This window comes from Strix aluco, chromosome 2, assembly GCF_031877795.1.
Source record: "Strix aluco isolate bStrAlu1 chromosome 2, bStrAlu1.hap1, whole genome shotgun sequence".
NCBI classification, from domain to species: domain Eukaryota; kingdom Metazoa; phylum Chordata; class Aves; order Strigiformes; family Strigidae; genus Strix; species Strix aluco.
In genome coordinates this window covers 64,830,386-64,962,142 of record NC_133932.1, presented here as the reverse complement: position 1 = coordinate 64,962,142, position 131,757 = coordinate 64,830,386, and the positions used below count along the sequence as shown (strand labels likewise).

The 131,757-nt window shown below is 40.4% G+C and overlaps 2 protein-coding genes across 14 annotated transcripts; one reads left to right on the top strand and one right to left on the bottom strand.

Annotated features, from left to right (window-relative positions):
• The first annotated feature begins 30,154 nt into the window (after window positions 1-30,154).
• Window positions 30,155-66,214, top strand: CNGA3 (cyclic nucleotide gated channel subunit alpha 3). 3 transcript variants are annotated; one of them, XM_074815030.1, is made up of 9 exons: window positions 30,155-31,064; window positions 39,880-40,011; window positions 46,923-47,039; window positions 48,899-49,078; window positions 50,677-50,730; window positions 55,150-55,245; window positions 57,356-57,463; window positions 58,353-58,459; window positions 61,901-66,214. In XM_074815030.1, exons 2-9 carry the CDS (start codon window positions 39,911-39,913, stop codon window positions 63,307-63,309), a joined length of 2,172 nt encoding a protein of 723 aa, XP_074671131.1. In that variant the 5' UTR covers window positions 30,155-31,064; window positions 39,880-39,910; the 3' UTR covers window positions 63,310-66,214. The 3 variants fall into 3 exon arrangements, with proteins under 3 accessions (XP_074671131.1, XP_074671132.1, XP_074671133.1); XM_074815031.1 differs by lacking the exon at window positions 55,150-55,245; XM_074815032.1 differs by lacking the exons at window positions 50,677-50,730; window positions 55,150-55,245.
• Window positions 66,215-75,789: 9,575 nt separating this feature from the next.
• Window positions 75,790-131,208, bottom strand: UBE3A (ubiquitin protein ligase E3A). Of its 11 annotated transcripts, none has more exons than XM_074815018.1 (15): window positions 131,092-131,199; window positions 126,602-126,809; window positions 120,934-121,001; window positions 113,526-113,672; window positions 112,795-112,913; window positions 109,300-109,344; window positions 98,114-98,424; window positions 93,052-94,307; window positions 85,288-85,432; window positions 81,396-81,601; window positions 79,058-79,222; window positions 78,506-78,661; window positions 78,341-78,414; window positions 77,312-77,455; window positions 75,790-77,090 (listed from the first exon to the last, which is right to left on the bottom strand). In XM_074815018.1, exons 5-15 carry the CDS (start codon window positions 112,812-112,814, stop codon window positions 76,970-76,972), a joined length of 2,643 nt encoding a protein of 880 aa, XP_074671119.1. In that variant the 5' UTR covers window positions 112,815-112,913; window positions 113,526-113,672; window positions 120,934-121,001; window positions 126,602-126,809; window positions 131,092-131,199; the 3' UTR covers window positions 75,790-76,969. The 11 variants fall into 11 exon arrangements, with proteins under 11 accessions (XP_074671119.1, XP_074671121.1, XP_074671120.1 ...); XM_074815020.1 differs by having other exon boundaries at window positions 126,602-126,691; XM_074815019.1 differs by lacking the exon at window positions 131,092-131,199 and adding an exon at window positions 130,634-130,984 and having other exon boundaries at window positions 126,602-126,691.
• Window positions 131,209-131,757: the final 549 nt, after the last annotated feature.

Genomic DNA, 131,757 nt, shown 5'->3' with positions numbered 1-131,757 from the left:
TCTCCGTGGACCAGATAATGAAAATATCAGGTATTTAGCAATGCGCTTTCCTTTCATGGAGTTTTCGTAATGCTCAAATTGGGCTGGATATTCAAGTCAGGAGCCTAAATTGTGAAAGTACTTATGAGCTGAAACACCCCGTTTTCATCTTCAGACACCTACATAACCCTAAAATCTCAATTGTTGGCCTTCATACGCTGGACACACCAATGTTCATCAGAGTGATCCCTTACCTGATTTTCCTGGTAGCTGTTTTCAATACTGCATTATCTCTTGATTGTTTATAACAAAGGCAGATTTTTTTTAAATAGAGTCAGCATCTCAGAGAAATGTTTTGAATACCTGTAAGTACCATTAATAGTAAAAGCTAATAACTTCGGTAGCTAAATACCTTTTACAGTAACTAGGTAATACTTATTTTTTCAAAATTTCTAAAAGCAGTCTGTTAAGCTGAGAACTGATTTATCTGAAAAATGAATAATCCTCCCACATACTAATTTTCCTTGTAATATCGAATACCTGAATAATTTGGATATCTTTTGACTTTCAAAGCAGCTCAATACTCCTGATCTGTTTGCCTGAAGTAAAGGCTTTTTCTTCATATTTATACACAATAGTTTTCCCTATGTGTGTATGTGTATAATGTGTCACAAGCATGTAATGCGATCAGCAACTCCTGCATTTCCTTTCCAAAGGTTTGTCTTGTCACTTCTTATGAACTCTCCGGATACATATATATTTTTTTGATAATCTGATTGGGCTGTGTTTTGTAACTACTCCATGTGTTAACCAACACTTCTTCCTACGGTTCTGCTGACTTTGTGTGTACATTCATCTGTTATATGAGGAAGTAAGTTCTCCTGAACTTGAATGAGCACTGCCTAGTATAAAGGTGGATTTTTGTAATGTGGATTCATCTACATGGCTCTTACATAGGTGGTTGATAAAGCCTTATGTTTCCATGAGCTGTGGGTCCTCTATGAATTAATGGAGCATTTTGGAAAGTTTGTGGTTTGGTTTGTGCTCAGCTAAAGTGTTCCTGATTGTTAGGAGGAATCAACAACCCATTCCTGTTGTTCCCTCTCAGGAAAAAAAACATTAACAGAACAGAATAAAGATTAAGTAATATGTTAGTTATTTAGTGTGTATTAGCTTCATTATTGTGTTGATGTGTAATTTTGTCTTGCTTATTCCAAAAGTATTATATTTAACACATTGTTTTAATATTTATGCTTACTGCTCTTATTGTGTTAGTTAGCTCTGCATGGTTATAAGAGAGTGAATGAGGTCCTGGCAAATTCCTGCTGACTGTTAGTGGGCTAATGATTCTTTGTGCAGGTAACTCGAATAATACTGTTTGACTGAACAAATCACAAATACTTGACTCTCTCATTGGTTACTGCAATAATTGTTTTTATAGATACTTTAAAAAACAGGTGTTTGTTTCTATAGAAAAATTCTTCTCCCTGTCTTTCTAGTCTTCCCTCTGTTCTGTAATGCCTAAAATCAATGTTCGTTTCACATGATTTCCTTGCTGATTTTCCAAAATGGTGATATAGTAAAAAACTAAATCAGAAAGCAATTCAGAGTGAAGTACAGGTATAATACACAGTAACAGACTGCATTGCCTGATGCATTAGCAAATCATAGCTAACAGACCCCAAATCTCCTTTTTAATTTATAATGAGATGTGACTTGAAGCAATTACACTGATAATTACTGTAACTGCTAATATGGGGTAGGTGGGAGACCTTTGAAAATGATAATTTTCTATCCTTTTCTGTGGTAAATCTAGTTCTTCTGAATTGGGTTCAGGAGTGTAACAGCTGTGGCACCTGGCAGTCTAGTGGATTGGCTGGATTTCCCTCAGTAGGATCTCCCATTTTTAGCACCCACTTGTTTTCCAGTCCCATTTTCCAGATAGTTCATTCAGCATTTGAAGAAGGCTACCATAACAAAGCAGTGTTCCCATCTGTTGGTCATGGCTTGTTTAATAAGCAGTTGATGTCAGTTCAGCTATGCTTGCATCTGTTACTTACTGCAGCTGTGTGTTGTTAAGGGCTCCCCAACAGCCTCCAGATTTAGCCTTTGTTTTTCTGTCGATAGCATGTTACAACTTGGCCAAAAAGACTCTCTCTCTCCTGTCAGAGTTGTCCGCTCATATAAAGGAGAAAGTGTGTTAAACTTTCTGTCTCTTTCCCATAAAGAACAAAACATGGAGTCGTGCAAGGCAAGAAAGTGCAGTTCCAGTGGTGTTGGGGTGTCTGAGGGTGGAGAGGATGGGCAATTCTGTCTGGGTTCTGAGAGCAAGACCAGAGTGGTTTCATTCAACATCTTGGGAAAGTACATATAGGGCACGTGCACTGGGTAAAGACAATAAACAGTTTGTGAATTGTGTGTGATGGGGAACACTCATCTAACAGTGCATCTTTCATTTTATTCAAGGCAGCAGTATGGCCACAATACCTTTCAGTATTTTAGTCTGGCAATGTTTTTGTACTGCAGACAGATACTGCCAGCTTATAGGATACAGTCAAGAAATTTCCTGACCCTCACACAGGTCAACTCCAGATTCCTGTCTCTTAAGGTGCCCAAGAAGAATCAGAATGTTCATTCAGTGTATCTTAAGTGCTGATGTTGTGCATTGATAAGACAATTTCCAAAAGCACACTTTTGATTTTTAAACCCTCAGCTTCGGAGTTTTCAGTGGTAGCTATGGATGATCGGCATTCCTAACACTAATCATACTCAAACCTCGTACTCTCTATGTACTCAGTCTGTGCTGTTGCTTCTCCACCCTCTATATCATATATTTATTCTTCAGATGCCTCCCACAGTTTTGTTTTCTACGGCACGGGTGTTTCTTATATGATCATTTAAAACCAAAAAATCACACCTAAAGAAATATATGAAGAAAAAAAGAGTATATGATTTTGTTTACTTTGTTTCTTCCTATTTTATTCTCTTTTATTTTTCCTCCAGCTTCTGGTCTTCTGCCATTCGTTCATTATTTTGTGCCAGGAGGGTGCCTAGGAGTTGGTGGTCTCATTTGATATGGTTGTAAAAAGTGACTTTTGAGTGACACGGTATAGTTAATAGCAAATCAGAGAAGATAAGCATGGTTGTACTGGGTCAGACAGAGGTTCATGTAGCCCGGACTCTGTCCCCAGCAGTGGCTAGAAGACAATTCCTGAGGAAGAGTAGGAACAAAGGTTGACATGTCACTAACAACAGCTACAAGCTTAGAAAATGAGAATACTTAAAAAGCAGACTGGTTTGAACTTGTGAGGATGAAAACAAAAAGGGAAGCAATGAAAAGCCTCTTTACAGAGGACTATTGATCTCTTATCATAGTCATGGAGTCATTTGTTCCATGATAAATTTCAGGGCATGTGTTGGTGAGTGATGAAGGAGCTTGTGAGGAATGGATGAGGCTGCAGATAGGAAAGATCTTTAACACCCATAACTGTGAAATTTTATTCTCTGAATCAAAAATAAACTGACTAGTTAATGCCAAATATTCATGACTTCACAGACTTACTTTGGAGGTATGAAAGAGAAACAGTGTCAGAGGTTCAGCTGTGCTGCTGAAAAGTATCAATAGGAGAAGAGAGAATAGAAAATTGTATTTGTCAGAATATCCTTTGTTTGCCATAGACCTATTTGATTTATTAACTGTGGGTCTTTCTTACAAAATGCCTTTTTCCAAAACTCCTTTTTCACAGACTCAGTCTGTAAGGCATCTGGGAAGACCTGCTACAGGGAGCTTACCCAGTTTTCCACTGGTGCTGACTTTTACATGTATCTGTCCTAAAGCTTTTCCACTGATGGGGACTGTCCCATGAGAACACAGATGAGGTGCTTTGCCCTTGAAGACTAACCTCTTGGTAACACAAACCAAGGACTGAATTCTTCTCTATGACATTTGATATAAAGCCAGTGCTACTCTGAAGGCAGAGGAATTGCTTCAGCATTATAAATGAAACTGCTTCAGTGTTCAGGCATTATAAGTGAAAGCAGGAATTGCACCTAGACACATTTAGGAGGAGTATTTCTACTCTTAGCTCCCAAATAATGGATAGGTGAATGAACCCAGTAAAAAAAAAAAAAAAAAAAAGAAATCCAAATAAAGATTCATTTTTCTATCTATCTAACAAATGTAATGTGATATTCACTGTTCAAGACATGACATTTGAAATAGCACACAGTTGGGGGGATATAGTGTGTTTAGCACTGAAGATCCTCACCTCAACCAAAGTATGACTTGTGGATGTAGTGACACAATTGTACAGTTGTCTGGGGTTTTCTGTTAAGAAGGTGAAGGCTGATTCTTAATATTTTTGGCGTATCAAGGTGAATGGACATTAAAGATTTTTGTAAGCTTCACTGTAGATACCTATGCAATTTCCAGGCAAATGTATGTATTCATCTCTACATTTGAAGTGAAGTGGAGTTAAAAGATACATTTAACCAAACAGAAACAGAAGGGGGGCAATTAAAGTATACACATGTGTATATTGTAAGCCATTTGGTGAACTCCAACTTTTATGGTAGCCAATTTAATCACAGACATTTTTTGTGTTCCAGATACACGACGCATTTATAACTGGGTCTGACTGCTAGGATATTCTTCTGCTTTGATGTAGCTGTGATATCTCAGGTCTTTTCCTTTATTACCTCCTCTAGACTCTGATTCTTCTCTTTTTAGATGTCCTTCTCAGATGAAGAATATTCTTAGCTTAATATTTCATTATTATTACATTCCACATATCTTTCTGAATGAATTAGCAAATATTAAAGATTGCTGCATGTTTAAACAAAGAGTAATAGAGGCAATGTCACCTTACAAAATGGTGTCTGGCCATCCTGGGTCTTCTGGACACCTACCTAGAGTGTAACACCATTACTTCAGGTTTAAAATGGTGGTGACAGGGGTGCAGTGCTAGCTGTACCCAGGGACTCTTGGACCCTGACAGAGCTGCTGATGCGGTGAGCCAAGGACATCTCTGCAGCTGAGCATAGATTTCTGCATGTTGTTAGAGAGGCTTTTGCATAGATATGTGGGGAAATAAGTCCCATCAGTGGCAAAATGAGTGGGACAGAAACACAGAAGACATTTCTTCTGCTCAAGAAGGGTTATTCTAAGTTGGGGTTGGCTGGAGCCCAAGCATTTTACCAGACAGCTTCTCTTATGGACTTTCTGTGTGTTTGTGTCTGTTTAGAAAAAAAGTGAGGAAGCGCCTTCTTTGAGTGAGGGATCTCTATTTCATGCAGCCCACTTCTTCCAAGCACTAAATATTTCACTTAGCACAATGTAACCATGGTAGCACGGCAAGAACCTTGACTTTTTGGCCCTGAAATCTAAAAGAAACAGAGCGATGAAAAGATGTCCCAAACACCGTGAAATGCTCATCTCCCACCAAAGCTCTTTCTGTATTGCTGATACCTTGCACCTGTGAGGTAAATTCACAGTACAATGAAGCGGGTGAAATATTCTGTTTTTACAGACGCAGGAAGGTCACATTTGGTTTATGGCAAAGCTGGTAGAGTCTCCCTTGAGGTCAGTGTAGAGTCAACACCTGGAGCTGCTTGTGGTGCTTGTTACCAAATCTCAAGGAGCCACTCAGAGAACGAGAAGGTGCCACATTATTTTCAGATGAATGGGTATCTCCTGCTGTAGGAGAACTAAAAGTACCATACTTAATACCCTGCTACTCTTGGGTTCGATTTACTGGCTGTGCTTCTATATACAAACACACTGAAAATCTCCAGCCCCATTCTGTCTGTGCTTCACATTTTTAACAGCCATTAATATGAAATGAGAATAGCCTGATGCCATCATTTAGGAGACAGTATAAAAAAAGTTATATTTCTATAGTCAGTGGAGGCAAACAGAGTCTTTGAGGATATATTTTAGACATCTCCTCTCAGGCACTTCCTTTAGGCATATTACAAGTGCCTATTCTATGCAGCTAGTACAGGTGTACACTTGGCCAGGAAAATCCTATACACTGTCTGTGCAGGTAAGTATTTCCCAGGAGAACGCTGAGCTATCAGTTTTGGGAGAATTTTGAGGTTTTGATACCTGGTTCTGTCTCAGCATGGAGAAAAAAAAAAAGTATATAGATATTTTTATTTAGTAAAAGAGAATTGTGGAGTTTGTGTAGCCAGAATGACCTTGCAGCCAGGATACTTCAGTGGGATGTGAGAGTGTTGAAATTTCTGCCTAGCCTGATTCAGGGAAGACTCAAACCTGGGAAAAACTGTAATTCTGACACGGTCTATCCTGGAAGTTGCAGTTTGGATAGGTCATGTTACCTTCTGAGGATCAGGCTCCTTACTTACTCTATGATGTTCTGGAGTTTTCTCTTGGAGAATGGAGCTGGCACACACACAGATTCCCTGGTTATAGGGACTCACTGCGAACCTGTTCTACCCAGAGGAAAAATTGGAAGTGATATCAGTATACCACAGCATCCATGAAATTTTAGGACAGGATAGCTGGAAAGAAATATTTCTACTGTGGACATGAAGACTTTGGTTTTCTGGAGGAAATGGCACTACCAATGAATGGAAAAGCCCTACACATTTTGGTAGAAAAGATATCTAAATGAGAAGTTTGTTGAACTGAAAAATCTGTTTTACCCCTAATAATGGCTTTTGATCACATGGACTTTGGAATCTATCTTCTCACAATTTTACAGAAGAAGATGCATCTCAGTCAGACTAATTCAGCATTGACATGATCATCTCACCTATGTCTGTTGTGATCACTGTGTATTTGAGGCTGAACACGTGCAATTCCAACGACATGAAGAAAACGGAGTGTGGGCCAATTTTGCAAGTACATATTGTTCAAGTATGTGCAGATGGATTGTATGCCACCCCACAGTGAAGGAAGACTGGGATCCTCTTGAAAAAATGGCTGAAGAAAACCTACCTTAGTATTCCACTGAGTGCAGTACAAATCTGTGAGAAATGCAAACAGGAATGTTAACCAAGTGCAGAATCAAAACTGGCAGCACCTGTAGTGTGAATGGTGAATTCTTCTTCTGTGTAAAGGGTGATCATCAGTCACTCTTGGTTCTTTAGACAAGCTACATTTAAAGACTGATTTATTATAGAAATATGAATGGTGATGGATGATTCCCTTTTCTCCTGTTATTAAGGATCCATTTCACTGTTCCTTTCTGGGTGTGCAGTCTGACCTCAAGAAGCACCTGTCATGGGATAACATTTATTAATTTTGCTTGCTGTGGCCCACAAGACTCTTTTCCTGCCTGAGTTTGGTTAACTGTTTTGTTGCATTTCTTTGTATTAAGCCTGGGAATTGTCAGGATGATTTATTCTTTTCATTCAAATGTTCCTGTTGGCCTGTTTGCACAACATGAGCTCTGTCCCGAGTTACACACATTGCTGCAGATATACAGGAGGTTATGTTTTCATATGCTTGCTTCTTTCCACTGATCTGTTTTAAAGAGGCAAGTAGTAGTATGGTGGTCTGTCAATGAGATGAATTTTCCAATTAGATTTGCCAGATGGCTGAGCTTGACCAGGACGGCCTAATTTCAGGATCTGTCAATAGAGCATAACCAAATGACTGAAAATCCAGGTTGCTGGTTCCCTGTGCCGCCTCATGCAAAGTTGGCAGTTGTGGGGTTTGGGTTGCCTGTGTGGCTTTGAGACTGGCCAACACTATGCTCAGACTTCTTTGTGATTCTTGTCCAACTACTAAGATGGTACTTGCCGTATTCACTTCCTCCCACATTTCTGTTTCTTTTTGATAAAGAAAGATACCCTACAAAATAAAAAAAAAGAAAAAAAATTCATATTCACTCCCACCTGTATTTGTCATTCTGGATCAAACTCTGGACCCCAGGGGTTGAGACTCAGCCCCTGGAAATTTAGCATTACGTGCATTCATTGGTGTTGCACAAGAAGGTAAAAAAGAAATACTTCATACTGGACTGCTCATTGGAGCAAGAGAAAGGCATAGGAAGAGGACACTTGCCAGTTAGCTGTCATATTGGTAGTGTGGCCATGAAAATCCTGAGGTCCACGGGAAGTAAGGATAAAAGGGGAAATGAGAGTAAAGGCTTTTATGAGACCAGCTGATCGAACTGGAGGAAGCGGAAAAGCATTTGAGATTGAATTCCTTTAGAAAGTTATTAGTAACCTCCTACTCAGTTGTGAAACCATGAAATCAGATCAGTGTCCTATCTTCCAAGAAAAAAGGCAGCTTCATGGGAGAAGTCTGTACAGCAAACTTTGACTCAATCTGCGCAGGTATGCAAAGGATCTTTTTCTCCATGGCTGTTTCCTTTCTTGCCTAGTGAGAGCGCCGCTAGCTTGAGTGCTGCATAAATACAACTGAGCTCCACAGGGCTCAGTCCTTTGTTAAATGTTAAATACCGTGAGAGATAACATAGCTGCTCTTAACCACATATCCACACTGCTCCAAGTGGATCTGGGGCCACCTGTAACCGCCTCCTCTTGATAAAACGAGGGTGTTAGCATCAAACCTGAGGTTTTCCCCCAGCTGTGAGGTGCTCCTCCTGGAAGGAGGGGTAGCTTGGCAGAAAAGTGTGTAGGCTTATGCTGACTGCTCTTGTAAACTGAGCAGTTAGCATTGCCAGTCCTCCCCACGCTGGCCATGAAGCCAGGTCAACAGCACTAAGCAAGTGCTGTCCCTAACCAAGTCACGAGAGGAGGTTTGCTGATGAAGCCTTGCTTGCTTCTGGAGGGACACACCTCAGACTGGCTCAGTAGTATCCAGCTTCCAATTTAATAGAAAACATGCTGAAGGGCAAAACTGTGTGGGGATTGATTTCAGCACATCGTAAGCTCAGGCTTCTAATTGCAGGGTTGTAAGAAAAAGTTCGAAGCAAACAAATACAAACACATCTGTGGCCTAAACTGAACACCAGCTCTTTTTGCCCAGTTCTTCCACTCCAACCAGCTCTTACGGTTGGGGCCTCAGCACTGACAGTGCTGCCCCTTCCTCTGAAAGTTGCCCCACATCTCAGTCCTTAGCAGGTTTAGGAGAGGTAATTGTCCACCTCCAGTGGCGTTCCCTGCTCCAGACAGTTTCCTCAGACAGCTGAGCATTGCAGCATCTGTGCAGTTGCCTCTCTGCCTCCCTGTTTTCCACATGATCTTTAGCTGTCTGAGGCTTTTGTGGAAAGGATGTTGGGAAATTCAGGACACAGGCTGCGACCTGTAGTCACAGCTACCTGCATGCACTGGCCTTGAGCCCAGTTTTGTGATTGTAAGCTGACTTTTCTCTGTGTCAGACAGTGATGAGGAGACTGGAGATCCCCACACACCTTGTCTTATTTTTTGTGCTGTGTGTCTGCAGCAGAGAGGAAAGACGGTTAAAGAGGGATGGAGATTTAGGACAGGAGATGCCATAGTTTTCAGCAAAGCTGATGAGACAGGGATATTTTAGAACTTTTCCTCAGACTGCTTACGTCTTTTCCTCTGGAAAGAGCCTTTCATCTGGAGAGAAATGGTTATGGACAGGTATACAAGGTTTTCCAGGCAACCATTGTATGGTTCAGCATAAAAAGAAGTATGGTGATGTATTATAGGGCCTCATTTGCCAAGGTGGTATTTTTTTACTTCCTAGAGGTTTCCTTGGATCCCATTGATACATTTGTTCCCCAGCAACTGAGTGGTTCTTCTGTGACATTGCGTTGGGACTACTGTCCTCAGTTTCGGTAGCTTAAAAAAATAATTACTGTCACTGAATTTCCCAGGAGTGGTTAAGGCAGGATTATATGGAAAGCTTTTGATTTTAGGACTGGCTAATTCCAACACCTTTAGTTCCCCTGAGGTAAGCTGTGAATTTCAGGCTCAGCTGAGCTCTAAAACTCAAGGCTAACCTGAACAGTCTGGCAGATCTTCTCTGGTTTTGCTGTAAAGATACAGAACAGACCAGACTTATTCAAACCTGCACCACAGTTTGTTCCCAGGAGTTCACAAGCTCTAGCCATGCTCTGCCTAATCCTGGAATATATTTTGAGTTCACAGCATGGCACATCTGAGTTCACATTTAGGTTACCATTTTTTTGCCTCTCCCACTTTTTAACTTCTCCAGGCAGATTTCTTCTGCAAACACCTTTGTCAGTGCCCTAAGTCAACCATAAGCCACATGAAGGTGGTTACACCAGCACTGAACCTGCACTGATCAGCCCTGCCGATAACGTTTAAAATCCACCCTGCACTACTAGACCTACACAGCTGCTAGCAGGCTCAGAGTTAAAGCAGAGCTTGGTTTCTTGTGCTTGAAAACAAAATCTGGGTCAGCAGCAGGTAATAAATACTTGTGGACACTGACTTTTCAAGCTCAACATTCTGCTCAGATTAAATCACTAACATTATGTCCTCCTTGGGTTGTCCTACTAGCATCTACCTGAAGCCACAGCTGGTGCAGTACGTGGTGCAACAGTGCCCTACCACGCCTGTGCTCCAGGTACTGCACGGGCTGGAGCTATTGCAGGGGCTGGCTCTGCAGCACGGGGCCCTGCAGTCTTTGGAGCACTAGTCCCCCTGCTTGCTGAGATGAAGTGGGACTGTCTTTGCTAGGAACATGAAGGGGGATTCCTGTGGGGGGATAGTCTCCTTAAATACCAGCAATTCATAGAATGACCATCTCCCCACGCTTTCTGATACAACATCCTGTGAATCTACTCACTTTTCATGGCTAAAATGGAAAACCAAACCTTTTACCAAGAAATGTGTATGGGGAGTGAATTCAGGCAATACAGTGAATACAGATGGGGAATATAGATGAAAATGTTTTGTTTTCTTTCTACTGTTCTTCACGTTTTTAATCTTCTCTGCCTGTCTGCAGAGCCTGGCTTTGTTCGGAAAGTCTTTTCACACATACTGCACTCATTTACCACACACAGATGCTGCCTGTTTATTCCTTCCTCTTGTTTTCATTGATCTGACATGAAAGTCACCTTGAACTGAATGAGCTTTGTCCTCGCTGGGCATGCAAAGTATTAAAAATATAAACACAGATAAGCATACAAAAGACAGGGGCTAGGCAAGTTTTTGTAAGGACTGCTCTTGTAGGAGCTCATGGATTCTGAATCTGAGTTTCCCATAAAAAGGCAAGGTGCTATTGGATTGAATAGATAACTCATAGAATGCTGGCAAACTAGACACCAAGGCAGGGTGTGTTATACCTTTTAGTATTTATTCTGGTATCCATTTTTTTCTGAGCAGAAGCATGCTTGGGTACTTACTGACCAGTATTTCATTCACATCAAGATGGGTGACATGGGGTCAGGGTATAATTTGCCTGTGATAAATTATAAGAGGTATATCACATGAGAAAAAAATCTTTCATAAGGAAGTTCCTGCCAAGTTTTACCATCAGTCTTTCTTTTATGCAGCTGCTTTACAGACAAAGGAAACTGAGACCCTTCCTTGGCAAACAAGAGGCAGCACTTCAACTGAACAGATTGCTATTGAGTGCTTAAATATTTTTTGGCACATAAATTTAAAAATATGTTTTCAGACAATTACATTGTGAGTATGCCTGCAGTGCTGGCAGCTGAGTGTTGGTCTGTTTGTTCTCTTAATTAAATATATGGCTAAATGCGTTTAGCCACGTTAGCGTTGGCTGGGACAAGCGGTGCTGTGCTTGCTCATCCCATGCAGCTCTGCCAGTCCTTGTGGTCAAAGAGCAGCTACAGGCTGTCACTGTGTGCTTTCATCCTGAGCACAGAAGCTACACATAGACTTCCTTCATGTCTTCCTTGACAAAATTAATTTTCTTTGCCTCTTCTTTCTCATTTTTGTACCATGGAATCTTTAGCTTAATTCTGTCTGTAAGAGCATCAGGAGATTGCATATTTTATTGACACAGAGAAATGGGTTACACTCAAGGGAAAAGCTTAAGAGGATGTGCTTTTTAAATGGCACAAAAGAGCAAAGCCCCATCATTTTCCATATAGTTGGTGGGCATTTTGGGCATCCTTTCTCCTGTAAATGTGTGACACTTTGTGCAGGCTGGAATCCGGTCCACTGAGAGGAACTCTCGTAGTGGCAAGTTGGCGGCTGACTAGTAGCTTGTGGTCCATTTTCTAAGCCTATCCACCCTGTATTGCTTAAAAAGAGATCAATGCGTTCAAATGACCAGTCTGACCAGTTTTAACCATAACCTGTACAATTTGATTGCAAAAGCCTTCAAGCTCACAGCATGCCAAAACACTGAACACAATATTCATCGCTTCCCACCATCGATGTGTCTCCTGCTGAAACTTTTGTTCCTGTATATATGTGACTTCATGCATATGTGGTTTATATGTGCTTTGACAAGCACTTTTTAACTTCAAAGAAGTCAGGGAGAAGCTGAGAGGTCAGGTCCACTCCTTCACAGAAACTGGCAAAGACAGATCAGAGAATACATATGTAGTACCTCGGGTGGAGTTGGTAATAAAGAAAGTTTTCTTTTATTATACATTGTATCTACATGCACATCTATGGCTGTTTCCTTTTTTTTTCCCTTTTTTTTTTTCAGTTAGATTATGAGTACTTCTACAAGGGCTTGGGTCTTCTTACAAGCTTAATAATACTGAGCTCAATGGCACTGCAGGTTTGATCTTCCCAGCAGTGGCCCCAGATAACTTTAAGGAGTTGTTGTTACAGGCACTCTGGACACCAATGTACATGACTTCAGTTAATTCCCATAATATTCACCTGGTACTTATGACTATATAATACTTTAAAAATGTGTCTCATTTGAGACCTAAATGGGTTTTTATGAACTAAAATTATGTACAAAAGAAAGTTTGCCCCATGTAAGACCCATGCCTGACAATTTTAATCTGAGAATTGAAATCTAAATGCAAGCACTTGGCAAGGAGTACGTGTGTGTCCATGATACAGATTTAGCATCTAACCGAGTTGAGAGGGAGGAAAACCCAGTGATTCAGGATGTAAATGTGGTGCTCATGAATACTGTAGCCACAAATATGCTTCCTGAGAAAGTCTAAATAAATTAAGTGACTTTTAAAATCTCTATTTTTTTTCTCTTCAGACACACAGAATTGAAAGAAACAGGATGAAGTCCAGCTGCCTAGACACATCGTTCCAGTGCTATCTGAGATGCCTAAAGGTCTCCAAGATATTTGGTTCAGGCTGGCATATATGGCATAAGACTTATGGAAGATTCGTTTGGTCTGGCTGCTAGGTGCTGGGTGAGATAATCCACAGCACCTAAAATAGCACTGAGCTGTCAGTGTAGTCATTCCCTCTGGTGAATACTGCAGGAGAGGCTTAGGTTTGTTTCTGTTCTTTACCATTTATATCTTCTTGACTATGTGAAGAGTAGAAGAAATCATTTTTCTCTTAGAAAGCTTTAGAAAACAAAGGCACACCTACTGATACAAAGGCATGTCACAAAAGAAATCTCATTAAAAACATTTTCTGAGCTGCTGCCCAGAAAGTCATCAAGAGAACATTCATCCATTCTGCTAGGTACATTGAAAAATCATTCACATCTAAAAAATAGTCATAAATGACATAAAAACATTAACATAACTGCCACCCTGAAACTTGCTGAGGGCAAAGCCAGGTCTTTTAGCTGGACAGCAGAGAAAGCCTTCCTGTCTGAGGAAATAGTACCTTTTTTAATCTGTTGCAACCTACAGGGGAGTTTAGCTGTGCATGGATTTTCAGGCCCTGTCAGTACCGCTCTCCCTTGTCCTCCCGCTTTTGTACTTGTCACATTTGCTCTTTGTGTTTGTTCAAACAATACTTCACTAGTGGAAGAAAGAAGCCCCTGTGACTCTTTTCTCCTATCAGCCTGGCAAAGCAAATGAGAAAGAGAGCTTCTCTCTTCTATGAGAGCGCTGTTGGCTTGCAGTTGCATGCCCTGGGGTGCATCAAGGTGCCTAAAGAGGCAGGCAGTTATGGATGGGTACATTCAAAAATACCTATTTCTTGCTGATTTAATTGGCTGCTGCTCCTGAAAACCCCACAAAATATGGAAGTAACCCTAAAACTCTGTCCCAGGGCTCCCTCCAGGGGATATGACTTGAGGGTGCTGATGCTGTGCCGCAGTTGCCAGCACCTGGCAGGATCCAGCCCTGACCTCTGGTCAGGCCCCACTAGGCAAAGTCCTTCCTGGCGGTGAGGCCGTAAGGACCGCGCTGGCTGCCCAAGCCCAGCTGCTGCCTGAGCGTGCCCTGCTAAATCATTATGATGTGAGGGGACAAAAAACCCCAGCCACCCCAGCTGGACTCTCTTTGGACACAAAGAATTTGTAGAGTATGATTTGAAGTGGGAAGAGAGGTTTGTTTGCAATTCTTTTATTTCTTTAATTTGGTCTTGAAGATGAGGTGACGGACAGGTTCCCCAGTGTCATTTACACTGAGCTACAGTTGTGCTTCCCAGTACCTGATTTTTTTGTTGTGAATGTAGCAAACAGGACGTATTCCATATAGTCAGCTCAAGCTTTCCTTTAAGCTAACACCCTCTACTGTTCACTCCTGTATATTATGCATAAACAAAATGTAGCCACCGTTAAAGCGACTACTGACTTCTGCGGTACAGAATTTTCTAGAGTAATGTCCTAATTTCATTTTTGTTATTCTTTGAAACTAGTACAGCATTGATTTAGTCACCTGACCTACCTTGTACATCTTTCAGAAAAAGTAACACGCAGCAATGTCACTTTTCAATAGTTTTGATGCAGTATACAACTTTGGGATTTATTTTTGAAAATATCTGTGATTCCTGCAGTGCCAAGAATGGCCTGGTCACACTTTGATGCTGTTGAATGTTGGGGCCTTAGTTTAGCAATCAGAAGTTTGTGAAGTTGATTTTTCTTATTTTTTATGATATATTTTTCTTTGATGTAGTTATGAAAGTTGAATGAACTTTTATTGTGAATGATGATTGCTCACATTTCAGTTATACTTTTGGAGAAGACACTCCTTTTCTTTTCTGTGTTTAAAGAGTCCATGTGAATGAGTTATCAGACTCTGAATTACCCTGTAAACCACACATCTGGGCTTGCCTACCTCTGAATTCAGGCACATGCCACTCACCAGTGGTTTATGTACTGATCAGCCCATGTTTGAGGATGAGGTCAAGGCAAATGAAATAGCCCTAGAATGACATATTATTTGTCACTGAGAGAAGGGTGCCAAAACCAAAAGGACTTCTGGTTGTCTAGGAAAGACAGCTACGTGGCAATGGAAGAGGCAGAAGAAACTGCTGAGCTCTCCTCCCCAGTCTCTTAGTAGCATGACACAAGTGTCTGAAACTCAGTTTTAGTCTCCTTATTTCTGCATAAAAACACCTAGCACATTGTGCTTTGTAGCAATCCTCATCTTCCTTGGCAAGAATAGAGTTTAATGATAACCTAACTTCAGGAATGCTATTTTCTAGGGTCATGAAACTTGTCTTTCAGTCCTATTCTCTATGTGTAAGGCAATAAATGGGGAGTCAATGTTTACGAATATAATCTGTCAAAACACTCCTTTCCCTCTCACCATTACCAGCATCAAATCAGTCAGTATTTGTTGTTCTGTGCACAGGCAGGTGCAAGCATGATTGATTCTTATCAGACACATGGGATTTTAGCAGGATTAATCTCATGAGTTCTTTGGTTTTACTGTCTCTGACGCTATTTCCAGAAACTCTCTGAGTCTGTCTCTAGCCCTCAGGTTTGCCGACCAAGCAAAGTTTTCCCTGAGTTTCCTCTGTGCTGAAAAAAGAGGCACTGTCCTGGGAAATCACTTTTCCCAGTGGCAGCTGCGCTGCCATTTCTCATTTGACTTTCCAAGAGGCATCAGAAGATTAGTTGCAATCTCTTTGCAGGCTGCTAATCCAGAGTGCTGTATTACAGTGCCTTGCTGTCCCTCTGAACGTGACATTAAGTAGCTGATAAACAGCATAGTGTTCATAGGTGCTACAGTGATATTAGCAAAGATATATTGATACCCCTGCCTTGAGCCCTGTTGAAATAGCTGTAACACCCTCAAGACAATTCCACAGGTCTACTCAGGCCAAAAGGCACAGGGTGATGCATAGTCCTCCTCAATCCTCGCACATGGGCAGCATCAACTTTCAAACTTATGTTTTGCTGATAGGTACTGCTTTGGAGGGTCTTTGGTCATTGTATAGGATTTTAAAGTATGTTATTAGTTTGCTGAAATAAAACTCCTGTTGGTATAGAACTAGGACAAGCTGGCCTGAAACTAGGATAATTTCACTGTCTTGATGAATATATGCATCCTGATAAGCTATGATAGGCTGTGCCAGTCCAGGATAAGTTATCATGCCTTAACTATGTGTGTGTGTGTAAGTTAAAAGGAGTTAGGACACAGGTAGCCTAGTGCTCACACCACAAAGGAAGATATCTCTCCCAAAGAGAAACAGAAGAGCCATCTAACATCTCCCACCAAGAGAGCAGTGAGAGCCAGTAACGTGCTCAGTTCAGGTAAATCAGCAAGGGACCACATTAATCACTGACCTGAGCTCTCAGACAGCTTATTTGTTTATGCAAGGCTTGTATACAGTATGTTCTCATTGGCAAAGATTTCTGGTGTCTTTGCCTTCATGTCTGTGGTCATCTTGATATCATAAGACAAGAGTTCCCACCTGCCCCAGCCAGTGATATTTGCTCTTTAAAAGCATTTCTACCTTCAGCATTTACCTTTGCCTCATCTAATTTGTGTGAGCTGGGGCTGACCATATCTGCCAGTGATACCATAGTCTGATCACTGCAGGTCTGGCTCCAGGTTGTTCGTATGGAACCATGTCAGCCTGCTGCTGCCCTGCCCTTACTTTCTGGTCTGGAGAAAGTCATATAAAGGCATTTATCATGGTCAGATAAATGAAGATTCAGCAGGGCTCAGTGCTCTTTACTGAAATATTGAACTTTCTGCTGCATTTTCAGATGCTTGCTTTTTATGGCTATTATAAACACCAGTATTAGCAAGGCATACTTTACGCCTTGAGCCTTGTATACAGTAAATGGAAATGAACGGTTTTGGCTAAAATAACTCCAAAGCAAAATACAGAGGATAGGATTTTTTCTTCTCCTCTTTGCTCAGTGATTGAGGTAAGTCACTGCTTTCTGATAGGAGGCATCAGACTGCTCAAAGTGCTGTTGAAATGAGGGTCACCACATGGACACTTGGAGCTGTTAGTCCCTGGTAGCTTCCCCATACACTTTCTTTAGTTCTTTAGTTCTAAGTTTACAACTTAGCACAGTGCTTACAGAAAGCAGTCATCATTTGTCTCAGGTATCTCAGGACACAGTCCATCTCAGAGTCTGGGCAGACTGTTGTTAGATCCAAGTGAAGATACTTATGAGGGCACGAAAGAGATGTTTGTAATCTGTGATTACCAACATTTGGCTGCAGACTGTCAGCAGAGTTTCCTCAGGCTCATTAGTGAGGACCAGCAATGACAGCAACTGCCTTCATAAAGCACAGTGAGAAAAGCTTTTAAGTCCTACTTTATATGTCATGTAAGTGTCTCTCTCTCCTTGTGCTTGCTGCTAATGGACCACCGTTATGTAACTGAAAATGCCAGTTATTCTGTTTGGAGGACTTGGGCTGTATCCCTATCAGTGCCTCAGGCCTGACTAGCATTTTGCTGAAATTCCTCTAGAGAGAGTGGGATAGTTTTATTTTCACTAAGAGATAGGATTGTCCTGAGAAGCAACATAAAAAATAAGTGTTCTTTTGTGTAGTTATTATGCCAAGCTAGTCACCTGGGAAACATTAACAAGGCTGCATTTGCAATCATGTTTGTTTAAACAGAGCAACACAAAAACTCACAGAAAAACCTCCGCAGTTCCCTGAGCATCTGTAGTGCTTCTGCACAGCTCACTGAGCCTGTGTCTTCAGGCAGTTTGACTCACACAAGATGGTAAGTGAATTCACAGGTAGGCTTGCAGTCAGCGGGAATTTCCACACACCTCTTCAGCCACGAGCCATGTCCCCGCTGATCAGTGACCATGTGCTCCCCATCCCTCAGGGCTCTCTTCTGACAGAGAATTGGGCATGGGCATGTACTTGCTTTTCTGAGAAATGCTCTGTAAACTGGCTGTGCTACATAAATGATACAGCTGAGTGCTCACTCAAGGCAGGAAGGTTTCTTATCTATCTATACTTTGGCCTACACTTATGCAAATGCCTCCATTTGCCATGGCAGGAACACCAAAAAATATTAGAGGTTTCCTGTTCATTCTTTGGAAAGTTTAACCTGTAATGGCTTGTATTATGATTTTGCTTGTAAAAATGACTGGCTTTAGGTGGATGCTAAGGCTTTCTTTTATATATCAAGAATCAAATTCTGTTACACCAAAATGTGTGGGATGCTTTCCATTGGTTTCAATGGGACACAGCAGCTGTTGTGTATTCGGCATTTACTTTTACGCAAACCAAGGAAAAGCTCATTCATTTTGGTTAAAAAAAGAATTGCACACAGTCCTATCCTTCCCCTTTACTGTATCTTCTCCCCGATGGTGCAGGTTAAGGTAAAATAGATAGAGTTTATTCACTTATAATTAGGGCAACATGGAGATTACAGGGTGGAACACTAAGCAGGTATGTGTGCCCTTTTGCTTTTATTTATCAGGACATCTTTTATTTATCTCGCTCTAGTGGGGCTAGTTTCTGAAAATGGCCTGGCCATGTTCAGTTTTCTACAGTAGTCAGTTCCTCACAGGATTAGTCTGTTTCAGAACTGTAAAAATACCTCTGCTGTGGATTTCACACGCCCCATTTGGACATTTTGATTCCTTGTTTCTGTTTTTTCTGTCTTTTGAATCTTTTTGTCTTTCATTTGCACATGTGAACTGTACAGTTTTGTTCAACTGAGTTCCCACTCCGCAGACTGTCTCCAAATCATAACTCAAGCTGTTTAAATGCAAGTGGCTTTTAAAGCAGATCTAATCAATGTTTCTCTTGGGAAAGAAACCAAATGAGCTTTCCTCAGGTTTGCAATGCAGTCCAATTATTTCACACATCTTTGTTCATTTAATTCCTCTGAAGTGGAACAATCAGAAGAAATGGGTCAGAACTACCATGCAAACAGGAAATGATTTCTCAACCTGAAGAAAATGAGACTTTAAAATGCATTTATTTAGTTAGTTATTCATTTATTTATTTATTTTTAGAGCCTTATTCTTCTGTCAGACATCCTGGTGGTGCTTTATTGCAGAGCATAGCAGTCTTAAGAGAACTATTAGAATAACATCAATGTCCCTCACAACAGAACTGCATAGCTAAAGCCTCAGATACCGTAAAAAAGTTCAGTTCTGTTGACTGCCCTGGACCTACACCAGCTTAGAGCAGCTGAGAACTTGAAGTACACTGGAGTGAAAGGATGAGGTATCACTTCTTGGATAATATCATTACATATGTTATCGTTAATCACCTAACAGATTCAAAAGGAGACCTACCAGTGCCACTAAACACACGCTCATTTTGACAACAAAGGATGGTTATGTACCAGAATTTCTACTTTGGCTATTGAACGTCTTCCCCATAGGGTCTGACTCTGTGTTTTGGTTGTTCATTACAACACATGGTCTGTGAAGTGTACTGCCTCAGCTGACTGAATAACTGGGGTTTATGCTCGGATGACTAATACCAGGAATTGGCCTCAAGAGGTGGAAGGACAGCTCCGACATAATGTCTACTTCCAGCTCAGAACTCTGCATCAATGCTCTGAGCCTAAGCTAGCAGAGCAGGGCGGATTTACACAACTAGGGTCGCAAGCCTCACCTGACTTCATTCTCTTCTCAGATCTACTTTTTGCCTCACAGATTAGACATTCTTCATAATGCTGTCCTGCTGCTGGATGCGGGAGGACACTGCAGTGTGTCGTCCAGCAAGTGACGAGTTTTGAATCTTTCCAGACTACCATGGGCTCAGGATTTCATTCTACCATGGACTAAGTCAAGGCTCTGAAAACTGTTGCAATTAACTCCTTTTTCTGGTGCATTTGGGAGAAGTTACTGCTGCACCATCTGTCTTTTTTTTGTTTGTTTGTTCTTTATTTCTCAGAAGCTACTGATGATTAACCTGGAAACTCACAAACCAGCTGGTCCTGGAGTCAAAGGGAGCTGCGACTTGACAGACTAACTCTGGAGAAATGGAAAGCAGCTGGAGAAAGATACCTGTGCAAAATTCTTTCTTTCTCAGAATATTGTCAAAGTGCATGTTACAAAGAAGTGCAATTTATGGACTCAATAATTGTGAACTTTTTTTCTCAGTTTTGTTTCTTTTTTGGATTTTAAAGAAAATAGCTCAAGATTATGTGTCATTTTTACGGTCCTTTAGCCATTGTGTTATGGGCAGTATTTCTCTAACTCACAGGCATCTAATGAATACAATAAAATGGACCTATTTAAAGACCACAGCATGACAGGAGAGGCAATTTCATTATATTCAAGTAAAGGCAAATAACAAGATAGGCAGTGTCACAAAACACAGAGAAAGGGGAAGGCTGCTTCCCCATTTTCTCTCCTGAAAATAGTCTAAGCCATGAACTACAACTAACTTACTGAAGACAAAGATTTCCTAAAATGTTTTGTTTGAAAAAAAGATTAATAGAAAATATTTTGAAAATATCACCTTAGCTCACTGGCTGTTTTCTAGCAGCTATAGGATTTTTAAAGCATAGATGTTCACTCTGTATTGGTGTTGGAGAGATTGTACTTTGTGTGTTATGCTCTGAAGGAAGAAAGGGACACTGCAAAACTAGAATGGGTGAGCTCTAAGAAGCAAAACTTTTCAGGGGAAGCCAAAGGAATGTGGACCCTTCATCATATCCCCCATGTTGGGGCAGAATGTTCCTGCAGCATCTGCTTTGCTGACTGGTAAGAGGATAAAAACATTTCACCTTGGCAAGGTCTTTTGACCAGAGGTTGCTAGCAATGAAAGGCCCTGTTTTCAGGACACATCCACTGATATTGTAGTTATTTGTAGAAATATATGTCCAGTCAGAGGAAAATTTTCTCCATTCTCCAACTCAACAGCCAAGTGTTGTGAAAAGTGGATGAAAAAGAATGAAGTAAAAAGTTATTGGACTGCACTGACACTCAAGGACACGAGATGCCTGCCACACCTGAGGGAGCCATTGCTAGCCCCATGCTCCTCAAGTCTCTGCTGGATAAGGCTGAGAAGTTCTTGTTTTTGAGGTGGACTGCTGAGAAATCCTGCATGCAACAGAAAACTCTTTGATGCCAGTCAGGTTTAGTAGGGAGCAGGTGACTGATACTATCTTCCTGGTGACAGCTGGATGCCTGAAATTCTCAGTCTACTATACCTATGTTCAGTAATTTGTGGCTCCTTGTGGAAGTTAATCTTATTACTGGTGATATGCATGAATGCACATGAACTATTTTTCTTCATTTTACCAACCTGACTGTTTAACTCTCAGATATTTTCTGTTTCATTTTTCTCTTGTGCAGCAAGCTCATTTCTTCACCTGCTTTTTTGATAGCAATCCAAGACCTATAATTTTTCTGCCTCTTAATTATTCTGCTACCAGATATGCTACCATTTAATTGAACTTCTATACTTTGATTATAGAATTTCTTTTCCATCCTGTATAGTCACTACACCAGTGCAAGCTGGTGAAGTGATGCTTTACACCTTTGATACTGAGTCTGATTCCATTAACTTCTTTTTCTGCTGAGCTAGATTTATAAAGTCAATCTCATTGAAATTTGAGCTCTGCCTCAAATTGCCTGGAACAGTACAAATTCCAAGGTAAAAAGTATCAAGGATTTTTTCTGCTGGTCCTGGGTTGTATGGGGAGGCAGAGCATAGGCAGCATATATGAGATGGCAGAAGTGTGGCTGAAGGCAATAACTCTGAGTGGAGCAAAGAAAATTTCAAATGTTAATGACAGGGCAAGGAAAGGAAGGAGGGATGACTTAACAGAGTGGTAGAAATGAGTTGCTCTATGAAGAAAAGCCCTTCTTAACTGATGTCTCCTATGGGTACTTAAGTGCTAGAGGGTTAGAGCCACAGAGGTATTTGATTCCCACAGGAGCCCAACACTGACGTATTTGATTGTGGAGACAGGCCTGAGTGATTTGCCACAGGTCACAAGAATTTTCTCACAGAGGAAGAAACTAGAGCCATTTCTCTAGGGAGAAAAGTGTGCACCTAACCACTGGGCTATGTTGCTGCCTATGCTCAGTGGCTGAAGCATTATCCTTAATAACGATCAGACATTACTAGAGCTGTTCTGGTAATATTTCTAAGTTGGCAAATGATTCTCACTTGAAAAACAGTAACTAAGGCACAGAAATATTTGTGAAAAAGCAGAGTGCCAGAATTCAGATCTTCTGTGGTCCAACTGGTGCCTTACTCAAAAGTCTCTTCTTCTTCCAAGGTATCTAGGAAGCAAATCCCGAGAGGCAGCAGGTGTCAGCTTGTACTGGGTCTGGCTGGGATGGAGTTAATTTTCCCCATAGCAGCCCTCACAGTGCTGTGCTTTGTATTGGGCGGTAGAAAGGTGTTGGTAAGGAACTGGTGTTTTGGCTATGGCTGAGCAGTGCTGGCACAGCATCCAGGCTGTCTTGCCAACGTTCCCCCCTCGCCAGTAGGATGGGGATGATCAAGATCTTGGGAGGGGACATAGCCAGGACAGCTGACCCAAACTGACCAAAGGGATATTCCATACCTTATGACATCTGCTCAGCAATAAAAGCTAAGGCAAAGGAGCTGGGGGTGGGGGCATTCATTATTACAATGTTTGCCTTCTGGAGCAACCACTACGCATACGGAAGCCCTACTTCCCAGGAACTGTCTGGACAATGCCTTTCCATTGCCATTGCTGATGGGAAGTAGAGAATAAATATTTTGTTTTTCCTTTGCTTCCACGCGCGTTCTTTACTTTTGCTTTATTAAACTGACTTTATCTTGACCCACAAGTTCTTTTCCATCTTACTCCATTCTTATTTTCCATATTTTTCCATCTTCTCCAGCTCTTGTGAGACCCCCCTGGAGTATTGTGTCCAGCTCTGGGGCCTCCAACATAAGAAGGACATGGACCTGTTGGAGCAAGTCTAGAGGACGGTCACGAGGATGTTCAGGGGGCTGGAGCACCTCCTTTAAGAGGGCAGGCTGAGAAAGTTGGTGTTCTTCAGCCTGGAGAAGAGAAGACTCTGGGGAGACCTTCTTGCAGCCTTCCAGTACTTAAAGAGGGCCTACAGGAAAGATGGGGAGGGACTCGTTATCAGGGAGTGTAGTGATAGGACAAGGGATAATGGTTTTAAACTGAAAGAGGGCAGATTTAGATTAGATGTAAGGAAGAAATTCTTCCCTATGAGGGTGGTGAGACACTGGAACAGGTTGCCCAGAAAAGCTGTGGCTGCCCCCTCCCTGGAAGTGTTCCAGGCCAGGTTGGACGGGGCTTTGAGCAGCCTGGTCTAGTGGAAGGTGTCCCTGCCCATGGCAGGGGGGTTGGAACTAGATGATCTTTAAGGTCCCTTCCAACCCAAACCATTCTGTGATTCTATTATTCTATAATTTTCTCCCTGCCTCATCATGCTAAGGAGAGGAGTGATAGAACAACTTGGTGGGCACCTGGTGGCCAGCCAAGGTCAACCCACCACAGTCCTTTTTGGCACCCAACAGGAGCAGGAGGAATTTAAGATAAGGACAGTAACTGGGAGACGAAACAGGCAAAACATGTATTGAACACAGCTATAGAGTGAAGAGCAGAACGATCGTGGGGAATTCTGGTGGTTGAAATTGTGGTGAAAGGATGAGGGGTGGACTGTGTGTAAATTGTCCACTTTTGTTGGTGTTGTGATGATGTTATTTTGATTTTGGTTGGAGAATTCTTTTTGTTGATGTAAGTGAAATTTGTGATGACTGTAGATTGTGTGATGAACGTGTATTTTAATGATAAGTCTTAAATATGTGATTCACAGAAGTAAAGGGTGGAATGTATTTGGTTTGTGTGGCAAGGTTTTGGTAGCGGGGGGGCTACAGGGGTGGCTTCTGTGAGAAGCTGCTAGAAACTTCCCCTATGTCCAACAGAGTCAATGCCAGCCAGCTCCAAGATGGACCTGCCACTGGCCAAGGCCGAGCCCATCAGCAACAGTGGTAGCACCTCTGTGATAACATATTTAAGAAGGGGGAAAAAAACCCTCAAACTGTGCAATTGCAGCAGAGAGAGGAGTGAGAATTTGCAAGAGAAACAACTCTGCAGACACCAAGGTCAGTGAAGAAGGAGGAGGAGGAGATGCTCCAGGCTCCAGAGCAGAGATGCCCCTGCAGCCTGTGCTGAAGACCATGGTGAGGCAGGCTGTGCCCCTGCAGCCTGTCACCCTGAAGCCTGTGGAGGTTAATGGTGGAGCAGATCTCCACCTGCAGCTCATGGAGGACCCCACGCTGGAGCAGGTGGATGCCCAAAGGAGGCTGTGACCCCGTGGGAAGCTCACACTGGAGCAGGCTCCTGGCAGGACCTGTGGACCCATGGAGAGAGGAGCCCATGCTGGAGCAGGTTTGCTGTCAGGACTTGTGACCCTGTGGGGGACCCACGCTGGAGCAGTCTGTTCCTGAAGGACTGCACCCCGTGGAAGGGACCCACGCTGGAGCAGTTCATGAAGAGCTGCAGCAGCTGCAGCCTGTGGAAAGGACTCATATTGAAGAAGTTTGTGGAGAGCTGTCTCCTGTGGGAAGGACCCCATGCTGGAGCAGAGGAAGAGAGCAAGGAGGAAGAAGTGGCAGAGACAGTGTGTGATGAACTCACCGCAACCCCCATTCTCTGTCCTCCTACACTGCTCAGGGAGAGGAGGTAGAGAAATCGTGAGTGAAGCTTTGCCTGGGAAGAAGGGAGGGGTGGGATGAAGGTGTATTTAAGGTTTGGGTTTATTTCTCATTACCTTACTCTGACTTTGGCGATAAATTAAATTAATTTCCCCGAGTTGAGTCTGTTTGGCCTGTGGTGGTAATTGATGAGTGATGTCTCCCTGTCCTTATCTTGACCCAAGAGCCTTTTGTCATATTTTTCTCTCTCTGTCCAGTTGAGGAGGGGAGTGATAGAGCAGCTTGGTGGGCACCTGGCATCCAGACAACGTCAACCCACCACACAGCTGCAGAGGCCTAGTGTTTAATAAAACAAGTTTCTAGACAGACTGGCACTGATTAAGTATTACTTAAATGTCAGCATTTTCCTGGACTTCAAAATAAAGTAGGAAAGTCTAAAAGTGGGTATTGGCAGCTATATTCTAATATTATTAAAGTGAAGATAAAACTAGATATACAGTGAATTCAGACTAAAAACCTAGAAAATAGAATTCTCGGCACAATAACAAAACAAGAAAACATGAAAGAGAAGTAGATGGGCACAGTTGAACAGGGCCTTGAGGGTACATGTGAGAAGCTCATGACATGAAAGATGAGAGAAAACAAGAGGAAGAATTTGGCAAGTGGACTGGCAGCTGAGGGGTTTCCCTTGCAATCTGTAAATAAGCTGGAAAAGAATAAAATGAGAAAGTAAGCTATGAAAGAGAAGACTGTGTTTAATAACCAGGTAGCTGAGGACCAAGGTGTGAAAGACTGTAAAATAAGGGGTTGCTTTTTCTTTCTTTTTTCCTCTCCTCTCTTTTCTATTTTGATGTGCTAGAACTCCAGATTTTCCCTTTCTTATCAATTATAATTTCCAAGTGCAAACTATCACTGATGCTTTGCTTAATTGCAGACAGAGTGGAACAAAATTGATATTTAATTTGCATATAAAACTACAAAATACTTTGTCAAAATTAGACATGGTAATTCATGGTTGTGTTTTCAATGGGTGTTTATCAGAGACCAACAATTTTAGGTCACTGAGTTAAATCATCAGTAGTACCTTGCTGAACATAACTATTTTGATGGATGATGTCTTGCAGCTGTCAGCATGTTGAACCTACTTGTTGATGGGTCTCAGAGGACTGGTTTAATGATTGTACAAATGAAGCAAGAGCTAAACTTGGAAAGAAAATGTCATGGAAATTAGGAAAATGGTGGAAAGAAGGAATATTTGCTTCCTGAATAAGCATGTTTTCACTTATATCTAACAATATGAACACAGGTTCACAAAGTGAAAAGGTGTTTCTTTTTTCCTGTCATCTTCAATACCTAGGCAACTGGCCAAACTCTGCCACTAGCAGGTTGAAACCTGCTAGTAAATAGGTTTGAATAAGAACATCATTAGCACATAGGAACAAATATGAGAACTGGAAAGTGTTGCCAATTTTAACTACAGGACTCAAGATGTTTTTCTGCCTTTTGGTGCCTACTACTTTGACAGTGACTGATGACAGTAAATAGCAAGTAAACCTTTTTGTCAGTTTGCTGTGCATACTTCATGCTATTAGCCAAGTATGTTTAGAGCATTAGTGGTTCCTTCTCTTCGTTTTGTCTGTGTAGCTCTACATTTTAAATGTGTTTGTTCAATCTCTTTGGGGGATTATTTAGCAGTTACATCTGTGAGCTTTGCAACTAGTTACATTTCATTTCAGACACAATTTCAAACATAATTACTAGTCACATCACTAAGGCTGCCTTTGAAGAGGTATAGTCCCAATACCAATGTTTGGAACAGTCAACAACATTTAGAAAAGCAGTATAGTTAGCAAACCAGATTTTCATTTGGGTAAATTTACACTAACTAAAAGCCTGTTCCAGCATCTTTAGTGAATTAGCTGAACATTGCAATGCTTAGGAATTGTACCAAGCCCTCAGCAGCACCTGTGCCTCAGAAGCGAATGGTGCAAGAGGACCAGGAGGGGCAATTGGTTCAGCAGCTCCCTACTGTACGCTGAACACACCATGCCAGAGCATGGAAACTGCTGGAGCCTTTTGGTCCCCTCTTGCCTTGTCTATGTCCCCAGCACACACTTTGTATGTATGGTGGAAAGAGGCTCTTTTGTTTGACTTGACATGTAATAGGCGCACATATAATAAGCCTTCTTAAAATTGCAGCAAGTTTAAACCTTCTGTTGCCCTTTTGGGGGGTTTTTCAATGCTCAAATGATGCTTGCATCCTTTGTAACAGTGCTTCTGTTTCTTGCTGTAGGGAGCTTTGCTACCACTTTGTCCTTCTCTTCATGAACTTCCAACTAATCCCAACTTCCCTGATTTTCTTCCTCTTCTTTTCCTTGCCATTCTTTACTCTCTCCAACAGCTTTTTTCCCCCTTCGCTGCTTTAGTGAGGCATGCCTTGCTATTTGGCCATCAAATGGTTTTATGGCATATTTTTCTGGGAGGTGGTATGAAGCACCCTGTCCCAGCTATCCTGTGCTAGAAACAGTAATTGCTCTAAGCATCTTCTCCTCCCAAATTGTTGCTTCGGTGGGAAAGTAGCTGGACTCTCCCAGCTCTATTTAGTGACCTGTGAAGATGTACCCTATTCCCCAGGGGAGCATTTACACGGTCCCCAGATGTTAAGGTGCGTGTGGTAGCAGATGGTCACTGGCTGATAAAAAGTCAGAGAGCTATTGGGAGCTTAACCAAGTCTCTCTCTTCTACGCTTACAATCAATAGGAATAGCTGGCATGGAATCTGTGACTGGAGGACCTCCGGCTTTTTTCACAACGAGGAACACATAGCTGGAAGCAGGAGCTGGCTAAACACAGTTACATGCGAGGGGGGTGGGAAGGGCAGCGCTGATGGGGAACCAGGGGTTGTGATTTGGTACCAGTAATACCTCAGTTTTTCCAGGTAGTGCCTTGTCTGAAGGGAGAAACACATGCAATGTCTTTCAGTGAATATAACGTCTTGAAGAGGACAAAAGGGCTTCATGTGAATTTGAAGAGTGGGTACTGTTTTCCCCGTTAGTACTACAAATTATATTTTTCCAGATTTTTTTTTTTTATTATGTATTTGCTATGCAAAAGCTTTTAGTGTGGAAAGGGCTGTTTGTTCTAATACTACAGGAAAGCTTAATTATGTCTTCAGTATATATTTTAACAACCCACATAAAATAAGGAATATTTGTGTTGGAATTTTAGGTTTTAATTAAGGCTTCTACCCCTCTACAGAACTGTAAGTATAGGTTTAGTATTTCTACAGAGAATGATGACTCCAGGAAGAACCCAGGAGAGAGAAAGGAAAACTGTCTGTTCAGGCTGTATATACACTGAGAAATCAACTACCTATTCTAAAATTTATGTAATCCAGATTAATTTAAAAACTGAGAAATAATCCCATATTTTTTTAAAAAGTTGTTATACTGACACATTATTTCCTTGAATGGAAAATAGTATTTTTAAACAAACATGCATGTTCTGATAAATGCTTAGATAAGTTTAGTTAACATTGTTTTCCTTTATGGAACATATTTTCTCTGAGAGATTTAATGCTATCATATAAAAATTTGAAGACCCTTAATCCTTTGATTAAGGGAGGTAAATTGAGGTACTGTGAAGATGTATTATAACTTTAACACAGTATTTTGTCTAAATTTTCTTACACCAGTACCACTGAATACTCTGACAGACTTTGGAAAGTGATACATTCTAGATGTGGACTTTTTTTTTTTTTTTTTTTGATTCAGCCGTATCTCCTTATTGCCCAGATCTGGGACCTTTTGGAAATCTCCACTGCTTTCTCCTGGTTTCCCTTTCCAGGCTTCCTTCATGTAGCAACCAGAACATAGGAGCAAGGTGTACAGCTAGACCTTGTCATAGTAGGAAGCCAGGACCTGCAATGGGTGCGTATCTACGTGTAGCGTGTGGGAAATGCAACCAGTGCTTGAGTCTTTTGAGGGGCAACAGCAGCCTGGCACTGGCTGGCTAGCTCTCCTACCAGCACTTCCAGGACACTGCCCAGGGTTCTCCTGGGTGGGCAATCCAGCAGGAGATGAAGTGAAAAAGCATGCTCTTCAAATGTTTTCTGCCTTCCCAGGCTTTTCTGCTCTGACTAAAAAAAAACCCGCTATACTGAAGACCAGTGTGATAGCTGCGTGAGAAAAGAGACCTTGAGTTTCTGATGGGATTTTAAGAGTTTTAGACATGGCCTTTTCCTCCCCTTGGTGCTTTTTGTTTATTGTGTAATGTTGAAACTCCCTTTTTACAAGGAGTCACATGGAAAAGACAAGGGGTAATGGGTACAATTATTTGTGGGGAGATTCTGATTGGACACAAGAGGAAAATTTTTCACAATGCGAACAGCCAGCCACTGGAATAATCTCCCCAGGGAAGTGGTGGATTCCCCAACATTGGACACTTTTAAGATTCAGCTGGACAGGGTGCTGGGTCATCTTGTCTAGACCATGCTTTTGTCAAGAAAGGTTGCACCAGATGATCCGTGAGGTTCTTTCGAACCTGGTATTCTGTGATTCTATGATTCTGTGATCTTTCTTATGTAAAATAATTATTAGCGAGGGTAGAGCAGTGAGTAACTCTGCCTCTCCATAAACCCAAGCACTTAAATGCGCTTCCAGTGTCACGTTGTGTTCAATCTAGCTGAACTGATGTGCAGCAAAGTGCAGCAGCCTCTCAGTTAGGAATGACAGGGCTTTTGCTCACTCTTTTTCCACCTGAAGAATCATTTTATGGAGCTTTCACATACGGTCTTTGTTTCCAGCCTTTCTGGACCCTGTGAAAAGCAGAATCAGAATTGAACAGGTGAAGTTCAGGGGATTGCGGAAGCCTTCAGGGAGCTTCAGTGCAACAAGATGAGGGAAGCACGCTGCCAGGCGCAGGCTGAGAGTCGGCGTGAGGGTCAGCCCCCTCCAGGAGGTCTGGGAGAGAGGGTCAAAGTATTTTAGAAGAACCCTATTCAGCGGTACACCGAGGAGAAACGCCTCCTCATCAAGGAGAAGGTGTCGGTCCCAACAGCCGTCCTGTGACCAGCTGTGGGGTATCGTCTCCTCACGGTACCCCTCAGGCAGGACGGGCAGGGGCGGCGGGGCAGAGAGCAGCGAGCAGCCGCCCTCCCAGGGCAATCCGCCCCGGAACGGCTGCCAAGGCGGCACGTCCCCCTCCCCGCGCCTGCCTGACGAGGCCCCGCTCCCCGCCCGACCAAACCCGCTCCCGCCAGCCCCGCCACCGCCCCCACCGGGAGGCGGGGGCTGGAGGGTGATGGTGCGGCGGGAAGCCCGCCGGGCCCGGGCCCGGCCCCGCCGCCGCACGAAGGCGCGGGGGGCGGCGTGTGCGAGGACGGGGAGCTAGGGGAGGGGAGGGCGGCGGGGAGCCGGCTTTCTCTGGCAGCGGCCGGCCCTTCTGGGGACGCCGCCGAGCCTCCCCGCTCCGTCCCGCCTCTCCCCGCGCCACGGACCGCGGGGCGGCGGCTGAGGCAGCCGCGGAGGCACCGGCGGGAGCGGTGAGGGAGGCGCGGAGCCGGATGGCGGCGGCGACGGGACCCTGCCTGGCCGAGCGGCACTGCGGCTGAGGCGGGCTGCGCGCCGGCTCCGACCCCGCCACCCCCGCCGCGAGGAGGGGATGAGCGTCCGCCCGGGCGCGGCTCCGCCCCGCAGGCAGCGAGTGCCTCGGGGTGCCTCGGGGGCCGGGGCGCCTCGGCGGCCGGGGCGTGTGTGGCTGCCGAGGGGAACCGCGGGGTCGGGGGGCGCCGCCCCGCAGGGTCACGCCGCTTTCCCGCTTTCCACCCGGGACAGCGGATCCTCGCTCCACCAGCGGCCCCGGGCCGGCCCTGCGCTGCCCGCGGCGGGCTCCCAGCTGTCCTCGGCGTGGCAAGAAACGTGCCGCCGGGGCGCCGCCGAGCTGCTTTGACGTCTTGATCCTCTTCGAGAACTTAACAGGATCGCAAAGCCCCTTCGAGCGGCTTTTCCCGGCAAGCCGGGCTTCGGCTCGAAGCCCGCCCGCGCCGCGCAGAGGGGCGGCCGCGGCGGGCCGGGCCCTGCCCCGCCACCCCCCGGGCCGGGCCGGGCCTTGCCCCGCCGGGGGGGGCTGCTGCTACCAGGGCCTCCCGGCAACGGGGTCCGGACCGAAACCGAGCCGGGGAAGGGCAGCGCTGCCTGTGGGTGTTGCTGAAGGATAACGGCCCCGAAGCGCCGGCAGGCAGGCAGGCAGAGTTTCTTAATTCGGATGCTGCGGAGGAGAGCGTGGAGGGGTGAGTGAACGAGGAGGCAGTAAGCCTGCGGTTCTGTTACGCCCGTGAGAGCGGGGTCATGTCCCGCCTCTGAGTTCAGTGTTAAACCTTAACTCAGAAGCTTGAAATGGAAACGTAACTTAGAAGCTCTTTTTTTTTTTTTTTTAAAAAAGTGTTGAATTGATTAATTGACACAGTGATCCGTGTATCCACAATTAAATTGGATTCAGGACACAAATCCGTACAGAAGGGGGGCCGAGGGGAGTTACCCCACTCCTGTTGCCTGAGGCTTAGCTTTACCTCTTTGATCCCTGTGTCTCTAACTTCTCTGCTGTCTGGTGCCTGTGGTACAAGCATGAGGTTGTTAAACCCTATATAAAGAAAATGCTAGCAAATATTACAGGTGCAGTGAGAGGAAATAATTTTCCAGGGATTCTTGGTGCTCCCGCTAAATTGACCTTGTTTTTATCAATATGACATCTTTTGCAGAACTTCTGTAGTGTAAACCGGGACAAAGTGTGACTAAGAATCTGCAAGATACAATAATGACTATACTCTGGCTTTCTTTAATGCACAGTCCACTCGCAAAGAGGAAAAAGCTAAAAGTAGACAAAGAAAAATGACATGAATGTTACTTTAAATATCTGAATAAATGATGTTAAATGTAAATGTTGCTGCTGGTTAGTAGTGGACATTTTTGACTATATTTTGTTTTCCATATTCAGAGTTGTTACATTCAAAGCAAGTAGTAAGAGGACTGTTGTCTTTGAAATGTCATTTTCGTTGTTACAAGGGAGTAAATTGTAATTTCAGACGTTACAATTTTTGAAATAGCATAACTTTGCCTTCGGTCGGCACAGTCATTGTTTTTCTCTGGTATTTTTTACGTCGTTTTCTTTGATTATGCATGCTAAAACCATCTGATTAGAAAAATACACAGTGCAGATGATAATGGGGCTATCAGGATGTCTAATCAGCAAGGGTAATCATGGTAAACAAACATGTTGGAAGGAAGAGCACGTGAGCTTTAAAAAAATCATACACCATCCTTCCATGTCAGCATCTCTCAGCTTTGCCTTCTGTATGCATCCCAGCCTTTGTCATCCAGTTTACACCCAAGCTCTGTCACTTCGGTTCAGCACGTTATCTTGCAGCCTTCTTCAATGTTGCCATCTCTTTTCATTAGCATCTCTTAAATCCTTTTCGGTCGAATGCCTTGTTACTGCATCTGAAACGTGACAGAAATAACCTCTGGTCTTTTCCTTCCCTAGCCAAATGGGATGGCTGTGACAGTTTACATAAAGTGGTCAGGGAGTGAATTTCAATGGGTAACATTCACATGTATGCACACATGTAAACATACATACTTTACAGATACTCGTTCAGAAATGTAAACCTGCTGCATTTTAGCTGTATTCATCCCCTTGTTATGTTCACTTTTAAGAGTTGCCTTGGCAAATGAACGCACTGAGAGATGTTGGCAGAACTGGTAAATTTTGGACAGTGGTTAGAGAAGCCTTGCACAGAGCTTATTTGCTGTATAGAAACATGGATACCTGCATCATGTTAACCCATACTAGCAAAAGAAACAACATGATGTGAATTGGTTGTCCAGTCAACTGTCATTTGTAATTTACTGTGTTTTAATTTACAATGTTATGTTCAACACCCACAGCTAGTTTCTCCTGAACAGTTTCCACTCTAAAAAAATAATACATTCATAGAAAGTGGTCTGCAAGAAAATTTAGTAAATCTTAGAAAATTGAACTGTGTTACTAATAATTCATAGATATAGAAGGGAAACTCAATCCAAATAATTTATTTAAAAGATTATTTTGCTGCTGCAAGGTGCCAGGGACTCAACCATCAAATCAATCAAGGATAATCATATGCATTTCATTCTAAAACTATACACTACACATATATGAATACACAGTGTTGTGCACATCCTGGAGTACCTGTCAGAGGTAGCGTATTTGTCTGACAGATCTTTGCTACTGAGGTTACTAGGCTATGTGTATAAATTATGTGCATTTCCAGGAGATACTAGTGTCCACAGACTGTGGAAAATGCAATATGATGTAGCAGAGAGTAATAACATTTGAAAAGTGTACTTTTAAAAGAGTCATAGGATTTAAGAATTGTTGATTTAAACTGTTACGCATAATGATTCGTGAGAGTAAGGTGCTGCAGCCTGCTTACTCTTTTTTCACACCCTTGGGCTTGATCCAGTAGTCTTTGTACAAAGCTGATTTCCATGAGACTGTGCCAGAGTTAAATCTGCAGGTTAATTTACAAACCTCCAAATCATTGAAGAAAAAAGTTGCACCTTGTCTTCAAATCACACAGTTGCTTAAAGCTCCAGTGTCCAGTCTTTGAAATCCATTTGTTGCCTGTACTGTTTGATACATTGGAGCTGCAGACTGTCACACATATACAACATACATAATGTACAGCTGAGCTACAACTGTTAGGAAGTGATGTAACGAGGATCACGGTGGAGGTCAGATCCGAAAATAAATCCCAAAGTCTTGCCTGAGAGGCTGTGTGAGGATTTGGAATGTGTTTTAACTGAAATGATGTAAGTGATCTTATACAGCTTATCACTGCTTCCATAACAATAAGTAAAAGTTGTTGAAAGCCTCAAGAACAAGAGTATATTACCAACTGCACAAATACGTAAGATCCATTATAAAATCATATGTAAAGTCACCTTTTACTTTGTGATGGTGATATGTCTTTCACCTTGAAAAGCTGTTTTTTGAATTCTGCTACATTTTCTATCTGTAGTCCTTTTAATCTAAGTAAATAGCTTTAAGGATATTAAGTGGTGGTATAAACAGCTTGATCTGCCATCATTACTTGATAAACAACTACATTTACTTCATATCAGAAGTATTAATATTTGTTTGGTTAACAACTTTGAATTAAGTTAGGGTAGGTTAACATGTTCCGCCCCAAAGGGGAACTGCTAGAGTAGCCCAGATATGAACTCTCAATGCTCTTGTGGGGGAGACCATAATAATTCAAACTTCTTTCACAGATGTTTGACAGGCTACACATTTTGGTGGCTTAGCTGATAGCCAGCAACTTCCTAAATTTGATATAATTTGTACTATTTAAATGTGTGCCTGTGTGTTGGGGTTTTTTTGCTACTGAGCATGTGCAAAATTGTCTGAAACCTAGGCCACGAAGCTGCTCAGAGGTCTTGACTGTGTCCAGATTGCAGTGGGTGCTGAAAACAGGCATTCCTGCCACTGCTCTAGAGTGAGTTCTCAGAGCACTGCAAACCTGTGGGAAAGCATGTGCGAGTGTATCCCATAATCTATTGGTAAGAGGCTTCGAGGAAAGGGGGAAAACTGATTTTGGCTTGTTTAAGTTGAAGTGGACTTGAAAAGTTTCTAATTTTTGAGGTGCAGGTCCTAAGCACAATGCAATTTGCTGCAAATGGGTGAATAGACTTGAGAAAGTGGGGAGTTACGACTGTGAACTGGGTGCCACCTCCTTTTGGCCTGGAGTTAGATGCCCAGTTATTTTCAGTCTCCTGTTTTAGCTTCAGTTATTTTGTATTGGCTAGCATGTATCATTTCCTTCTCGATGCCTTATTCCTGGCTACCTGATTTTCTTCGTGCCTTCTGTAGAAAATCCACTAGATAGTGCAGCTCCTAAAATTTAGATACTGCAGCCTTTGTACCTCTAGTTCTAAGTCAATGTTATAAAGGCTCAAGTAGAACTTGATTTTCAAAATTAGGAAATGCTTATGTGAATCTGAAGTTTTCATATGTTACTTGAACTTGTATTTGTTGTCAAACAACTGACTATCTTGATGAAACAGGTCTTTTATATCAGACAGTGCATATAAAACAATTTGACACAAACCATCAGTTGCTATTGAATCCAACAGGAAGAGGATAAAAGAGTACATGAACTATTTGCATTTGGAGTAGGGAGAGCTGTCACTAATGTATAATTTGTTATATTTTTAGTAAGATAATGCATCTTTCTCATTTAGATCTAGTTTCAGTCTCAATGATTTATGCACCGAAAAAACCAATATTTTTGAGTGTGGAATTACTATTCATCTCTTTCAGGTTAGTACAATTGGTAGCAAGGAAAGAAATACTAAGTGACATAGCATGTTAAAATTCTGCTTAAGTTGTTGGTAAAGATGTCAGTCTTTCAAGAGCTAGGATTGTTTCAGATAAGTTTTATTTTACTGTGTGACACTGGAAAATTCTTCAACCTGAGGCAGTTTTTGTTTTCCATAGTTTGACTCGGTGTGCTTAAAGATAAGTCACTTAGTTCTGGAAAATTAAAAATTACAAGGATACTTTAAAGATCCAGTTCTCCAATTTGATTGCCTAAAACTGGGTGACTAGATTCAGGCTCAAAGGACTATCCATCTGTCTTGCCTGTCTCTTTGAATCTCTTGTGACTAAATACCTGTTTTAAGTGGCTAACATGGATTTATCAGACTTGTCAGCCTTTGGGTCATCAAGTCTTACCCTCAGTGTAATTACTAGCTTTAAATATTGAGAGCAGAGAGTGTACTTCAAAGATAACAGGTATGTTATAAAAGGCAGATGTCTACTTGCATTGGGTGCAGGTGCCCAGGTGCTGGCAGCGGGGGGGGGGGGGGGGGGGGGGGGCGCTGCAGGGGCCTTTGTGAGGAGAGGCTGGGAGCTGCCTGTGCGGGACACGACCACTTCCAGAGAGCTCCAGCAGACCCACCACAGGGCATGGCTGAGCCCCTCGGCCAAGACAGTGGCGCCTCAGGGAAAAACTATTTAAGAAAAGGGTGAAATGCTGCCCAGGCAGGGCATGAGGAGAGGGGAAAAAGAAGTGTGAGAAATAGCTCTGCAGACATCAAGGGCAGAGAAGAAGGAGGGGAGGTGGTTTTCCAGGTGTCGGAGCAGAGATTCCCGTGCAGCCCGTGGTAAAGACTGTGCTGGAGCAGGCGTCAGCTGTGGGGGACCCGGTGATGCAGCGAGTAGCTATTTCCTGAAGGGAACTGCAGCCATCGGAGCGGACCCCATGCAGGAACAGGTTCTCCTGACAGCAACTGTGGCCCATGGAGGACCCACACTGGAGCAGGTTTATCCTGAAGGACTACAGTCTGTGGAGTGGACTCAGACTGGAGCAGTTCACGAAGGACTGCAGCCTGTGGGAAAGACCCACGCTGGAGAAGGGAAACTGTGTGAGGAGAGAGGGAGCGTCTGGACTGACCGCCAACCCCCCGCTCCCCACCTCCTGCGCTGCTGGGCGGGGTGGAGGAGGTGAAGGAGTTGGGAATGTAGGAGTGAAGTTGAATCTGGGGAAAAGAAGATGGGGGGGAGGTGTTTTTGTCTTTGTTTCTCACCATGCAACTTTATTTTAATTGGCAATAAATGACATTAGTTTTCCCCAGTTTAGGTCTGTTTTGCCTGTGATGATAATTGGTAAGTGATCTTCCTGCCCTTATCTTGACCCATGAGCTTTCTCATCTTACTTTCTCCTGCTGGACTGCTGAGGAGGGGGAGTGAGAGAGCAGCTGGGTGGGTGTCTGGCAGCCAGCCAAGGCCAACCCACCACACTACTGTACCAACTATGTTTTTAAATACAAATCTTAGCAATACTCACTTCTTAAAACTGGCTTGTAAGCACCAGCTTTTAGTGGTGGTTCTAGGACTGTAGATCCCAGCTAGCTGGAGCTGTCTCTCTGCGGCCCTGCAAAAGGTGTTTGCGGGGTCTTATGCTTCTGCAGCATTTTCCTGCTGGCTGACTCCTGATAGCTCCATGCTTGATTTAAACTGCTCCCTAGTCAGTCACTTGCCAGAGCTTGAATTCAGTTTTGAAATGCTGATCTCTTCCCTAGACCATTAAACATATTTATCATTAGGAATCTTAGAGGCCTAGAAGGAACAACTATTTATCCTTTCATTAGATAGTAATTTGTCAGAATTTCATGTGCTTCATGCAGGACCAAACCATGTTGTTTCAGGAAGTCTTACCACCTGTGCTGTACCCAAATTACTGCATTATTTATTTCTACCAGTGCTGTGTTCTGTCTTCCTCTACCACAGCTGGGCATGCATGGCATAATTTAACAATGAACCTTCATCCACTCTCCCTACCTCCTTCCAAAAATATGTTAATGTATTTTATTGCTTAATAGTAGGGTTGTATTTCTGTGAAATTTTTCCCTCCTCCTTTCTTCCAGTCTAGTGCAGAATAAGAGTTCAGACCCCACTGTATATTGAATTTGGGTTTTACAGCTGAAATCATTGTAAGGGCTCTGAAATGAGCTCCAATTTTGCTTATGTATTTTTATTTTATAGCTTCTTATTCTTTGCCTTTCTAGGGTGAGCAAGCGCCTTTTTTCTTTCTCTCCCTTTTCTACATCCTTAGTTATTCTTGCCATGCTTTTATTCTTAAGTATCTTTCAGTTTAAGAGTGTCTCGTCTCACTGCTCCTTCTTTTCATCAGCATCATTAGTGAGAGGTTTTCCTATGGAACCCTGAGGAATATTGTTCTTAAACTTTCGCATTGGTGAAGGTGACCATTTAATCCCGTTCTTGCTTTCTGTCTTCTAAGAAGCTAGTTTTTCATCCAAAATAGTGTTTGGTTTCATATCCTATGACTTGTTTTGTTTATTTAGTGGCATAGCTTTTGGAAGTCTAAATAAGGTATGCAACTGTTCCCATTATTCAGTGCTCCACTGGCATACTTTCTGTATGTGCATAACAATTTGTCAGCAGGAGGCACGCTGCTCTGTTTTTAAATGAAGCGACTGTGACACCCTGGCTACTGCCTTGTAACTTCAAGTCTTGGAACCTGGACAGTGAGACAGAGTGTAAATTGTAGACTAGTTCTGCAGATTTTTGTAAGCTGAATTTTGAAGAAATCGGTAACAGCAGAAGGAAAACCACATTCTTACCTTGAATTCTGTTCAAATTAATGTATGAGAAATGGGAGTTACCTTAATACTCACTGTTATGGCAAAATAAATGTTCTAATCACCAAAGCACTATTGTATGTCATCTATCTAATTCTGTGTTACAAAGTATGCAGAATAATTATAACTAAAAAATGATTTATGAAAAAAATTCCTAGAGATGAGATGGTTTTGGCATCATACCTATCTTGAAACGTATTCAACTGGTTAATTTATTAGTAACAATGTTTGTCTCTCAAAGGCTGAATTGTTTTAAAAGAAATATTCATTGATATTTATAATGGATATACATTAACATATACATAAATAATTTGGCAGAGGTTTTTTGAACAGTCAAAATTGGTTCATTTTGTGAGACTGCTCTAGTTAACATTTTTATATGTAGTTATGTTTTTAGCATAAATTATCTGTGCTTTAGGAATTCATTTGTCTGAGTGAATATTCAAATCTGAGAGCAGGTTGAAAGATCCTTCTTTATTTTTTTTAATATCAATGTGTAATAGAAATGCCCATTTTTTCCCCAGTAAAACTTAAGTTAACCAGTATGTACAGGGCTCAGTTTAAGGTGAGACATAGTTACACATCAGTTGACCTGTGCTGAAGCAAAATTAGTAATAGAAAATACTAATCAGATTTTCAGGTGTTAAATAATGCCCAAGGGCTATTTCCAGACTTAATTTCATTATTTCTGGATGAAAAAATTAAGTTAATCTATTTTATATTTTGAAATATATGAAATAATTTTAAAAGTTGTATATGATTCCATTTAGTTCTCTGGGAATTGAGTGGAAGGTAAGTCAGGTATCTGTTTTTTAAGAAACTGGATGCATAACACAGACCTCATAATGGATTGTCAGCTTTGCTTCAGGAATAATTCAGGGCAGAATGTTAGTTTCTGTAAGATCTATATTTCATTTGCTGCTAAAGGTGAATGTTGTATGGTCAATGAGACAGAGGATTACAGGTGAAAAAGGGACAGTAGGTGGTCTGAGGTAGTTGAATGATCCCAAGAGAATTTCATTCTAGTCATATCCCAAACAAAAAAGGTTCCTGAATGCAGTTTAAAAACTTTAAAAAAAATTTCAAAATTCAAAGATTTCACTGAAAGCCTTACAGTCCCTCATTTACTCATCTTGAGTCTTAAAACCTGTTTTGCAGGTGATTGATAGATGTGATATGTATTTGGTAAGGCATTGAAGGACAAATCTGGAAAGGAATCTAGGTCATTTTCCTAAATCTTGTAGGAGCTGGGCTGCTAAATATCTTAACAGAGCTTGTCTTGAAGCACTGTAATGAAAATGACATATGGAAATAAATGGACAAAAACCCTAGTAAGTGTTTAGTGCAGAGTTTACATAATATAGAATTAATGCATGGCATATATTAGGCTGAGGGATACATTTCATTAATTATCTGCATGGTTAATATGCATTTTCAGAATGAAAAATTTAATCATAAAATAGATAAAATTAGCACAAAGGGACAACTTAAAGTGGAATGGGTTGTCCTAATGCAGGTGTTACCTAGCTTTTTTTGGTTGACTTTCTAACTGTAACCTTCTATGAATGAGATTTTAAATGCAATTTCACTATGGGTAATAGGTATGACAGTGTAGGTATTCAGAAAGCCCAGAGACTAAAGAGAATATAGTGTCATGTAAACCTTTTCTTTGGTGATGATGAATTTTCTTTGTCACACTTTTACTAGCACTTTTTTCTGTCCAGTGCAAATAAATCAAGAAACAGGTATCATATTGTGTGTGTAAATATCACTGGCTATTCCTCAAATGGTTGAATTTGCTTTCTGCTGTTCCATTGTTTTAATAAATCGCTGTTTTTAAGTACTGAGCACATTTCTTTTGAAGCCTTCACAAAATGTGTTTGGTTTTCCCTCCCATTTCAGCTGTCATTTAGATGTTGATACGTAAAGCAAAATGGCAAAAATCAACACCCAGCACTCCTACCCTGGTATGCACAGACTGTCTGTCAGAACTACTGATGAAGATATTGAAAGGATTGAAAATGGCTGCATCAGGTAATATATTCCTTTCATCACAGTCAAGAGGACAGATTCCTGCATAATTTGTGGCACTCCTCTAGCTCTGCATTATGGGAGTGTTGTATCATGATATTGTTGGCCCAGTGCATTTAACTGGCTTAACAATGCATATCCAAAGTACAGAAGAGACAGCAACAGGAAGGTTGTCGTGGCTTGCAGTTTTGGAACCAGAATCTGTATTACCTCAGGAATAAAGCCCATTTTCATGTGAGTGGGAATTACACCAACTCATTAAGGAGAAACCTCTTTCTCAAGTCACCATGCAGGTAGCAGGGTCTGTGCTTTCCACAGAGTCTGTGGTATTTGGAGAAAAAGGGATCCTTCCAGTGCCATGCAGTGAAAGGCCTCAGAAAGTTTATTTTAAAAGTAGCCTCTGCAAATCACCTCGTTCCTCTGATAGGGAACATTTGTGGTGTATAAAGAGTATCAACATTTTTGTACTGGCTTTTCAGAGTCTCTCACTGTATGGTGGAACTGTAAGAGTTTCTTTGCATTCACCTTTCTCTGTTTTGATAGTTTTAAAGTGACTGTTTAAAATGTGCCAGTGAGCTTGCACTGACATTTTACACAGTACCAATCATTTGTCTAGGCTGGGCAAACTCTGCTGGGCCAACAGGAAAGTGTCTGATGATCCGCAACACCTGTACAGTCTGGATAAAGTGTTCTGCTTTTGGCTTGTTAACGGTCAACCACCTCCGCTATGTGGACCTCGTCAGACTGTCCCTTGCTGTTCAAGTGTGTACCCAGACTAGAGCACTCAGAATCCTGCTGGGCTGATAAGACTGCCTGCGTTACGATAATTTTGGATTGCATGTCCCTAGCATCTAGTATGGATGTGGTCCATGTCCTGTTTGAATTGGTCCTTTTTTTTCTTTCCGCTTTGCTTACATGATACCTTCTGTCATGTAGGTATACTTACACCAGTGAAAATGGAGCTGCTTTTATTCTGCACAGGATGGCTTGTTTGACTTAGTTATACTGCCCCATGGTCTCCTTAGGGAGATTTGCAAGTTCTGTGTCCCTTTGTCTCCATTTACAGGGATATCTCAGAAACAGGGAAGACACAGATCAAAATGAGCCTCTTCCTTTCCTTTTTTTAATGTCCTTTTTTGTAGAGGATATCAGTGATTGGCAGCTCACAGAATGGAATTACTGGCAGAGATGTGAGAGTATGTTTATAAAGGTTTAAATGTAGAATTAAATCACTGTAGTCATCTGCAGTTTCAGGGGCAATGACTTGCTTATGACAGGTAGAAGGGCTGAAATATGAATTGCACTTTATCATGATGATGATGGTCTTGAAGAGGCATTTATTTAAAAGAAAGTTTGCTGTTATCAGCATTGATTACATGAGTTCATAGATGAGTAAAAAGATACAATCTTACTCTGTAAAAGAGATCTTGCATTAAAGGTTTTTGGATTGCTGAAGTGATTGCTAGTAGTAATACCACTCAAAGAATTGTGATACACATTTTTTTAGTTCAGATTTGGTTTAGAACATGTGTGTATCAAAAGATAGATTCCATCCAAAATTTTAGCCCTTCTTTGTCTTGTAGAAAAATTACAACTATAGACATTGGAAAAACCCCAGGTTTTCTAGAGTAGCAGCATTTCTCCTTTGCCTTTATCTTCTTCCAACTCCTGTTGGCTGTAGTTCAACAAAGCAATTCAGCACATTACTTAGTTCTCATTAAAATCAGTGGGTGTTAAATTTATGCTTAATGCTAAGGATGTGCTTAAGTGCTTTTCTGCTGTGAAATGAGGTATTATTGAGAAAAGGCATTCACTGCAACAGTCAACAGAAAGCTGCTAGTGATCTTTAAACTGTCATTCTCAATTATGCTGTAGTAGGTGATTCATGTGCCCATATTCTTACAGTGTAGTGTGCTATAAAGTTGGTCCATTTTGTTAAAACAAAAATCAACAAAATGATAACTAATTTAGAGTCTTCATTTTTAAAATCCAGCCGCTGTATAGAAACAGCTCAAATAGGGCAGGCAGCACATTAGCTTATAGATACAGGTTGGCCGTCTAAAAGTTGAAAGTAGGATTCAGCTGTGCCTTGTAGACATCTGGATTTCAGTATCTTTGTGTGAGTTGGTGTCTTAAGTTGCTGCTGTCATCAGTGGAGATGTAGTCAGTACTAATAGTCAGTGGCACCTAGGGAACTGTTCAGCTTACCCTGAAGTTGAAGTAGCATTTCAGGCTCATTTGTCTGTGTCAATTATGAGAGGCATTTAGTTGCCTAAAATAGGCATCTAAAGCTATTTGAGATACCATAGAGTATCTGAAGCATTTAGCTGGGGCTAGTGGATGTGAGGTGAGACCTGTGTGCACAGGAGAGGTCACATAAAGTATTTTGAGGTATTCCAAATAGTACTAGACTCCTGTATTGAGGCAACTGAATCAAGCCCTACAATGGCAATTGACTATGATGGGAATTTAGATACTCAGTTTATATTAGAATCCCTAATTTAGATCACTGCCAAATCCTGCCCTTGAAGTCTGGCTCATAGTCATTACTCAAAAAGGCTTCAGCAATTCCTGTTTAACTGATCAGAACTTTGAAACAATTACTACTAAATGAAAATTCTGGATTATTTGCATGCATTTTAAGTGCAGATGGGCTTCTAGGGTTTGCTTGAAAATCTTTCTGCAAATTTAGAGCCAAATTAAATCAAGGCAAGGGACAGGTAGAGAGCAGGTGCTCATGTAAATATCCTAACTTACTCCGCTAGATACCTCAAAAGCATGGGAGTGAGTTTGCCTTCAGAGAGCTGAAGAGGCATGGAGCAGAAACCTCAGTATCCGTGAGTTTTCTCTAAGATTCAGTGACAGTGCTACCCCTGTGGAAATAAAATATTTTTTAGCATAAGCTGAGAAGGGACAATAGTCTACTGATGTTTCTGCTTTGTAACCTGCTCTTCACTTCTTGGAACACCATGTTCTCATGTTGATTTCAGACCCTGTAATGCCTTTGGATAGTAAGGGCAGTGGTTACTGTTTCGCTACAGGTACCAAACAAGCTTATGGAGTCCAGATGGGAATGAGTCCATCTTTGTAAAAGTAAAGTAAAAACTATGCTACATGCATTGCAGGTGTTACATCAAAGGCCCCATCTATAACTGTCCCTCTGCATCAATATAAAGCCAGCTGACAAATGAGGCCTCTTGTATTATCTGAACAGGGTTGAGGAAAGTCAGGAATGAGTATATGAGTTTTATAATAGGGAGTTATAATAATGGAAGGAAGACTTCATTTTAGATTTACTTTTTGATTTGCATTTGTGTGAATTAAAGTGGAATATGTTTGTGATTGCTGTGTAATACCAGACAGGTGCTTTCATAAGAGTTACCTGGCAGAGTATCTTTGTGTATTGTTTTGTGACCCCGTTGCAGATATACATAAGCTGTATTTGTAGAAGTGAAATGCAAACACTTTAGTATGCTTTCCACGAAATTATTTTGATTTTCCTGAGTTGTTATATATATACACATATATCTATATATATAGATATAACACATGTTATATCTATAACTTTTTTGTAAGGTAAACCTGAATTTATTTACAAATTGTTATATTTAGTTATAACATAAATGTAGTTGTAGAAGTTCTTGATGCACATATAGGGTAATCAGAAAATTGTTTGTTAAAAACAGTCATTTTATGGTTTTCAATAATTTTTTTAAAATAAAAATTAACATATAGACTTCAGAATTTCACTAGTTGAGTCCATAATCTGCTCAGTTTGATTCTAGCAGTTGAGTCTGAGCATTTTGCCTTTTTTTTCCTACAGAATACAAATTCGTCAGTGAGTGTGTGTGACCACTTATTGGTAAGAATCTGACCAGAGAGTAAGTTAAATAGTTTGAAATTTTTAATTTGTTTTATGGAACTCTGGATCAGATTGGATGGTGTTCAGATCAGGTCACATTAAGCATGCTGTTTTCTTTCACCTAGATTAAAACATTTCTTCAATGTACTTCTGGCTCCAGACACCAAAAGCTATACCCTGGATTGAAAACATTGAATTTTAGAGGGTGCTACTAAGTGCTCTGTAGCTGCTGGTAGCAAGAGGACAGACAGTTGGTAAAACTCTCAATGTTACTGACGCACAAAATATGATGAGCCTGTGTAGGGACAGTGGAGCACAGCTTCCAGGCTGCTGAGGAGTACAGAGATGATGATCATGCACATGAAGCACTTAACACATGATGTACTTAGCAAGTATGTTCTGATAAGTGGGGCTAGTAGGACAGTATTGCTCTTGGTACCTGACCTAGCTTGTTTAGAGCTCACTCAGCTATCTCTGCACTATCCTGCATTGCCTTCCTAGTCATTTACTCAAAATAAAGCTGAGCTCTTCATTCTTAACCTTTTATTTATTGTCAGCAGATGCCCAAGCACAGCAATGTCAGTAATAAAGAAGACTGGGGCTAAAAAAGTTTACAAAAAAATGATAATTTACAGTGCATTCCTATAGCAATTTTCAACTCCTGCTTGGCTCTTGTTCTCACTGATAAACCAGCACAGTTATATCAAAATAGAACATCACATGGTGTTCATTGTATTTCGGTATTCTTATAGAGACTAATAAAATGGAAACAGATCTCCCTCTGAGACTTCAGAAAAAGTCTGATTGGCCTGATTTCCTGGGCCTGACCTCTGTGTAGGGTTTTTTAGACTGATAAAGAATGTGCTCTAATCTTTTTTCTTTTTTAAATTCTACTTGGAAGAATACCTAGAGTATTTTGGTCCATGCTTATTTTGTTTTCTGTATTATTATCCATTACTTTATTTTGTGACCCTTATATTTAATTACCTATATTTAGAGAAAATATAATAACTTAATGTACAGTCACTGAAAGCAGTTGAGTTACTGCAATTTAGGGAGATACTTACTCCTCATTATCTGAGCTGCTGATTGAACACAAACTTCTAATCCATCCAAATGTGAAAAAAAAAAAGTGCTGGCTTAAGCCTCCATGAAAGGCTATCTATTTCTGCAAAATAGATATTTTTTTTCACATCTGAATTGTGACACTTAAAATTATTTTCTAAGAACTCTCACTATCTTCTTTTAAAAATATATTTTCAGGACTCCAAAATAGTAGTAATTGGTAAATAAGAATAGAAGTAGCAATATTAGAATTTATTGCTGTCTAAGATCACACAAAATGTATATTTTTCTGTAAAAAGGAGTAAAAGGACTTAAAAACAGCCATAGCAGTGCAGTCTAAAAGACTGACTAGTCCAGTATCCTTTATCTGGAAGTTCTGTAGGCAGGTGCTCCAGGAAAAAGAAAAAGAAGCAGGCATACTGCAAGTGTCTGCAACATGCTTTCCTCTAATACTCTCCCAGCATCCAGCTCAGGAGACTTCTTGAGCTGCATGCGGACTCTGTGTATCTGGTGATCCGTAATGGATTTCTGTTCCATGAGTTTTTTCATTCTCCCCTCGAAGCCATGTTAACTTTGGCATCCACAACATTCTCAGCACCCACAACATAAACTAGGTTTTAAAAGTTTTTCAATACTGAGCAGTGTCTGTTGGTGTCTTTGTATTAGAAGAGAAGAAAACAGTTAACAAGTTGAGAATTCTGGTACTGTCCGGACCTATCTTTTTTAGCATGGTTCTTTGTGTAGAAATAATAAACTTTTAATTCTCTGTTTGTCAGTTTCTCAGCTGTGAGTACTCACAAAATTGAGCTGCTAATTATCCTTTTGTGGGCATTCAAAAATGCTGTTGCCAGTTCTTACAAAGATACTGCAAGTATCATTATAGTCAGCGTTTTCCTGGCAATACCGATTAACAGACTCACGTAAGAGTTCTTTGCCTTACAAAGGGGAAAAAAGTGATCCTTAATGGATGTGGTAAAGTCTTGTAAAAGTGAGTGCTGAAGAATTAAAAACACAGAGAAAACCCAAGGAGTCTTATAAAAAAATCCAGAGTGAGCCCTGGTAAAGTCCAGGTTCCAGTGAAGTCAGTTTCAGAACTCCATTGCTGAAGGCTAAGGCTAAAATTTCATCTATTTTTCTCAAATGCTAATTATTTCAGTGCTAATAAGTAGTCTTACAATTACAGGAACTCATTGGAGTTGGCAGACACTGCGCATAGCTTGACATTATAATCACTATCTGCAGTTGTGTGCAACTGGGCTGTTAGAGTGTTTTCCATGGGAATAGCTTGAGATGCCTCATCTCATGGCTGCCAGAGCAGCCCTGAAGATCTGTAGCCTATTTTGCTGTGCAATAGGTGAAGTTTCAGTTATGAAGCGAGCAGCATTAGGCCTGCAGTTGTGAAGCTGGCAGCAACAGTCAGGTAAGAACAGCAGTGGTGCTGTTCAGGATTAACTACTGTAAAATCATCATTTTCCCTTTCAGTCCAAGCAAGAGTGAAAGCATAAAAAGCTGTGTATTTGCTTTGAGTCATAAATAGGAGCTGCACTGGTAGGAATTCCAGACTGTTAAACCCAATGTCTGGGAGCAAAAACACTGAAAAAAGCAGTGGGCAGTCACTTTAAAGCCCCCTGGGGATCAACTCCATCTGGAAGGGAAGCTGCTGATGCCTTACAGAAGGTGTTAGAGTAGAAAACATGCTTCCCATAATTGTGTATCTGCACACCAGAGTAGTACTGACTAGTAAGGAATCAGTCTCTGAGCTTGCTGGAACAGATGATAGAGCCTCCACTGACTTCATTTCGTGTTGGATGGCTCCAGAAAAGTAGGAATATGGGCTTAGCTCTGTGTTTGTCAAATGTATGCCATATTACAAGGAAGAGGACAATTTGCTGCATCGTTTCTTGATGTAGTGGTGGAAAGAATCAGATGGAGCGATGTCTGCTGGAGGCTGTATGGAAGTCCTAAAAAAAAAAATTTGCTTTTGCAGAACCCATTCCCTGTGTGAGGATGCTTCTTCAGAACTGCAGAGAGTCATTTCTGTGGAGGGAAGACATGTATCTGAATCCCAGAGGAGTTCATTCACAGGCAGGGGAGCAATGGCAAGGTAACATGCTAACTAATACCATTTCCAGTATTACACTTAGCTTGTTGAAAGAGACTGATCACAATTTGGAGGCAAAGTAAGAAGAACCATCACTTCCAAAGAAAATGGATGGAGTCCAGCTGAAGAAAGGTCTATAAAAAGTAATAGAAGTTGCTTTTGAGCTTGATTCTGAACTCATTGCTTACTCATTGCTAATAAAAACCTTAGAGATGCTGAATGAGCTCACACAAATTAGTCTGAATACAAAAAAGTAAATTATTTTTACATGATCGTACCTGAAAATACATTGAGCGCTGAAGAAATGCATGAAGTGAGGCCAGACTGTAAAGTCAACGGAGAAGTGTTTGGTTCTGGCTGATAGCTGATGCAATGTTTGTTTCCTGTCAAATAAGACATAATGATTGTTCCCTTGTCAGTAGATGGCTCTGGCAAGGGAGGAGACAGGGGCTCTTGTGTTGGGAGTGCAAGAGTTTCTCTCAGTTTGTTTATAACGGATTGGGAGCTTTAGTCAGCAAAATTGAAGTCAACCGTTTGCTGAAGTCATTTACCTTACTGGGACTTGAGCATAAACCTGAAGTGAAGCTTCAAAAACTTATTGTGTCTGCTTTAAATATTTCCAGCTGAGACTACAGAGCTCTGTCTTCAGATACTGTTGTTACACACAATACGGACCCTACTCAGTTTAAACATAGTGTGTTTCAAAGAGCAAAGAAAAAATTATTTGCCTTTTTGTTCTTTTTATTTCAGAGTAAGAGAACCTGGGCAAGGCCTATGAGTAGGTGTAGTTAGGCCCTTGAGAACTGGAATCAAGAGGCAGATGTACTTTACCATAAGATTTAAATTGTTTGTATCAACCTCTTTTTGGATTCTGAGCATATGTAATACTAGCTGATGCAGAGAGAATGTAAAGAGCTTTTCCTTAGTAGCCCAAGGTCTCTGTAAGAAGTTAAGCATTGTTCAGGATTTCATTATGCTGTTTTCGAGGCCAAATTTGGAAACCTGAATTAACACCACTTTTGTCCAAACTAGACTGCTGATAGGAAATAATATAATATATTGTTTGGGTAATAAATATAATCACTTTTGTAGATTTCAGTCTCCATTATTTTCAGTTTTTCAGAAACATGTTTCCTTTTGAACTTTGACAGAAAACATTGTAAGGATCCATAATGTGAATTATTGGGTAGAGAAAAATATAGATAATGATACAGTGATAAATTAATCTTGTTATCATCGTGTTTTGCTTATCTCATTTCAGTGTTCTACTAGAAATTTAGGATGAGCAAATATTGTTTTCTGTGCAGTAGGCAGGTTTAAATGTGATAGACAATTAATATGTCTGCAGAGAGACCTTTTAAAATCATGGGGAAAGTGGCTGAATTTTCATCATTCCTTATTTCAAACTCCATCCTCCCTCACCAGCTATTCAGCTTTTGTTTCCACTGTGTGTACCAGCCCTTAAGCATGTGATCCTGTGAGTATTTTATACCTCCTACAACTGTCAGTCCAGGATTTCCCCATTATCACATAATGTCAGAAGTTTGTCACAAGTCAGCTGCCCCATCCCAACCACTTGGCTTGCCCCCACTTGACAAGAATATTCTTCCATTGCTCCTGCAGTGCTCATACAGTGCACTAGGAACTGATGTGTGAGATAGATACTTTCCTGATCCACTGCAAAAGGTGATGTATGAAATTTTGGGAAGTGACTGGTTTCACACAGTTATTCCATCAAGTTTAATTTTGTGGCAGATGGAGAAGTGGAGAAAAGTCCTCCTGGGCTACTCTTTGTGGGGATGATTTAAGCCATCTGATGTTCTTGTCTGGTTCAGTCAGTGTTGTATGTCTGTTCCATGCAGGCTATCACGATTTGTTGTATCTGTGAGGTCATGGGCCACAAAACATTTGCACCATGAAGACCAAAGACCTGATTCTTTCCTAGAACGTATCCGAGGGCCAGAGCTTGTAGAGGTGTCCAGTAGGCAAAGTAACATCCGCTCCCTTCTGGGTATCCATGAGTGGCCTGGGGGAGTAAACAGGTAAGAAGATGTCTTTATACTTTAAATTCAGACAGCTGAGGTTGAGGTATTTTCTTGGTGATTAGGATGTAAGTTTTATTTTAAGAAGAGGATAAGGAGCTTAGCATGGGAGATGAACAGACTATCAATGCTGCCCAGGAATCTTCACATAACAGAAGTATTACTGCTTCAGCAGACTTTCTATTTCCCCCTCAAACACACTGTGGCAATGATCTTGAAGTAAAGGATTTTGATCATGCTGCTTCAGGCAGAATGGTTTCTCAGAACTGGAGTTTTGTCATATGGTACCTGTGCAACTTGATGTTGCTAAACTTCTCCCTACTGAGAATGAATGCAATTTCTGTTTCAAGAATCTAGGATGTTGCTAGTTGTGGCTTTCCAGGACATTAATGTTATGCACATTATCTGGGAGTGTTAGGAAACTCCAAACAAGCAGTTGTGCAAAATGTGTCATTGCTTTGTTACACCTATTCAGGAGTTCAGAAGGCTTCTGTTGCAGAAATGAGAAAATCTTTTGGCTGCTGACTTAATTTACTAACACATACTCAGTCTTTGGTATAGAAGGCAGGTTCAGTCTTATCTTAAAATTTTTCCAATAAAACAACAGAGGCTTGCAAGAGAAACCCTTATGTGTTTACAGTCTTTCGACTTGATGAATTAATTTCTAAATATATGATACAGTATTTTAAATTTAACTCCAGCTAAAAGAGGAAAAAAATGAACTGCCAAAACAAATGTTGACTTTCTGTTTGGCATTATGCTTTGAATCATAGACTCCCATTTTTTTTGCATAATTAAAGATTGGTAAGTAAGAAAGTAATAAGTCGATTTGTTTCGAAATCTCAGCTAGTAATTCAGATCAAAGCAAGAACCTTTGAAGGGCTGTGAATGATACAGGTTACCCTGATTTGTTGTGGTCCAGCACAGCCTTATTATCTTCACTTGATCTATTCCTTAGAAATTAATCTCAAAAGAACATTTTGTTGAATTAGCCAGGCTGTTGTCTGATTTTTCAGACATCTAAATCTGTAGCAGCTGTAGATTTGAAGTAATTAGAGAGGACAACCTTGATCCTTGGCCAACAAACCTCTATATAAGGCTATTAGAAGTGAATTTGGGAATATCCATCCTTGCCTTCTCAGTTTTACACTGTTGCCCCATGACAGTAACTCCCAGTTGTTCTATCATGAAGGCTTAATTCTGCCACCATGGTAGGTATGCTTGTTAGTTATCCACAAGCCTTGACACTGCATCTGTGAAGAAGACTTAAAAGGGTTGAAGAAAGTTTAAAATAGTAGCCAAATGAGTACAGGGCTAAAAATAGTGAGATGCATGTTGCCATGCACTAATACGCCTGAGAACAAGCTTCAGACATCAGATGTGATCACAAATGTGTGTGCCAAGCACACGGTAAAAAGAAACTGGTGCCTTGAAATAGTTATATGAAGGGGCTTATCACTGCAGTCAAAGTTGACCTTCCTAATCTTATCAGTGCATATGTGAGAAGCCAGTAAGTTAGTCCATAATGTCGGTAAACACATATATGAAATACCAACAGTCTTTACACTCTTTAATGTGTTTTATTTAACTTGCTGCAGTCACTGGCCCCTGGCCAGGTTTAACGTCAACTATAGCAACAACACCAATGAAGAGTAAGTACTGATAACTTCCGAACACCTTTCTTCTACTAGCTCCTCTCTTTTTCCCTTTCCAGCCTTGTAACATTTATAGTATAAACTCCTTATCTCTTTCTAAGCCTTTCCTAAGAATATAGTTTAATTATAACGAAAGATCTAGTTTTCTTAGAATGAAAATCATCCTTCATGCTCCCTGTGAACTTCTTTTTGTCTGAATTTACCCTTACCTCTCAAGTAGTGAAGTTGATTGAGCATTTAGTCCCTACCTCCTCTAGTTCAGCTGGCTGATTTTACTGCATTGATTCATTAATTCTTCAGTTTTTAAATGATATTCATGTATTAATTTTCTAATAGTGATTTTCCTGTTTTAACACACTAGTCCCTGTTTGCAAATCAAGTGCCCCAAAAATTTCAGGTTGTCAAATGAGAAGTGGATACTGATCAGGGTACCAAGAAAACACTTATGTTTGCAGTCTAAATGAAAACTAACCATCTTTTTAAAATGTATATTTCAGTTCAGCAGATATTGTTGGTGTAGATGTAGAGAGAGTGACAGGCAACATAATAAGGCTTGCATTGCAACAGAAGCTCTGACAGAAGCTGTCCTTTGGAGTCTAGTTTATATATTTGACAAGATGTTTCACAGTGTTACACCAAAGAGAAATCTCTTGAAAAGATGAAGAGCTCCTGTAATTTAAAACACCCAACACCAGTGTTTATTGCACGTCTTAGATGACAGGTGAGGATGTATCTGCTCTGTAGCATCCAGCAGATCTGTTCTCATGCATGATGATAGTTAATTTTTTTCATTGTTTTCCAGATGAAAACAAAAATTGAAAATAATCATGGCAGTTTCTGATTATGTCAGAAATACTTTCAGGAAACTCTTGATTTTTCTCCAGATAGCTCCACAATGGGCTAGCTCAAACTGTACATTTTAAATGATGCTGCAAAACCTTTGCTCACATACCTGAACAAGAGGTCTTCCTGCTTCTGAAGCAACTTTTTGGTTTGTTTTGCATAATTTTTATTAAAAAGGAAAATCAGTGTGTGGTGAACAGTGACAGAAATGTGCAGAATTTTATTTAGACTGATATAAAAGATGTGCTACAAGCCTGGAGCCTAGCTTGCTAGTCAGGGCCCAAAGGACGGATTAGGGTGGAAATACTGCCTTCTTACTCTGTTTCTGACAATGACTCACATACCTTGGGCAAAACTTTCGTCCTTCCAGTATTTCATAATTTTTAAATGAAGACAACACCTGTCTACCTACCTGACAGTCTGAAACATGCTTGATTTGCAAAGTACTTGACAGATGAGAAATGCAAATATTTGATTCATTCAGAGACTATGACAGTGTTTCTATAGGGGCTGATGAAGCCATCCATGTTTTCTAAGTCTGAAGATGCATACTCCTTTTAATGTGCTGGAAATGCAGAATGGATGCCACTGTACTGCTGTGAAAGAGGACAGGCAGAAACAACTGTTTCATTAGTTACCCAGTAGCACTGATAAAGAAAAAAAAGATGCAGGTCTTTCTGAAGCTTTGGGTTTTTCATTATGTTAAAGACCTAAGAGTGCCTGCCCTTGGGGAACTACAGGTGATGCTTTTAAGTCTTTGATTACGGCCAACCATTTCCTCTGAGTAACTTCCACTGCCAGACTACAAGTAGGCAGGAGTATGGTAAGTTGGGAGTTAGCATGATACAGAGATGAACAGAGGCCACAGAAATGGAAGAATCTTAGTTGTGAAAGATACCTATGGTTGATAGATGAGTTTGTAGGAGATCTCAGGCCAGAGAAAAAGAAGTATTGGCATTAGATGCTGCGTGAAATAATGTTTTCTCTCTTTTTTAAAACAAAACATAGGAGGAAGTTGGAATTGTCAAAATACTCCCTCCAAAGTTCACTACTGCTTAGACTTTTTGATTGATTCTCTGTTTCAACCTACTTTTCCCTGCATAACAACATCCACAAATGTACAGTGGCCCTACCCTTTGAAAATTATGTTTACTTGTTGTTCTTCCTTTCTGGTAAGGATGTCATTTGAAGTATTGAGGAGCTGTGTTAATGCTAGCAACAGCAGCTGTGAATTGGCCTTTAGATCAGGCATGATGCATAGTAATGTGCAGTGAATCGTGATATGTTTTTAAAATAAGAAGGGGTTTTGGGGCAGATTTGAAAAAGAAGCCATAAAAGTCCAGGGCGGTCAATGACAAAGAAATAAATACTTGAGTGGCAGTTCCCAGTGACGTGTAGAAATCCATCCTGGTAAATGAAAAACTGTTTCTTTGAGTTGAGAAGCATGTATAGATAGAAGATCAGTCAACCCAAAGATTCTTTTCTCCTCCAGTTATGCTCCCTTGCAGTGTATTATGTAAAAGTTTCAGTGGTGTTGGCCAGCTTGGTAGGTATTTCTCCGGACGTGGAGTAATAGTGTAGGATCTCAACATTTTTTAGCAAATGAGTCTGGGCTTTTCCAAATTACACTGTGGTGTTGCATCACTGTGGAAATGTCTAAGGGTAAGAATTAAAACAGGTGCTCATTGCTGATAGGTGAAAGCTACTACTAGACCTGTTATATTTATCTTAAAATTGGTGACTGTTGTTTTCTCCCTTGGTGTGCTTCTTTCTCCCTGTAACAAGCACAGTCAAGCACTGGACTGCCATTCACAGCGTAGACTATTTCTGATCCGAGTAGTACAAGCAGGTATACATGCAAAGTACAAGTGAGCTCACTAAACTTTTTACCTGTTGGTTCAAATCCTGTAAGCAGCACTTTTTCAACTGTTATTACATATTCTGTCTTCACTGTGGGATGTTGCTGTCGTTGAACTAATTTGTCCTTTATTGACACCAGTGCAAGGGGAGAATCAGCCCCAGTCTTGACAGTTCAGAGGAGAACATGTAGCTCCCATGGGAGCAGGAGTCCATGGCTTTCATCCAAAACAGACCTTATGTGCGGAGAGTTACGTGTGCATTATCCACATACGCTCTAGTGTCAGGAACATTTAGGCTTTTCTGTCTAACCTATTGGGACACTTTCTGCTTCAAGGAATAAAGAAATTTCAAATACAAACCAGAGGTGTCTCAGATGATGGATTTTCTGTTTGTGCAAATGAGTGCCGTTCTTCAGTTTACATGATTCTTGACCAAGGCATTTAGCAAATTTAGCTCTAAGATTAACAGAATCTTAGAAAAGACGTTAACTTTCTGCAATTTTGAAGAGGATGCGTGGGCCTATCTGTATAAATTAACATGTCTCAATACTCTTCTGTTCAGACAGACCTAGGAATGGGGGAAGTCAGATCCATCTTTATGTATAAGCTAAAGGCTGTACATACTTGAACAGTATGAAAATCCTTATCTGAAATTAAATCCTGCAGCTTGGGTCTGTGCTGGATACTATGGAATGGTAGGATATAATTATGTTAAAAGGTCCATATTTTACTTTATTGCATGAAAAGCAATTAATAAACATGGGGACAATCATGATTCCATTAAGTCTAGGAAAAATTCCCATTGATTTCAGCAAGGATGGAACTTAATGCTTGACCCTCAGCCTTTGACTACAGTGGCAATTGAATACAGGCAGAGCAAATTTGGCATGGCTCCTCTGACCAACCATAAACACCTACATCTGAACTAGGCAACCCATTCTTTCTTTACACTTGATGGAAAGGGAAAAAATGCTTTTAGGGCACAGGTCACCTTGTGGATGTGGGCTATGAGATATGGACTATCTCGTAGATACAGCAGATCTCCTCTGCAGACATCTAAAATTGGTTGGCTTGATCATTTTGACTATAAAGCATTTATAAAATTACTGCTATGTAGTTAAATGAGACACACCTCTTTTCTCTACATTTGCTGCTTTTCTTCACACATTGACTGGGATTCTTCTTCAAGGCAATTGTTGAAGCCAGAGGTAATTAATTAATTACAGCTATGTTGGTTTTAAAGAACTGTGAGAGGAAATTCAGCCTCATTTCATTTAATTACGATTAAAGCTTCAGACAGTCACTGTGAGGTTTTGGATATGCAAAGAATGTTGACAGTCTGTTAAACCATTTCAAATTCTGTTATCATTTGGCAGATTTCTTTTTAAATACCTGAGTTCTAAAGAATGAAACGCACTGGAAGCATTTAATTAAAATCAGCCTGGTGCGCTCATGTCTGGAAAAGTCAACAAAGCATGGGTGACTAATGCACAGAATCAGCCAGCGGGTTACCTGATGGAGTGGTGTGGTGGTGTGAGCTTGAGAGGCCTCAGCCTCTAAACCATTTTTACCAGTTGGATGAATGGTTCCACTGAGAAACCCTGTCCTACTCTTATCTGGAGTCTGGTCTAGTTTCCTGTACCTCAACATCCACCCTTTCCTTTAACTGCTAGAATATCAGTAATATTGCTAAGCTTTACCTTATGTTGTACAGCAAAAAGGAAGAAAAGAAAGAGGCTAAAGAGGAGAAAAAAGAGGAAAAGAAAGAGGAAAAGAAAGAGGACAAAAAAGATAATAATAAAAAAGAAGAGTAAGTATAAAGAAAGAATGTGTGCTTGTAACACACCTCCTACCCTACAAAGCACGGTATGGCCTTTCATCATAACACTTCCACGACAATTATTGTGCTGTAGACTGTGGAATGTTAGTTAGCCTGTCAAATCTTTAATGTTTTTCCCTTTGAAAGGTGCAACTGCTCAACAAACTTGTTGCATCTTTAAGACCTGTGTTTACACCTGTCACAAACAGCTTCCTAGGTCGGTAAAAGGGAATTCAGCTACCTCTGGTCACTTTGATTTGCTGTTGAAGATCACTTTTTTACTATGAGGGATTTTAGGATAGCAGCCTGCTTTGCAGGTCTGCACAGTCTTTTCATTGTTCTGCAATGTCCATAATGATTCAGAGCAGCTGAACCAAAAGTCTGGTTTGGCTGAAAATCTTACATGTAGAAAATTACAGATTTACTAGTAAGTTTAGTTATTACACTGAAAAGCATATTTAATGACTTAGTATGGTGAAGTTCATTACTAGTGATCACTCAAGTTTGCTTCTGCTGAGTAGGAGATGCTATATTTCTGCAACAAAATGAGATCTTTTGAATGCCTTTGACAGACATGGATCCTGCTCTTGTTTTGTTCCCCCAAAGCTGACCCAAACATAGTACAATTTAGTATTATTAGTCATTAAAAACAACAATGATGGCAGATAAAAAGAGAATGCATTTGAGTGGACTTCACAGTTAAGGAGTATGTTAGAGTAATATATTGCAAGTTTATATGTATGTATGTGGTGGCACGTGCTGTGTAGGCATGGGGACATAGTTAGGAATTGCTTCCAAATGGAGTTTGTTTCATATCAAGATCTTGACTTTCTTAATCAAAGCTTTGTTTGATTAGAAAGCCTTTGTTCTAAGGATTCTCTTTTGGCATCAATTACTATGTAGTGAGAGCCTGAGCTTTGCAGTAGCCAAAAGCATTTTAAAACATTTCAGCAAAGAAAATAAATGTTTTAATGTCAAGAAGGTAGTGTACTTTGTCATATGAATGTCTAGTTTTGAGGTGGTGACCAGTTTTTTAGAAGAAATGGCTCAAAGCATGTTATGAAGATGGCAAAGTAAATGCTTTTTAGATTAAAGCTGTTTCCTTTACTAACATTATCATCTGGACATTCAGCTGACAGCAGAGATAATGCCAGAAATACACACAAATATGAAATAAATTATCATTATATTTTAATATATTTACATTCTTGGAGATTTGGAAAAGTCACACAAATACACATGCAAGCATTGCCCAGTCATGTGTTCCCCACACTGTTACACAGTTCACAGATCACACTATCACATGTTCCTGTTGGAATAACTTCTGCAGCTGTGGACCTCACAATCCACTAATGCATATTTCCTCTGATTACATACAACATGCCTAATTGCTGTCTATTCCATATCAACCTCTCTTGCTCTGGGGAAGGGCACTTCTGAGCATTGTGCCATTAGCCGTGCTGTTCTTTAAATCTTCTTTAAATTCCAGGCCTGTACACTTCATTCAGCATCTCTTCATTGTGAGGTCTAGAGAGCCAGGACCGTGAGTGTGTGAAGTTGGCTTTTACGTAATAACACGTTTCAATTCTAGTCACACACTATATGTGTATGTACACACAGAGTCTTACTTGTATAAACATGTATTTGAATACATATGTGTTTTACTTGTTTAAATGCATGCTTATACAATCACTTCCATAATAGGGTTTGCCAAAACCATCAAAATTAATCTGCAAAGGAAGGCTCTTTCTCTAGCAATGGACCATAGCCTTATAGTTGGAATGGTAGTAAGAAACACTGAACGTTTTACTTTTTTTCAGTGGGAGTCATATGCAGAAAGGCCGTGGTTTTCAGCCTGGGCAATGCAAATGTCTGTGTTTTTCTTTCTTACTGTTTCCAAAGTTGGATCACGCAAATAAATATAGCACGTCAGATGGGATGAAGCTAATATTTGGTATCTCATCTGGAGCTGCCTGCATGGATACTTCCTCTTCTTAGGCAGCTCTGAGTTCATCATGAGGTGAGCAGCCTCCAGAAGAGGGAGATCCAGCAGGTCACTTCATTACATTTCCAGTGTAAATCTGGACTTTTCACTTTCCAGGAAGAAAAAAGAGATCTTTGTGATAGATCCTTCAAGCAATATTTACTACAACTGGCTGACCATAATTGCAGCACCCGTGTTCTATAACTGGTGTATGATAGTGTGCAGGTATGGATTTCAGTTAATAAAAATTTGACATTTCAAATTTAGTGTCTTACCATGTTTCCTATGTAAATCATCCTCTTACCTCCCTGCAGTATTTTTTGGGTGGCTTACCTAGAAGATTTACAGTTCATATGCCCTTAGGGCTATACGGTATACATACCACTGGGAATAGATGGCCAATGTTTCTTTTTATCTTTTTGTCTAAAAACCATTTGTTGCAACTTGCAGTGAGCATCCTTAAGAGCGCTGTGTGTGTGTGTGTGTGTGCGCGGCCTTTGTGTGCCACCTGCTGGCTAGCTGCAGAGGTGTGCCTTGGCCACTGCAGGCTCAGTAGCCGCTGCGAGGGAGAGGTCTTTCAGTCACCCAGTGCAGAACAGAAGGGAGGGGTGTGGGCAGCGTTGGGTCATCTTAAATTAATGTCATGCATCTGTAGGTGCTTGAAGGACAGGACGATTTTACTCGAGTATTTATTTTCCCTTGTAAAATGTGAAAATCATTTGTGTCCAAGTAACGGAGTGCTCTGAAAATGGTTCACTTAGGCTGTGTGAGATGCAGGGGGAGATGAGGATGGCTTGCCACTCAGAAACAAATCTTGTACTTGGCAATTATCTTAATGGAGATGTATATCCCATGAAATCTGACTCATGGTTAATTGTAGTGCCCTTGTGTGGTATATAAGTTTGATTCTTGGCCTGAACACCTTTGAATTCTGAAAGATCCTAGTATCTTTTTAGACATAGCTCTAGTGTGCAGATGCCTAGGCATGGAGATACACTGCCTGTAATTCTTCAGTGCCAGTAATGTGCACTAATACGCTGCTAGGACTCACACTGCAAGTAGTCTCCTTATTCAGTTGGTGTAATTTATTTTTTTTTTTTGTATCTTTGTTTAGAGCCTGTTTTGATGAGCTACAAATTGACCATATTAAATTATGGCTGTTCTTGGATTATGGCTGTGATATCATCTATGTTCTTGACATGTTTGTCAGATTCAGGACAGGTGAGTCATTCTGGGGTTTTACAGGGTTTTCAGATACAGCAAGGATATAAAGGCTGGAAACAGAAATTCCCCTGTGGGGTGTGACCAGTGTAGTATTTTGTCTCCAGCAGAATCCCGCAGTGGAGGCTTTGGGAATATGAAGTGTCTGACAATCTGGATTGTTTTAAGGCTGGACCTCCTAACACCTGCTCTTCACTTGTCTCTAAATTCAGTTCTGTCAGTGCTTAATAGGCCTGCCAAACCCTGACTGAATAGCCACTGTAACAGGCAGCGTGGGGGAGGGAGAATAAGACACTTTGCATGTCATGATCACTCTGTGCATGATATATTGCTTGTGTTCATTAGAGTGGGCAAGAAACCAACTGTACCCCACCAGTGCTGCTTTCTTAGCCAAGCTGTGCAGCATCCTGCTCAGAAGTGGTTACTGAGTTGGTCAAGTGCAAGGAGACCCGGCACCCATCTCGGCCTCCAGTCTGCAGCCCTCTGCCTGCAACCAGTCGGTCCTGCTGCCCCTCTGCCACCGGCCAGGTTTCCTGCAGGTTTTCTCTGCGAGGGTCTTGGCTGGGTCTCCCACTGCCTGGTGGTGGTGTAGCATTAACCCGGGAGGGTGGTAGTGTGGGATTAACCCAGGCACCTTTGCTTAGGTCCTGCCTTCCTGAGGGAAGTGTGAACCTAAAGGATCTGTGAGGACTGTGCCATGTCACATGTGAAGTGGTTCTCTTCAGTTTCCTGTCCCTGTTTTTGTAGTCCAGACAGGCTGAGAAGATCTCATACTTGAGCATGCCCAGCTGATACAGATTCTAGCCTTTAAGCGATATCTGTTTTAAACTAAACAAGGCCTCAGCAATGACATACCATTAAATTGCTAGAATAGTCCTTGATGAATTTAGGTGCGTGCACTTTGGTCTATGTGAGCAAGTACTCCCTCAGGCAGTGTCTGGGCACAGCTGGAAGGTTGGATGGTGTTCATGATGTCATTCTTAGAGGGGGCCGGGAGAACTTATACGTGAATAGAAGCTGCCATGGTAGCTGGTCTCAGGGCCAGAAAACATTTCTTGGCTTGTTCTATTTACTGGTATGGATGCAGCCCCAAAATGTGCCTTGAAAGGGTCCAAAACCACACTGATCATTAGAAAAATGAGAGTCCTTTTAAGTCTTTGATTTTTACTTTTTTTTTTTTTAAAAAATCATGCTGACGGCTTGACATTAATCATGACTTGTGACAACTTGTAAACATAATTACAAGAGAGGCTAAAAATGCTGTCACATCGGGAAGTACACAACTCATGGCAAGTCAAATTTTAGACTTAGCAAGTACCTTGTTCAACAGGAAAGTCTATTTCACATAGCAGCCTAAATCACAAGACTTCTGTATCTGGGGTGGGGCAGGGGGGCTTCATCTTCTTTGTGTCGTTAAAATGTTAACTGTGCCAACTAAATTTCTCTCCTGCAGTTATAGCTGTTATTGTAATGGGAAAGAACTGAGCAGAAATTGGGCATGTCCAGGCAGTGCAAGTTATAAAATTTCCATGGGCTGTCCTGATAATGATTGCATGGCCTCTAAAGCATGGTTAGGAGGTTGGCTTTGCAGCCCTGGATTAGAACTGCACAATTGACACAGAGATCTCCTGAATGCTTCAGTGCAGGTGTCTGCTGCAGTTTCAGGCATCCGATAAGGAAATCACTTCTTTTAGGTGCTAAAATCTTTGTCAACTTTCTTAGCAACCCCTCCTGACTCTGCCTGTGCCTGCTGCCTTTTCCTGTAAGTCTGCACGGTCCAACAGCCCTGGGCACAGAGGCCCTGGAAGCCTTTGGGGAAGAGTGTGACTCCCTGCTGTCTAAGGGCAGGAACTGGCTTTAAATTGGATCTAGGTAGCCCCGCAACTACTGTGATCCACATTAGCTTCTCTGTGGTGCATTCCTGTCTAGCTGCAGGGCCAGTTTCTGTATTTCACCGATTTGGTGACTGTGCACTGTGAAACAAAAAAGATTCATGTCTCTCAGCAGCTGGTTGTGTTTAGTATATCCCACGTTTTGATGCTTTCAAAAGGTTTTACTATAGGACTTCAGTTCTGTGAGGGGACAAAAAAGAGCTGAGTGGCTTTTACCTCCCTTCAGGAGGAAGGTCTTTTCAAAGTTATTTTAAATAATTGTGAGTCCGAAATTCACCTGCCTGACCAACTTTTCTGTTCCATTGCATAACTCTGTTAATAAGGGCATATTTGATCAGCTTTTTCAGCAGTTTTCTGAGAGGTAACAATTCATGGCACTGGAACTACTTCCATTTGTAGTCACCATCAGTTTGCCAAAACCCAAAGACAGATACACACATATACATGAGGCAACTGTACAGATATGTGCACTTTCTAGAAATACAGCCGTGCTGTGTAGGGCACAAAGCATTGCAGCTTGGTCTTCCTCAGCAGATGCTTCCCTGAGAAAGCTGCTGCTTGTAGATTGCTAAAGGCTTAGCAAAATATGATAATCCCTGATACACAGGGAATGTTTTGCTTTTCTCTTGGTTGACTTTTCTTCCTAACTAGCCTAGTGGGCTCCACTTGCAATTGCAGCAAGTATTTTGCAGTGCGTAGGCTGTTCCCTGTGGAACCTTTTCAATGCCTTGAGCTTTCAGAGGTACAAAACAGCACTGCAGCTGTAGTGCTCAGGCCGCCTTTCCATGAGAACTCTTACACAGATACAGCGTGCTTTAAGGTCTCTTACTGCAGTTTATGTCTTCTCATAATTTTAAAAAATCTAATACTTTCCAAAGTCCTTTGAATGAAGAAATACCAGTGTACAAAATTCTGCTTAGTTGCTCTCTCACTACAAACACAAAAAAAGTGCAAACCAGTTTTCCAAAACGAAAAGGAAAATCCTGTCAGCTTTAACATGGCACACAAGAGGAAAAACATGGCTCGGGAAGGGGGCGGAAACTGGATTTCTTTATCTCAAGGGTATCTATATTGTTAAGAAAAAGTTTCCAACAATCCATTATACCTACTTATTCTTGGTATTTATTTAAAAATACTCCACTTCCAATTTTATACACAATTGCTTAACACTTGCTTAACTTCAGTTATGACTCATGCCAATGATTCATGAAAAATGAGACATTTGAATCTCCCCTTTCTTTTTGCAAACATACCTAAAAGAAAAGGATACAGCTGTCCCAGAATAGAGCGGAAAACTGCAGGGAGCACTGTGGTAATAGTAGAGTCATTGCTCTTTGTCATTATGTATCAGCTTTGAAACTTAATTGAGATATTTAAGTTGGCAATTAAATATTTTTCATTAAATGAACTCATAATGTATCAATGTCTGTATGCATAACAGTACAAATTTTAGTGTTCTCAGGTATCTAAAATGTAAGTCACTCAGTACTGTTGATGATGAATATTTTTATTCTAACAAGTGAAATATGTATTTTTTTGTTCTTTGAAGGCTTCCTTGAACAAGGCTTACTAGTTCAGGATGAAAAGAAATTACGAGATCATTATACCAAAACTGTCCAGTTCAAACTGGATGTGCTGTCCCTTCTGCCAACAGACCTGGCATATTTGAAGTTTGGTTTGAACTACCCTGAACTGCGATTTAACCGCTTGCTGAGGATTTCTCGTCTGTTTGAGTTTTTTGACCGTACTGAAACCAGGACAAATTATCCAAACATGTTTCGTATTGGAAATCTTGTCTTATACATTCTTATCATCATCCACTGGAACGCGTGTATATACTTTGCGATTTCAAAGCTCATCGGATTTGGAACCGACTCTTGGGTCTACCCTAATGTGTCCGTTCCAGAGTACGGGCGCCTGTCTAGAAAGTACATTTACAGTCTGTACTGGTCAACGCTCACACTGACAACCATTGGAGAAACACCGCCCCCGGTGAAAGATGAAGAATATCTCTTCGTGGTCATTGACTTCCTGGTGGGTGTGCTGATCTTCGCTACCATTGTCGGTAATGTGGGCTCCATGATTTCCAACATGAATGCCTCCAGGGCAGAGTTCCAAGCCAGAGTGGATTCCATTAAACAGTACATGCATTTCCGAAAAGTGACTAAGGATTTGGAAGCCAGGGTTATTAAGTGGTTTGATTACCTCTGGACCAACAAGAAAACAGTGGATGAGAAGGAAGTTCTCAAAAATCTGCCTGACAAGTTAAAGGCTGAAATTGCCATCAATGTCCATTTGGACACACTGAAGAAAGTGCGTATATTCCAGGATTGTGAAGCTGGACTTCTCATTGAGCTGGTGCTGAAACTGAAACCTACGGTCTTCAGTCCTGGGGACTACATTTGCAAAAAGGGAGATATTGGGAGAGAAATGTACATTATTAAAGAGGGAAAATTGGCTGTGGTGGCAGATGATGGTGTAACCCAATTTGTAGTCCTAAGTGATGGCAGCTACTTTGGCGAAATCAGCATCCTAAACATCAAAGGTAGTAAATCTGGTAACAGGAGGACAGCCAACATAAGGAGTATTGGTTATTCTGATTTGTTCTGCTTGTCTAAGGATGATTTAATGGAAGCCCTCACAGAATATCCAGAAGCCAAAAAGGCTCTGGAAGAGAAAGGGCGACAAATTCTGATGAAAGACAACTTAATAGATGAGGAAGCAGCAAAAGCAGGAGCTGACCCAAAAGACTTGGAAGAAAAGATAGAAAGACTTGAAACAGCTCTGGATACGCTGCAGACTAGGTTTGCGAGGCTCTTAGCAGAATACACCTCATCTCAACAAAAAGTGAAGCAGAGACTTGCCAGAGTAGAAACCCGAGTGAAAAAATATGGTAGTGGCACCTTATCAATTGGAGAAACAGAGGCTGAAAAACCTGAGGAGGAGAAAAAGCAGTAATAGAGTATTTATATTTCCTCATTTATTGGAGAAGGTTGAAGCATGTGAAAGCCATAAATGTATGTAAATATGTGTGTGCATACATAGACATGATTATTTTTATATGAACTCTAGAGAATGGTTTTTAGCATTTTTAACTGAAGCAGTATTTTCTTGTAAATAGAATGTTATCACCTTCTTCTTAGGGGGAGATTTGGTCTGGCATTTCGGTACTTTTTTGTACTGGGCGGGGGTTTCTTACAAGTCATGCTCAGAACGTCTATTGTGTATGGTACGTGTAGGTCTTGACACATTGTCTCTTCCCACGCATGGTGCATTAAGAAGGCATTGTACTTAAAGTAGAAGAGATCAGGGGTTTTTTTTTAAAGGCTTAAAAAATATTTATAGGGTACATGCTCTACCCTGCTACCTTAGTAGCTGATTAAATGCATGGACGCACGCCTGGGCTTCTCCAAAATCTTTTGTCTTTCGCAGTGAAGCATCTGCGCAGACAGTTGGACTACAGCGAAGCAGCAGCACGTACCTGGCCTGTGCCGTGTAGCCCTGCACGTGGATGAAATAGCCGTGCATCCGGATGCTTTAGTTTGATTCTAATGAGCTGGGCTCTGCACAAAGGACCATGCTGACAGAGTAGCAGTGCTTATTCACGTCCTTTCTGGCATGGTCTGCGACAGCTTTTGCTGCTCTGCAGCTGCTTTGCTTGGGGAGAGAGTGGGAAATGCTTTTTTTGTTTGTTTTTTTTTTTTTTTTTAGCCCAGCCCCATTCCCACTGGTAAAACCCTCACTTGGAAGGGAGTCCCCAAAAGCTCCCTGGTGAAAGGCATCTGTGGCAATATGGCTTCACTACCCTGGGAAGAGGAAAGAGGGCCCTGGCCTGTGCAGCGCCTGTATGTAGGCCCTTGAGTGAATTCACTCTCGGCAAGCAGGCAGTCCCAGAAGGAGGCTGCTGAGAAGCAGTGTGGGCTGGCAGGACAGGCTGCCCTGCCTGCCAGCCAGCTTTCTCCTGCAACAGGGTTTCTGCGAGGCAGGGAGAACAAGCCCTGTGTGGCAGTCATTCCTGCCACTAGACCTATGTTTTCTTCCTCTTTATTTCATTTAAGGATGCCTACTCCACTTCTCTCTGCTATTTACTGCCAGCTTTTTCCTGAAGTAGTTGTTGCGCTACCGTGTTTCCGTTAGGGAAAATGAAGGCCATGTTTGCTCAGGGCCTGCTGATAGGAGCCTAGTTGTGCTGGTTGCCTTTCTACTCGCTGCAGAGTAGTCGTCTCTGCCAACAGTCTGGCTCTGGGGTGAATACACAGGTCTGGTCCCTTCAGCCTGCCGTGACATTCAGGCAGAATGGTACTGCGAAGGTTGCTTGCTCTGTCACATTGCAACCTCAGTATTTGCCTCTTACACACCCCTTTTAACCTCCTCCACCCCGCTGCTTCCAGTTTCTTTCCAGGCTTCTGTCCCTCCCACTGAGATTTCTCTAATAGTCTCTTGCTGGGAAGATACTAGCTTTCATTTTTTGCTGTACAATATTTTTCAGTCATGTATCTTTCCCTCTGTTACTTTTATCCTCTGGTACCTCACTGACTTCAGAAGAGTATGGAGTAGCAGAGGCTGTTCAGCCAGCTGTGGCTTGGGGGCTGGCTCCTCCAGCAGCGTTAGGTATTACCACAGGTGGTGCCCTGCCTTTCAGTTGTCCTCAGCCCTGACTTAGGAGCCCTAACAGCATGTGGGAATAGATGATGGCCCGTTGGAAAATTGGTGAGAAACCCACTGAGGGTGGTTTAACTAGATGGTGGTGAAATGGAAAGAGGCAGTTGCTTTGCTAAACTGAGTACAGCTACTCAGAGTAAGCCCTTGTCTCTGGGCAAGCGGCTGTCCCCCTCTTACTGGCACTTTTGAGCCTGGTCAGAGAGAGAAATCTGACAGTGAGTAAGGAATAGGGCTTTGCCAGCAACACGGGAAAAAGGGACTACCAGGTAGTTGATGTCCACATGTGGCCCATGTCTAAACTCATATTATAGGCCTAGAAGACAACTAGACTTCAGTATCTACTGTAGGCTGGGCTTAAAGTCTGTTAACTTAAGCTCTACTAACCTCTACTAGCTTAACCTCTAACAAGAGCTTTGGAAAGTAGCTGAGACCTATATGCAGCCATCAGAGTTTGGGAGTTTTGGTCCTTTGGCTGACTCTTGTCATTTTGTCCAAGGACTTGAGACAAGGGGGGTGTGTGTGTGTGTGTGTGCAGGTAAGAGAGGGCGCTTTGGCAGGGGTCTAGTGCCCTCACTGCCACACTGAGGAGGGCAGGGTGGAGGTGGAGCTGGCTGTTGGCTAGCTGCAGCGTAGCACTGTAAGCACAGACGGTGCGGTCACAGGCTGCTGAACTTGTAACTCTCCCCTTGTAACGGCGGCAGGTACCGCGTGCACCTGTGGCTGACGCTCGCTGTTGTGTTACTTTTAAACACCGTGTCTGGTAGGGGTTTCGTCCGTGACGTCATGTTCTGCATCAGCCACCATTTGCTGTAAATATCTACCTACCCAACATACTACAGCTGTTCCAGCCTACTAGGTATATACAAGTAGAACTGTTTAAAGTAGTATTTATATCAAGTTTACACCTGTTAAAAAACACCACAAACACAAGAATGCTTCTTTACCTGATGGATCAGAACAGCTTAATCTATCCATTATGTACATGTTTGCTCTTCCCTTTTCCATGCCTCTTGGTCTGGTTTTCACATGCCAGAAAAAGAGCTGTTTTGATGCTATTGGCTTCAGTCACTTCAAATTCTACAGCTTTTGGCATGATGAAATCACATCCTTTGATGTCTTTCATCTCTGTAAGATGTTTTTTCCCTTTCTTTAATGTGGCTACAGCATGTACATTAAAATATTTTGAGTAATGTTCAAGCAACTCTGTGTTTTCTCTTATTCATATCCCTCCGGATTTTAGCATTTCATGACAGACTTTGATCATGCCAGTATTGCATGGCCTAGAAAATCATTAGCTGGGACAGAGATGTGCGGTGACAGTAAACCAAGTGGAATGGCGGTGTTCTCCCCTCACCATGGGGCAGCTGGCACAGGGCTTTGGTCCCGTGCCCAGTTTTGACACCGTCACTGTGTTTGTGGATACCACGTGGGCAGGAGAGCCCAACCACCACCCGCTTCCCCCAGCAGTGCTGGGCCTTTTGGGGCACAGGGTCTGCCGGGCTCCTTGTGCTGCTGCCACCCATCTCCTGTCCTCCCCTTCCCCTGCTCCATGCAGGGTGGCACAGCAGGGATGGGGCCTTGTCCAGCAGAAATAAAAATGGTTGCAGGTTTCTGCTGCTTGCACACACATGTTACCTATCAAAAATCCCACCCCCACCCCCACCCCCCCCAAAGTATTGGGCAGTACCTGGCATGGTCTGGGCTGGTACTTCAACCTCACCATGAGAGAAAGCGTGGAAGGGGATAGTGCTTACAGAGCCTTTGAACACAGGCTCTGATGCTGCAGGTGGGTTTTTGATGGCCACAGCACTCCCTTCACACAGGTACGGGGCGGCCTGCCCTGGATGAGACATGGATAGACAAGGCCTGAGGTGTTTGAACATCCGCTGCAGGTAGAAAAGGAGGGTAAAGCTGGGGAAGCAGCTCCCTCCATCACCTACTATTATTCTACTTAAACAGTTTTTACAAGAGAAAGCTCTACTCCAGAATATTCAATGAACTGAATTGGACAACAGAAAGGGCGGAGACAGCAAAACAGCACGTGTGTGTGTGTGTACAGGGCCCCTCACATAGAGCTGAGGGTTGGGGTTAGCTTGATGGTGCAGCTCTTTCTGCAGAAAGAGCCCAGGGAAGGAACAACCCTGCATTTAATTCTTTTCTCTTAGACATCTGCTTTACAGTTTTATTCCTGCCAAATATTTATTAATGTACAAGGAGAGAGGGCTCTGCTTTACATTAAGAAACAAACTGTTCATTTTCCTTTCGCCCACAAAAGCATTAGTGTTTTCTCTGAGGTGGTCCCTATGTTGCTGGTTTGGAAGACATGTTTGTTTCTCTATCGCTGCTGCTGCCGGCAAGGATGAGAGAGGGTTTCGCAGGCCAAACCTAGTCCAGGTTGTCCAACAAGACAATGGAGTCAAGCTGACTAAAGGAGAGCTGCTCTTCATCCTGAAGATTTGCGAGATGACAGCATTTGTACTTGGCTTCAAAGTCCCCTAGCTCTTCTATTAATGTTTCCATCCTGGAACAGACAGAAAGAATCAAACCATTGTTTACATAATTTAGCGTTCATAAAAACCCTCTGCATATCCCTGAGAGCAAAATGAATTATGCACTAAATGGATCTGGCAACTGTACAGGCAGCTAAAGCACAAGATTTCAGCTGTGGCAGCTTTCCTGAGAGAAGCCATCAATACAGGAACACCCTCTCCCCCCAGCCCCATCCACAGTCCAGAGCCCGAGGAGGATGCTGCCTGAGGAGTCCCTATGGGAGGATGGGAAAGCCTTGCTCCCTTCCACTCTGCCTTGGGCAGGCAGATGGGGAGGGAAACACATGCAAGCCCTGAAGAACCACCTTGGGCTAAAAATGGTCAGGCCTTTTGTTTCTGAAATTCAGATTTTGCAACCGTTTTCAGCTCACAAATAAAAGGCCAAGACTTAGCTGCTGCCAACTACCCTTGCATCTTCACTGTGGAAAATAAAATTCTGCTGCTCTGTGTTTGCAGTCCTCCCCACTCCACACCCTAAGAGCAGAGTGAGGAGGGAAGGGAAGACTCAGATTATTTAAGCAAAACCGGTTTCTGCAACCTCAAGAGCAGGACAGCAGGGTATCCTCATCTTCAAGGATGAACACAAGCATTAGTTTTACTCCAGAAGTAGCAGCAGTTCTCACAATGAGACTTTTCTTCATCAGCTCTACCATTTCTGCTTGGCTTCTGCAGGGAGAGTGCAGGACACAGTGCCAATGGCTACAGCTCCCGTGCCAAAGGCTGTTTTCCCAAGAGGCCAAGGAGGACACCATCAGCTCTAACAGAGACCTGTCTTAGTTGTATAGGTAAATTGGGGGTCAGTTTCTAAAACCAGAAGTGCAGAAACATGAAAGGAATTTACTAATGGTTGCTATTGCATTTTTCTTTCCTTACTGTTTGTAGGGGCTGCTATCAACCACTCCATAACAGGGCAATGGAAAACAGTAACATGGAAAATCAGGATTCTGTATTCTGGACTGATGTGCATCTTGATGAATAGCTATTAATTTCTCAGCTTTTTGACATGTCATTTATTTAGTTTCCTGAGAAGAAAAAAACCCAACAACATTCTGTTCTTATTTGTGAGCAGTTATTTCCCCCCGCATCACCCTGAAAGGGGAGCCACCCCACAGCAGTCACTACACCCGAGCAGCCCCTCCATGTGGGTAGCATAGCAAAAACCAAGGGGCACTGTCTGCCTTTCCAGAGAAGGAGACAGAGAAACACAGAACAACTTTTTTTACTTTTTTATTTTTTTTTAGCACAGCTTGCTTCCAGGGCTGATGAATCAAACCACCTGTGCTGCAAAGATCTACTCTTCAGGAGAACTGATTGCCAGTTCCCCACTGAAGTACAAATATTTTACTTGCAGAATGGTGCAGATAATTAATCCAGCAAGTTTCAGTGGGATTCCCACTATTTTCAAATTATTTGCAGATTTAGGCTGTTTAAAGCAAGTCCTCAGGGCTGTTTCTTCACAGGTACTTGTCAGTGCTTGGCACAAAGAAGCCTCTCTTAGAGCAGCGACCTTGGGCACTCTATGGTGAAGGACACGATCCAGAAGTGGGTTTTTTATTGGATTCTGACTACTGAAAACCCAATGCCTCATCTTGCAATAAACACAGCTGCCTCTGACTACACCGGCATGAAGGTTAGAAAAAAGCTTATGTCTAGCAACAAAAACCTGCAGAGCTTTTCTAGGAAAGCAGCTCATGCCTTTCCAAACACATCAGTTGCCACCACAGCTCATGCATCCTGCCAGCCACAGCCAGGCTTCTCTGTGTGGGGTGCAGACCAGAGCGCTGACTGTATGGGTGAGGCTCCCGGCTACCAGGCAGGTTGACAGAGGAGCTGCCCCAACAAAACACTTTCAGTTCGGGGTTTCAAGGCCAACTGTTTTGAAAATGTTTCACCAGCTATAACCTAACTGCACCAGCCACAAGCACTGGCAGCCAAAGGAGCATGAGCGCGACGAGGAAGGAGAGGAGTGAGAAAAGACCCACACAACGCCTCGGGGCAGCCGGTGGCAGTTCAAAACTGCAGCTGAGGGCAGGGGTGAGAGACCTGTCCCAGGTGAGAGAGAAACCAAGTGGCTCAGCTTGCTGCCACCGATGGGGAAGAGAGACTTACAAAAGAGACACAGCGACCTGAAGCGTCGGAGAAAGCAGATGGGGAAGCCCCTTTCTATTGACTAGGCAGTTTTCTACAACTGAATTTCACTTAAACTTTGGTGGCCAGAAGGGGCCCACGCCAGACCGATGGGCGACAGGGTCGTCTGCAGCAGAGCATGCTCCCCCTCCCAGCCATCGCTGGTGCCAAGGGCAGGAGAAACATTGTACAGCACAGCAGAGCTACCTACTCCATATGGATTTCAGTCCTAGAGGGCTTCACTCTCACTTGTATTGGGGGCACAAAAAAAAAAATTGCAGAGAAAACTCAGGAGTCTCCAGAGGCTGCAACTTGCCTTGGGATGGGAGATTCCCAGAGGAAAGGTGAAAAACAGGAGGATATGGCTGCTGGAGGCTCCCACCTTGCCGATGCTGGGAAGAAACTGCCAAACCAGCCCATTTTTATCACCCGCAGCCCTGCAGCAGCGAGGCTCAGAGGCAACAGGCAGATCACCATCGCTTCTGCACCTACAGCTTCCCCCATTGCAATTGCTGGTCTGCAGTGGGACATGGCAGCTGAGAGCACTGGCTCCAGGCCACCCACTGTCCCTCTGGGAGAAGCCAAGAGCATGAAGGAGAGATGAGGGACCAAAACCATCCTCTGAAGGTGGCAACAGCAGCAGTGGGTGGTCCCAGAAACAGAGTCCTGAACCCAGGAAACCTGGCCTAAGGCCAAGACACCAAGAAGGCCTCTTCTCCAAAAGCAAAGCCATCAAGGAAATCATCTTGGATGATAAAGTCAAACTGCTTATTCAGAAAGCTGCAGGTCTGGGGCAGGATTGCCTCCAAAAGGCCTGAGGGCCACCATCTGGAATGACTCCTGGTGCAGGAGCAATGCTCTCACCTGGGCTGGCTGCCAGCCATTGCGGCGGGGGCAGAAAGCGGAGCCTGGTAAAGGCAGAGCCCAGTGACTGCAGCCCTACTGCAAAGCAGCCAGACAGGAATTTTGTTAGAAAGAATATCCACTTGGGGACTTCAGTTCAAGAATATGAGACCTTCCCCAGAGAGATTCAAGGTGAAAAAAACTGGCCCAAGAGTAACCCTTATCAGGTGCTTATAAAGAAATCTGTGTTGTGTTTTGAAAAGAAAGTATCCGTGTTGCTGAGGCCACAGTGTCACCTGCTTTATTTTAGGTGACTTGCTACAAAGTCCATAGGATTCTTCATGTGCAGATGACAATTAAAATTTTTTTTTAAAATCAGTGTACATAGCACAAGGGATATTATTCTTTCGAAAACATGCTTTCATCTAGGAAACATTCTAGTGCTGAGTTCCCATTTTTTATTAAAATCAATTATATTAGCAAATAATAAGAACCCCTTAATTGTATCATATTAGCTCATCTGATTTTTACTCCTTACTGCTCAAACACTGAGTCCTTGCAACAGGAAATAAGTAAATCAAATGTAGCAGCATTTGCTATCTGGCAGCTTGAAACTTACAACAGCAATGTTCAATGAGTTGCCATTTTATAGACAGTTACTTGTGAGCAGCATTGCTTGCACTGCTGTACTATACAAATCCAGAAGCAAAAGGATGCACTGGGAAGACAGATTTAAGGGATTTTCTCCCTACGTGATCCCACTGGCACAGCAAAAATGTATGCCAGAGCTTTTGGCGACATTAAGAAAGGCTTCACATCAGCTTGGCACGTGACAACAGTTCAGTCACAAATCTTCAAGCTGCTGCAGTTTTTATCTTCACTGGACATTGCTCAGTACTAGTTTCCAACCAAGCCCATATGAGCAGCAGCATCCTTGCACGCGTAGTTGTTTATAGTTCAGCTGTGCTGCGTGTCCTTCTGGAGGCAGAAGCCCGACTCCAGTGATCACTGGCTGACTTCCAGAGTCAGCTCTGGTTTCATTTTTAAGTCTCAAAACTATGCACAAACCTACCCAGGAAGATAATGTAGCAGTTCCTAATGTCATTTGATTATCCTAAAATAGAGTAACAATTCCCACCCTCTACTTGTACCTCTGATGTCCCCATCTCTTAAAAGTTTCCCCACGTAGAAATCCTGAAGCAGGATATATACTGAGTAACAGACATCCATAAACACAAGCATACTAGGTAGACTTCCATTATTTATCAGGACTGCTCTCTGGATGTATCCTACAAATACCGCACAACAAAACCAGGCTTGTGTATCACAAAGCAGCACATCTGAAATTAAAACCACCTTCCCACCACACCGTGTCTTCCCAAGATCCTTTACAACCCTCCTCAGTTAAAAAAAACAAGACACACCTCCACTTCCTTCCTGTCTAGTTTGTTTCTCAATCAAAATCCATTTTCCAACTGCTTCTCTTCCCACCTTTTTTCTGCCAACCCATCCATCCCTTCCTCTCCTGTCTCACCCTCTCACTTGCTCCCCCCCGCAGCTTAACGTGACTTCTCCAGCCAAACCCAGCTCCCGCCCAGAGCCCATCCCGTAAACCAGCAACTGCAAAAGAGTGACCAATGTTTCATACAGTAAGTTTCAGATAAATGGGAATTTGCATCCAAGTGAAAGAAATACAACATTTTTCTGAGAGGGGGAAAAAACCAACCAACCAAAAAGGATTGATCGTGGCTTATCAAAGATCACAAGCCTTTTCTACTCGCAATCTTACACCTGTGAAAGTCCCTCCTTCTGTCCAAGGAGAATGTGGGATCCCAAACCAACACCCACCATGCCCCACTTTCTGCTCTTCAGAGCGCAAAGCTTGCAGGAGGCACAGCCCAAGGACACATCAAGGAAAAAGTTCCTTTTTCTGCTCCCCATGGATTCTGTCACAGAGGCTTTCAACAGGCTGTGCAGTTCCTGGTCCACCTGCAGTTGCAGTGAATGAGCTGCCCGGTGTCAGGCTTGGCCCCGATGCCACTTACCAGGAACTCAACCAAAGGTGCACTGGAAACTTCTGGGACAACGGGAGAAGGGAGATTCCCACATTCAGTGGTGGCACATCAGGACGCAATTCCAACTGCAGGCCAGCCCCTCGCTTGGCGATTTAATGACAGCAAAGCTATGAAGACAGAAACCTTATAGCTGTGCAGCATACAGCCAAAGTCACCAAGCAAATAACTTTTTAAATTACTAGAGAAATCCTGCAGCAAGACACCTTATTCAATTTTGTTAATGAAAAATAATAAAAACAGCTGAAGACATCTTTAGATGGAGCACTGGAGAAAAATACATACCATTATTTACATACCATTATTTCATGGGTTTTCCAAATGAATTAATCCAGATAAGAAGTCTAAAGGCAAATGCCAGTATCAACTCTATTTCCAAAGCAGTGTCCCTTCTATGATACAGTATAAAAGGTGAATTTCTCAATAAAATTTATTTCAAGTCCCTGATGGTCTTATGAATTTGTTGACAACAATTTTGATCACCAGCAATTCTGAAAGTTTAATTAAAGTTGTGCACAAGTACAAACGGGAACTGTAGGTAACTTAGCACAAACCCTTGTGATTCTGAGATGAACCATCATAAACTAAACTAAGGCTTGGTTTTGCATAGCTTCCTGCTCCATTTTGTATGCTGAAATGCTGTTTTTCTGAATAATAAATAAGGCATAGCTCAAACATTCAACCCGATTGAATTATCTTCATCCTCAAAATTCTTCAGACAACCAGGAAATTTTAAGAGATTAAAAATTTACCTGTAGCTAATTGGCTACAACAGGGAAGCACCTTAAAGCTGATGCTGTGGGGGTTGTCCTCCCACTGAACATCAGTGGCGTGGAAACCTGTGTCCCACTCCCCGCTCCACAGAGCGGAAACCCAGGGAAGCATCTGGGTAGCCCACACTGGGGGCTACCTGGAAGCTCAGCCCATCAGGTAGATCACACCTGCATGGTATGAGGCTCCTGCTTCAGCAGTGAAGATTGCTGTTGGATGAATGGGTTGACTACCATAACAGAGGGGTTTGGAGCCCCAGGCTCATCGCCAGCCCATTCCAGCATCAGCCTTCCTCAAAGCACAGGCCTGGGGAGGGTCTCCTTGGCTGCCAGAGTCCTGTGTCAGGCTACTGCCTGCCGAAGGGAAGGTAAATCCTGTCAGAACTTCAACAAACACTATTCCTTAGTTAACTGAACTGTGCTCACTCCTGATGGCTGTTCCTGAAATCTTTTTAGCAAGAAACAAAAGCTTTCATCTTTTAAAAGATGATGCTCTGTTCATGCAGAGTCATGTGCTAACATACCTTTAGAGCCAAACAACTATTCCCTTGCTCCTAATGAAATCTTAGAAAAATGCCTTATTTGTTCAGTACTTAAGGTGACTCTTTTTAGCCTATCTAGCACTACCATCATTTTTGAGGCATATGACACTACAAAATACAGACAAAAAGCCTAATGTCCCCTTCACACCAAGGCTGGAAACATCTTGGCAGTCTATCAGGGTGCAGAAAGAAATGCTCAGAGGCATTTGTCACTTGTCAAATGAGACAATGCTGAGATGCCCAAAATATTTTCTCGTTAACATATTAAGGACACCCTAGGAGAGAGCACCAGCACACTGGCATCCCACTGCTACCCTGGAAGAGGAGTCTTCTGTTTCGCTTGAGAGGTATTTCAGTGACATGAGTACACCTAAATTTCCAAGGTAGGCTTTGTAGACCCTAAAATTTGTTAGACATTGCTGAAAGACGAAATGAGGGTGAAGGACATTCTGGGTGTGCCCAGAGCCCAGAAGAAAAAAAAAAAAAAAAAAAAAAAGAGAGCTTAAAATGGCATTTCCCCCACTTTGACAAACCTTCCAAGCAACAGAAGACTGACTGGAACTTCTGTAGGGCAGGAGAGCAGCCTGCAGCTACAAGACTTTTGAGATTTCTTTTATTTTAAACCTTACCAACTGCTGCTGCTGGACAATTAGAACATTTATAACACCACTAAGGAGATATGGTCTCAATACAGTGGCGTTTTGGGGGAGGCACTATATATTTACACAGGAAATCTGTCAGATATGAAGTACTTGTATCTTACCTGAAAAAGATTCCTTGAAGAACAACTTATGCTTTTAAAGACAGATACAATTAGGTATTATTTTAATCTTAATGCTAAAAGGAAGACAGAAAAAGCATATTTACAACATCAATGCTTCAGTTAGAGAACTTTGTATTGCTATCCAATTACGCTGTCTGCCCAGCTTTTGGACCTATATAAAAAAACCCAACATGAATCTTATACAGTTGTCAGCTGGGCATAACCACCATCCACAGCTACATCAGAATAAAACAACTTATAGGGATACAGCTTAACGGTATTAGATGACTGACGTAGTACACACCATGCAACAGCATCATGATGTGGTTCATACTTGTAAGAAAACACCTCAAGGCACTCGGCAAATCTTGTTCTCACCACCTACAGTAAAAGACACCCCAAACCTGAAAGAATTGGCAAGTGCTGCTGTCAGCTGCCCTACTGAGAGGTAAAGCATCCCATGTTTTCCTCTTCAGGGACATGCAATGCTGTGACCATTCAAGGCAGCACGCCCTAAGTGCCACCTCAAGATCAAAGACCAGAGGACAGCCAGCACCTCTCCCTCCCCAGCAAGTCTCAGTCCCCATGTCCACACTGTCCTGCATTGGCTTAGATTTGAGAGGAACATCGCTGGACCCCACATCACTATTGTTCAATTCTGGAGAGTTTTATGTACCTGTAACCCTCAAATTATGCTGTACTACAATGTCTTCTGATCAAATAATTTAATATCCAATTTGTCAAAGTAAGGAAGTCACTTGTTTTCTTTTTCACTGAACCGTGGTGAAAAAAGGTCACTGTTTTATTCAGCATCATAGTTACATAACAGTTGTCTGTTTCTATTACTAGAAAGAATTTATTAAAATAGTCCTGAAAGATGTATTTTCTTTCTCCAATGATTTCAAAACTATGCCTTTTAATGCCAATTCCACACAGTCACGGGTTTGATCGGGAGTAGTCAGTTATAACAATTGTCAAGGCACAAGCTCAGCTCTGCACAACCGCTGCAGCTTGTATTATGAAAGAGATATGCCAGTTACATCTTCATTTAAAAACGCATAATCCCTTTATCATATATTGCAACAGGAGAAATTAACATTAAACACAGACTACAAAAGGTAAAGGATTTATTTCTGATATGATTTGTAGAGTTAAATTAAAAACCTACGGAATACTTTATGTAGTAGATGAACATAAGCTTAGTACTTACTTTCTAACAGTTTATTTAATGGTTGGAAGTGTACAACATGAAGTAGGCCTTACGTTTAATATTGTTCAATTTTGCTTATTGTTAGATGAGATTAAAATACAGTAGCCATCCCTTTAGATTATGTTGCAACACTGATCATGTGCCTTGATAAGTAGGAACAACAATTCATTAAATAAATGGTGATGACATAACATGTAGGGAAGACTTTGGATTGTCTATTTAAAATGTCAACATAATAGGCAATTAAGAATAAAACTTCATTTTAAGTGCACTTCCACATGCTTTGTTTATAATATAGCAAAAACTTCCTATCTTTTTTGCAAACACTTCACTCCCTACTCTAAAGCTGTTCAGCTGAAAATGCACTTTCCCCAGTAAACTTCTTTTAAAAAAAAGTAACTAAAATTTCTACCCTTTCATATGCTAAGAAATGTTTATTACAAGACATGTGAAGACAACATATAGTGAAATGAATTTTAATTGTTGTGCTGTGACTAAAGTAAAGTTCTCAAGGCTGCAATTTAACATTCCAAGTTCTCCCTTCCATCTTTATTGATTCTTAAGATTTTGCACAGAAACTCTTTGGGGGCTAGAACAGCAGTAATTGCATCACACTGTTTTCCAAGACTTCAAGTTTCAAAAGCAAACTCTTCAAAAAGTACAGTTCTTGATTTGATTAGATACAGGGACAAAAATATAGCACATACTTGAAGGTTACATGGTCTACAAATGATGGCAATATTTTCCTTGGGAGAGTACAGTTTGTTTTCTTGTAAATACTCAAAAAGGCTCAACTTCAAGCAGTAATAAACACAAGCAAAAGTGATTTAACCCTTAAAATAAATATTCAGGAAAACCTCTCTGTACATACAAGTGAAAGAATATGTAACACTTTCACGCTAAAAGAAAAAATAAAGATTTTGTTCATATAAGCAGCTGAAATCTGCTGTTCCAGCCCAATGTCCCCAGTAAAGAAGGGAGGCACAAACACAGGTGACTACTGTAGCTCACTATCTTATGGCCTTTTTGGACAGGGACATCATCACCATCATTTTTTTTTTAATCCCTTTGTTATATTTATTACAGCATGCCAAATCCTTTGGCATATGTGATGGCCTTCAATAATCTTTCTTTAAGCTTTTCTTTGCTTGAGTACTCCGGAAGCAAAAGTACATTAAAGCATGTGTGAGATGTAGGTAACCTGTGGGGAAAACAAAAAGAAAAAAAAAAAGAATTAAGATCTGGGAACATGCAGTACATGCAAAGAAATACATTATTACTTCACAAATCCAAAATAATGAATTTAAAGAGCATCTGCTTCACTTAAAGATTCAACTTTCAGATTTAACTAAGTTAATAAATTAAAAGCACAGGATTTGCTTCTATTTATAAACAAGCAAAAGGTAGTGGTTTTATTTTTACCTCTCTGTATCTGGGCCATTTTTGGCTATGATCATCTTTAACTTTCCAAGTCCTCCCACAGGGGCTCTGTCTGTGCCTGTTGTAAACTGTAAGAATAGTCTTTTCTGTTCATCTGTAAATGAATGGACTATTTCCCAGAATTCCCTATCAAGGAAGAAATCAAAAAGTAAGCAAACTGAAAACTTTCTTTGCTATAAGTGAGACTTTCAAAAGTAATTGAACTTTGAAGGTTTTAGTAATTCTAATCAATCTTAACATCAAGTTTGCAAGTTGCATTCAGAAACCAAAACTAACAGTAATGTATTTACCAACTGGTGAGATGCAGAGGTACAAATCAGAAATAATAAAACACTGCAGTCTGTTTTTAAATGTTAATTTAGCTGATAAACAATCTGCAAATATTCTTCCTTTATTTTATTATTCCTATTTCCTAAGGAATTATACTGGTTCCACTACAGTGTCTATTTCTACCACCTTCTTGACCACCACAGTAAAGAAATGCAGCTCCTGCTAAAGGTTTTCTACCCTAGCAGGAACCAGTTGGCAAAGGCTAGAGGACAGAAGATGCACACTTCTGTGACCCTTGTCTTCAGAGCTCTCTAGTCAAAGGGGACAAGAAGGTCAAAACATTACAACATTAAATTTACTTGATTTCTAATTAGAGAAGAAAGTTCTACACATGCAACCTATTCGAACAATTCAGTGTGTGATTTAAAAAAAAACCAAAAAACAGCAGAGCAGTGGTAATTTATTGAAACAGCCCTGTTTATACTGGGGATTATTTAACTATATGGTCTAAGGCAAAAAAAAAAAATCTCTTTTAAGCTTTACCAAAGTTCACTGGAAGCTAAAGACAATGCTTCTACTATCTGCTCTTTTCCAATGGCAGTACTTGAGTAAAGTGAAATAATACATAAGGCACTTGCATCTCCAGTACTACAAAAATACTGGATCTTACAGTATTACATTCATTATGAAGAAACAGGCATGTAAAGTGCTTTTAATCTTTCAGAAATTAGAAAAAATTACCTAATAATGAGAGAGTCTCTTGTATAGCCACCATCATATTCTGTAGTTTCTTCTAGTGCTTGAAAATCTAAATTCTGTAAGAAGATGATATTTTTTAAAATGACCACTAATTATATACTTAGGATCAAAAAAGCTCCACTTTCTGGTTATATTCAGAATTCTTACCCTACTTCCACAAATAAGTAATTCAATTTCCTCTGGTCTAAATAAATATTTCAAAGGAGATTCATTGGTCACCATGTGGAATCCTCTCCGAAAGGCCTTGAACTGTTTTTCTACTGATTTATTGAGTATATAGTCAGCATACAGATTGACAAATTCCTGTAAGGAAACAATCCCCAAAAAAACCCTTAGTACTTCAACCCTCAAATACATTTAATTCTATAATTCTACATAATTACATTTACAAGACCCCCAAATACATTTAGTTCTATAACTCTACATAGATTTTCTGGGCCCAGCTTCTACTAAGTAATAATAAAGAGCAAGTCTTAAATATTTCTCAAACAGGTCCAACACCACACCCAGAAGCTATGTATGCATGTATTGATGCTTTCTTGAAAAGAGAAGCCTTTTCTGCTTACAACTACGCTGTGCTATGGGAATTTAAAAAGGCTTTTAAACTTAAATTATAAGCGAGACCAAACCTTTATAGAGTGCTACATGATTCTGCACAGAGTATCCAAAAATTAGAGTTATGTTAAAAAAATTGTGTACCTTTCTATTTTCATTTGTAATAGGAATTTTATCACCATTTTCCTTTAAATCATGCATCATTGGATTGCCAAAGAGATCCGTATGAGATATTTGAAACGTTATCATCATATCATCTTCCACACTTCCTTCATACTCTAGTAAGTCTCTCAAACTCTGGTAAAGAACCTAAGAGAATAAGAAATACATGTCTGTCATAAATAAGTTTCAATAGATTTCATTGTGTAATACCAGAAGACATGAAATCATCTACCTCAAAAAGGGTTGTTACATTCTATGACACAAGTCACCTAAAACTCCCACAACAGTCCAAACATAGGTATATTAAGCTCAGTGTTTGTAAAAACAACCAATAGCAGATATTAAAATAAAAAAAGAAACATGGCAATGAGTGATAACTCCCTCAGAAGGGAGTACCCAGGAATCTTCCTAAATGCAATTATCAGACCTGTAGCTTAGGAGCCACTGATTACCTCTTCTTCTTAACCCTTTTGAAACTGTATTTATATTTGGCATCCAGAACATGTTACACTAGTAAGTTACATGTGTTAAAGTCAAAGAAAATGCTGTATTTTATATCAGATAAATCTCAGGCAGCAGGCTTTTATCTCCTACATTTTGATTTAAAACCCAAACAAACCAGGAAGTAATCTTGAAGCAACACAGATGGGGCAGTTGTTAAAGTAAGAAAACACTTATGCACCAAAAAAAAAAAAAAAAAAAATCACCAGATTAGGTCAGAATTTGCCAACTGGAACCTGAAATTACCTGTATGAGTTTGCTCTATTCAAAGCAGCAACCAGCCTTCCTCCCTGCTATGCCTTAGAAAAAGCCCAAGACTCTCTTGGAAACCAAAGGCTATACAGAAAAGGAACAATTACTTGGCTGAGACAGAGTAGGGTTTAAGAATGCAAGGTGAAGGTAAAAGCAATAACTGAGTGAAACTATATTTTTACAGTGAAGTAGAAGTAATAAATCTCCCCTCGATGTTCTAATTATTAAAAGTTTACATGTAAGCCTCATCCTCTCACTATCTGTATCCTTTTGATTCTTCCACAGCACCTTTAAAAATATCTTGCACTAAAAATGACTGGACTTGGAACCGTTGGTGGTGAGAGCTGGTGAACACCATATCCTCCATGCTCTGTAGCATTAGAAAAAACATTGGGAGGCTTGACTATTGTGAATTTCATTTTTGGTTTGAGAGCTCTGAAGTAAGTGTTTAACCTATATTAGAATATAAAGTTTAAAAAGAATTATTTTAAAAGAAGTCAGATAAACAAAAGAGTAGGGGGGGAAAAATTAAGAAGTGCCCCGACTGCTTTGTTCCACACATAAATACGCTTTTTGTCATAAAAGGTTTTGAGTATGTAATAAAAGTTACAGGAAACTGGGAGCACTGTGTGTTTCTCAACATCATTTAACAGAGAAACTGGTCAAAGCTGGCATGCTGTTGTACGTAGCCATCCAAAGCAGACTGGATAACCTATTTTTTGATTACACATGCCTCATTTTCTAATTAAAGTAAAAGGCAAGTTCTTTTTAAACAGTATCATTTTACTCATCTTTTTTGAATAGCTGAAGATTTTGCATAACTGCTTATGAGAAGGGAAACGTCCCACCATTTGAAATGAAATGATGCATACTAACAACTCATACTAGCTACCATGACAAAAAGCTACTGGCGATCTTTGATGGAAGATGGAGCGGGACCAAGACATCCTGCATACGTTTCTATGCTCTAGTTACTAAAGCATGTGCACATCTTAGTGTTTTCATATAGCCTCTGGTTGGGGAGGGGTGGGGGAAGAGGGACACTAATCACTGCTCCCAAACAGGAGGGATATTATTCACGAACAGCCTCATCTGTCATTTGCTTCAGATGAAGACCAATATGAGCATCACTCCTTTGCATATCTACTGTTACTTTCACTTTTTTTGTAGAAACCTACTTCTACAAATAGATAAACCAGCCTCATTTTAGAAGTCTCTTTGGGAAGATACTATTAATAATAGTTTATGCTTAATAGTACTTAGTGATAGGAAGCAATTTAGGCAGTATGTAAAAAAGAACCAGAGCAAAGTTTTACTGATACCCAGCCCTATTTGTTGACATGACAATTCTGCCCTCTCCAAACCAGATGTAGTAAGAAGTTTTATTGTTTACAAATTTATTTTAACAAGTTATATTGCTTATGAATTTAACAAATACAGACTCTTCACACAAGTCACTGGTTATTTCACTTGCACTTCTGACAGTGATCTTGTGTTTAATACAAATCTAAATCAAGTTATTGTATGGAAAATGCATTAATAAAGTCAAAGAACATAATGAACTTACAGGGTGAGAGTCTGCCAGATCACGGAAAGTTCCTTTTTTGCCCATTAGCTTCCTGTAGACAACCATGGGAAAATGTACATCCAGTATACAGTTATTGTAAATAGCCAGACCCAGTACTATGCCAATCAGCGTAAACTGACCCTCAGTTTCAAAAGAGGACGGATTAAACCAAAACAGTTTTGTAGATTCATCATACGTGAACATCCCTGTAAAAAAATGATGTTGAACAATTACGGTTACATTTCAATAAAAACAACATGTAAAACATACCATTATAAATCCATCTGCATTAGCAGGCTTCTAAAACATGTTTAACTTAACATTATACTGAATTTAATGGCGAAGAGAAGCTACTTACCTTAGGGTAATTGGAGCTGCTCAAAATACTGTTACTCACATTATCACTAAAATTCTGCAGGAGACCTGCGATACAACATCCCGCAGTGCCCGCTGAAGTGGTACACACCACCTTTCATCCCCTTCCACTACTGAGGAAGCAGTAGCACATTGTCAACATAGATTGTAGCTTTGATAAATACAGCAGTGCAAGAAAAGAATGCTATCAAAAACCACGTGGATGAAATAGTCCGGAAGAACTCCAATTACTACAAAGTGATAGCCTTTCCTCAAAGGCTTTTCCAGGCCACTTCCAGCAAAGGAACAGGACTAGACGCAGCCCTATTACTGAATTGGAAGCTATGATGATGCAGCAGGGATTAACCATCACATACGATCTTAAAGTTAGATGCCCAACAGATTTTTTTGTTTGTTTAAAGGTACTCAACAAAGTCCCTATCACTGCAGCTATCACATACATCCTAACTTGAGGGGAAGATGTAACATGGGACTGTTGTTTCACAGGAGGGGTGCAATTTTAACAGCTTGTCACTGTTAAAAGGGAAAGGTTTTGCTTTGTTTCCCTATCCCTTCATGTGATTCAGGTCACCTTTTCAGGTGACCAATTTCCTACTAAGTTCACAAGCTGAGTACCTTCACAGAAGGCTTCAACAAGCAGCTGAACTGGCACATGGAGAGAACGGAGAGGACCATACAGACAAGAGAAAGGCAGAGTCCCTTACCCTTTTGACTGCAGCAAGCCACTAGATTAGCTCTTGCTTATGAAACTGGAGTTTGTGTATAGGCTATAAACTATTTGAATGAGTCCTACAGTAAAATCCATTGCTTACCTGACTAGATACTGAAGCAAGATAAATGCAAAACCCACAGACTTAAGGGGAGAGAGAGAGACACACCACCCTGGACAAGTATAGTCTTAGTGACCTGTTGCCTGTACAGCTAAGTTTCATGATTTCCAGGCAGAACCTAAGGAAAATTGCCCAGGCTCCTTCCTCGCAACACACCAGAAGTTAGATGCATGTGGTCAAGCACATGAACTACATTTGCCACAAGGATTTATCTTAGCTCTTCTAAGAGATACTTGTTTACAACCTACAGAGATGTACAAATTGATTACAAAGCCACATGAACAGAGCCACAAAATTACTCCTAAGACTGAAAAATAACATGTCACCTTCAGCCAAGACAAAGCCTGAATTCTCATTCAATGTAAGGAAATGAACTGCAAACTCATTCAGAGACTCTGGCTATTCCCCAAAATTGAAGATTATTTATCTCAGTAAGGTACTAGGACAGGGTCAGCTATTAGGGGAGCACACAAATTACAGACTAACACATCAGGTCAGGCAACTGGAAATCAGAAATGGATGAGCAACACAAGCATATATAGGAGAAACGTTAAATAGAAGCCTGCATTCCATTTTCTGAATTGACTGAAGTAACTTCCGGACCACTGGCATAATTAATGATTTGTACTTTCTGGAAGATGATGGAAGAATTAAACAGTCAAAACAAACAAATCTAGCCAATGTCTAATAAAGAAGGACTAACAGTTTGCCCAGATCCACATCTGGAAACACTTTAATGTGAAATACAGTATTTTATTCACTGACCAAAATTAAGACTATAGTATATTAAAATCATAATAAAACACCAGAAGAAACTGAAAGCTGCAATAAGAAGAAAACAATTGTATTTCATTGCTAGGAACAGTATATGAAGTTATTCCTTCTTCCCTTTACCATGGTGACCTGTGGGTCATAAATCTAGTATTTTGTCTGAGTTATTCCCTCCTTTGAGCAAAACTTTAAGGTAGTTTAATATGAAAACACTTGAAATGTAGTGGCAAAGAAACTATTACAGCAATAAACATCACTCCACACATACTTATCAGAGGACAGACATTTTAAATTCCATTTAAAGGATTTCCTTCATTTTCTCTGGTAAATAAAGTGTTTACAAATCAACAAAAGTCCCTTGGTATATATGGTGTATCAACTGTTATACTGCAGTGCATATTAATAGGTGCAAAAGAAGACTGAATACAAGCTACGTTTTCTGCTTTTACACATTTATGCCAAAAGCCAATAAATGCCCTTTTTTTAATCAAAGTTCATATGAATACAAAAAGTGTACATATTTTTTGTATTTTGAATACAAAAGTAAGATTTAAAACATGCATGCACATCTTTACACACAGGGAGCATGCATACACTGGCTGGATCTTAACTGAATCAGACTTCAATTACTAAATAGGAGTATTTCAATATAGACACCCCAGACAACTTCTGTTTAGACAAACTCAGGTCAAAAATGTATTTTGCATCAGAAATACAACTCTGTCAAAGTACTAAAACTTCCTTATTTTGCCATACTCTAATCTATTGCAAGTAACCTTGCTAACTCAGATTCCAAAGCTCTCCAAATTAATAGCAATTTTCAGAGTGAGTAAGACTTATCTACAGATCTGTATCACTTGTTACAAGAACTGGCTTGTGTATGGTAAAGGGCAAGTGCTAAGGTTCAGATTCTGTTACCGATTCTGGGGACTTCCTTGAACCTGGTCAAAATGAATTTCTGTGTTTCTTCACCGATTTTCTAAGCTACAAAACCAAGAACAATGGCTTTCTTTTATAAGAGTTCAATGAGCCCAAATTAACCAATGGCCATAAGCTATTGAGCTTCTTTAATGTGACATCGTATTTCACATAAACTATGAAATTAGCACAGGAACCTGGTAGGCCTCATTTCTATACTAACATAAAAGTATTTGTAACATTTTAAAACACTTTAATCTTTCCAGAACAGCAGACAAGCTGCATATTAAAAGCAGCATGTCCTTACATGTATAAAGATAAAAGCATTAAAGACTGGTGCAGGGAGCAAGTGAAAAAAGAATAAGATGGAAATGTGACTATTAAAACACAAATATAAAACTTGGGCTCCAATATATCAAATTACTTCTAGTTCTTAACTAACGTCAATCAAATTTGACATTATTGCCATACTTTGGAGCTGTACCCCTTTTAGGTTGAAATCATTAGAAGAATTGAGACTGTCAGATTTTTTTAAGCTGGAGGAAGGGGAGGAAATAACTCAAGAACTCACCATAGTCCTACTCTGGTTTTATTGCAGAAGCTCTTCCTCTTTGGTTTGATTACTAATTCTAGAAGCTAATCACAAAGCAAAGCGAGGAGAAAGGTGAGAGAACGAACAAAGGAACCCTGCAAAGAACCCCTATACTACTGATTTATAACTAAACAAGCAATAGCAGCTTTCACTAATTATACAGTTATTCCTTTCATCATTCCTCCTTAGGAGGATGTCTGATGATGACATAGTGAGCCTCAATGGGTCAAGTACTCTCACGATCACTAAGAAGTCTGGAGAGCTTCAGAGAGAAGTAGCAGCAGATGTAGAAAGACACTTCATAAACACAGAACAAGCCAGGTTGGAAAGGACCTTGAAAGATCATCTGGTCCAACCTTTCATGGGAAAAAAACCTGATAAATTAGTAAATTATTAGAAAACATACCAATATCTGGATTGAAGATTTCTTCCACAACCAGCTGAAAAAATTCTTTGGAAACACCTCCTTCATCTACCCCTTGCTCTCCTTCAAATTCAACATACAACTGCTTCTTCAAGTCTGCAGGATTTTCCATGGCAATCATCTCTAGCTATTGAGAGAACAGACAGAAGTGTTTTGTTAGTAAATCTGTTTACTAGAAGAGTCAATTGAGTATCAAATAATGAAATCAAAACTACCCTCCAAACCCAAGAAGAAAACAAGTATAAATCACAACAGTAAAATATCAGAAACCAGTAGTAATGCTAAACCACTCTAAGCACGTATTAGAATGTGGTGATTAACGCAGCAAGAAACTTACCACAGATCTGATCTGTTAGCCAGTTAAGTCCATTAGCCTTCTCAATTTCTATTCTTTTAAGCGCTTATTTTAAATAAGTAGGCATTGTGTTGCACAAAATTCACACAAAACAGTATGAAAACAAGATGTATTACTGGGATAATTAAATTCATCTGACAATGAAGAGAGACTACAATCTGATCTACATGTTTGACAACAAACAGTTTTGTGAAGGGATTGCACAGATATGTTTTCAGAACATTCATGTGATAATTTACAGTGGAAGAGAAGACAAGCCTTTGACTAGCAGTTGCATCTCAGAGCTGGAGGAAAAAAAATAATAAAAAAAGTCACACTGGAAATAAAGTCTCTAATCAGTCCAATTGATCTCCTTTCCTCTTGACCTTAATGAAGAAGTCTCAGAAATCTCTTGCTCTTATTTCTTCAGTGCCTTTAAACAGAGCTACTGCATTGCTTCCACGAAAGTGAAAATTCAGTTAAGGTCAAATAGAAGTTGTGACATTTCATAGGAAAGGGTTTCATGTCTATATAAAGGCCAATACAGGTCTTGCACTTTCTTCCAACAAAAATGTATCCTTTCAGTAAATCAAAAGTTATGCAAGGATATTTTGCAGCTGATAAGAAATATGCTTCTTAAAAGCATAAACATATTGGTTAAAACTGTGCAGCACGATTATGTTAAACATACCTGCATGGCAAAGAAAACTCAACAGCAGTAAAGTAAGGCACAGATGGACCTGTACATTCCTCTACCAAGGCCATATTACTGGTGAGATTTGCCTCTAATGCGGGCTAGCGCAAACTGTACTTACCAGCAGGTGTCCTTAACATGCAAAACCATTTATTTTTATTTCACTACCCTACCTTATCCACACACACACACGCCAACACAAAGGCAGCAATGGTGACACCATCAACTCAAAATGACACCACCAGTAAGGTACATTTTCTCCTGGTAACTGCCAAGTCAGCCAGCCATGTTTCAAGCAGCACAGCGGGAGTAGATGGGTGACAGATCAAAGGTGGTTAGCATAACGGGTTTGAAGACTTTGAAGCTCCTCATGTAGAAGAAGCACATGGAGAAAGAACTGCACTAACTGGTATTGAAAACTAGTATCAGGAAGAGTGAGAGTGAACTCCATAGTGTACAAAGCTCAGTTAAAGAAATGGTGACAAGCCATGAAGACCCCAATAATGCGAACAAGTCAGATTAACTGATCGAGATAAGCACTGAATTACAAGATTATCTGGAAAACTTAGTTATGTACTACCTAAAGCATTTGGTATTCTATTGCATGTCATTTGCCATGAACTATTTTTTCCTCTAAGGAGACCAAGTAACATTTATTCTTAGAAATTAATTGTATTTTATCAACAATACTTCTGCAACAGAAACATGTCGCCGTTCCTCCCCGCATTGGTATTCTTGTCACATACGTTCCATAACAGTGTAGTTTTGCATCTTGCCTTTCATGTAAATCAAAGTTATGCATCTTACAGATGCATAAAAAAAACTTTGTTCCTGAATACAAGGACAATGGAGCTTAAGCCATGTTCCAAATACAACTGAGACTTTATAAAAACATAGAAGTACCATTTATTTTAATATTGTAAGCACAGGTTATACATTCAAGCTGGACAGACAGAAGTTCTCCTATTTGAATCCCTTCCACTTAAAACTGGCACTAATAATGCTTTGTTTTCTTAGTCCCCAGTCATGACTTTCATTGGCTTTGTAGTATTTACCACCAGCAATTTATTGTTTTGCAAGTTTAATGAATTTTGCAAAGTTCTGAGAAAGTAGGTATTGCCTCTGCATTACTTTTGGGACAGCAACCCTTTGTCAGAGTGTAAAGTCTCTCGTGTCACTGAAATATACTAAGGAGAGTGCTCATATTTATACGTATAAAGCAATTAAAAATTATTTCAAAATTATTTTTTGGCTGAGAACTACACTGCAATGAGTAACGTAAAAGAAAAGCAGTATTAAAAAAAAGGGGAAGGAAACACTCTTAGTTGAGCAACACTGCCTGGACAGTTTGGAACAGTGCGCTGGATGTCTGAGAGGGAGTCAGATTTACCAGAATTACCAAAAAGTCAGTATTTTGAGTCAAAGGTTAATGTTCCATGAAGTCATTCTATAACCAGGACAATGTTGCTAAGCTGCTCAACTAAAGGTTGTGGGTTTGGCCGCTCCTCTGAACGTCTCAACACTGATGCTTCACAAGAAAACTGAAACTCAGTGTTAAGTCACGATAGTAGAAAGGCACCGAATTTTAGCAAACTGCAGCAGTGTTTCTATAGTGAGGAAGCATAAACTTCAGTTAAAAGGTTTTGGGTTTTGTTTTTTTAAAATAATCAGAGCTGCCTCAGTCATGTCAACACAGATGCTGGCGGACAACCCTAATCTATATGTGTGTGAATTCCTTAAGTTTTAGAAGCTAGTGTGTTTTCTGTCATGATTGTTTGACAGGCCAAGCAGATGAAATTGTCATTAAATTTTCCAGGGACTTCCCAAAAAGCACATGTGTAGCAACAGCATCAAAAATTGAGTATCTGTGAATTGAAAAGCTGAAACCTGAGACATGACGTTATAAAGAATACCTGTATTTGTTGGCTGAAACATGATATTGTGCCACAGCATAAAGTATGATTTAGAACATCAGGCTACCTTCTTAAAATTGATAGTAACCGAACTAATCCCTATTCAGTTAAAAACGATCAAAACCCCCCTCAAGTTCTACTAATGTAACATAAAAGTTCTCTTTAAGACAGTGGCAGGAATACTTACTAGAAGGCAAAAATGACATGAACAGAACTAATTCAAGTTTGAAAGCACCAATGACACATCATGACATAAATCAGTGACTGCATTTTCCTGAAAAATGGCACGTGAAGTAATACTTGAAGTGACTAAAAAGCATCCTCTCAAACTGTACTTTATGGTTCATGCATATGCTTGCCAGCGGAGCTTGCATACACCACAGTCACACAACCAAGGCATACTAGTGCCGAGATTTTCAACTGAACACACAAATATCAATTTAGTCTAGAACCACCTAAAAGCTCCTGAAGTACTTTGCTGCTAATATACTATGAGGATCTGTCTACTGGCTTCATTTGTCATGTAAGAGCTTTTGCTCATCAGTATATTCAGCAGAGTCATTTACAAGCAAGAGTGGTTTGCTGCCTACCAGCTGTCTACATTTAACATGGAATTTGTCACAGTGAGTTTCTAATTTGTGAGCAAGCACCAGCCGTACTCTGCTGAAAGAATCCACCACATTTTCACTTGCAGAACTTGAGTGTCATAACTCACACCCTTCAAATTACTGCTACCTGAGAATAAATCCACATACAATATGTGGCATGGGTGTGGGGAGGGAAGAGTAAACTCAGAGGAAGGGGATGAAAGAAACAGCTGTTGGGAGATGAAAAGGCAGAAGAGGTGATTTAAGGATAAACTTCCTTTCATTACTACCACATCCACATAAAGTGACTCAGCAGGAGTACAGCTAACTTCTTAAACCTGTTAGACACAAAAAAGCATGTTAACTGCTTTCAAGAACTGCAAACTGAACTACCAACTTCCAAAGGTAAGGGTTCCTTAATAAAAGCGGGGACTAGCACTTTACCAACATTCCCCCCCACCCTCCAGTGACTTTTCAGACTAACGTACATACAGGTAACTACACAATAAGTACATAATACAAAGAAAACATGTTTCATCAAGTCCATTTCAACTAAAAAAGGAAAAATAAATTTCTGATGCCAGTTTCATGTGCAAAGAAATCGAACAATGAATCTGTAAATGAAATTTTTCCTTAGATATGAGTTCCAGGGTGAACTATGCTTCTCTTAATAAGCAACTTTAAACAAATTATTGCTTCAAAGGTATTGCTTCAAATTCTCAATAAAAAAAAAATCCTACAGTAATAATAAAAAAATCACTTACCAGTGCTCATACTTGTTTTAATGAAGTCCAAAAAGTGAGAAGATGTACATACTGAATTCTAAAAGTTTAAATATTAAATATTGATAAGAGAAAAACAGCTTGGTGATAACTTAATTAGCTCGACTCATTAGCAGAGTAAGACCACTACTTAGTCCATTTGCAAGAAATTATGAAGGCTGATTGATATATTTGCTTGAAAAATATCCAACATCAATAAAATATGAATAAGATCATCTCAATCTCATTTTAATCAATATTTCTGAAAATGCTTTTATCAGGAAGTTATCAGAGTTATTCCAGATGTAGTCAAGAAAGTCTGCCCTGATTGTTCTGTGAAGACACAGGTCTAGTGACATGAGTATGTAATTACAATTCAAACAAGTCTGTAAGTATTCAAACCCCAGAAGTAAAAAATGCAATTCAAGGGGAAAAATATTGGTAATCATATTTACTTACCTGTAATTTAAGCATGTTTGGAAGCATTTTGCCACTGAACAGGAAGAATATGCTTTTACTACTGAAAACTAATACCTTCGCAAGATCTTTCTGAGTTTTCAGTGAGACCCTTCCAAAGTTCAACACTGCACCCAAAACTGATGCAAACTCATGCAATGTAGCTTTCACTTAGGTTTGATGATGTCAGTGCTGCTACAGAATACCCATCTTTAACCACAATCGGAGATAGAGCAAGTTACTCTAAGGATTAGGACATAAGACTGAAGATTTCCCTCCAAGACCTATTTCACACCAATTAGGAAGTAGAAACAAATTGTGAAAACTACTAAAAAAAAAAAAATCACTTCTCAAGAGGAAGTACCTGTAACAACAGCAGTTCTTAAACAATCAGGCACTTGCTGAAGAAACTGCAAAACTACAGTGTGGAACAGTATTTTCCCTACAATACTTTTCCAGCTACCAACAGACTTGCAGCTTAAGAGAATTCCCAAGGTTTGTGTGTGGGTCACATCAAAATACGTGTAATGCTCATTACCTTTTGATGGATATTTGTTTCATGAAGAGCTACAAGTTCTGGGCAAAGAAATCCATAATTTTAAGGTACACACTATGGAAAAAACGCACCCTTTTGCTTATGTTAAGCTTGCTTCCTGATGATAGGATTAGGTGCTACCAGTTGAGAAAAACAGCATTTCCCATTCAACTTTTCCATGACATCTTTTATGTCCTCTCTGTCATCTTTTACCATTAAGAGGACTTTACAATCTCTCTGAAGGCACTCTGAACTCTATGAATGTATTCCTATTGCATCCTTTTTGATATTAAAATAAGAAACAAATGAGACATAGGCACTCCATAGTAAACAGATACATTGTATTGTTCCATTCACTCATTTAACTCCTAACACTTTCTCAGGAATATTTAAAATCTCTTCCTTGAGCACCAATACTTTATATCATCAATTAAAACGTATCAATAGTTTAAAAGGTGATTTCTGTATCCATCACACACATTTATCAACTCAATTTTCTCTTAGGTCCACATGATCTCACAACAGCTACCTTGTTGCTTCTGTTTGAAATGGCACATACAGCTTCCTTCCTCCAGCTGAGATGGTGGGTCTTCATTCTTCTCCACTTTACTGAATATAATCAATTTTCCACTTTCGAGAAATGCCTGGGCTGCACTTCATCTCATTCACTAACATTACAGTTCAGACTACCTGAATTTAGAACAATTATCTTTTTTGCTTTATTTTTTGTCCCAGAATAAATAGTTTAAAATTCTCACTCAGATCACCATAGTTTAGCATGTTCTGACAGCTTAAATTAATAGCCATAAGAGGATCCATGGCATGTACTCATAGACTGCTAGGCTGTGCAAGGGCTGCTACAAGAGCATCAAAATTTAAATTAGGATGTTTGAGCTTAATCTGATTTAAAATGACCTAAATTTCCAGCAGACCAAGAGTGTGCACATCAGTGACTGCTGTGTACCTTTGTGATATAGCAGCTGCACCAACTTGATGTTGCCCTTGAGCCTTCTAAGCAACACCAAACATTTTTTTGTCCTCAAAGATTTCAGCTTCCTTCCACAACAAGCAATATGTGGAAGAATGCCTTTTCTCATATTTACAGATTTTCCTTCCCATCATCAGCATGCAGAGGAAGGTCTGCTTCTTCTCTGCTGGAACTGCCATTAAAACAAACATCTCCCTAAAACTAGCTCTTACCCTTTTTTAGCCCATTCTCTCCTAAAGAGATAGTACTGTCCCTCCATTTTTTCCAGTATTTATATATTCCAAAGATGAACAGTTAAGGAAATACATTCTATTACATTAATGTGACAAAACATAACTGGATACGACTAAGTCTGATAGGTAATGAAATTACAAAGAGTATTCTTAAATTAGAAAACTGGTACACAGTTGGCTTTAATCTTAACAGTGTATTTCTCATTTGTCTAATATAAAATTGGGTTTACAGATGTAAGCCATTTCTGCATTGCAATTTTATTTTTCGTATTGGTACTGGAGACAAAGATTTTCCCTGATAAGTCATAATATCCGCAATTCCCATGAAGCGGCTAACCCATCTGGAAATGGGAAAAAAGAAAAGAAAAATCAAAGTGGGAGCTCATTTAGGGTTCTCACAATTGACCTTCAGTAGCAGTTAAAGTCATCAAATTTAACTAGAAGTGACAGCTGGGTTGAGAGGCAAAACCAGGTACTTTCTCTCCAAATACCTGTCTGGCTCTTCAGCAACAAGCTTTAAAGTCATGGTTAAATTAAAATGTTGCAAACATTATTGTGCTTTAATAACACAACACAGAAAAATGAGCTTCTGAAAAATAACAGCTTTATGCAAAAAATAAAGGGAGGAAGAGTCTTAAAATTAAAGGACATATTTATGGAAAAAAATTTACTGTGAAATATTATTTATAGTTTGTATCCTGTATAATTCCCATCTTCCAAAAACATGTGAACAAATGGCTTTAAATTTTACTTTAAGCAGCCAACATATTCAGAAACAGGCTTCTCTCACAGTTCTCGGGTACTAACAGGTCTGTCCCCTCCTTTCTCAGTCGTATCAGTATTTGTACCAAATTGCAAAGACACTTAGAAAAATGAGAAAAATACCCTACTGTCAGAAGATGATCCAAGACAGTGCAGAGGACAAAGAAAAAGTACTGAAACAGAATTTGGTCACACTCACCATTAACAGGGCAGAATCTGTTAATGGAGAAGAACTATTTGGCAGTAAAGTGTCTATGTCTGCAACCACTCTGAGTAGAAGTGGTTCTGCTGAACATACAGATCTTCAACAGCACACTAAGAATTCAAACTTAATATGGTTAAAGCTATTTGAGTTTCTTCTAGAGGAAATCTAATACATAAAACACTGTACTCACACACAGTCCTTTTCAGTGACTAAAAGCCCACGTAGCTTGCACTAGTCAGAACCAACAAACCTAAGTTCCATGTTGCTGCATGACTTACCCGGACGAGTGCATCATCTATGATGTGATCACGTCTCACTTTAAGTCGCAAATACGGGTTGAGCTGCTGTCCTTGAACTAAGCTGTAGAGCACAGTTATGCGTCTTTCACTGTACATCCGGATTCTATTGTCATAATACAATCCCAGGTTCTTGGTAACAGCATTCAATATGAAGGGACAGGTCATAAAAGAGAATTTATTTTCTGTTTCTACTTTGAAGAAAGTGTAATCTTTGTCCATTTCTAGAACATCATTCAGTGGTTCATTAATAAATTCTTCAAAAGGGATAAGTGGTTTTCTGCAATCTATAGTTTTAACACCAAGTTCAGTTTCCAGTGGGTCCACTCGAGGACCTTTTTTATTTCTTCTTTCCTCACCCAACAGCTCTTGAAGAGTTAGTTCACTTGATTCTGGAATGGGTTCTTCATCTTCCTCTTCATTATGATCTGTATCCACATCCCCTCCTACTACATTTGCATAGTAAACCATTTTCAAGCACTTTGAAGCAGCAACAACAGCATCATCATCATTCACTAGGTTACGACTATTGAACTCATTGCTTATGACTTTGTAAGTAATAAGCTGCTGAAATGTTTCCATCATTCTCCGAATTTGGTCTGCTCTGTACTTAGACCACAATCTAACCAGTTTTGCTTGAGCTGCAAGGGGTAGTTTGCTCATTGCTTTGCAAAACAATGGTAGAGCCATTTCCAGATATTCTGGGCTATGAAGATTGCCATTCTCCATAACGATAATAAACAAATTCAGATAGTTAGGATCCCGAGAGTACACATTATGGTAAGTCAAGTCACATTCCACATTAGGTGACAAGTACACAAGTGCATTTAAAAAGGCAGTTTCTATTTTTTCATTAGAAAGTAATCTATCATAGACCCGTCTGACTGCTTCAATATCTACAGACACTTCATCCGGGCCTAGTTTTTGGAGGTTATTATCTCCCTGTGTGTTATCACCTATTCTTGATGACGAAGATGACGATGCGCCTGAATCTTCTTCCATAGCAGCAGCCGAACAGGCAGCTTTTTCCTTTTCATCTTCATCTTTGTCTTCATCCTTTCCTTGAAGAGACTTGAGCTCCTCCTTGGTGTGCTGCTTGGCTTTTCGGAAACTCTGTACCAATGCTTCAGCACTAGAAAACACTCTTCCAATCACCCGGATTAAGGGGGAATAATCTTCTTTCTCTCGACATAGTTCAAGAATTTCATATATCTTGTCTTCTGTTAGAAAAGTCACATCTATAAAAAGATAAAGTATCAATTTTATTAAGATAAAAATTAAAAAGATAAAATACTTCTAATTTGTTCTACTCAAGAAATCTGTGTATCATATCATTAACACTGGAAAAAACTGCCACTGCTGGATAAATTCAAGACAGATATTTTATAATTTGATTAGCATGAAGAATCATGATTTCACTCACTATGATTTTGTAAAATATGTTATTTATGGATGTTGATCAGGGAACGTACTCAATGGTAAAACTGTTTTGCAGCCAATTAACTACATCTGGTAGTTAACAGTATTGTATCGTCTAAAAAGGGCAACTAAAATCAATCAGTAGGGTGTTTAAACTTTGAAAGAGTTAAATAAGACTGTGTGACAATACAGTCTTCCGGTAAACCTGCACAGTTGATGTATAAGTCATTGAACTATACACAAACAAAACCCTATCAACCTCTTTCTTCAAACACAGCACATGCTTTAAAAACAGATCTTGAAAAGATTCAATAATTGTTCTTGTTGTATATTAACGGGAATATAAGATTTCTTATTTCTATTTTTAATGCTTTCTGCAACTGTTTTTATAGTAAACTGATGCCTGAAAATCCTCCCAAAAAACTACAATACATGCTCAGAAATTTATGCTGCCTTCTAAGTTACAAACACAGTTGGGCATGTGGGTTATTTCTTTATACATTAGGCCTCACTGAGATAAACAACTTGAGTATACTCATCAACATGCTATTCAGATGAAGAGACTGGTTTACACGCATCATCTGCATGGGCTCCAAATACCTGTCTGTTCCCTGTCCCCCCCAAACCCCTGATATGAAATTAGTCATTTGGTGGTCCATTTGTTATTTGAAATCTTCCTTTCTCTTTAGAAAAGGAGAAAACATTATTTATAGCTTTCTATGTTACTTCTCGAACAGAACCCACAGATGCTTTCACATCAGGTGATGATTTAGAGTAGGATTACCACATGATCAGACCCTGAAAAGATGTTCTAGTTTAAGCAGATTCTTCTGAACTGACACATAATTTAGAACTAGAACTGGATCTGTTTAATAGCATCTCTAGAGATCTAAAAAACACACATCACAGCACTATAGTCACCAACCATGCTCTGCAGAAAAGTGTTTTATTTTAGTAAACGGTTATATTTTAAAGTATTTTGAAATGTGATTGCCTACACTAACATTCATTCCAAGCAGTCATTAAATTAAAAATATAAACTAAATGATGCAAAGACAGACAACCTATTGATTTTTGCAGAGCCTCAAGCCATTCTTAGAGCACATATAACTCAGGAGGGATAAAGCTGTGTTATACTACTGAGATTGACTTCCAACCAATCTGAAGACAGTGAAAAAGCTTCAAAACTAAACTCCGCCCTGTTAAAAAAAACAGCACTGAAAATATTATGAAAGGATTCAAGCTTAGTGCAACATCTCCTATTTTTCTCTGCTGCAGTGCATACTCAAGACGCAAACGCCTAAAAGAAATTTAACTGCTGATACAGATGCTGCTCCATGCCACAGCTCCTCGAAATGAAGAACATATCCTCTCGTAGCCTGAGTTCAGTGCCTCTGGATTGCAGAGGTTACTCATAGCATAAAAATTATCAGCAGAAGTTGACAGTTTAACAATGTAACAGGAATTCCCCAGTCACTCTTTTCAAGGTTTTAGTATTTAAGGAACTAACCATGTACTATTTCCAGTTAAAATATTTAGTATTACCATCAGCAGTTTCGTAACAGTCTTAAGTCATAGCCTGTGACCATCCTCTAACTGAACTATTGTAAAGGTCTGCCACATTTTTACTTTACAGCAGTGCAACAGCTAGAGAAACAACAAATGTAAGTGAGGCTTCTTTTAACTCAAGTCAATTTTAGCTCACTTGTGTCTGAACAGGTGAGCCTTCACATGCCTTCTCCTCTCATCCTTTCTACAACAACTAAGCAATCCAGTGAAGTAAACATATCTCAGACTTTGTTCTCAGTAATACTCCATGACAAATCTGTACATGAAGTCAAGCTTTAGCAGTGGTCCTTGACTGTGAAAAAGACTGCATGTAGTCTATATATTGCCAACAACACACTCCCTAATTAGCAAATCATCTTTTCATTATCTCTTATGGAAGCTTTGTTATGATTGTGTGCTCACTGCTAGTCCAGTGACCTTCTGTTTCAATTTAATGTTTTGGTGATAAAAGTTGAAAATAGCTTCCCAGGTAATTATAACACTGATTTTGGAATGGTGCTCTGCATACACGACTACATTTGTAACCCATGCTTTTTATGTATTTGCAATTTCGCTATTTCCTTCCTCTTTTTGGACTGCCATCTAAGATATCACTGAGATGCTGACAATGGTCTCCAGACATGTTCTTCCCCAAAGGTCTTAGCGCTTAGCACTAGAGAAAAGAAATTTAAAGAATTCTTTCTGAAGGGCATTTCTTTCAATTTATTTAGAACTTTCAATCCTATGTCAAGCATAAAAGCAAGCTGCACATCCTTTTCCTTGGCTTTCTTAAACTTAACTGCAGTTTTCCCAGTAACTGCTGCTGCAGATGGACCTTAAAAAGTTTCAGAGCACTAGATTCCTTAAATATCCAATTCCAAAGGTAACTAAGAGTCTCAGATAAGCTTTAAGAACGCATTAATGCTCTCTGTCCACAGCTATAAAGACAGGTCAATATTTGTGATGCTGTAACAGATGAGGTCCAAGTCATTGCTTTAGACAACAGACGGTCTCTGGAGATACACTGAGAAGACTTAAATATCTGTCTTGAGGAGAGAGGATGGTAGGGTCAGACAGAAGGAGGAAAATTCTGTACATGCACGCCTCCATTAAAAATACACAAAACTAAGAGACAAATCACAAAACAGACCTAATGTGCCTCTTGCCTAACACTACACTGGCTCCCCTTTCCCCTCCCTACTGTTTGCTTCTTTGCTTACTCAGATCATAACTAATTTGGGGACAAATTTATCCTTGCATCAGATAAAGAACAAACTGATGCAGGTATTGACTGAAGCATCTTAGGTCCCTTATAACTCAGTACCATGTTTTATTGCTGATTCTGTAGGGCTTTTTAAATCTTTGCTGTAAGCAGTTTCACCTTCTTTAGCTAAAATGAATGAATCTGAACTTCTGTGTTTATATCACTTACTGCAACGATACTTAAAAAAGGTCTCCTCAAAGGTTAATGGCTTTAATTTAGCTTGTGATTTCTGTTTGCACCACATGTTTTGGCAACAACTATAATTATTCTTGTAGTATGTATTTACTATTCTAGAGAGCTTGAAAAGCTAAACAGAAGTTAGACTTACAGAACAGTATTTCATTTTCATACAGTGGCTTAGAAATACACTTTGCTTAAACTTTTTTAGCGTGGTAGATGTATTGCCTATCATCCACTGTATCATTTTTTGTTCATCTGTTAAGTTTCTTAACATAGAATCTGGAATTAGTTAAAGTATAACTTTCATAATTCATTAACTACAGAAGAGTTACGAAACTAGCAAAACTAAAGCAATCATACAACAGCCCTTAAACTCCATTATTTGCAAAGCCAGTTATCTCAGAAAGCAACAAACGCACATGAATTTTAACACACATGTGGTAAAGATCCAGATTTGGAATCAGTGTTCAGCACGAACCCGGCCATTTTTCAGAACCCATAGTAAAAAATTTGATGGCCCAATACTGTATTTTACTTAAGAAGTCAGCAGAACGCCACCACAGTGAACTCTGTAGGCTTATACTCATGCATATTAAATACGTTTTATTTTAGGAAAATTCTAAAACATCTTACCTTTAAAGTCATCTCTTGGGCCTTGCATTTCCTTCTTGTTCATTTTTCTGTCAGTGCAGGAATTGTTATGGGCACCTTTGGAATTGTTTTCTAGGTAAGCTGAGCTCGTTCCTTTCTTGGAGGGATGAGGATCACAGAGTTTTGCATTAATCTTATAAAGCTCGAGGGCCTTAATGGCTGCTGCATTGTTATCCATACGGAGAAAAGTTGGACAGGAAGCACAAAATTCATTCGTGCAGGCTTCATTTCCACAGCCCTCAGTTAACTGGTGGTAGTAGCGCTCTATTAGATGCTTTGCAGCTGCTCGCTTCCTGTAGCAAACATTCAAACAGTAAGTACAAGGATTAGTAGAGCTTTCACATACAAAGCTCATTCAAAAGCATCAGCAAGGCAGAGATTAGTCAGGCACTGAAACACAAGATTTCTGTGTCAGAGAGGACACATCAGGAGATTTTTTTTAAATACAGGATTCTCATCTTGACAAATGCAAATATATTTAACACACAATTTAATTTGTGGGTCCTATGTAAGTGAAAGGTAAATCCTGTTTATGCACAGTTTTCAGCTTTACATTCTAGTGTTACAGTGGACAGAACCTTGTTCAGTTCTGAACAATCTCAATTGTCACTGAAAAAGAGAGCAATTTAGAGGCAAAGCAAAGCTGCAAGTGAAACAGAACTGGAATTCATACAGGTGATTGAGTCTGATGTATAGTACTGAGGTATGGTTGCCACTGACCGAGGGAAGAGGCATGAAATACAAATGATCCAGGCATTTATTTAGTAATACTATCAACGGTACACCAATAGGATATAAATCCTTTAAAAATCTAAACAATTTTTTAAACAAGATTCCAGATGACTACGTTATCAGATATTTGGTCTATTTATATCTGTAGGAAGAATAGTCCTTGGTTAATTAAACAGATGACAAAACCATGATTACAGAGGAGTACGAGGTTGAATGTCTCTTCAGCTTAATAAGGTATACAGTTCTCTAAAAATGCTATTTGCCAAATCCTCTCCTTTCTCCTGCAATTATACATGGCAAGTACATATTTTGAAGAATTACAACTGTATCACTATACAAGATAATGTGGTCAGTACTATATATACACACACAAGAAAATTTAACTGGCCAATTAATACGGTCACAGACTTTTACAGAAACACGCAAATGGTAAAGCAGTTCCTGGAAAGCTGCGGGTACTTGGGACAGAAGAAGCTGCATGCAGCACCAAGAGCACTGTATTTGTCCACATTTTGGAAAGAAACCCCCCAAACCTTCACTTAATTTAAGAAAACGTGTATTAATGAAAAATATCAACTACAAAATATTTCAAACATTTTGATTAGGTATAGCATGCGGGGTTTTTACCTAACTTTAGCAATACAGTACTATAAAGATCAGAACACGGGAAGCAAGATTTTAATCAGAAATTGCGGTATTAACTTAAAGTTGCCTTTTGTGATGTTGATGCATGCACAGATTCTGCACAGAACAAGTACTTGAGAACTAAAGTGCTAGACCCACTGGTACTACTCAGCACTTGCTGCACCTAGCTGTTAATAATGGCTGGTTAAGTATCAGAGTTTCAATGCAGCTGCTTCAGAAGGGAAAATGTCCTCAAGTTCTGAAGGTAACTGTTGAGGTGTGTATTATTCAGCAATAACACCTTTTCACCCTTCAAGATCTCATGATCCTGGAGAAAAAAAAATACTTCTTGCAACAAAAACCATTGCCTCAATGTCTACCTGACCTTCTAAATGCCCCAGTGTGTTCCAAGATAAAAAAAATTGAACAAAAAGGCTTGAAGACAAAGGTTTGGCACCTTAAGACAGAGGTGAAAGACCATAAAAAAAGAAAAAGCAACACCAACAATATCATCAAAACCACTACTGCACAAACAGGTAATAGCTGTATTCTGATTCACAGAAAGAGTTCTAGCCTCTCCAATCTTTATATGTAGACTTGAGAAAACCTGCCTCTCTCCACAGATGTATAAAAACACAAGGTTTTTTTGATCTTGTCTTTCATACTTTAGCTTTTAGCACAGAGGCTTTAAAAACACTGTTGGTTTTTAAAACAGTGTAGACCAGTACATGATTTCATCTGTTTCTGAATGCCAAGATTTCATGCTTTGATCATCCTTGACTTTCAAACATTTTAGACCTTCAGATTTAGTGTGATACATTGTCATTTGCTAGCAGGTAAGTATACAGTGTGAAAGCCTTTGTTAATATCGAACTTTTACACCTGAGCTATGGCCACCTGTCTCACCAACATGCTCCTTATTTACTCCTCTTGCAGTCTCTCCTATGCATTACCTTGATGCCTTCACAAAAGCTCTTTTCAACTCAAGTTGAAACTTACTGTTCGTTTAATCTTCCTCCCTCTCTCTCTGTGGCCGTGTTTTCCACGGTGCACAGAAAATGGCAGTTATTGCATACACATTATCATTTTAACTTTATCCTCCCTCACCGCCTTTTCCTTCCATCTTATTTCTCCATTGCAGTCTACATGTAGACCACGTGTTTTTTGCCACAATTCAATTTTCTGACCTATGTAATACACCTATGAATGTTTTATGGATTATTTCTTACAGCTATTCTAAGTGTATATATATTAGGAGTGTGTGTATAATTATTTATTTACCCAAAGCAGCTGGAGCTGTTATTCACATTAAATATACTACAAAAAGCTGACCAGTTCCCTATGAGAGAACTTATGCCTTTCAAAGCAGAGAAACTGTTAAGTCTTAGAGGTATGCACACCTTTCTAGCTTACATCACATCTAATTTGAATGCAGTTATTTCAGTGTATAAACACTGATATATTAAGAAGACTTTTTATCATATTAAACACTCCACTTTAATTGGGTCATATCTGAGATGCCAGGACACAAAGCTAAGCTTAGACTTGTCTCTAATTTCTGAGGGACTCAAGATTTTCTGCTTCCAATATTTAACTGTCAATTACTTCTCAAACTGTGCCATGTCTACAATAATGCTGTTTGTACAGACATTTTCACTTTGACTCACGGCTGCAGACTCACTGACTCAAGTTCTGTGAAATTCTATTAGAGACAGAAGGACTGACTGAAAGTTACATTTATTTATTTAAATCAACTATGGAAGCAAGCAATACAATGTACAACAGCACTAGAACACAACAGTATTAGAATTTCTCCCCACCTCTCCCTCGCAGATATTCTGCAGACTTTTGACATGGTCTCAGATGAACTATTTAAGTAAATAAAAAAGGTGGAGACTTAAAGTGAGGGTACAGACCTAAAAAGAAAGAACAGAATTTACCAAGCCTTCCACAAGAGCTACCCTCACTGAGGTCCATCCACGAGAATGCAGTTTTAAGTAAGCCAATGTGTGATTTTACTGAACATCAAGATATTCCACACCACATTCCCACTGGGGTACTTGAGGAATTACTGTCACTGTCCAGTGCCAACAGCCCATGTTTCCTGTATTAGCCAGAAAAACATGTAGCATACATTCTACGTTCTCCAGAGGTGAAAACTTGATCTCTTTCTCATTCAGTATGCAGAAAACTTAAGTTCTCAGCCTGAGGAATTAGAACTGGTTCATCAAGCAAGGTAACACAAAACCCCTCTCTATTCTTAGCTCACGCTATACAGTGAAGACTGCAGATCCCTTAGAGTTCCTATACAGGGTTCTAGAGAAGAGTAACTGGCCCCTTATAAACTCAATGACTAGTTTACTGTACATTAGCACACAGACACCTGCTAGTGTAGCTAAGGCAGCAGTGACTGACTTGCACGTATGTTTGCAAAGACTCACATTGTTGTTGCACATCCAAGTATGAAACTGCACTGGTGTGGCTGCAGTTGTAAACATTTCATAGATGTATCGCAGGCATATCCTTATGCCTTAAGGATAACTTCCTACACAATGGGCCTTGTATAACCTCCTCAAGCAAGACAGTACTTCACTGAGGAGGAGAGGCACCTAAAATAGATGTCATCTTCCTTCCCCAGAGTCCAACAATTTCACAAGCACATTTTTTCCATTTTAAAAGAAATTAGTATTTACTGACTTACTTTTGTAGTAAAGAAAAAAATGCCTTTAGGCTTTTTAATTGTTCTTTAACTAATAAAAAGCCAGATAATAAGTACTTTGCATTTATAATTTAAATGCTGCCAAAACTGTGGAGTATCTCTAGAAACATGCACCACTGAGCCTCTGCCCTTCTAGATACTTACAGGTGCAATGGGCTGCATTTTGGGTTGTAAAGTAATTGAATGTCTAAAACGTATACAAAACAAGAGAATTGAGTGCACTGGTTTGAAAGTTCCTATGTAACTACATCTAACTTGCATTTTCCAAGTATCTTAAACTAAATACAGAGAAATGCTACATAAAGGAAACTTTTGTGACAGAGAAAATCAGAAGTTTAAACATTTAAGGAATTTTAGAAAAATAAGGCATATAATTCTTTAAAGTTCACCTACAAAGCAAAGAATTTTCATCCAAGTTTCAAAACTTGCCTGAAGTTAAAAATATCTGCATAACTGGATCATTTTTACTTTAAGTTTACTTAAATTTTAGAAATAAGTATGAAGGTTTCATACTTGGCTGGAAATATCAGTATGAAATGACGTATTTCTGAATGGTTTCTGCTTGGGACACAACTGTTACATTATTTCTACACAGAAGCCTCACATCGCTCCAAGATAGCCAATTTTAGTACGTGGAAACTTGTAACATCCTGTTTTAACAAAAGTATTAGGAATTCATAAGTGCCAAAATGTTTATAAGCTGTTTTATTTCTTAATGCAAAAAACCCGACAAAACTATTAATGTGCATATAAACTAGAGGAAAACTCATGTTTGTCTTTTGGATAGGAAAAAAACCCAGGGAACAGGTTTTTTTAGTACTAATAGCAAAACAACTTTCAGTAAACGCCTTAACAGACAGGAGCATAAAGAGACTCATACACCTGCAACAATTATACCACACTTTGGAAATAAGATGATCGGCAGGATGAAAAGCTGTTAAAAAAAAAGTGTGGGTTATGGATGGACTTCTTTGTGAAGTTAAAGACTGCTTTCTGAGTTCCAGTTTCAAGCCCTACATGTTGGTTTCTTGCTTCTGTTTAGTTAGAGTAAGGAAAGCAGTGCTAGAGAAGACAAGCTTCCAGTAAAAGTACTGCCCGCACAGACCCTTTTGAAGTGGCCTGCATGCCAAACGCTCTACCCCGAGCTGGAGCCAAGCCCTCTGTTCCAGCACTGTTGTAACACCTTTAGCCCATCTTAACCACCGGCACTCCAGCAAACGTACGCCTGCAAATGCACACAAGCATGGAGCTTGCATTTTCCAAACCTAATACTTTCCCGTGTGGTGGGCCCCAATAGCTGGGGTGTGGACTGTGAACCCCCTTGGACCATACTGACTTCACCCAAGGGACCTCCTTCCCCACCATGTATTCTAGATCCAGTCCATCATGTGCTGGCAGAAGTCAGGCACAGCACTTCCTCAGGAAGGGCGAACCTGAGAACAGAAGAGTTGTCCTGGCTTTACAGAGCAATGCAGAAAGACAGCTAAAGAAAGGGGATCAAGAACATGGTCAGCACATACCTCTTAACCTGGTCTCACAAACAAATTACCTTGTTACAGTCCTTCGTACAGTCCCCTCCACACTTCGTTACTGCCCTTTTCAGGTTATTAGCTCCAGGACTCTACAGAGACAATGCCATTCCACAGACCAACTGGTTTCACACCCTGGTTCCTATCTGTCCTTCTTAAGAAGGCATGCAGTGCTCCTTCACCTATATGATCCCTCCAACATTCAATTAGCCATAAAATTGAGAGATGAATAGTGCATTAATTATACCCTGGCTTTTCAAGCTAAGCAATTTCAGGAAAAATCTCCAATCCCCTGCCCCCCCTGCCAACATTACAGGCCTGAAGCCATTAAATAACTGATTATGGGGAAACAATTATTAGGCAATTATTGTAAGCAATCAACGTATGTAAATAGTAATGACTGTAGGCATAATTGACTGTTTTAAACATTATGATCATGTTTATGAATCAGTGCCTTTTGAAAAGGCAGGAAGAAATCTAGCCTTCGTAAAAAAGCCCATATATTTAACTACAAAGAAAAAGTAACTTGAATTACTGTTGGAATAAACTTATTACAAGTTCAGAACTGGCTATAAACTTGCAACACCTCACTCTCTTTGAATACATTTTAAATATTAGAAATAACAAAGAAAAAAGTACACAATTGTTAGCTGCTGCTAAACTTCCAAAGAATAATCACATCTAACCACACAAAATATTTCAACAGGATAATTTAAAACAAAATTTTGAGACAAGTAAGGACTCCTAAACTCTAATACTCTGTACTGGCTGTGAGGCCACAATAAGACCAACTTTGTCTTTGTTGGAAAGAAGTGACAGTAACCTCACATACTTGCAGGAATCCTTCAGTCTGTCTCCTATATTCAGGACAAAACAAATAATGAATATTTTATCAAATATTAAGCAAAATACATATTATTTAGTACATTCCATGTTGTTTTCCCTTGGTTAAAGAAGTCCTGGCACTCAAGCAAGTACAATTAAACTTCACATTGTACTCTACTGAACAAGCTTAAAGTTTGTCAAGTATGAAATCTATACACTGTATTCTTGTCAGCAGCCTAACCAAAGCAAGGAGATTAATATTAGCACTGCAGTGAGATATCAGAAGATACAGATAGTAATATGTAGACACTGATTCCGATTGTCTACTTCTGGACCACTGGAGTGTTTCAGGAGAAAGCATAAGAGACAAACTATTTCAGACAAAAATACTGATATAAGAGGACTGACCATTGCAACATGTAAGACCGATCTGCAGAGAAGAGACCTAAATGCTGATCAACCTTACACTCTCCTTGTACAACTTGAAGAAAAGAGGACAAGTACACAAAAGGGACAAACAACTCTGTTTCCAAGTTACTAAAAACTCCAGAACACTTCAAGTTAGGTTACCATAGTAGCATTCTTCTACTATGCTTTCCTTTTGCATGACACTGTCCTAGAAGGATGGCCATGATCATGCAGAAACTAAGTGCAAATGACATGGATCAGAAGACTTAAAACACCTGAGTTTCCAGTTTAAGAACAGTCTAGCATTTGTTGATTAGGCAGCTCCAGAGAGAAATACCTCTTTAAGCTCTCATTTTATTTTAACTATGCTCCATGGGAACCAAGGTTTATAATACATTTGCTTCAGTTACATTTTCTAGTGCAAAATCTGGAATTCCTTTTCTTTCAAATCATTATAAAATTTGTCATCTTACTGCACTTTTGCTCTTGGAAGCAAACATAAAACAGACACTTAATTGTAACTTAAGTAGTTGCTAAATTTAAGAAAGTAGTAATAAAGCAAGTCCAGAAGAGGGCCATGAAGATGATCAGGGGGCTGGAGCACCTCCTGTACGAGGACAGGCTGAGAGAGTTGGGGTTGTTCAGCCTGGAGAAGAGAAGGCTCTGGGGAGTCCTTATATCAGCCTTCCAGTACTTAAAGGGGGCCAAACAGGAAAGATGGGGAGGGACTTTTTATCAGGGAGTGTAGGGATAGAACGAGGGGTAATGGTTTCAAACTGAAGGCAGGTGGATTTATATTAGATGTAAGGAAGAAATTCTTTAATGTGAGGGTGGTGAGACACTGGCACAGGTTGCCCAGAGAAGCTGTGGCTGCCCCCTCCCTGGAAGTGTTCAGGGCCAGGTTGGACGGGGCTTTGAGCAACCTGATCTAGTGGAAGGTGTCTCTGCCCATGGCAGGAGGGTTGGAACTAGATGATCTTTAAGGTCTTTTTCAACCCAAACCATTCTGTGATATGATTCTATGATAATTCTCGAGTAGAGTTCAATGCAGTCTTATTAATTGATTAAGTTTCCTTAAGAGAATCACTGCCTGGCTAAATGATGCATTGCAAGAGGCTCTGAAAATAAGTTTTTTAATTCATCCTAGACAGATCACAGTATAACACAGTGCAAGGCTGCAGGTATACATAAAGATACTTTTTACATCTTTTCCTTCCAAGAATGGCAATAAAACAAGCAGCAAACACCACAAAAATACCTGTATGTGGCAAAGTTTGATATAGAGGCCATGATGAGCATATCCCACTGTTATGTCATGCAAACCCACCTGTGTGTTCAGCTATGAGGAAAGTAATTTAAGGCTTTCTATGTCTACAAAGCACTAGAATGGCATCTGAAAGTATCTGTCATGAAACACTAATTCTTACACAGTTACTGTATATATTTGCAATGGTTATAACTTGTTTTTCTGCAGCAGTCTCAAAATATACCAGAATTTTTATTTTGCCATTCTTTCAAGAGAAAGAAATCAGCTATCAAATCAATGTGAGATAACTATACATCAACTATAACTGTAACAACACTTTAAATGTGTTGTGTGTGTGTTCAACAACTTTAAAGAGAGGTTTCAAAACTGAAAAGCATCCCATCCTCAAAAACAGCAAGATGATGAACAAACAGAAAGCCATCACATCAAAATACCCAAACCTTTGCCTCGATATATGACAACAGACAATACACTGAGTGAAAATACATGAAGTGGTAAGAAGTCAAGTTATTGTTAAAGTAAACAATTAAAAATTATGTAATTTAGCACTAAAGAGGTTTTAAGAAAGTTATACTAATGAAAGCTGAAAATTAATGCAGACCTGTGACTGGAGCAGATAGAAGACACTGATCTTAAAAATTCAAAGACTTGAATGCTGAGGAAAAAGACTCCTAACTCTGAGCTAGCACCAAGATGTTCATCCTGTATAGAGTCAGAATTTGAAAAGCTTGGGATAAGCAAGACTTATCCATGGAAAAATTTACTTCATAAGAATCTAAAAGAGTCAGTAATTTTTTAAAATTTATTTTAATTCACACATGTGAAACATATGTGACTATGCTCTTGGTACAAGGCTTTGCAATGCAAAACACAGAAACAAATAAAGCAATTATATCAGCCAACCAGAGCAAAACCAATTTAACCATTCATTGTGCAAATAACAAAACACTTTTGTAAATCCCTGCATTTACTAATGAATCATAGGCAAGTAAATAACATAGTAACTACTTTAGCTACACAGTAGGCTTACAGGTCACGCTATTAGGCAGCCTGCCATTCCACCTTATGTGGCAAGAGCAACTATGTAGCAGGATTGCAGAAATTCTCTGTAATAGGTAATGTACACATCACATTGTGATACGGTTTTTAAAAATGTAGTTTTGCAAGTATATCATGCATTAACACTGTATAACTACTGCTCAAGTATGTGAATCCCTACAGCCTGACTGGCTTACATCTATTTTAGACAGATACCGGAAATCTACATAGTCAGGGCAACTAATCATCATTCTGCACCAAAAAATTCAGCTTTCACACAGAAAAGCATGCTATTGTAGACTATTTTTTCAGCTTCAGTTTTAAGGAGGATAGAACACACACAAAAAACCACTGTCAAACTGCTAAAAGGAAAACTGCCTTTTCTTCTGATTTATCATAGGTCCTTATAGAGTCTTTGTTTCACACCAGTAAAGATGCTTGTTTCTAACACATCTTTCCCTACAAAGTGCAAGAAGCAGTAGTCCAACTGACAGCATGCAGAGTGGACTACAGCCAGTCTACAGCCTGATTTCCCCCATTTGGCTAGTCCAGGGAAACATAAGAACACAACTCAACTTGCCGCAGGGCCAATAAAACACAATGCAGCAGGGACTGCTACTGAAGCAGGAGAAGAGACTATGGCAGGGGTTTTGCCCTGCAACCTCTGTCTCTAACACATGTCCACCTAGTGACAGCCAGTCAATCACCTCTCAGGTCTGGATCCCTGCAACCTGTACTCCTAAGAGCAGCTAGACAGCACTTCTGTAACAGACAGTATGAGAGAGGGAGAAGCAAATTCGTTGTCCCTGGAGGAATGCTCCTGCTAGTGCAAGAAAAAACTTCACTGTAGTGAATTGCTAAAAACACATGGAAAAAGTGATCCTTTCTCCCTTCTCATCACTTTTAAGGTTAGGTATGAAGTCCAGTGTGGAGGGGCTCACCTCAGCTTTGCTCCTCCCCAAACTGGACAGCTACAGCAGAGAAGTCCTTGAGCAATTCACACCATGTCCCTAGCCTGCAAAACATCCTGAAACTGGCATTCAGCCCACTGTGAGTAATGTGGTAGACCACGTGGGGGGAGGGTGTCAAGGAGACAGTTTAAGGTCAGAGAAGAAGTTTGTGGCAGAAGAGAAATGAACCCACATGTTTTGAAGCCTCAACGGTACCCTAACCACTGGGCTAAGCTCCCTCTATTATTTTGGAACTTGCGCTGTAAACCAGAAAAGCAGAGTTTGACGTTTCCCTACTTGAGTTCTATAATAGGATGGTTTGAATAGCTAGAAAAGAATCTTTGTTTGTTAACTCACAGAAGAATAAATTCTCAAATAATTTTTTTCTTTTTTTAAAATGGTCCTCTTAGTCCTGCAACCCCTTAGAATTTGAAATGAACATTTCAGCCTATCACAATCTCGCCTCTAGTTAATCTTGGCTTCTAGGCTAATGAAGAGACCAAAACAAGGTTCAGAACTGTGAGCAAGATGTTACATGAATACTTTAGTGAAAGATACTTTTCTGTTTCTAGAAGTAACTAGCATACAAATTTCCCAAATTAAGTCAGACTTTTTTTTTCTTCTTAGTTCAGCAATCCATCTGCCACAACAGATATCAGCAGGTATTGGTTGTGCCTTAGTACTGAAGCGTCTTCAAACACATGCAAGATATTAGTGAATAGCAGGTAGAAATCACACCCCTACTGTGAAGTCTCAATACAGGCCTGAAGATTTCTGACACTGTATTATGCTACCATCTACTGGTTCACATTAAACCTCTGAACTTTCCCTTCAACCCATTCATCCTCCAGAAAAAAAAAAAACCACAGAGCAAAACCCAAGACACACCACAGTTTCTACAGAGGCTTAAAATTACTTTTCCATACCAAAATACTAACTTGAAATTTTCTATGGTAATTCCACAGTTCTACTCAGCTTTTGTCATCTTCTTTTTAAGCAGGTGCAAGAGTAACTATTACATATGTTCCAAACATTTTTAAACAAGATATACCAAACTCATCCACTCATTTACTTACATTCGGCTAGTTTCAATGTTTTCAGAGTGAGGTTCTCCTGGTGATCTGCAAATACAGATAAAAAACCATAAACATTGTTTGTTGTTTTAAGTCATTACAATATGAAGAGCTAGGAAAGATGGAGAGTGATGATAATGTATTATTGCCCTAAAAGCACCAACTTTTATGCACTTGCACATTTAATTTGTTTGACCAAACTCCAGAAGACAGTTTATAACATAAAACCTGACAATATAATTAAGCCAAATTTCTCTTAGGTAGACAGCACATCTTCCCCACAGCTTACACAACAGCAACCATTAGAGAAGAGTTCTGCTGGCAGTACTTCCGTATTCAGGTTGCGTAGCGCACCAGTTCTGGGCTAATTCTTCATAACCACTTCTGTAACCAAAATGCGTACTCAGAGTTTATCAGTGATCAACTGTTACAAACAGATTCTCTGCACAGTTGGACTCTAAGAAGCAGCAGCTCAGAAGCAGGTCTCAACAGAATCTCAAAACAAATTTCATGCCTTTCTACTTGAATTTATGGACAAATCTCACAAACAGTTTTCTGTTTCTTCCTTCCAGCCAACAGGTCAGCCAGTAATATGCAGTTAGGTGTTATTGCCTGGCATTTTTGAACACACAAGCAGCTTGCTAACCCCTTTGACTTAATTTACAGAGTAATTTAAGGGGTATAGTTCCATATTAAGTAGGCTAAATTATAGCTGTTTAGCTCCTCCTTATTCCCATCTTTTTTTCTTATGCCAGCACTGAAGTAGTTAATTTTATTTTTTTTTTAGACAGATTAGTTTTTTCCTCCCTTCAGGAATTCCCCCTAACCAGTGAGTTTCTAGCCAGATAAGCCAGGAGACAAGGCAGTACAACTGCAGCAGTTTTGACTTCAATCACCTTAAGCTGCCTTGAAATCATATCCTGAAGAACCTTATCCAACCTTCACTTGGGTATAGGTTCTGGTACAGTTTACCAGAACTGCCATGCTGGATTTACTGTTTGAGGTGTAGAAATAGAGCACGGCCATTACAGTAAAACTCTGTAGCTTACATGAACAAAAATGTCTTTCATGACAGAGCTTTCTCAAAACAGAAATGAGCTAAAATCTGCAAATAGAACTCACTTTGTAGGTTTCAGCAGAGTTTGTTAGGGAACTTCAGTTAGCTCAGCTAAGCAGGCTTTGCCATAGCTATACTGGGGAAAAAAAAATAATCTTTGTTTGTTATTTTATTAATCTTTGAATTTCTGAATTTCTCTATTTACTATATGACTGACTACACTCTTCTAAATGATACTGGAAATCTCCACCTGCAGCCTGAAACATCTCCTTTTTTCCTATGTTTCATTGTGCTACCTTACTGGATGGTCCCTCCTATTAAAGCCTGGACTGTTCTCCGAGTTCTCTACTAAAATCTTAGTTCCTTTACTGACATACCAGATCTTAGCAACTTTCTGAATTTTACCAAACTGTACTATATTAACAGACCCCGTGCCTAGAAAGCATATCTGGCAGAAAACTTAAAATTCCTAGGCTAGCTAGGTACTATGCAGTGACAGATGATTCAGAACACAGGAAGTTACTTGTTTATATTTCACTAGGTTATAAAATTAAACTAGCAGTAGGGACAGAATTCTGAACTTACAATCCAACTAACTTTATAATCATACTTAAAATATAAATACCCTCTAACTGGAAAGTAACATAAAAACTGCCCAGTCTCAAAATTTGGTCCCTATTTATTCCCTTCAAATGATGTTTCCCTTGCTCATTAAAGTTCAGGACTGACAAGATAGTTGCTGACTATCTCAACAGCAAAACAAATCAAAATTTAATTTCCCTTCAACTCCAGTGACCAAAACAAGTCACTAAATACTTAGCAGAGAGAAAAGAATGTCAGTTATATTTTCTCCCAATTATTCACCTGTGCATTTAAGTGTTAGAAGCCATACAACCTGAGGAGCAGTGGAAAGAAGAGTGTTTATATTCATACTGACTAGCACCTCTATTCATCTTCAGGACTTCAGAAACTGATAGCAAAGAGCTTGGAAGGTTGAAGTGGTTGCTATCTTTGTTTTAGTCATAGGAAATACAACACAATGAAGCTTTAGGTAAGAGTAGTGCTTTAAGTTGCTATGAAAATACAAATGAAATAGTAGTGTTAAAAACACAAACATCAGAAGTATTAATCGCTTTGAGGCTTTAAAATACACAGCAGTATGAAAAGTTACAGAAAAAAAGCAGTTTGGCATCTAAACTTTGCATGGAAAAAAGGTAACCTGATGATTTGCAGTACAGACATGTAAACACATTTTGGATCCAAAATCTTTTCCTATCCTTATCATTCGTGTGAGTTTTATCTGGGATTTGAACAGACAGTGCAGTTCAGTACCTGCTACTCTGCAGAAAAAACTTCTTCTATAAGACAAACCATAAGAGAAGACAAAGTTTCAGTAAAGTTCAGAAAAAATAAAACCTAGCTGAGTCAAAAAAGGTTTGGTCCTCTTAAGGTATGTGGTTCTACAGAAAACAGGGATCAAATTCCTTCAGCTTAATGTTTTCTATAACATGAGCAGACCTACCATAACGATGATTTGCAGAACTATTAATGCACTTATTAACCCGAATTTAAAAGGTTTCAACTGACTATGTAAGCACCAAATAAAATGAGCTTTCAGTACTCATTAAAACAATGTGGAACATAATTTAATTACAGGAATTGTAGTTGTTTGTTGAGAAGCTATTTATTCTGCAATACCCAACTGTTTACAAACAAGATACCTTGTTATTCCTCTGAGCAGGCAACAGTACTGAAAAACAACTATATAGTATGGCAGGACGTCCTTTCATCATGCTTAAAGTCTGAAACAAGAGTTCTGTTCAGAGAAAATCTTAGAGCAAATGCTCTTATAAATTTTGGCTTTGAATTAGATCGCAGATACTGATCACAAGACACCAACTAATCTGAATACTGCAGTATGAGCTAGCAAATTCAAATGGTGGCTCACTTCCAATAACACAGGGAACAACTTCTCCATTCTGCAAGCCACTCCTTTTACCTCCACTGTACCTCCCAAGGAGAGAAAAATAAAGGTACGCAAGCCTACAAATTTTAACATCATCAAGCCTCCTGGACAAATACTTAAAAAGAAAATTGAACAAATTGCTTAAATAAGTATGCTGAACAATTTACACAGAATTCCAGTAGGACAGTAAAAATCACCAGAGACTTTTAAGTGATAGTATTACTCTTAAGAGGCATAGCACAGAGCACCACAGTGCTCCTATTTTAAAAAGCAGGCAGAGACAAGCTAAGTGAGCTTTGAAATCACTCTAAGCAAGAGGGTTAAGTCAACTTTGCCAGCTAACTTATCTTAAACAAACAATATACCTTAATACTATTTATAAAACTAACTTCAGGCCATACAGATGAAATACTTTTAAAATAAACATTACACTAAAAATGATCCTGAGAAACAGCACAATACACTTTATGCTTACCTTTTACAAGCTGTGGCCATTCGGTGACATCAGGGTGATCACAATTTTGAGTCACTGATTAAAAACGAGTTGTCACACCAGTCCTGTATCACGCTGGGCTAAGCATAAGCTTAACAACTCTAAACAAGTAAAAATAATTTAGTTAAAAGTCCTTACAAATTATTTTCAGCCAGTCCACTAAAAAAACATAAACCAGAAGAAAAATATTGATGCTAAGCATTGTTTTATCTTCAAGAGTAAGACCTACTGCACAAAAATTAGTTCATTTTTGAATGGCATTCTAAGATTTCTACAGTAACTCACTACAGTACACTCAGCTGGTGAACCTGAAAATTCATCAGCTTATTTTTAACCTCTCTGAAAAAAAAAAATCAAACCCCATCTCTTGGACCAGTGGAAAGCACCCAGCGTCAAGACAACTAGCATTCAAAGATCTGGAAGCACATGCGTAAATATGAACTTTGGTTTCTAACTACAATAAAATTCTAGTAGTTGTTTCCCTGCTACAACTCAATTAATAATATTTCCTAATGAGAATCTGTGTTCCCAGGGGAGCGACATGTAACTTATGCTTTGCTGTGTGCCTCTCCCCAAAATGAAATAAACTGAAGCTGTGTAAAAGTTTCAGAGGAGCAACCTTTGTTATCTGTAGCCAACCTTTTAGGTTCTTTGCTCCATTTACACAACATGTACTCTCTCCTCTCCCTTAAATTTTCAAAAGTGTATTTTACCTGTCAATTGTTTCCTGTGATCTGGCTCCACCGGTATAAATTGAAGGGTTGGTCCTTTACTTTGTCACGCAGGTGGCAGCCAATGATCACTCAGCAATACTCGTGCCCAGAGCGCCCTGGGACCACCCCAGCTGATTACTTCCATGGCTGAAAAGGAACCAGTTAGTCTCTTACCTACTACTATTATCTACTCTAAACTAAAGTTAACTGATAAAATATTTCCAACACTTAATTCACCCCATTCTCTCTCCCACCCAAGCTCCTAGGTGCACTTGACAAAGACTGTAAAGAAAAAAGGCCTCTGATGGAGAGTCAGATCACAAACAGCATTATTCACTTTCTGTTAATATAAACTTTTGATTAAAATTTAAGTATTATGACTGTATTAAGTAAACAAAAAGTTATCTTACTTTCTCTAAACAGCTGGTAGCTATGAAGACAGACGTCTGTACAGTATCTGAGAAGCTTATTCCTGTGGCTCTAACCCAGATGAAACCACACATTTGTAGGTTGCCATGCAGCAGAAGCCTCATACAGAAGCAAGGTGCACAAAGGCTAGAGAGCTATTGAGGGCACACCCGCAGCTCTCTACACCACCACAGTCATAATCTGGTGCAAATACTAAGGGAGCACATCAGACAGCTTTAAATGTTTCGGTAAAGAAAGCTTTTGTGCTTCAGTCCAACCTATTACAAGAGTCTTAGGTTTGATGAACAATCAAGCATTCTCAATGCTAATTTGTATCTGCTGACTTGTCAGAGATAGGAAATCACTGATCAGTAAAAGCAAGGCCCGTGATTTTCTGAAGTTTGTCAGAGAAACCTCTGACTTTTGCCACTCTACTACAATTTGCTATTCTGCTATAAACTCTGCAACAAAACAAACTTTGTATTAGTTTCGGAATGATGCTTATTAGTTTTATCAGGTACATTCTCTGAGGTAGAAAGTGACATTTAATTATTTTAACATCTGTAATATTTGAGTCTTCTCATCTACACACAAGTGCAGTTGACATAAGGAAGTAAAAAAGTAGCAGCCTACTGAATACCTCTGGAATAAAACAGAGGTTCTCTAGTACCTGTGTTTTACAGATGTAAACTGTCAAAGTTTAACTGAGTCAATGCCAGGAACACAGCACAATGAATAACAGTCAGTTGGAAAGGTTCCTCATCTGTCAACATTAAATGACAAACAGGGTAAAGATTTTCAAATTAATGTTTGCTGACCATCAGCTGTACAGAAAAACAAACAGCAAAAACCAAGATGCTGATGCAAAACTAAGAAACCTTAAAACACTGCTTATGGCATTCTGATTAAGACCTTACAATGCCTACTTTCAACCAAGCCTTAGCTTTCAAGAAAGAGATGCCTATTTTAAGGCAGTGCTTTCTTCTAAAGTTAAATCTAATTCTTGCTGCTTTCTGAATTGATGTGAAATGGCTCTGTGAAAATGCGTTTAGAAATTAACACTGCTTCTAGCTCTTTGCCCAAGTAAGTTTTAGTTTGCTGGTCAAAGAGGAGAGCAGTGTAATTGTCTAATGCCTCACGGGTTGGGAAACCTGCAGTCTGACTGCTGGAAGAACCAACTCATGTTCTGGAGTGCACCAAATCAATCACTCCCTACCTAGACTTGTGTCCTATACCACCCAGACCATGGGTAAAGGTTAATTACTGTAGTCTTCCATTCAAATGGAAGCACATTAGAACAACAGGCTGAAAGCAACCTTAGTAAAACAGGGTTTTCCTGCTGCTGTTTCTTATGGGAGGAGAGAACTCATGAACACAATTGTCAACAGTGAAGAAACACACGAAGTGTTGGTGCTGGATTCAAAAACCTTCAGATTTTGGAATGTTAAAGAACACGTACCGAGGTGGCAGCTCCACAATCATTGGCCAAGGCAAGTTTGTACCCAGGACTGACACAGATTCAACTCTGTTACTCAGATTTACCCCATCACTGAACATAGTATCTACAGCAGCTCTGTGAAGAGAGGCAGTATCCAAACTGGCATGAATCTCATCAAGCTAAAGTTAACCAACCAAATTTTGTAGTGAAATGTGTATCTACAAATTGAATTTATCGTAGATTAGAGCTGCAGATCTGTTAGTTGCAGCATTTCTAATCTGTTACAAGATACCTTAAAACTAGATTTACTGTACTGGGGTCTAAAAATCTCATGCCACTTTTCAACAATCCAGAGGCAAGAAACCTTAATGAATCATTTCCCCTTCCATTCCCTTCTTGTCCTACCTTCCCCACCTATCCTTGCTGACACTCCTGTGGGACAGAATATGATTGGCAAGGATTCCCTAGCACAAATGAAAGAATTCATTTTTCTAAAACCTTACTCATTCATGCATCAACAGAGTACTGTCTGCTGGCAAAGAGACCAGCACGTTGAAACATGGGGTGGGTGGTGAAGGAGACTGCCATCAAAGATCCCTTATTCTGAATCCAGTTTGAACAAAGGACATTTTGACTTCTGGATCCAAACAAGGCAGAAAAATAAACCTGGTAAGAGACTCAAAGGACACTACTTGATCAGAAAAGGGAAGCCACACTGATGAATACACTAACACCTTGGAAAATGGCATTATGAAGAACAGGAAACTGACCTAAATCAACTGCTTTTCTGTCACAGGAATTCCTTCACACAAAAAACCTCTGAATGTAATTCACCTTTTAGAAGGTAGGAACAGCAACCCCAGAGCAGATATTTATTATTATTACTCCAACTAATTTCTCTGGTCCTCACTCTCACGATTAGCATTGCTTACAGTTTAGGCTTTCACAGAGACACAGACCAGCTGAAGGTATCAAACGAACTTTGTGCCTGTGGAGTATGCCTGAGAAACCCGAGATGGCTGCTAGCTAGCTCTTTGGGACTGGGCAGGCTCCAGTAGCAACACACCTATATCTGCCTAGTGACTATTTACAAGGGGTAGATTCAACCAGGACTGCAACAACCCCTATTATAATTAGCAAGACAATATACAAGATCCATGCCTTCAAACCATATATCTGAAGAACCTTGTGTGGCTTGGAGTAGCCCTCATCAGGAGGGAACAGGATAAGTAATGTTTATGCAGCAGTTTGAGATAACACCCATTTCTCCAAGGTGGCAAATGTGAAGATTTTCTGAAAAGAATGTTCCTATCAACTCAGAAAGAGGGACGAAATAAATAATGAGTACAGAGCAAGAAGTCAGAAAACAAGTTCAGATGCATCAAACAGTGCTAAAAGCAACTTTGTTGCATAGCCTGATGAGATCTCTTTGCATATTTCATTTAATCTTGAAAGTCTGGAATCACAAACAGGAGCCAAGAAGAAGTCCCTAGCTTTAACATACAGAACCTAAAGCCACACCATGGAGAACCTAAGTACTTATTTGTCAGCAATCAAAAATAAAGCCAAAAACCTGCCAGCTACAAATCACTTAATTGAAAGTTGTTACTTACATGGATTTCCTACAGCTATTACTTCCCCTGTGTTATCTGATGTTCATTTTCTGTAACAGCATAGCAATCTGGCAGCTGACACCCAGTATCTGAGGTCTAGGAAGATCCCTGATAGGAGGAACACTTTTCTTATTTAAACTATAACTTCTTATTGACCTTATTGAAGAATAGGTGCCCTGGGAGGTGGCACTTGTAAGAATTTAAGTGTCCTTTACAAAAGAATTTTAAGTATTCACCCAAGTAATCTTTGATCAAAATTTTTTTTAAGAGTCTCTTTTTGACAGATGATCTAATGAAAACAGGGGTGATTTACCTGTACAAAGAAGTACCACGATCTTCCTTACCTTTCAGTGACAGAATTTGAGTTGCTTAATTAAAAATAAGCACCTCTCTCAAGAGGATAACATCCCTCTGAATCCCCCAAAAATGAATGTGACACATTTCCATAATGACTTTGAGTACCATCATGTAATGGACAGTCATCTATACAGTAAAAGGTGCCCTCAGAACTACCCTGGCTAGTGTACAACTTCAAAAAAAGGAACTGCCAACTAAGAGGAAAGCAGGCCTTTTATAATTTGAGATTGAATCAAGTGTCCTGAAGGAAACTGTAGATATTCACCAAATCCCTAAGTTCCATTTTAACTGTCACTTACAGGAAAAAAAAAAAAAAGAAAAAACCTAATAGGCATGTTTGAGCCTTAATTTCTTGGTAAAGTTGGAAACATTTACTTTTGTTGCCTGCATGCTGTTTCCAACACAGAAAACATGGAAAGACATAAGATTCCAGAAGTTTTCTTCAGGCAACTAATAGCAGGTTAAATTATCAATCATCCTGAAGTAAAATAAAACAGACACTAATAAAACCTGATCACATAAATCCTAATGGAGCTGCAAAAAAACAGTAGTAAGGCATCCATACAATGTTTCTTCCACTGCCTGGTAAACCAAACCATTCAACTAGTAACAACAAATAAAAAAATCACATAGAAGACCAAAAAAATCGGGTTCTATCCCAAGAAATGCCAATCTAAGTGACTAAGTGACAACTGATGAGCAAACACACATGTGCTCTCAGTATTACAGCTAGAACCACAAATATGATTCATGAAGGGTTACTGGAAAGGTGTCTGTTCATCTGCAAAAAGTATTTCAGACATGTTCAAAACTTGAGCCCAGTTCTTTAATTATTCAATATTCTTCAGAAATATTCCAGAATAGCAGAAAAGAGCCACAAAGACAGCATGAATATAGGAGAAAGTACCCTGTGACTAGATAATGTTCAGAGTTAATCAAGGTAATCAATATGGATACTGGAAGAAATCAAGTCCTCTCATAGCGCAGAAAGAATACATAAAAAAGATCTTCCAACTAAAAGAAAGCATATAAACCCCTCACATGACTAGAAACTGAAGGCTGAGAAATTCAAATTAGAGCAGGAACACAAGCATGCAGGATAGTGAGGACAGTTAACACTTGAATAAATTATCTGGGGTGGGGACCCAAATTTGCTACTATCTTCAAATTAAAGCTGGTTCCATTCTGAAATTTACACTTCAGTAAAACCACAATTTACTGAATTTAATAAAGGTAGAATTTGGTGCATCTCAATATACAGAGATAAACTACAGATTTATATAAAAGCTTCACCCTGTAATATCTGTATACTTACTTTGCCTTGATGACAATACTCCACAAATCACAAAGTAACAGAAAAGGTCTAGTGTTTGCTCCTGTTCCCTCCTCTTGCCCCAAAGCTAAAGGCCTGTGAGTTATGCTCATTTTCTACAACTGCCCCCGCAACTGTGGACATTAGATTTTTCCCTTCAACATTTGTTTTTGGTTTGACATTTCAGTAAGATCATACATGTATTTTATTCACCTTTGTAGAGGAGGGGAAGACCTGAAATTATCTTTACCTTCTGCATTTTTCACTTAGACCACATCTGATTTTAATTCCACTATACATGCTCCTTATTTTTTGCAGCAGAACCATTTGTTTCTATGTCAGTTATGCCTGCTACTTCAGGCTCCCTCCAAAATGATATACAGTTATGAATGGAAAGTCCCTCCTACATCAAGAGGTGAAATCCAATCATCTATTTAAATTTCTTTTAGTAGCTCTCCTTTTACTGGCTAGGTATCAAGTTAAGTTATTTTCCAAACAGGTGAGTTTTACAGCTTCACTTCAGCTTTAATATTTGAACTTTTATTCCACCTGTCCTTTTGCTTATCCTCTGTTATTTTGCTTTCTTTTGCCACCCATCTTTCATGCAGCCTTCCAAGTAAAGTACCTTTCTGTACACCAAGTTCTTCAGTGTCACCAGCATGTTTTGTTTATATATAGTTTAGATTAAAACCAAGCAATCATGCAATTCTGTAGCATAACATTCAGCTTTTCTGATGTTCTATTAGTATTCATTACTCACAAGTTGGGGGGGATTACAGGGGGATTCTTCATCAATTTATGAAGCGCATACCATTACAAAGACTCTATGCATACATACAGTGGCAAGCAGTTAAACACTCAGAAAAAAGCAGCCAGCTTAAATAATGGCAATAAAGAAATAATGGCTTAGGTTTGAAGAGCCATCATACACACAACCGGTATTGAAACTGGAGAGCAAGAAGCAGGTGGGTGGTCCCAGTGGTGCTGTGGGTGCAAAAATGAATATACACTACCTGCCAGATGCCTGCTAGAGTAAAGGACCAATCTACACAATTCTCTCAGGAACATCTGGATTGTGGTAACATAACGTTATAGCTTTTTAAGAGATTTACAACTTTTAATTAGCATACACTATATTTAAAGTTTTGGCTTAGATTTAATCATTTTAGCTCCTCTCTATAGCTTCCTACTAAACTTAAAAAAACCCAGACACTCAACAACCCTTCTGCAAGGTTGAGATTTCAAAACTTTAAATATGTTCCTATGTTAAGTATCTTCAAAAGAAAAATCTAGGTATAAACCCATGGCATATTAAACTCGTATCAGCAGTTACTGAGTTCTTCCCCACATTTTAAGTGGTTAAAAAGAAAGTACACACATAGCTTAGAAGCAGTTGTTGAAATTACTACATACAATTTTATATATGCATTAACAGACCTATTAATATGGTAGAAAAATGAACTTAATTGTTTTTCTGAATGCACCAATGCAAAAAGTTTCAAAAATTCTCTATGTACGCAGCTGCAGAACTACACATCTTAAGAAATGCTGCAGAGTGGTGCTGTTATTCTGTACTACCAGATATCTCCACAGGACTACATCAGAATAAAGTCAGAAAATGGAAATTAAAATAACTACAAGTTAAAATTCCAACCTTGTTGTAATACATTTACATATTTTTAAGCTGGCTGGATATTTAGGAGCCTAGACAAGAAGAGATACCATGTGCCATGGGCTCATGTTAACACTGCTTATGAAGGTTACATTTCTGTATTTCCTAACATTCCAATTTGCAAATTTGACTTACACTGATGTTTGCTTATGTTTTCTACTTATTCTGAACTTACATTTCAAGTCATACCTAAAAACTGTACAAGCCTCACTATAAATACACTCAGCAAGGCAAAAAAAACCACCCCACCAACTTTCAGTAACAGCGCCAATTCTTATCCATCCATGGAGAAATAGATGAATGGTAGCAACATGATGCTGAGCTTGTGTAACAAATTAAAAGGGAATTCATCAGTGTTTATTTTCTTTATTTTTCTTTTTTTTAATTAATCATTATTTATTTTCTCCAAGAAAAATCAAATAACTCTGTTCTCTAGAAAAATATGCCTAATTAATATCACAGTCAAAAGAAATACAGGAAAAATTAACATGTGTTTCTTCCTGAACTTATCTTCAACTTTTTTTTTTTTAAATCAAGGAACAAAAGTGTAATTATTTGTTATTATAATTATTAGCATACACAAAATATAAGTGAAAACATAAACATACCATATCTTTCCAGAGCTGCAGAAACAACTTCTTTCAAATTCTAAAATAGACTTCTACAGTTCTTGTACCTATAATGCAAAACATTACATTTCAGTTTTTGCACTATGCTCCATACAACTTCAAAGCAATACATTCAAGAATGGCCATTCAATTAGTCACAAGTTTGCAACTAACAGAAACATATACTTAGAATTCTAGAATAGAATCACAGAATATCTCAAGTTGGAAGGGGCCCATAAGGATCATTGAGTTCAACTCCCTGCTCCTCCCAGGACTACGGAAAACAAAATCATATAACCTCCCAAACAAAATCATACTCCCCATAAAAAACACAACAGAAAATACTTAGCATGTTAGGGAAACTACAAAAGCAGAAAGTCCATACACACAATGTATCCTATTCTTTCCTCTGTAGTGATGCAATAGAGTTTTACAATTCCATTCATCCAGTTCATTATAAATATCCATTTCCTCCTTCTGGAAGATTCTGGTAATGTTTCTCCCTCCCCCCCCTTTTTAAAAAAAAAAAAAAAAGAATTGGTATTTATAATTATAAAAAAACAACACTCCAAAGAAGTCACAGATAGAACCTCATCTTTGTCCTGGCTGCACAAAACTGCTGGAGTTTGATGAGATTTCCTATAAATCATTCATTTTCAGGGAAGCCATAATTAACAAGGGACACACGACTAAAACATGTACCAAACATTTTCAGCAAACACCTAAAAGCACAACCAATTTCAGGGGAAAAAGTGACAGAAATAGGTATATAGGCATATAACTAAAGAACCTAGTAATTACTTTCCAGAAAGTTACTCATTTGACACAGAGTATCACGCTTTCAGTACCATGAAGGTCTAATACTTAATTTCTTGGTTCCAAAACTCTATTAAGAACAAACAAATCCAATGCAGCTGATCTAGGCTGATCTCTGATACAGATCCGAGTTCCCACAAAGGATACCCTGATCTGGTTATCTTAAAAGTACATTCAGATTTGTCTTAAAAAGATATCAAAACACAGGGAACCCATCCAGTACCAAAGGCCCAATTCGTTATCCGGGATGTGAAATGGGATGATCCTGGACTGACACAGTCATGCTGTAAAGCTCTACAGCACTAATAGTTTGTAGACAATTTCTTGTGTTTAAAGAAGAAAGTTAAATAGGGCACCCTACCCATTTCATGAAAAAAAAGACTGCTATTTCAACAAACAATTACGATAATTATGTGAATTTATGTACAATTGGGATGAGTTAATGTTATGCAACCGTGTCAATAAAACTTTACTATCATTCAGAAGAGAAAAAAGAATACATTTATCTGAAGAATGAGACAGTAACTGATGGCTTTCCTGTTCAGAGGTGGCGCTTCCACTCCGTATCAACAGCAGAAATCCAGAATATCTATCTTATATTCTATTAAAGAATAATTCTTCATTCACAGTGACGCCATTGAGCCTACTCTGGTAAAAGTAGTCTGACTAATGTGACCAATGTTTTCACACCTTGTATCACAGGACTTCCAGCTTAAACGCCAATGTACATATTTGTTCATGTACACACATAGAGCAATGTCATTTATATAAAGTTCACTCACTATCCTCTAAGGTACAGAAGCACCAACTTGCAGCATGCACAGAGTATAAACAGAGCACAAAGTATAACATGAAGAAGTATCACAAATACATCTATCAGGGATCTTATGATTATTGCCCAGCAATAGGAGAAAAGAAAACAAAGGTTCCCAACATAACTGAAGCTATGTTGCTTAAGACAGTACAATTTACAGAAGAAACAAGACCACAGTTTGCTTAACAACACATAGCTAGCAGCAGAAGAGCAAGTAATTCCAACAGCACGAAACTGAAGCTCCTGAACTTCCAGTTCTCTTTCCTCAATCTTCCCCCACCAGCTACCACCAAGGCAGAGCAGGAGGAGATCAACAGTTTACTAAAAAGATTTGCTCAAAGGCTACATGACCAACAACAAAATCAAATACAGAATCTGTAACACTTGTCTGAAAGGAATGAAAATAATTTCATGAAGTCAGATGTGCTTTAACATTCACCCTTAGTATACTTAATAATTAGCATTAAGCCATATCTGCCTAAAGAAATGCAAATGGTAAATGTGACTAAAAGCATGGCTAGCACTATTGCTTCCACTCAACATAAAGAAATCTTGATCTGTCACATGACCAGAGCCAGAAGAGCTGCTTGTTTACAACTATGTCATACATTTTCAATAAGAAAGAGACTTCAAAGCACACTGAATGACATTAACAAAAATGGCAAGCTACTGAACTAACCAAACTCTAGCATACAGAACTGCAAAATATTTAAGAAATTAATTATAAATTATGAAAAATACTTTGCAACTATCATGTCTGACTTGATGAAAGACATAATGAAATCACCTCTATCAGGTGCTTAAACGATGTTTTCCACTTTTTTCTTTTTTTCCAATAACTGTCATGAGACAGGAGAAGAAAAAATTCTGAGCGCTACCCTAAAGAAAATGGTATTTTACCTAGTATTATAGATTCTCTAACACAATTTCAAATAGCTAAGTTCAAATAACAGTCATTTTCTTCCACGACTGACATTCTTAATATAGTGACATTAGCCAAATATAAACAGGTATTCACAAACATTCTTTCTTTCACTAAGACATTCAGGTCATAGGAACCATGCAAATAGAGTATTTATCACCACACCTTTACAATGTAAAGGGCTCAACTTCCCCAACCAAGGAATACCAGTATTTCACAGAAGTGATACGCTCTCTTAGGAGCTCCTGTGTCCTTGAACTCTGATGGGACTTGCAGGTTGCGTGGACTGTATGTATGTATTTTTATGGTCCACAATAGGCAAATTTTGCTACAACAGCTAAAACACATCTAGGTGCTGTTACTGCAGCCAGTGTATGCTGGCATACCTTGGACTTTCTAAAATAGGGTATGGGTATATACACATATTAAACCACAATATTCATCACCAAGACTTCACTAGGAAATAAAAAGTAATCATTATCTGAATATGGCTATACAAATAAGAAAGATGAAAACATCATATTGGGAACAGAAATTCTGAAGTAGTGATAGAACTCTTCAGTACTATCTAGTTTTGTAAGTTTTTGATACCTTTTAAGAAAATGAGAAATACCACACTGCAAAATCAAACTATTTTAAGTACTAAAGTACTCAAAGTTCAAACACATGACTAACCATAATGCAAAATAAAAACTTGTCTACAACTACAGTAGCATTTCCTGCAGTATTTTGACCTGCAGCCCATTTTAGAAGTTCAGCTCCTTTAAGAGCCACTCTAACACTCCAAGTCTGCTGAACTGCAGCTGCTCCAACCTGGGTCCCACAGAGCATACCAGAGCAGGAATACACAAGTAGCGCCAGAGCCTGGCTGCCCAAACAAGTCTGGCATCCCTCAGCACCACGCAAGCTTGGCAACGTGTTACAGATAGCTCTCGTGCCTCCCCTGCACACAGCTCCTAAAGGTAAGGGAGAAGGGGTGTTTATTTGTCATTCCAATCTCTTCATTTCACCAGTTTCTTGGTGTAATGACTATCAAGGAAGTATCAACAAGTCCAAAAAGGGGTCCACCAAAGGGAGTAAGAGCGTAGTCTCCTCTGTGAAGGAGAGATGAAGAACTAGCTCCACCCCTTAACTCTACCTTGGTCAAGACAGCAGAAGTCCTGACACATTCCTCACAGGACACCAGAATGAAAAACAAACCATGTGGACTAATCACTGCCAGTTATGCAACAACCACCAAACCCAAACAGAAGTTCCATGATTTTCTGCTTGTGATCCCACTGGTTGATTCAAGGCCCACCAAGACTGAACCTCTATTGGGTTTCAAACTAACTTGTTGTACCTTATAGTTTTTGATAGACTTCAATTTTGTCTTATTTAGTTACTTAGGTAACAGCTCTGAAATTAAGTCACACAAGGATTGAACATGAAGGCACATAGAGGACAGGGAGGTGATTTGAGACAGCCAGCACAGCTTCACCAAGGGCAAGTCTTGCCTGACCAGCCTAGTGGCCTTCTACAATAGAGCGACTATATTGGTGGACAAGGGGAGAGCTACAGATGTCACCTGTCTGGACTTCTGTAAGGCCTTTGACATGGTTCCCCCACAACATCCTTCTCTCTAAATTGAAGAAATACAGATTTGATGGGTGGACTGTTTGGTGGATGACGAACTGGTTGGATGGTTGCACCCAGAGGGTAGTAGTCAATGGCTCAATGTCCCGATGGAGATTGGTGACCCTCAGTGGTGTCCCTCAGGGATCTGTATGGGGACCAGTACTGTTCAATGTCTTCATCAGTGACACAGACAGTGGGATGAAATGCACCCTCAGCAAGTCTGCAGATGACACCAAGCCGAATGGTGCAGTTGACACACCTGAGGGGAGGGGATGCCATCCAGAGGGACCTGGACAAGCTCCAGAACTGGGCCTCTGTGAACCTCATGAGGTTCAACAAGGCCAAGTGCAAGGTCCCCGACATGGGTTGGGGTGACTCCTGGTATCAGTATGGGCTGGAGCATGAAGGGATTGAGAGCAGCCCTTCACAGGAGGACTTCGGGGTACTGGTGGATGAAAAGCTGGACATGACCCAGCAATGTGTGCTCACAGCCCAGAAAGCCAACTGTATCCTGGGCTGCATTGAGAGAAGTGTGGCCAGCAGGTCGAGGGAGGTGATTCTCCCCCTCTACTCTGCTCTCGTGAGACCCCACCTGGAGTACTGTGTTCAGCTCTGGGGTCCCCAGCACAGGAAAGACACAGACCTGCAGGAGCAGGTCCAGAGGAGGGCCACAAAAATGATCAGAGGGCTGGAACACCTCTCCTATGAGGACAGGCTGAGAGAGTTGGGGTTGTTCAGCCTGGAGAAGAGAAGGCTTTGGCGGAGACTTTATTGTGGCCTTTCAATATTTAAAGGGGGCTTATAAGAAAGATGGGGACAGAGATTTTAGCAGGACCTGTTGTGATAGGACAAGGGGTAATGGTTTTAAACTAAGAGGGTAAATTTAGACTAGAGATAAGGAAGAAATTTTTTACAATGCAGGTGGTGAAACACTGGAACAGGTTACCCAGAGAGGTGGTAGATGTCCCATCCCTGGAAACATTCAAGGTCAGGCTGGACAGGGCTCTGAGCAACCTGATCTAGTTGAAGATGTCCCCGCTCACTGCAGGGGGGTTGGAGTAGATGACCTTTAAAGGTGCCTTCCAACCCAAACCATTCTGTGATTCTATGAAAAAAAGTAGTATGCTCTATATCAAGCAGCTAACTGGTACATCAGTTCAAGTTTGTACTAAACCATCACCGCTGTAATTCACCTCTGGAACAGTCCCACTGTTGACACACTACACGAGCATGATTCTCAAAAGTAAAGTACATGAACATAGAGCATGTTTTTAAAGCTGTTTGAATGGATGCAAACAGTAACACTTTTTGATTAAAAGTCTTGAACAGCTACACACTGTGAATACCCTTTTCAAGCCATCAGATTACAAAAAAAAAAAAAAAAAAAAAAGAAGAGTCCAAACCTCTGCTTCACTAACTAGAAGTTTCTCTTAAAACACATATACCTCTGTTCTAAGGAAATGCAAGTTGCTTCAAAAGAATCAGGTCACCCCTCTTACCTAAGACAGCGAAGTGAGGGTCCAGAGGGAAGCCACCCATTTAGTTCCACTCAGCTGAACAACTGCAGCTTCTCTTAATTCTTCACCACTCTGTAAAACATGGGTAAAGAACCATGCAGGATGGTAACGGAAAGAGTATCGGTAAAGACTGACTTCCACCCCTTTCCTCCATGTAGCAGTTTGCATAATACAGGGAAGCAGGCTCAACCTATTAAAAGTAAGAAGTAGTTAATGCTTCCTTTAAGAAATTCATTCATAAGAGTATTTGTGAGACAGAACACTATGGTAATGTTTAATTTAGAATGTAATTTTGCAACCAGTAAGTTATTTTGTCAATAAGTTCTGTCACTCCTAGCCACAAGAAGGTGGAACTATTCAAAAATAGCAATTTAAAGTGCTATTCGGTCATGTGTTACATTGCCAGGCATGAATCCTGGATCCCAACAGTACTTGATTTTATCTTTCTTATATTTCTCCTATGAAGTTATTTTCCTGAAGAAAAGTCTCACCAGCTGGTATAGCTACTGAAGTGTTGCTTCATTACAAAATATTACCTTTACACTGCATTTGCCGACTTTGTGCTAACCAACCAGATACATTACACACATTACTATTCATACGAACCAGCTTTTTCCAAACCTTTATTCATGGACAATACAGCCTTACGAGGCTGTCAGGCACTGCCTGTAAATACAGGAAGTTAATGAAGTAAATGCTAAGGTCAAAGTATTTAAGGTGACAAAAGTCACTTCAAACACGCGATTTGCTCACTGCTGTTGTCTCTGGGAACCAACTATTTAGCAAAGCTTACACCACTCTCCTGGGAAGTTGGAGAAGGAGATTATTTTTTAAAAAAGCAAACATTATATTCTAAATTATTTGATAGCAAATGTATTACCTCTCTCCTTCCATATACAAATCAGAATTTGATTAATGACAGAAAACCTTTCAATGCTGCTTCTCTATAAAACTCATGACTACCTTAAATATACTGGATACTTCAGAAAAAGTGTAAAACATACCTCCTTTGTTTAAAAATCAATATCAATTCATTAACTAAAGTGAAGGAAAAACCTGGCCCATGGTACCAGAAACAAAGATTGACACTGGAAATGAGATACATGCCTCCATACTTTAGGAATTTTCTCCCCTTGTCCCTCAATTGTATCTTCTATTTTTAAGAACTAGTGGCTTTTGTCTTCCAGTGTATGAATACAGTGGTGTGGGGAGGGCGAAAGACATTTCCTGCATTTAAAAAAAAAGATGAATTCTCTCTGGACATTCACTAAGTAAACTGAAACCAAAAGTAGCAGAGGTTAAAAAATAAAATCACCTTTCCTGCATAGCAAAAACTAAGATGATGTATATTTACAAAAATGTAAACACTAAATTTGGTCCATGATAAGTGTCATATCATGTACTACACTAATTATTGTTTATACAAAATGTTATATGCTTAAACATGCTCACAATTAAACATGTTTATGACTATTAAAACTTGACTCAAAGATATTTCCCCCCCCACAACTATGTATTTAGTTAAGTAGAACCTGTGAATTCATACAGAACTATTGAAGAACACATCAACAAAGCACATATTCATAATGAAATAAGCATGACTTTATACTGGGGTACATACGTCATTTCATATTTCTGAAGCAGGTTTTCTCCTAGTGAGGTTAAATGAAAAGAAAGAAAACCTGGTTTATTTTCTCAAATTAGTTAGACCAGGGACAACGTCAAAGTGCTCTCTAACAGGGACTCTAACAAGCTGAGCACATCTCTAGATGTATTTAACATATACACACAGTTTTAAATTCCGTTCACGAAAGAATCATCATTTGCATATGTCTTTAAGCAGCAGCAGTAATTTAAAAAAGACTAAAAGTTTTGTTTGCTATTAAAAAAAGGATCAACCCCACACAATGTTACAGTTCTGAAGAGGACCTGGACTGAGAGATCTAGGCTTTGAAATACACTGCTGTGAAAAAGTTAAAACACATCTGTTTTTTCTAGCCTGCCTTTCCTTTAGTCACTTTTTTTTTTCTCTATGCCATCACACAATCATACCCCTAAAGAACCCCAAACAAATCAAACCATTTCTTTTGCCATCTAACTCAGTGCTTTTATTTCTAAATTCCTGGGAGATACTCAGGATACTCAGTGAGGAGAAATAAGAAACAACTCTGGTAAACAGAAAAAGAACTTGTTAATTCCAGTATGAAAGATGCTACATTAAATAGCAAACATTTAGAGTGGAATGGAAGGTATTCATAAAAGAGAGATGAAGTATCTGTAATACTGCATGGAAAGTTTCAATTAAAGGTATTTTTCAGCCCTGTAAACCTAAGCAGTGTTCTAGCTTTTCTTCCAAGGTTTATCTGTATTGAATTGACAGAACATTACTGTTACAAAGACAAGTCATAAGCACTGCAAACTGCATCTGTTTTAAAAGATGTGTGAGGAAAATCATCGAATATCCATAGCAATTTGGTAATGCACATTTCATATTTTGAATTCAAACACACTCATTGAACTTTGAGTTTCACTGTATTTTCAAATTTTTAAAAAAGTACCTTCAACTGTTTCCAAGATGAAAGGGCACAGCATATTTAGTGCCACCATGCAAACCAAGCACTTTGTGAGAACTATAAAGCCCATTTTCCAGTCATTTTCATTCTTACCAAGAGGTACCTCTCACCACCTCCATTATTTTCCCCCAGTCATACATGTCTAACAATGCAGTTGAACTTAAGAATGTTCCTTCTCCCTTAGCAGGGAATCTCTCTCTAACTGGATGCTACCTGCATGAATTAGGAACTTAATCTTATCTTTTAGACCTCTCCCTTTCAAACCAGTCAAAAAAAAAAAAAGATAAACTGACAATACAATCACGTAGGACTTACTTTGTTAGGAAATCAAAGCTAAAATCAGGTACAATTTCCCACTGAGGAACTTTTTGGTAGACACGCAAGAGGCATAGTAAAACTAATCTGACAAGCTGATTCTCACAGATCCTCAGGTTTGCACAGACTCCGACAGAGGTAGGGAAGTTTCCATACAGACAGAGGGACCATCCCTGAAGTGATGTGTAAGACACAGGCTTTGTCCCAGAATTAGAACATTGCTTACGCAGAAGGAAACATAAACAAGTATTTTCATTAATTGGAGAAAAAATAAAAAAGCTTAACTACAAGTCTATAGATTACAGGGTCTCGCCACTTAAAGGACAGTTGTGGAACATGTTTTGTTTCCTAAGCAGTAGTAACTTCTGAATGACCACATCACCTCACCTCAGACATCTGATTTACACATCGACTGTGAACCATAACAACCCATAGAGTTTCTTTAATAGAAATACTGCAGGTACGCTCAAAACCTGAAGCCCAGAAAGTCCTGCAGTCAGCAGTGACAGATCACATTTATCAGCAAAGCAGCCTGTTCACAGGTTAGCAGATCCAACTCTTCAGACTGGACAGAAGGTAAGACAAGCAAGCGAACACACCTACTTGGTTAAGCAGGCCTTGCACACTGGTTACGCACCCTCGCAGTACTTCACATACCCCCACCTCCTCGCCCGCCACAGCCAGCCCTGCCGAAGGCACCGAGCCGCCCCATGCCCGCAGCAGCCCCGCGGAGCGGGCACCGTCGCTGCGCCGCTCGGCCCGGCCGAGAAACTGAGGCAGGGGCCGGCTGGGTTCACCCAAGGGCGCCCAGCAAGCCCGGTCTCCTCGGGGGGCGGGCTGAAGCCCGGAGCCACTCGCCCGGCCGGCCTTCCCGCTTCTGGGGAGGAACGGGGCGGCCCCGCACCCATGTGCCTCTGGGGGAGGAGGGAGAGGACCACCGAGGCCACTCACCCCTGCCGCCGGCGCCTCCCGCCCGCCTTCCACACCCCCGCTGGGGGATCGACCCGGCGGAGGGAAGCGGGCAGGGCCGCCTCCCGGCTCCCTCCCCTCCGGGGCCGGCGTGAGACGGGCGCCATCCCCCCTCCCGGCCCTCCCCCGGGCCGGGCGCTGCGTAGCGCCTACCGACCTGGGCGCCGCGGCCTGCTGCTCCCGGTCACTCCCGCCGCCGCCGCCGCCCGGGCTCATGCGGGGGCCGCGCTGCGCTCGGGGCCGGGCCGCAGGCGAGGAGGCGCCGCCGCCGCTGCCGGTGGAGCCGTCGGGGCCCCGGGGCGGAGGAGACGGGGCCGCGGCCTGGCAGGGCGGGGAAGGGAGAGGCGAGCGGCCTGGCGATGCCGGCGGCGCGGCGCGCAGGGGCGGGAGGGCGGGCCGGGCCCGCGGGTGCGCCTCCTCTCGCGGACTCGCTCGCTCTCAGCCCGAGCCCCGCGCCACCATCTTGGGAGCAACGCGGATATCGGCGCGGCGCAAGCTCGGAGGACTCACGGCGGGCGGGGGTGGGGGGTGCAGGAAGGAGGACCCGCTGCGTCCCGGCGTGCAACGCGGGCGGGGGCGGGCGGACGAACGAAGCAGCTGCGCCACGCTACCCACCGCGCGAAAACCATCGAGTTCCCAGCCCGGTTCCTTCCTGCCTTTTTCATTCGCGGCGCCCGGCGGAAGGGAGCCGGGGCGGCGCCCGCATGCGTGAGGCGCGAACCGCCATCTTGGAAGAGGGCAACGGGGCGATGGGATGGGGGGGGACAGCTACAGCGCGCGGGGCGGTGACGGAGCGGCGGGGCGGAGCTCGGAGAGGCGCGTGCGCAGGCCCGAGGGCGATCCCCGGGGCGGGGTGGGGGAGGGGGGAACGCGGCCGTTGGCGGGGCAGGCGGGGGCACACCCGCCCACGCGCGCCTGCGGGAGCGTACGCGCCCACGCACGCACACGTACGTACCGACAGGCACACGCGTGTACGTACACGGCCACACACGCACGTACGTACACAGGCATAACCGCTGGGGGCGCGCACGCAACCCCTACGGAGACCTGCGCGCGCCCGTGCTCGTGTGTACACGTGTGCACGTGCACGCGTTATACACGCGCGTCTGTCTGTGCGCGCACTCCCATACGCAGCAGGTGCAGGGACACGCGCGCAGCCGCCCCCGGGCGCAGGTGCCCCGGTGCAGGCAGGCGAGCGCGCGGCCGTGGCTGTGGCGGGCGAGGAGACCAGCCGCCACCCCCTCCTCGGCGAGGTCCCCGCCGAGCTCGGCCACCGCCAAG

Coding starts and splice junctions, on each gene's coding strand:
- CNGA3 (XM_074815030.1), top strand. CDS start 39,911: ATGGCAAAAATCAACACCCAGCACTCCTACCCTGGTATGCACAGACTG. Junction 40,012..46,922: donor ATTGAAAATGGCTGCATCAG/GTAATATATTCC, acceptor TTGCTTTTGCAG/AACCCATTCCCTGTGTGAGG. Junction 55,246..57,355: donor GATAATAATAAAAAAGAAGA/GTAAGTATAAAG, acceptor TTCACTTTCCAG/GAAGAAAAAAGAGATCTTTG.
- UBE3A (XM_074815022.1), bottom strand. CDS start 112,814: ATGGCCACAGCTTGTAAAAG. Junction 98,425..109,299: donor AACATTGAAACTAGCCGAAT/GTAAGTAAATGA, acceptor TGTTTGCTACAG/GAAGCGAGCAGCTGCAAAGC. Junction 77,456..78,340: donor AGAGACTCTCTCATTATTAG/GTAATTTTTTCT, acceptor CTTCCTTGATAG/GGAATTCTGGGAAATAGTCC.